The sequence below is a fragment of the Ursus arctos genome, unplaced genomic scaffold (assembly GCF_023065955.2).
Source record: "Ursus arctos isolate Adak ecotype North America unplaced genomic scaffold, UrsArc2.0 scaffold_9, whole genome shotgun sequence".
Lineage (NCBI taxonomy): Eukaryota > Metazoa > Chordata > Mammalia > Carnivora > Ursidae > Ursus > Ursus arctos.
The window spans coordinates 18,872,960-19,017,138 of NW_026623111.1; the positions used below are offsets into that span (position 1 = coordinate 18,872,960).

Sequence of the window (144,179 nt, forward strand, 5' to 3'; positions counted from 1 at the left end):
GCCTAAAGAAGGGAGATGAAGCTTGGCAGGTTTATGTGAGGAATAGGCCTAAAGATCCTTAGGTGGTTAATCAAGAAGAAACAGGTTTAAAGGGGAGGATACTCTGATGGGGAAGAACTTGAAAACTCCACCAAGATAATAAAACATGGGGCTGCGTGTGGAGGGCCCCCCTACGGGGAGAGGCAGGAAGGAAACTGCCAGCACGGACTCCCCTGGGAGGCCAGACCCAGTGACCTCCACCACTGTGTGGATAATGTTGGCGCAACGGATAGTATTCCACCGCAGTCTCCTACTCTTCCAGAAAGTTCTACAAGGTTAATTTTGGCTTCAGCCTGACCCAGTGACTTCTACCACTTTTTGGAACATGACAGTGCAATAGGTGGTACTTCACGGTCTCCACTCTTCTAGAAGGCACTACGCAGTTTATATTGGCTACAGATAGAATCAACTGTTTGGTCAATGGCTGCAGTCCCTGTGGGCTTGACTGCATGCCTCTGTTTCCAAGCACGTCTACTGCCAAAGCGCTAGGCAACCTCCTCCCCACGACGTCTATACTGGGTGGTCTAGAAGCTGTCCTTACTCATGGAGTGGATCAATTATTTCCCAAACGCCACTGCAGAAGTAGCACTGGGGAAGCACATGAAAAGAATCCTGCTGTAATTTATTTGGGGAAACTATTGCTATCATTTTTAAACACTGTTTTTTAATTTTCCCTGTTTTCTTTGAGTTTTATGGTTCAGGACTTACATTTAAGTCTTTGATCCATTTCAATTTTTGTGAGTGGTGTAAGAGAAGGGTCCAGTTTCATTCTTTCTCATGTGGATATCCAGTTTACCCAATGCCATTTACCAAAGAGACTGTCCTTTCCCCATTGTGTGTTCTTGGCACCCTTGTCAAAAATTAGTTGACTGTATTTGTGTGGGTTTATGTCTGGACTCTATTCTGAATACAGAATACAGAAACCACATATTTGATAAGGGGTTGATAAATAAAATACATAAAGAATACATACAACTCAGTAGCCAAAAAAAGCAAATAATCCAATTAAAAAATGGACAAAGGACCTGAATAGACATTTTTCCAAAGAAGACATACTAAAGGCCAATAGGTACAAAAAAGGTGCTTCGTATCACTAAATCATCAGGGAAACGCAAATCAAAGCCACAATAAGAAATCACCTCACACCTGTTAGGATGGCTACTATCTAAAAGACAAGAGATAACAAATGTTGGCAAGGATGTGGAGAAATGGACCCTGATACACTGCTGGTGGGAATGTAAAATGGTACAGCCATTATGGAAAACAGAATGGTGGTTCCTCAAAAAATTAAAAATTGAACTGCCATATGACCCAGCAATCCCACTCACAGGTATTATCCGAAGGAAATGAAATCAGAATTTCAAAGCGGCATCGGCACCCCCCTGTGCACCGCAGCTTTGTACACAACAGCCAAGACATGGAAACCACCATGCCCTCCCATGCATGAACGTATAAAGAAGACGTGGTATCGAGACAGATGTACACACACACACAAATATACACAAAGGAATACTATTCAGCCATAAAAAGGGAAATCCTGCCGTTTGTGACAATATGGATGAATCTGGGGGGCATTATGCTAAGTAAAATAAGGCAGAAAAAGACAAAGTAAGTAGTGTATCGTATCACTTATACGTGGAATCTAAAAAAAAAAAATCCTGTTTTATAGAAATACAGAATAAAACGGTGGTTGCCAGGGACTAGTGGGAGGTGGAAATGGGGTGATACAGGTCAAAGGGCACAGATTTTCAGTTCTAAGAAGTAGTTCTCTGGATCTAATGTACATCTTGGTGACTCCAGGTGGCCCAGGGATGTAACGTTTTTCAAGTCCCCCTTTTATTACCCAACCAGTCGGTTCCAATCTTACTGGGAAGGAGTGCTTCTACGTATCAAAAATATTCACTCGGCTTGCTCTACCAGTAGCCAGCATCTACTGAGTGCTCTCCCTGGATCGGGCAGTGTTTTCAGTGCACTAAGTGTTTACTCCATTAATCCTCACAACACAGCTCCCTGCTAGATACCATTCCCACTTGAAAGACAAGGAAAGAGGCACCGTGAGCTCAGTGGCCTGAAGTCTAGATCAGGGTATGAGAGGGCAGGCACCCCTTCTTCTCCACTCTCAGAGGCCACAGGAGGGACATGGGGTGCCACCACCCCTGTCTGGACAGTCAGCAAAGGGCACCTCCCTGGCCACAGGGATTGGCTCAGGGGTGGGTACAGGCTCCAGCGGATGCAGCCCGACACAAGAGCTCCTGGGCAGAACGACTATCTTTACAACTGAGGCAGCAGACATTGAAGTTGGTAATCGCTGGGATCCCCGAGGAGGATGCGAACAAAGCCAACACAGAGGCAAGCAGAGGGGAGGGGCCGAGTCCCAACGCCATTGTCTGAGCCCCTGTACTGAGCCCTCTCTGAAGGCTCTTCCCTAGACTCCTCCACTGCATGAGCCAGTAACTGCCAGTTTCACTGAACCGTAGGAGTTGGGTTTTTTGCCATCGACAACCAAAATGTCTGTCACTGAATTTCTAACCACAATCCTTTTTTTCTGGATACTTTAGTCATTGAACTAGTCTTTGTTGAGAACCTAGTAGGTATCTGGGTCCAAAACTATAGTTTCTGAAGGACAGTAACAAGTCTAAGGCAGTCCCTACCCTCCAGGGAACTTGCGGTCGCATGGGCGTGAGACGCCCACTACGCACCCTGACTCCACCGGGAGGCGACTGTCCGAGCTGTCGCAAGGCAGGGACTATGTGCCAAGTGCGAAGAGGGATATTAGCCGCTGCGGGACGCACGGGCTGGAGTGCTGTGAGGAGGTTAGGACAGGACGAGGTGGGGAACGGCAGGAGCGGCTGCGCAGAAGCCGACACAGTAACCCAGGGAGTGGACCGTTGGTGAGGGTGGAGCTGAGGGTTGACTTCCAGTTGGGGTTTCCCCAAAAGCAGACCCTGAGACAATTCAGTGCGTGTACCGTATTTGGGATGTGAGCCCTGAAAATACCGATAGGAAAATGGGGCGGGGAAGGGAAGGAAGCCAGCGAGAGGGCCATTGTCAAGCTCAATACCACCAGGGCAACTGGAGCTCTGTCCTGGGAGCACCTGGGAGACAGTGTGGAAGAGGACTGAGAGTCATCCCAATGAAGGGGAGAAGAACAGCATTCACCTACAGACCTCCCCACCCCAGCGTGACTCAAAGCTGCTTCTGGGGCCACTACCTCTTCGAGCCTGCCCGCAGCTGGGGAGCCAGGCACAAGGGCTGTTCCCACAGGTCTGCGACAGTCACCAGTGCGACCGCCTGCCTTTGCATCAAGCCAGGACAGCCAGGATTTCTCTGTCCCCAATGGTATCATAAAACCTGTCAAGTGGCTCGCTGAAGGCTGGGAAGCTTGGGGCCAGATGGGAACGGGAGAAGGAATGTTCTGAAAAGGGGAACTATTTTCTTCAACTCCAGAGCCCAGGGACTGTTTCAACAGTCACAGGGCAGAGGGAGTGAGTCCAGATGACCTCCCCAGCTCCCTCCCAGCTCTGCCAATCTCCCAAGAGTGATGAAACCAACCTGCTCCCCCTGGGAAGCCCGGGTGAGCCACCCGGTCTCACCTTCTGCCCTCCGCCCAGCACAGTGGCCTAAATCCCCACAATTATGGTTTTAAAAAGCTGCTGGTCTTGGACCAGGCGCTTTTGTTTTTCTCATTTGCAATGTAGAATTAATGCCAATTTCTTGCTGGCAACCTGCTGTGAAGCATTCCGTCGTTTAAGCAGAGTGCCCTCGTTTTATTGAAAGATTTGAGGAAGAAATCTACAAACTACACTAAGAATATAGGAGAAGCAGGAGTGTCATTTAGGAAGCCTTTAAGTGAGAGCGGTCCTATCACGAACAAGATCTTTCCTTCCTTCACGCAATCAACAAATATTTCATGGAGCCCCTACTTTGTGCCAGGCAAAATGGGTGAAGTCTGGACTCTGCTCTTCTCTGTGTGTGTGTGTATAAATGTACATTTATGGTCAGGTTGTGATCAGTGCTATGGAAAAAAAAAGAGTAAACAGGCGAAAGAGTGATAGGAGAGCGTGTTATCTGAAATAGGTCCCTCTGAGCAGGTGGCATATGAGTAGAGAGAGGCCTAAGAAGGTAAAAGAGGGGAGGAAGGAAGCCATGTGGGTATCTGAGGGAGGACATTTTAGAAAAAGGGAAACAGGGGCACCTGGTGGCTCAATTATTTAAGCGTCTGCCTTCAGCTCAGGTCATGATCCCAGGGTCCCGGGAGGCAGCCCCGTGTCAGGAGTCTGCTTCTCCCTCTCCCTCCGCCACCCCTCCCCCCACTTGTGCTCTCTCTTGCTCTCCTTCCCTCTCAAATAAAGAAAGAAAATATTTAAAAAGCGGCGGGGGCGGGGGGACAGTAGGCATCACCATGTTGGTTTACAGCTCCGGCACGAAACGTGCGACAGGCTGTATTAGTTCCCACTGCTGGTAGAACAAATTACCACAAAGTCAGCGGCACAAAACAAAAAACAAAACACATTTACTCTCTTACCCTTCTGGAGGTCAGAGGTTCAAGATGGGTCTTACAGGCTAAAATCATGGTGCTAACAGATCTGCATTCCTTCTGTAGGCTCTAGAGAACCTGTTTCCTTGCCTCCTCCAGCTTCTAGAAGCCGCCTGCTGCACCAAATGGTGTGAAGTCACACAGTTGTGCAAGTGGCACGAGCCGGGGCCTTGAGAATGACTCCAAATGTCCCACCCTTTCACCACTGCATCCTAATGTCCCCCCTCCCCCCCAGACTGAAGGGCCCAGATAACTATTTATTTGAAAAGTGCCTTCACTTCCCCAAAGCCCTGAGCCATGAGGCCCAATGGAATTTTTTAAGAAGGGAGAAGCAGACTGGGTACAGCTGGAGGCATAGTTATGGAGAAACACCTGGGCTGGGGGTGCTTAGGTAGCCTAGCGTTTTCATTCCCCAAGTGCTTACCTTATCCTCATAAAGGCCCCCAACTCACTCCCACTGGCTCATTTAAGAAGTGCCGCCCGGCATAACTAAGCTGAAATGTACAGGCGAGTCAGCACGCGATGACAGGAAAATTAGATCTGAAGGAGGGAACAGGATCGTAGGCCTAGACGTGAGAACTTGGGCTAGTTGCTTCTCAAACCTGGTCAAGTTGGCTTTGCTTCACTGCAAATGGAGACCTTTCCTGCTCCGCCCGATACATATTTCCTAGTCATTTACAAATAAACCACAGTAATAATCTTCTGGGGACCTGATCAGTGGCTAGGGACTATGTTCTTTTAAACACATTACATACTTTCATACTTAATACGTATGTATGAAGTAGATCCTAATAATATCCCCATTTTAGATGGCAAAACGAAAAGGGTAAGTAAGTTCCTCAGTGGACCCAGGCTTGAATGCAAGTCTGTCTGACCAACAAGAGCCCGTGATGTTAGGTTAGTGGAAACGGCATGACTGAAACATATCCTTGAAGGATCTTGGATCTATCTTTTTCTACTACAAGTTCAAAAGATTTCATTTTATGCTTTAAAAAAAATTTTTTTAAAGTAGGCTTCATGCCTAATGTGGGGCTCAAACTCCCGACTCTGAGATCAAGAGTCACATGCTCTACCAACTGAGCCAGCCAGGCGCCCCTAAAGGATTTCATTTTAAATACAACTCACAACTGCGCCTTTACCATAGCCTTGATTGGTCTCTAGGTCAGACAGCACAACACCAATTAAGACCTGTGTGTGTCTGCGCACCTCAGTCAGGAAGGCTAAGTTACACTGTAAAAACAAACAGTCCCCAAACCTCAGAGACCTCTACAACATACGCTAATTTCTTGTTCATCTCCAGCTGAGGTCACCTGGGAACTTTGCTTTGTGTCACCTTGCTCTGGAAAGTTGCTATGGCCAGGGGAGCGGGAGCACGGGACATGCACGCTATGAACTTAACAGCCTCCACTCCGCTATGCCCCTGGCACTTCTGCTCCATCTCACCAGCTGAAACAAGTCACATGGCCATACCTGACTTCAAGGGTGAAAATCGGCCACAGGCCTGGAACCAAAAATATTTGGAGAACTGCATTTATGACCACCACAGGGATCTTACAGTTTACAAAGCATTTGTCACAATGACTACCCAACGTAATTTTCACAATATCCAAGATAGCAATTAATTAGTTAAATATGGTCATTCAATTATAAGGCGCCAACAAAACACTGAAAACAAGACAAAACCAGAGGAAATGCAATATAAACAGTTTGGACAACTCTGCCCACTGTTCTGAGTGGGAGTGCCTTGAGTCTACGGAACGGGAAGCGTCAATCTGCCATTTGCTTATCTCAAGAGTTGCCTGTCTCTTGAAATGTGTCTTCTATAATGAGTGGGATTCTCTTTTGATTATTTTTTTTTGGTAAACGGTCTCTGGATGAAGGCCAATTTTATCAATTCTCAGCTTAAAAACTGTGATCTTCCAATAACAAGGAAAATGGCCATCCCCCGCCCCTGACCTTGAAATAGCCCAGCACGCACCTCGAACATCTCCCCTTCTCGGGGAGATTTAACTTGAACTATGTAACGATTTTAGCTTTACAGACTATCTTTAGAGCCTGACCCCCGGGGAAAGACGAGACTCCACTTTATCCATCTCTGAAAGATGAGGGAATAAACAGAGGTCTGGCCATCAAGTAAGAAGGGCAATGAGGGGCGCCTGGGTGGCTCAGTCGTTAAGCGCCTGCCTTCGGCTCAGGGCGTGATCCTGGCGTTATGGGATCGAGCCCCACATCAGGCTCCTCCACTGGAAGCCTGCTTCTTCCTCTCCCACTCCCCCTGCTGTGTTCCCCCTCTCTCCAGCGGTCTCTGTCAAATAAATAAATAAATAAATAAAATAAAATAAAATCTTAAAAAAAAAAAAGGACAATGAGCGAAGAAGCAGTGGCTCAGGACCCCCAGCTCCTCAAGGCAAGTCCCTGCAAAGGGACAGCTTAGATGAATCTCAAGAATCGCGTGGCTCTCCTGGTCTGGCCCCTGGGTCAGAATTTCAGCTACCACCTCCACCGTGGAGATAAAAGTATGAGGGGGTAGGCTAAGAACAGTCTCTTATTTTTCTCAGTTAACCCCGCAAAGAAGTGTTTTGATTTCAAAGCCTGACCGCCGGGTGTCAGGCTTCAGGGGGAAAGGAAATAAATAAGAGATGGTTTATCAACCCCACTTAATTATGCCAATAGAACTCAAGTGAGATTTGCTCAAGGACAGAAAATCAGCTGGTCCAAGTATGTTAATATGTCAGACAGAGTTTACTAAACTTTCACTCATCTGATTACATCAATTAATATTTATCTTTTCTACATCTGTACAAATAATTCATTAGGCAGCACAATGATGGGACCTCAATCCCTTCTCTTGATTAAAGATTGAGAAGTGGTCAACTCCCATATCTAACAAATTCTAGAGACAGATAACCTGAAAGCTTCCTACAACAACAAAACACCTGGAAATGCAATATATATATATATATATAACAAGATAATTTTATTTTACTTATTTAAGTAGGCTCCACACCCAGCATGGAGCCCAAAATGGGACTTGAACTCAAGACCTTAGCTGAGCTCAGGAGCTGGACCTGAGATCAAGCGGTGGATGCTCTAATAAGCCCCCCAGGCGCCCCTACCAAGATATTTTAAAATGCACAGGTGGGCATATCAGGAAATAGGGGAAATCCCTGGGGTGGGGATGGGAGGAAGGGACTGAAAATTCAAATGATGGTGTGCCTGGGTATCCTCTGACATTTGCCAAACTTGGCAAGATAGGGACAGGAGGGATGGGAGGAAAAGTGGAGTAAAACCAATTTCTACACAAAGCCTGGGCTTTCAAGAGACCATGGCCGAAGTGGCCCAGAGAGATGATGATGATGAAGGTCCGCTTCGCACTGGCTTGGAGTGAGGTGAGGTGGGTTATGGGGAGAACATGGCTGAAAAGGTAAGTTAATGGAGCTTTGGGGTCTGCTCTTCCCCCCCTCCACCTCCATTACGAAAGTTTAAAACCCAGCTCTCACTAGTCCTAGACCTTGGGCAGGTTACATAACCTCACAGGGCTTCATTTTCCTTGGCTGGGCTGTTGTGAAAAATGGATTTAAATTCAATGCACGTTAAGTGCTTAATTAGCACAAGACCTGTACATGAAAGTAGTGTTCAAAACATGGCAGGGCAAATCAAAATGTGTTTGAAATGTGTTTTTCCAGAGATCAACAGATTTTTCCTTAAGAAAGTCAAGAAATGGTATGCATTACCCCAAAATTTAATGAAAAATAAACAAACTTGATCTTTAGTTATAAAGGGTCAAGATTTTACAGCCATTATCAGATCCTAATCACATGATCAGAAAAAAAAAACCCTGTGAAATTAGCAAAGGTTTAAAACTTACTCCAAAGTTAAATCACTAAAATAATGCACACACACAAGTTTTGATAACTATTGTCCACATTCTCTTAATGCCACTGGCACAATTCAATAGCCATTTTTGTTTATTTGGGGAAAGCAGGAAATCAGGTGCAATTAAAAGCCACCCTGTCTGTAAATGCATTTGGGGGGGGGGGGAAGCCGTGACTTGGAATGAACAGACAGAATAACAAATGGAATGACCTTGAAGAGAATTTGGTTATCTCAGGGCCTTGGTTTTCTTTGGAAATGAGGGATTAAAATCAAGGACTTCTGAGGTCCCTTCCAGCACTTTCTTCGATTTTGTGACAGCTATTGCAATTGCAACAGAAACTTACTATCCATTTGGCCCTCCCATACCATAGAAACAAAACACACAGTATCATTTTAAGAGTCAGAGTCAAATTCTTGTTTTGAATTTTAAAGTGCTACATGACTGCTAAGGTTAAAACTCCTCTCTTTCAAAAATCGAAAAGGTTGAATCATCAGAGGATAAAACCCATCACCAATGCAAACCAAAGTGGATTTTCAACCTAGTAGAAAATTTGAATTGACAAAGCATGCAAAAATTAGCTCAAATAGCTGCAGCCTTCCTCTATGAGTATCCAGGCAAATGCTTACTGGTTTAAGTGTTTATTGTTTATGCTGCAGGAAGCAATGAGGCTGGAAGCGTGAATGTGATATGCCCAGAAACTAGAATCTTCATTCAACAGGGAAGGAGTCTTCTTCAAGGAAAAATAACACAACTAAAAATTACAAATTCTTAATCAGAATTGTTTAATTGTTTCCATAGGATTGGGGGGGGCAGGGAAGGGGTGAAGCATGGGGGTAGGGTAAATCACCAACTGTCAATCATGTGTTTGCAAATTTCCAATTTCTTACAGTCACTGGATTTACATACATTTGTTGGTGATGTTTCTTTCTCCAGGTACACAGTGAAAGACATTGTCCAAAATAAATTTTGATATAAAGTGGAACTTAAGAAAGAAAAATCACTTAAGAAGTCAAATCTTATATAATGGAAATACTTTAAACCACAGCATTCATACATTTGACTGTGGATCCCAAATGCTTATCTAAACAGAGGCGACGCAATTAAACTGCCTTCACTCAAAATGGTGTCAGAAGGCAACTACCCTATTTACTAGCCACTGATAAGTTATGACAACACTATTTCATAGCCTGTCACTGCATTGCTTTTAACCCCCCCGGCTCTAGGATTCAGGATTTCCTCAACACTAAGGACTTATCTCAAATATTTTAGTGCCGAACAGTAAAAAAAAAAAAAAAAAAAAAAAAAAAAGTCAAGGTGGCAATGCCATATTCAAAAACTAGATAATGACTTGGAAATAAAAGAGGGATAGGGCCCTGGGAAGTGATAAACTGCCACTTATCTGTTTCCCTAAGCTTTCTATTTTTTTAATAGGGAGCGAAACTTTGAACAATAACTTAAAAAGATAAATCTAGCAGGCCTAGAAATTCTGTGGAAAATCCCATGGCCTTCGAAAACTTTTAGCTCACTATTAGTCTTTGTATTGTTCAGATATAACTTAATAATAATAATATGAACATATGATCGATGGTGTTTATATTTGCTAGTGAGTTCAGCAAAAACACCTAATATTCCCTTTCATAAAGTAAATGAATTTTGAAAAAGTAATTCTCTACAACTACCTACACAAAAGCTATCAGTATTAAAAGCTATCAGTATTTTTAGTATTAAGTATATAACAAACTAATTTCCTTACTTATGCCATTTAAGTTTTATTTTTTCCCTTCTTCCTTTATGAGACTGAAAAAAATGCTACACAAGAAAATAAATGTTTATGCCAAATTCTTTAAGTCTGAACACCAGCTCTCCTGTCTGCCTAGTGGTGCCCAAACCCTTGTCATCAGACTACAAAAGAAGGCCCAAACAAGGAAGACCTTCCCCCTGGAAACTTAAACTAGATGCTTAGAGAGTGCATGATGCCAAGTTCACCTTGTAGACCAATACTTCGATCATTTATTTGTAATGAAATAATGACTTCAAGAGATTAAAACTCAGTATCTATAAGTACTGTCAGAGATGCTACGCTCTGTCAATTCATAAATACAATGTGGATTATCCATAAAAAGCTTGTGATTCCTTTCAATACATTCTTTCTGGATACTTCCCTACAAGCCTCCCCTAAGCATGTAATCAAGGAGGGAAAACATTCAGGTTATCACATCTGCTTGTCTTGGTCACAGCAGTATCAATGTTTATACAGGGCAATCTCTTTCCAAGTGACCTTAAGAATTCTAGGAGTCAGGGAGTAAGCAAGACAGATCTCTGAAGGAGGTCACAATAATTATTTCAAGTTCTATGTAAAAGAATGAAGCTTTACTAAGGTCTCACAAAATACCTATTTAAAATCGTATTTTTGACAGCGAGACAGGAAAAGCTGTCAATTATGGGCATCCACTGGACCAGATGTTATATTTTATTTCATTTAGTGAACCTACCCTTTGGGCAAAGTATTATAATCAAGCCACCCCTTACAAATGAGGAAGCAGGTGAGGTAAGTCACAAATCCACAATCTCACTGCCTGAAAAGGGCAGAGATGGGTTTTCAAACCTGACTAGAAAATGAAAAAATAAAAATAAAAAATAAAATAAAATCTGATCGTTCTGTTTACAAAAGTTCATTACATCACATTCTTGCCCCATTTCACTGCATACCCTTGGAGCAATCTGGTTTTTAGCCTAATGGGTAAAAAACAGTAGGGAGTTTTAAGTTCTACCACTACCAGTAAGAAGGGAACAATGATATAAAAAACCCAACATACGAAAGCCACAGCAGTTGTATTTTTAAAATACCTGCTGAAAAGTTACTGCATCCGAGGCCCAGGGTTAGTAGGTACGAGAGACACAGAGACATGCGACATAGCCCCAGCTCTTCAGGAACTCACTGCCCAGCAGAGTAAGAACCACCTCAAATACTCAGACTGAAAGTACGGAAGTGGGAAAGATGATCTATCCTCACAATGGCTCCAAGTCATGGGAAAAGCAATTTAGTGTGAATAAAAGGAGGAAATAAACGGAATTCACTTTGGTTTGGAAATATTTCTAATCCCCAAACCAAACAAGTGACTTCTGGATTATGCTGACTTCAGACTTCAGATTATGTTCGCTGAGCCATTCTAAAAACACAACCAAGAAAGGGCTGCACTGCAAATCCACAGTGTGATGAACAAGTAGGTGAAAACAGGTGTCCTCCTCAGACCCTTACAGCACCACCCAAGGAAGGGGAGGAGCAGGGATACAGTAAAGTTCCCTTTCCATTTTCTTATGAACATTCAACCAAAATGGAAAACTAAACCCACCTTGGTCACAAATGTGCCCACTACATATTGTGGAAAATGTTCTAAACTTATTGGTAAGCACCACAATCCCAAGACCATGCAGCCAATCAAGGACTCCAACCAAGCTTTACATATCCCAGCTCCCTGCTGACAGCTCAGGGAAAACACATTTAGTACAGGGGCCCTCAGGTAAAATGAGGAATAGCTAGTTCTGCTGGTATGTGACCACATGACCTTGGAACTCAGTTCTCCTTTAAAAAAAAATTAATTAAAAAAAATGGAAATAACACAACATACCACAGAGTTATACAGTTCAGTTCTGATAAAGGACTCTAAAGAGTTCCTATAAACTATTTTAAAAGTTGCTATTGACTGCTTCCTCTTTTCCTCCACATGACTGATCATTTCTACTGCCTTCAGTCTACCTTATTGTTTCCTGGTGAAAACATGACCACAACTATCCAAGAGCCATCAATTCGTGTCAAAGTCCTCTACATTAAAAGATACCCAATATTACATTTCTCCATACTAATAAAACAAAAATGGGGAAATGTGTTCTTACCCATCAAACAAAATACCTTGAACCAAAACTGACATGAGGAGGTCCTGATCCTAACACTACTTAAAGAGGACAACTCTAAAGCAGTCGCTATTACTTTTTGTACAAAGTGCTATGTTTCTCTAAGGTAATTAAATGTTCCAGAATTAAGTGCAGACATTTAAAGCTTAAAAAATACCTTCAACATTATCAGTCCAGCCCCCTCTTAAATGTAAAAATGTAAATAATAAAACAAACTATATTAAATTACAAAAAAATTCATTAATATAATTAATTTGGGGAAGTAATGATTACACAAAACAGCCAAATATAAAGCTTTAACAATTTTTAAGTTCTTTTACAAAATAGTCTGTATGTTTTTGTATCAAGGAGAACTGAGACTGTACAACTAAGAGCAAATATACTAAAGCGATGTCATACATACATTATCACAACCCAGAGGTGACATTCCAATCATTTGTTACAATTTACTGCATGGGTTTATCATTCCTTAAAAATTAAAATGTTTCCCTTTTAAAGAATGTTAGCACTGGTAGGTAAAGCCTCCCTGTGAATCAAAGACTAGGTTCTCTGATAAGGCACTAAATAGAGCTAGTGCCATAAAGCTGAAATATTCCCCACCACCTAACCTCAGTGATTCCACTTCTTTATATAATCTAAAATAAAACAACACATACCTCTGTGAGCATTAAAATAAATTCTTATTAAGGATTTTAAAATAAGTCACTCCCTCAAATTGAGAGCATGCCACATTTCACTCTGATCATTTCTCAAATTTGGGTAGACAAAATTTCAATTGCCTAACAATTATATGAAAAACAAATATATAAGCTGAAGCAAAGATACTTCTCAGCAAAGACATCACAACTAGTACTGTGTATACAATGTTCACCAACGCTACTAACCAAACATCACAGAAGCACAAGGCATGAAGAAAATTCACGGATACTAGATGAGTTTATAGGGACAGCTATCAACGACTCTTTTAGTTTTTTTTAAATAAAGATTTATTTGACAGAAAGAGGACACGCAGCACACACAAACATAAGGGATAGAGAGAGAAAGAATCCCAAGCAGATGTGGTGCTCAGCGTGAAGCCCGACACAGGGCTCAATCTCACGACCCTGAGATCATGACCTGAGTCGAAACCTAAGAATTGGACGCTTAACCAACTGAGCCATCCAGGCGCCCCTCAATGATTCTTTTAATGACAAGATCTCAGAGACTTGGGGCACCTGGGTGACTCAGCTGTTGGGCATCTGCCTTCAGCTCAGGTCATGATCCCGGGGATCTGGGGTCCTGGGATCAAGCCCCGCATCAGGCTCCCTGCTCAGCGGGAAGCCTGCCTCTCCCTCCCTCTCCCACTCCCCCTGTCAAATAAATAAAATCCTAAAAAAAAAAAAAAAAAAAAAAAAAAGATCTTAAAGACGCCACCACTCTTCTCCATGCCTTCGTTAGCCATACTCAAGATGGACAGCCTTCTCCCTGTGTATCACTTCCGGGCTGGAGCCCCCAGGAGAGGAGCCTGAGGAGAAGGAATCCCCTGTCAAATTCACACAACACTCCTCTCCCGCATGCCTGAACTGGATCCCTTGGCACCCTCCATAAGAGGCCATTTGAACTGAGGTCCCTTAACTGTCCTAATCTAAGGAAATTTTCTCATTCCCAAGGCTAACACCACCAAGCTTGGCCTCAACTCCAGTCTCTCCCAAGACGTTAGTTGAAATTTTGCCTAAAAACGTGAAGGTAGTTCCTTTCTTTTAAAAATGTCTCCTCTTTCTTGATCTCCATCCTAACGGTGCAACTTCTTGTAAAAAGCAGGCTTCACAAGTTTTTTCCACGTCCAAACCCTTTCACTCAACAACAAAAAACCAAGTTATTTAAATGTGGTTTTCCCAAGTTTATGACTTGGGAGTTCTCCATCGGGTTCCATTTACTACGACCTATTGTAATTACAAATGAAGACTCTAAAAGAAATTGCATCTTTTAAAACAAGAGTAAAAGAAGCCCACATATTAACAACAACAAAAAATCTGAGAAACTTGCCAAATCTAATCGACTCCCAGGGTTACACGCAGCAACACAACTGCTGACAGAGGTGGCTACAGAGAACTGCTTTTGCTAGGTGAGGCTCAGACACCCTCGAAATGAGCGAGTTCCAAGTCCGAGCTAGAGAATTCGGTTAAGCGAAACAGGAAAGCTCCCAACATCTAGCCAGTGTATACCAACAGAAGGAATCAGAAGTCACCGCAGCAACAAGGTCTCGATACACAGGTTTGCGCTGGCAATGCACAGTACCGCCCGACTGCCTACGCAACAGTTTATCTACGGGGCCATTTTGGCCACAGGTCCAGTACCAGCTAGCTACCACCAAAACTGCCCGGGAACACAATTCCTCCCCTACTTTCTCTAACATAAAAAGAAATTATAAAATTCAAATCACTGTTTATTATGTACATACCAAATCTGTCAACTTTACTTTTAAATTCAGTATTGATAAAAACTGCATTTGAAACAATGCGTAGGTTAGTTTCACACTACAAGAATTCTAGAACTATTAGAAAACATGTGCTTGAGATAGTCCTATCCCAATTCTTTAGGAAGCAATTGTTCTTATTTCTGTAATCTTTTCAATGTTATTTAATGAGCGATACAGAGATGCATTTAAGAGCGTGGAGCGAGGTCTCTGAAGATGAACACTGTCCACGGTCTGTGAGGGTCTTTTCCCAGCCCTCAGTCACATCCAAAACTATCACATAATAATTGGACGCCTTAAATTTACGCTAAGATTAACAGGAGCCAAAAGTGCGCTGTGGATGTTTGAAAGGTTCATGTAATCATAAGCGGCGTTAACAGAAGTGGTGTCACGTCTGGTCCCCTGAGAAATACAAGTTCCGCCACACTCTGCCCAGTTGAGAGCACACTACTGACTACAACCCAGAGAATAGCTAGCAGACGTTAATCAGGATGTTCAGGATATCTAGAAACCGTACTGAAGAGAAGGGTCATGGGAAAACAGGCTATTCAGCCTAAATCAGAGGAAAGGAAGAGGACAGTTAAATATCTAAGTAGCATCGTGCAGTAAAACAAACATCCTTATTTAACTAACTTTGCTCTAGAAGCAAGAATTAGAAACAGTCACAGAGAAAGAAATTTTAGCTCAGCATTTCTAGCAGAACTATTAAGATGTCTTTGAAAGTAATGGTTTTCTTTAAAGTATCTGAGCAGAGGGGATGGCCATTAAAATTATTCAGAAGAGAATCTCAAGGTGTTTGTGTTCCCTTATAAACCTGAAATTCTAGGACTAAGTCATATGTTTTTTGCTTTGTGGAATTAGCGGGTTGACTGTAGGGTATATTTTATCCTGTCCTACTCCTCCAAGTTGTGTTCATTTCCTCAACTTGTAGTCAAAAGACCTTCCTTTCTAATGCTACATTCACAACAAAAAGCAGCTCTACTATTCTGAGAGGCGAGACCTCTTCAGAAAAATCTTCAAATAAGATTTTCTGAATATTATGGAAAAAATTTTAAATTTAATTTTCTTATTCGACAGTACCACTGAGGATTGATTTGATAGTTTTAACCACCCATGCAAACAAGGGAAATTGTAACCACTTTTGTATTCTGCTGCCAAACCTATAATGAAGGGGTTAGAGGACACAAATTTTACAAGCCATACCTTTGCCGATAACATCAATGCTTAAGACTCAAAGCTTTGGTCAGATGTGGCGAGCCTTGCAAAACTCAACGGTGGGGTGGGTGTGATGACAGGGAAGGAAAGAGCTCAGCTCGCCCTACTGTTTCCATGGCCACTCCCAGCGCACACTCATCACTTACAAGATGGAAAGAATACTTGCTGTTCCTAGAAACTATGCCAAATGCCAAACATCCTTCTTTCCATCAGAGTTCTACAAGTCAAGTCTTTCAGAAAACCTAATGGTCCAATTTTAAAAAGCACGAGGTTAAACAACACATACGGTACACTGAGATCTATTTAAAACTAGATAGATGGTCAGATTATAAAAATATGCAACTGGAAAAAAATGCAACATAATACTTTGGCAAAAGCTGCCTGTTTAGGGGAAACAATCTGACCAAGTGCCTAGACTTTAACATAATCTAAAAAAATTCTAGCAGATAATTTGCCGATACTTAAAGTAGAAAAAATTTTTACTCAATTTAAATGCAACCTAAAATATTATTTCACCATGTAAATCATCCCATGGGAATAACATTAGTCACTTAGAGAAGTGTATTAACTCTTAAGCCACCAGCATCATTAAATAACAGCTACCTGTATACTAAAAAGTATACCTGAAAAATTCTAATTTGCCCAACTCCCTTAAACCACATAAGATATATGCTACAAAACATATTTAAATTCCAACTAAACACACCTATAAATTTTTTAACATTTAAATATTTGTAAGGGGGGCGGAGAAAAAGGGAGTCCAGAAATTAAGAAGTACAGTATTTATTTTTCAAGTGAAAGGAACTGATTTATTACAAGCCCGCTGAAGGGTCACACCAAACACCTCATTTGCTGTTAAAAAAGGGTTTTTAACTTGTCTACTACCTGCTAAAGGAAACAGAAAGTCAAGTTCACATTTTAACAGACTTGGCTAATCACTCTGTACACTACATAAAATACCCAACTCTGAGACTTCGGTAAAACTGACTAAAGATCTACAATATAACATCATTCCCTACCATTTATTTAATATAAACAAAGATTTGTTTCAGAGGGTAAGGTATTTAAGAAGGTTTCTCTAAGTAAAATAAAAAGATCTGCTAAAAATGTGGTAACAAATCAGCCCTATGAAATAAACTAAGATGGAGAGAAAGCTATTCTTTCATTATTCTGTCCTTCAAGATCCAATTTTGAATGAAAACTATATATTTTTATCCCATTAGATCACACCCAGATTAACCTAACAAAGTGCATGCTATCTTCCTAAAAATATTGTTTTAATGACTATTTTATCTAAGGAGTAGTAGCCTTTGTGGAAGATGCTAAATATGTAATCATAGTATACTTACAATTAAAAAAGAAGAAAAGCCCCACATTTGAGAAGAGAAGAAGCCATACTTAGAGAGACTAGAACAAAGATATCAAAGTGCTTTGGCTGAAATTAGTATAAATAGACTTTATTGAAGTCAGTGCCTCTGTACTGAGACAGAAGATTGTGTCTACATAAGCACAAGTTGTAACATTTCACAACTTCTAAAAGGAATGTCAACAATTACAACGATCATGCATACCATGGTCGATAATCACATTTTAGAAGCATTTTCAACCATTTCTAAAGAAATGCTTATAACATTGTTATATATAGAACTACTTTCAATAAACTGCAAAACATTGATCGACTTTTCCAGTATGAGCTACAGTGTCAACACAAAAGGGAGGCATAAATGTTTAATTTATGAAATCAGAATGGAATATTTACTGTAAAGAAAAATTAAAAAGCTTTCAAATAAAGGCCATTATTGAACCAACGTGAAGAGCACAACTTGAACTTTTGAGTTCATTCATCTTTTAAAGCTGTCCTCTGAATAACTTCAGTTCTAAGCACTGAATTCAGTACTGTGAATATTCCTTGGATTGAAGTTTGGCAATGATGCGGTCCAACTGTCTCTTTGCTTCACACTGTGGGAAATTGCTCATGTCATAATATTGAGGGGCAATTTTCACCAACCTGTCCAGAAGGGGGGGAAAAATTACCAAATTAACATTTAATTAAAGACTGGAATTGCTAATAGGATAGGAATTACTCATTAATAATACTGATGAACAAAGGCAAATCTAATGCAAGTCAACATTACAACTGCAAACGCCTAATCCATACAAACACTAGTTTTAGAAGTGCACTACTTTCATAAGCTATAAATTTTCTGATGTTGGACTTTGCATAACTTAAAAAAAACTCACAAAACCTCAAGACAAATCCTTTTAAAAACCTTTTTTTACATTACTATAAAGATATTAAAATAAGGCTATTGGGGCGCCTGGGTGGCACAGCGGTTAAGCGTCTGCCTTCGGCTCAGGGCGTGATCCCAGCGTTGTGGGATCGAGCCCCACATCAGGCTCCTCCACTATGAGCCTGCTTCTTCCTCTCCCACTCCCCCTGCTGTGTTCCCTCTCTCTATCTCTGTCAAATAAATAAATAAAATCTTCAAAAAAAATAAATAAAATAAATAAAAATAAGGCTATTAATTCTTCAGCCTAGGACACTGTTTTGACCGAGCTCTCCAAGGTGATAGCGACACAGGTTCTAGATGAGAAACATCTCTGTATTCAAATGATTGGATCTTCTCATTTTCGAAGTTTAATAACCATAAATATAGATCTATACCCCAAAGCATTCACTTGACTGAATCTTTTTTAATGTTTAGCCGTACAATTTTTTCTCAACAATTTTTTCTCTATTTATCTTAAATAGATAAAATGGTAATGTCCTACACAAGTGTCAGAAGTCATAAACCTGTGTAGGAACGAAGCCTCACAATATCTAGCAAGTGACATCAACTAAAAAAAGTGCTTTCAGCCCCACCATTCTTGGCTTACGTCTCCTTTCAGAAGTCACAGAATGGATTCTGGCAAACCAACCAACCAACCAACACAAAAAACCAGACACACAAAAGAGGAGGGGTCGTAATTTTGCTTAAAATAGCACAGTCCGTTCCAATAACAATGTGTAAATCAAATGTGCTTAGATACGAGATGTGTAGTTTTTATGTTTGCTTAACTCTTTCTAAAGCATCATATAAACAGCTCAGAGCTGAAGACTGTTTCTAGTACAGTACTATGAAACTTGAGTTGATCAGAACAACAAGAGAATAATAGCTCCAAAGACACTTCTGATGCTCGAAAACTGTAATTTTACGTTTGGCTTCAAATCCTGCCCATGCCCATACCAACAACCCCACTGTCCTCTTAGCAAAGCAAAGATTCTAAGAGATCAACCATACCATCAGGTCGAAGCCCCATACCCAAACACTGGAGCAGATATCCTGAGCATGAGAAAGAACATTAAGTTCCAGGATAGGACTAGTGCAACAAAGCCAAATTCCATTCTGAGCAAAAATGCTAAAAAAAACTATTAGAACAAAGGGTGGTGCTTACCATTCTGGCTTGATATCTGTACACGTCCGGATGTAATTCTTTGTCGTAAGAACAAACTCATTATAAAGCACCCATTCAGGCTTGTGGTCAAGGACAGTAGAGGGATGCAACTGAACCACCTGGTTATCTTTCACAGTTAAGTAATGCCCTGTTCGTTCTAAATGTGCCACCTGAAACCAAAATCCAGTAAATTAAAACAATGCCTTTGAAGTGCTAGTTATAAAGCAAAAGTAGTGTAAAGCTACCTATATAATGAGAACAGGCAGGCCTCATCTTCTGCTTTTTATTTGATGGCTACACTTATTTATCACTGCCTGATAAAAGCAGGGATCAGCAAACTCACTGCCTGCAATTGTTAAGGCCTGTCAGCCAAAAATGGTTCATACATCTTTAAAGAATGGGGGGTGGGGGGGAACAAAAGAAGAATACTTGGTGACGAGTGAAAATCACATAATTCAAATTTCAGGGTCCATAAGTAAAGTTCCACTGGAACACAGGGATGCACATTTGCCCACGGCCACATCTGTACCGCGAAGGCAGACAGATCTAAGCAGTTTCAACAGTGACCTAATGGGCCCACAGAGCCTTATATATACACTATCTGGTCCTTCCTGCCTTCAACTATCTGGAGTAGGTTCTCTACTGCCAGGTGGCAACTGTGTATTAGATGAACAACTACTAGAACATTCACGATTAAGATGGAAAAACAAAGCAAAAGGTAGTCTACAAAGAAAAGACTATAAGAAAAAGAATGGAGTGGACAAAGGTGCACGTGCTTTTTGCCCCCATTTCTTCTATCTATAATCAAACACATCAACTGGTGGAACTTATCTAATACTGGATTAGCAAACACTGAAACAGATGATGATATGCCTTTTCCAATTCTAGAACTACAGTAATATGAAGAATGTGTGTGAATGAGAGAAATGAGTAATTATTAATAAATAACAGAAAATGAACTCAATTTCCTTCAACAAATAATTACTAAGCACCTACTAGGAGCCAGGTACTACACTGCATGCCCTGTTTCTAACAAAGTTTAATCTTCAGAGAAGTAGAAATCCATAATGTTTGAATATGGCTTTGTCAATCTTTTTTGAACTATGCAAAATTAAGAATATGTCAAAAAGAAGCCACCATGTACTGGTACACACTAAACAGATATTAAGAATAAAGCGTCTAAAGAATGAATTTTCATACCTAGCTCTATTATTTTCCTAATTCTAATGTGCATGGGATCTTACGTAAGATGCCACAATAAAAATTCTTACTGTTACTATGATTTCAACTACAGACTATGCACCAATCAATTCTTATTTTGATTTTGTGCATTTGGGTCCATTCTATTTATTCAGCTCACCTGGCCTTAAAGGCAGGCCACATCTTGCTTAACAGACACAGCCAAAATAGAGAATGAAAAAACAAGCAGGAGATAGAAGGGATAATTAAAATCAATCTAATTCCAAGTAATGGATTGATCTGTTTTCAATTTTACCACCAGAGAATGAGTTTTTAAACATAATTTGTTTAAAATCCCTTAAAACAAATGTTCACTATGTTTACCTGACAAGCTGTACTTCAGTTAGTACAGTCCCCACCATAACACACTTAAAACTAAACGAAACATTTTAAATTATTTTTCATCGTTATCACTTAAAAGACATTTTTGGCTTTTGCAGCCTCCAAGTGTCTCAGTTATAAATATCAATGATCACTCTACAGTTGTCCGAATATTTGATTTTCGGAGCCTTTAGTTTCTACATAAGGAGGAAACTGAACTGTACTTTTGGACCCACTCAGACAACTGCCCTGTTTCGGCAGAGTTTATAATCCTGCATCTCCAGTTATGCAGATTCACACTTTTCGATACATTTATCAAAAGCCAAGAATTGAAATTTACATTGAAGAAATAGCTGTTAATCCTACCCGAAAATGGCCAACACATCATTTGGTATACAAAAGACTCTTTTAATTAAAAAGTAATTCCAAATTGATTTCTACATAACTGGATTACTAACTTCATCATTTAACGAGTTCATCTATTACTCATTAGACACATAAAATTTCTTGAGAATCTGGACGTAACATTTAAAATCAATATTCAGAGGCATTCTTTAACTTGTTTAAGTAGATTCAAAGGGTTGTTACAGGAAAGCAAACAATATGATGTAAACATTTAATTACGCATGCATGTATTATCCACATACCTGCATAAAATACCCAGTAACCAAAGCTTTTCTTATATTAATATAATAGTCCCTGCTTGTAAAGTCAGTACTTCGACGAGGCAAATTAAATCTGTCCATAATCCGTGATAGCTGCTGGCGTACATTATCAGCTGACATCAGGGACCTGTAGTTAATGAAGTTGTCATAACACCACTGAACCGATTCATGATCTACAAAGTTGGAGGGAGGGGAAAAAGAAGGGATATGAATCATCCATAAAGGTATATTATCTAATTAAAAAGGAAAATCATTATTAAGAATAAACTAAGTAATCCAGAAAGGAGAATTACCCACATCAGTGTTACAGAAGAATCACAATGTTATCAACTGTCCTAAAAATCTGTAGTGAAGCTCAAAATCAGAAAGAGCACTAAGGTTTCTGGCTACTGGATTTTCAATAAACTATTTTTAATGAACTGAAGTCAGATTACCCATGAACACCCACCTGGCTGTTTCTAATATAGTCTAACAGACAGGGATGGGTTGAGGGGATTCGATAAAATGCCACGTCTTCCTCATTTTCAAAGAAAGGACAGACTTAGATTAAGATCACCAAATACAATTTAGAAGTTATAAAACTAAACTCAAATGACTACTGCAGTTTTTATTTAACTACTCCTGGGCTAGAGCACCAAACCTAGAGCTAAAAGTTTAAAAGTTTCACTGCAACCCATGTGCCTATTAATGGGGGACAAACGATTTAAAATACAAGTGGTTAAATGCACTCCTTAATCCCCACCACCTTTTTTTTTTTTTTAACTCCTCCCTCAACCACCTCCCCTCTGGTAACCATCAGTTTGTCTCTATAGTTAAGAGTCTGTTTCTTGAATTTGTCCCTGTCTTATTTTTTCCCTTTGCATGTTTTGTTTCTTAAATTCCACATGAGTGAAATCATATGGTATTTGTCTTTCTCCAACTTATTTCACTTAGCATTGTACTCTCTAGCTCCGTCCTTCTTGTAGCAAATAGCAAGATTTCATTCTTTTCTATGGCTGAGTAATATTCTGTTATACACACACACACACACACACACACACACACACACACACACACACACCACCTCTTCTTTATCCATTTATCAAGCAATGGACACCACTTCGGCTGCTTTCATATGTTGGCTATTGTACAATACTACTGCTATAAACACAGGGATGCATGTATCCCTTTGAATAGGGATGAGCACAGGGTGATGTATGAAGTGTTACATTATTATATTGAACATCTGAAACTAATATAACACTTTATGTCAACTGGAATTAAAATAACTGGAATAAAAAATAAAGATCTAGACTATAAACGTAAAAAATAAAATAAAAAAATAAAATACAAGTGATGTAGTTTATATAAGGATGTCTGGAATCCCCACTCATGTTTAATAAACAAGTCTTACTATTATTAATAAACAAAGCTAAACACTTCAAATAATTTCAATACATGTATTTATTATCAAAGGGTATTTCTCCACTGATGAATCCTTGACAAGCTTCCAACCAATCTACTGTTTGCTCATTTAAGCAAAGAGCTCAAACTGCAGCATAATATAAAATATTATACAGTGACATTTTTATGCCCCGGAAAGTCACAATGGAAAACTTCTTCATTTACTTCACAAGCCTTTTGATAAATAAACCTAAGAGGGTTATCATGAAATGGGGGGGATCTTAAAATCACAACTATGCTAATCCTCCAGCAGTTTCTGTAATACACATTCATCTTTGGCACACTTTTTTCTCCTCAGTTCTAGGATTCTACCCATTATAACATACAACATTTTCTTAATTGCTTTTCAAAGGAACAACAAATCTATTAACAAATATTTGCCCATTATAAAATGCAGCCACAATTCAGAAAGGGTGGGTGGGTAGGTGAGGTAGTAAAATGGATCTTTAAATTAAAGAATTGATGTGTTCAAGTCCATTAACTAACCCATCTAGAATGAGAAGAAGTATCCATCTGAACTTACTGACATTAAAACAAAGCACCAAATATCTTCCGGAGAGAACACAAAGAGAAGAAAAGTATGCTTTAGAGGCATCCTCGCTTATGCTGGTGCAATGTACGGAGCTGAAAGGCAATGGAAATGTCCACACTGAGACAGTAAGAAAGGGGCCCTTTGAAAAGGGCAGCTGATTTGCAGACTCTGATCTGAAGTATAGGTTTTCTGAGGTTCTAAATTTCAGAATTCATACCCTAAAGAGTAACAAAATGGCAATTTTAAGTTGTCAAGATAAACACTATCTGATAGTATTACTGTATTTTCTAAATTTGTGAGAAATAATTTGATAAATGGGAGAAATAAAATCTAAAAATGGAAATCATTTTCTTAAAATAATGTTAGCCACAAATTTCTTAACCAATACAGTAAAACTACTTTTAAGATCTAAAGTCAAACCATTTCAGAGTGAAATCAGACATACACACAGAGAAATCAATGTGCCGCAAAATAACTTAAATCTAGTTGTTTCTCAAAAGTGTTATTTCAGGGATGCCTGGGTGGCTCAGTCAGTTAAACATCAGATTCTCGATTTTCAGCTCAGGACTTGATCTCAGGGTCCTGCGATGGAGCCCCACGATGGGCTCCAAGCTCACCGGGAAGTATGCTTAAGACTCTCCCTCTCCCTCTGCCTTCCTCTCCCTCTGCCTCTACCCCTTCCGCCCTCTGCTCATATGTGTGCACTCTCTCAAATTAACAAATCTTTTTTAAAAAATATTATTTCAACATACAGTAGTATCAAGATGAATTTTAGCTTTTCTATGTAATCAACCATTGACCATTGTCTCTAATGAAATAGTCCCTCTTGACCAGTATCCGAAACATGGTTGCTATTTTGTAAACATACTTAATGTTTCAACTAATAACATAACATAGCATCATTTAAAAATCATTAGTGAAAACATTCCAAATTCAATAAAGAGATTTGAAAAGTCCAAATATTATGTAGAGATCTGGAAGTCTGGTATTATTTTTAAAATAGCTCCCTTTATTTGAAAAGATGACAGGCAGTAATTAATTAAAGGCTAAATCCTTTGACTAATGGGGACACTTCTATCAAATGTTCAGTCATTTTGTTTCCTCTGACCTTATTTATTACAATTATATAGAGTAAAAGGTCTAAAACCACCCAACAGCTTACCATCCCTATGGCAGTAAGAGGCATGCAGGAGACAAGGATCAAGCATCTAGAGAATGGATGCTATCACTCTAACTCATGACACTTCCTCTGCTAGCCCTATTAAGAAGCGGTAGGATAAAGCTTTTATAGATACCTACTGTTCAATATTTTCATAGGAAGCTCCCAACCACCAATATGTATGTAAAGAATAAGCATTACTTAGTAATTTTATCACATGAAATAATAAACTCCTCAAATTTCAAAGACTGAACTTGAATTGTTACATTCATATTTAAAATCCAAATACATAGTTCTGCTATCAAACCTAAACTTTATTCTTCTAAGCAACTTATGAAATCCAAATACACTTGACTGCTGTGCCAGTTATCAGAACTTAAACAAAAGAATACAATCTCCTAATTTAAAAGAACATTAAAATGTCTTGTGAGACCTACATGGTAAAAATCCATGCTGTTCCTTTAGAAATCTTTTAATTTCCACTTAAAACAGTATTTTAGGGGCGCCTGGGTGGCACAGCGGTTAAGCATCTGCCTTCGGCTCAGGGCGTGATCCGGCGTTCCGGGATCGAGCCCCGCATCAGGCTCCTCTGCTATGAGCCTGTTTCTTCCTCTCCCACTCCCCCTTGCTTGTGTTCCCTCTCTCGCTGGCTGTCTCTCTCTCTGTCGAATAAATAAAATCTTTAAAAAAAAAAAACAGTATTTTAATGATATCAAAGGATTTTGAGAGTAAGATGGACATGAGTCTGCTCCTTCTCAAGACCTTCCCCTCTGCAGGCAATCTCATAGTCAGTTAAAAGGTTATGTGTCTGGCGGTCACACAGCTCCACCACCACGATACAGTTTAGCACACACAGGAATATACTGTATTTCTTGGACTGACCTAACCTATCAGTAATAGTCTTTAACATGATGCATTATCAATACACTGGACACAAGAGGGTAAAATAAACGTTCTGAAGTAAACTGTGCACTGGCCTCATTTTTTATTTTAACCTGGTATTTATCAATTCTTTTCAACCCACGGCAAAGTTCACGTGTAAGACACAGACGTGCAGCACTTTGGCAGCTATGCTCTTTGCTCCACTTACTGGCTCTGCAGCACTTTTGGACTCTGAGATACATAAATTCACCCCCACCCCAAAAGAGATGTGCCAAAATGAACAGACTATTTTAGGAGTGTAAAGAGATTTTTAGGAGATAAACAAAAATGAGTTACAAATAAGAGGTGAAAAATTTGAATCTGGGCCCCTGCATTTCCTTGTTCTCAAACAAATGGAAAATGTTTTTCATGTCATTAAATATTCTCTGAAAATATGATTTAAAGCTAGAACAGGGCGCCTGAGTGGCTCAGTTGGTTAGCGTCTGCCTTTGGCTCAGGTCATGATCCCAGGGGTCCTAGGATCCCTGCATTGAGCTCCCTGCTTAGCAGGGAGTCCGCTTCTCCCTCTGCCCACCCCCCCCCCGCAATTTGTGCTCTATTGCTTTCTCCTAAATAAAATAAAATAAAATAAAATAAAATAAAATAAAATAAAATAAAATAAAATAAAATAAAGCTAGAACAGCATTTCATCATGTGGCTATAGCATAAATCACTGAACCATCTTTCTACTGGTGGGCATTAAGGTAGTTCCCCCCCACCCTTTTTTTACTATCATATATAATTCTGAAATGAAATTTTTAATTATATCTGTGTCCACAGGATACTGAAAGATAATTTCACAGATTATTTCTGGGTCAAAGGGTATGAACTTCTTAAGGTCTTGGTGATATAAAATCTGCTTTTCATAAAGACCACATCAATTTCTATTTCCACCTCTGGTGTAGGATTGTTTCACTAAACCCACTCCTACAGAGCTAAATACTATTTTTTTTATAACCTTTGCCAGTTTTGTATGTGAGAAAATGGTACCTCTCAATAATAATACTCTTGAACAAGTAGAGTTGACTTTCCTCATGTTTATGGACCACTTGTAGCCTGAGAATGGTCATTCACATCTGCAGCCCATTTTTCTATTTTGTTAAGTTGTATATTTATTTAAAGAGCTATTTATTAGTAAAACTATTAAGCAGTGAAGATTCTATAAATGATACGAAAGTATTCACATAAAATGAAAATAAACAGGAAAAGAAAGTATATAAAAATCTGTAGGTTACTGGTAAGTATTATACTAGTATTTTGTTTTTATTGCTCTGTATTTTCCAGCTTTCTATAATTGGTATTTTCTCCCTGATTAAGCGTAAACAACTTTGGAAAGGACAGACAATTTCTATTTTAAATGCTAGTCAGGAGTTTTTTCTAAAGTACCTCTGGGTTTCTAATGTAAAGTTGTCACAGATAATAAATGAAAGTGAGATGAAGAAACATCTTATATGCTGCAAGTGACATTTAGACAAAAGAGTGCCTTCAATCTAATTTACACTTACTTTGTTTAAAAGCGTGGTAGACATTCAGCAGTGTCAGATGATCTCCATCTATGTGGGCAAATCTCATCTTGGCTTCATCTGCGGCTTTCTTGGCCTCCGTGGGGCGAACAAAACACTGTGGGACTAAACAAGGTTGGTATGGGCCCAACACAAACGCCCATATCGATGAGTCACGCATTCACAGATAGAGGAACAAGGCCTAGCTAGGTCAGTTCACAGAGCATAGGGCAGGGCAGGATGGCCTCCAACTGCATCTTGGACTGTTTACTACCTTGATTTGGTACATCAACACCTAACCACATCTGTAAGACAAGAGGGTTTCAAAGCTACAGAGTACCTGATTATTTCAACTAGATCTAAAAGTAGGCATCAAACAGCTATTCTGAAGGCCATCAAGATACTAGAAGTAGAAAGCTCAACTTATTTCAAAAACCAGTGCCGATAGCTCTACCAATAACCAGAATTATGGTGTCAATAGCCTTTAAGCTAAACGGAATTTTTCACAAGGCCATCCACTGAATCTGCTGAATGGCTATGGAAGTTATGAAGCTGTATTTGCCCACTGCAGGGCTAAAAACAACTTTCTAACCAGTCTATTGCCACATTTCTACAGTAATTTTTTCCCTAGTGCTATGGCTATTACCAACTGGTGGGTATCACTATTAGCACCGGTGAGCAGAAGCATACGTAAACATAAAAAATATCATGAAATCTTGGGTTTTGATGATAGCAGTAGTGGTGGAAGGTTAAACCGCCTTTGAATTAAGAAAATTCAAAAAGGCTGGGGATATTCAGCCTAGTTTTCCAGCATTTTAGTAAAAAGAGTAGAAAATGAAGTCCCAAGTTTAAAAAAAAAAAAACCTGTTATTTGAATCAAAACCTCAATATAAAAAGCAAAATCCAATATTTAAAAAGTTGACAATTAGTCTGAAACAGTCATTATTTCAAGGGTCACCAAAATATGTATTTGTTTAGAGCCTCAAGGTTAATTCACATAAAACTTTAAGTTGTTACAAAGCGTGCACTACATTTTTAAAATACAACTTTCCTTAATTCACTTTAGCAATTCCATAGTCATAAAAGCAGTATGAAAGTAAAAATACTTAACAGCTTGGGACTTTGTCAACACATTTTTAAAGCTCTTAAAACCTTGTCAATATAAAAAAGTATAAATGATCAGTCCAGATAGAAGATAATGGGAATAATCAACAACAAAATCAAATACAGTATCAAATTACTTTCCCACACAGTTTCCCCTTTAAAAAGATACCAAAGAAGCCAAATAGAGACAATGACACATGATCACAATAAATATTAAATGTCTTGCTTAACGTAACTGAAGCAAGGTAATTCACAGAAGTACAGAACCTCTCAAAGATGTGAAAGTCAATGTGAACTAACTCCCAGAATTAACAGTGGGAATAAGAAGCACTCTAGAAGGCCCTTGATTTGCACTATTTATATCAGGACCTGAAAACTTCAAAAACTATTTAAATGAAAAACAAAGCAGTATAAGCTCGGCAAACTGTTTTTGTTCCATGACTTCTTCCTTACCCTTTAGCATTTCCCCCCACAAGTGCCATGCTTAATAACCGCTACACATAAATGTCCATTCTCTTGATGTGCTAATAAACCCCTGTGTTGTGCAGAGCTCCTTATTACAAATAAGAGATATAGTTGGAAGATTTCAACTGCGTCACAATGACCAGTTTTTTAAAGAGCTAGTAATCTAGACTCAAACGATGGTAATTATATAGTATGCCTGATAAGAGAAACAGGAAGAATAAAAACTGAGCAGATAACAAATGAATACACAAACAATCTGTTAATTCTTGCCCCACACTTTCTCTGCAAACTAAAATCTTGGGTAAATACCAACTGGGAGCATCTAACAAAAACATGTAAGAAAGGCAGACAACAACCTACCACCACCTCCGCAAGTGAGACTACAATTTTATTAAAATGATTCGATACTGCCCTGCCCATCTGCTCTGAGTCTGATCAGTCATAACTCTGCAAAAAAACATTTTTAGCTAGTTCTTAAACAAAAAATTCACACCATTAAAACATACCATACATCTAAACTAAGCCAAAACTTTATATTTAGAAAAATTTTCAATTTATCCTTTAATTCCAAATAAGATTTTGAATTATTTGAGGCATTAAGTTATAATTAAGACTAATAAACCACTCTGAAACTGAAATCGTTCTCCCCAGTACTGGAACTAGTAGTATGAAGTACTTTGATCATCAGTAAAAACATGAAATGTCTTCTAATTTTAACTGTAAGAATCAATGTACAATTGTTAATCATATTTCTTCTTCTTGGAAAATCTAATTTCCAAGTTATAATCCATTTGTGGATTACACTTTATTGCTACTAAAAACAGTATGATCTGTTCAGCTTAACGCTCCAATTTCCAAAATTAGCAATACTATCTATTTGGTATATTTCTTTTATCAAGTGTTTTCTGCCATTGTAAAAGGACTATCTGATTAGATTTTAAGCCTAAAATTACACATTACTACTTCTATTTATTTGATACTAAGTTTGAAATTCATGTTTAGTTGACTGCCACTAGAATATGTATTTATACATGTAGGAAAAACTCAATTTAAATGATAGTTTGGGTTTGTCCCAGGCTCACTTAATAGTGCCAAGTACTAGAACAAAGTTCTTCTTGTACTTTCAGTAATAAACCGCAAAACGGATGAACCTACCAAAGAACTCAGTTACAATTGTGTTCAGACCTGTTCTTTTCTTATTGCAATTTTTATTCGCACTCAAGAGAGCCAATGTTTTTACTATATTTTGTGCACAATTACTTTACTTTTGTAAATATTATGTCTTTATAAATCTATTTACAAGATATTTAGGAAACAAAATGAGTTCCTCAAAACCATCTATAAAATCGACTATCATACTAAATATTAAAAAACAAAACCAAATGTGAAGTCCACCCAAACTGTGAAGAGCTGGGCTTTTTTTAGTTCCTTTCCCTCTATTACCTGACAACATAGCAGTAATAGATAGGACCTCATTAGAACAGTTGTAGTCACAACTTGCAATAACCATTTTAGCGAGCTGTGGATCTAGAGGAAACTCTGCCATCATGGATCCCAATTCAGTCAGATCTCCGTCATCATTTAAAGCAGCCAGGTAATTCAAAAGTTCTAAGGCTCTCATCAGAGTTTCAGGAGCTGGGGAAAAAGGCAATCTATTAGACAAACTGCTTTAAAAAGCAAAAATGTAATAAAGTACAAACTATCAGAAGCAATCTCATTTTTCATTCTACAGTGGACCAAACTCAAAACTCAAACTGTCATCACATTCAGTTACAGAGATCTAGCAAACAATGAATCACATAAACTTGCAAAATTTTCTTGCACAGTTGTTAAAACTGTCATTTTCCCACATAAATTAAGTAATTGTTAACAACAACAAAAAAATTCGGAAATTTCTCATTCTCCTGCCCAGTCAGTAATTCCCAGAATAATTTAGTTATTCCAAGGAAAGAACAAATTAAAAAGAACTTTCTCAGGTAGTCGTCACTCTTTTAGCATTAATGCTAACATATGAGACTTTTCTTGATGCAGACTAGATGGGAAAAAAAATAAGGGGTGTGTGTGTAATGAATAAGATGCAGAGACAATGAATTTTGTTAAAAAGGTTTGCTAAAATATGCTTTGAGAATTCATACCTGGTGGATCCATAAAGTCAAAATGCACCAAATCATCAATACCAAGTTTCTTCAACTGTAACACAACTGATCCTAAATTAGAACGCAAAATCTCAGGATAGGTGTTATCCTAACAAAAAAACAAAAATGTTTATTCTGTTAAACATGCCTTAATCCTCTTGCTCCAGGAAACAAAACATATCTGTTCTCTGCCTCTTTAGCTATTTACTTTGGCATTACTTCTAAACCACGGATCCACATGAGAAAAATACTGGTGGAATATACCAGAAAGGAAGCAGACACTTTCTGTGAACTATCTTTATAGGGTTCAAAGTGTTACTGCCACTGTTCACTTCAACGTCGAACTGTAACAGAGCGCTGTACTGGTAGATTACACCATAAATCTCACTCAAGGAAAAAAGTAAGGAGCTTATGGTGCCAAAAGGCAAGATGAAGTAAATAAAGCAATTTTCTTCTGGTAACAAATTCAACTTAACCTTCCGAACACAAAGGAAGGATACAGCAAAACCCCTTACCTGCATTTCTGTTTTATAAGCTTTCTCTGTATAAAGTCTGAAGCATTTCCCAGGTCTGGTACGCCCAGCTCGACCAGCCCTCTGTTGAGCTGAAGCTTTACTAATGGCTGTCACCAAAAGAGACTCAACTCTGATTCGAGGATTGTACACCTAATGGAATGAAAATAATGTAAGAATTTTTCCTTCAGTTAACCACAAAACTATAATCTAACAGAAGTACACAAACTCCACCGCTAATCTCAAAATAAACAAAGTAGTACTGAGTAAGGCTGTAAATCACAGAGACAGAAACTGAGAATTGGTCTTCCCGGTGCCTTAAATTTCTTTCAGATATTCTGACTCCATCGTTCTGAAGAATCAAGCTAACATGGACAGGTTCTTATTCTTATCTATTACACACAAAGCTTCTAACACCTTTACTCTTCCTAATTGAAAATAATTTCAGTTCTACCAGTTTTACCTTAATTTCATAGAGTGGACACAGTTTTGAAGGCTTTTGCCTGAAAAGAGCCTGTCAATTTCAATACCCGATGTTCAGAGTGAACATCAAGAAAAATATTCTGAACTTAGTCCAGAAGAAGTCAGTTACACATTGCCAGTTTAAAGAGAAAAAATTTCCATCAGAAACATGAATACTACATGCAACAAATTCTTCCAGTTACAACTACAAAAATGTAACCAAATGTAATCAAAGATGTGTGAATTATACAACATCCCCAGGATTTCTTGGGTAGTTACTTCCTCTGACCAAATTGCTTGGTATTCAGCACTGTTCAACTAGAGGTTAACATTAACACCTTTTCAGATACTCTGCCTGGCACATAACAGAAACTCCAATTTCGTTGGGTAAGTGACCAATCTACAGGAATGACAATCCTATCCCTCTTAATACCACCCCCATACTCCTTAAACGAACACAGAAACCAAAACACTCGCCACTGCTACAGAGAGACAAACAAACAAAAACCAACAACAAAAGAAACACAACCAAATTAACCTTAAAAAAAAAAAAGCCTAGGATTAAACATTATGCATGGGCTTAATATATGAGAGCTAGCTAAAAACAAAAAGGGTTCATATCACCAAAGTCTGAAAACAAAACACAAGACAACAGAAAAATAATTCTAAAAAGTAAATTGCAGTCATTAAATGAGTAGGCAGTAAGTACTCTTAAGCTAACACCAATTTAATAAAGTATACAACTAAAGTACTAAAGTATGTACCTTTTGTTTTGCAAATCCAGGATCAATCACAAATACCACACCATCTATTGTCAAAGATGTCTCTGCAATGTTAGTTGACACAACTACCTATTAAGAAATAAACAGTATATAAATTATATTATAAATCAAGTAAAATTGAAGTAACAGTAAAAGTAGCCATGAACTTTCACTAATGAATTTCAATTCAGTAAGTAAACTAAAAATAAGGTTTCATCCTCAATGGCCAATGCAACATAAAGAAACTTACATTTAAGATCTTAAGTCAAAATTTCATTTAGTCCATCACAACAAAGTCCTTTTTCAAAGAAAGCTATTACTTCAGGTTTTCACTCAATCACATTATATGTTTTGACTACTTAAATATAAAGATAGCATCAAAAGAAAAATATTGATGAGACAGTATAAGCTTAACTTATAGAATGTCTCCCTGACTGAACACTACTTTGGTTATTATCCAATGTCTACTTTGGTTATTATCCAAAGTCCACACAACATGTATATCTTTCAATAATTTCTGGCAATATTTACAAAGGAAACTTTGTATCACCAAAACGCAACATTTTAAACAAAACAGCACAGGAGGGCATGGGGGGAGAAAAATCTTAAATTATAATCCAAGAAGAACTGGCAGATCATCAGAATCGAATGCAGCTGTTTTAGAAAGTGTACAGTCTCAAAGAAGATGTCACAGCATACAAAGCAACTGTTAATCATCTGAACCTTTTACTGCCAGGGAAAAATGTTTACAGCATTTACGTACTAATATGATCGCTGGTTTACGTTAAGTGTACAATGTATCTTAGATCTATTTTAGGAAACTGGCTGGGGTTTGAGAACAACATGTCACATAATTTTTCTTATTAAACAATAAGAAAATGGGATTCTCATTAGTATTTTTTCCCCCAAACATTTGATTTTCAGGAACAGAAAACTGCCATTACATTAAGTGAAAATGCCTGTAATATGCAAGCAGATGACACGGAAGATGAATCAGATACACGGCCTACTCTTACAGCCTATAAAGGAAGATCAGACATGGACAGTGTAAATGACACCAAAGACGCACTCTGAGACTTAGAAAGGGTTTACTTCCACAGCAAAGACCAAGGAAACGTACTGAGAAAACGGCACTTAAGCGAGTTGGCAAGGGTAAGGTGGGATCTCCCACGAGAGAGAAGGGAAGAACACTAGGAGCACAAGGTTCCGCTTAAACTAGGGCATGTAAGCAAAAATGCCCATAGGCACATCTAAGAAATGAAAAGGACTCATACTGCCAAAACTTACTAGACAGCCACTGACAGGGTAATAATTGTAGAGTCCTTCACATGTCTGAAGCCAAAATCCTTCCCTTTTGTACTGGGCAGGTGCAAAGATTGCTGACTAGCAAATGGATAATAAACACAGGTCGTTTGATGTTACTGAAATACATTTTTCAGTACATTTAGACGACACGCACACGGTTCAATAATTAGAACCAGCAAACATAAACAAGGCATATACGGTTGACAGGTGAATTTGAATAAATATCCTGAGTTTAATATTCTTCTACAAAGTCAAGTGTGTTGTGCTGGAAGGAGCAATGCATTTAGGAGGAGGTGGCAGAGTCAGGAAGCAAAGCTAAGTAGCTAAGTTATAGTGGAAAGGTTTTAATACTCCCAAGCTTCAATTTCCTTTTATAATTCCTGAATATTAATCTAGCTAAGACAAAGTTAACAAATAAAATTAGATAATAAATGTAGAAAGTCCTCATAAACCTATTACAGAACCAGCTACAAGCTTGTGATTATGTAAGAGGTCTTATGGTTTTCTGGAACTCTGGGGTGAAACTGTTATAGTTCTGGATATATATTTAGAGCAGTGGAGGAAACAAAAAAATACATTTCACATGTATCTTCTAGAACAGAATACAATTAGTGTGATAAAAATTTCTTGATGTGATCAATTCCTTAGAGTTATTTAAAAACCATTTTTCTTTACAAAATAATTTCACTTGGTGTGCATGTGTCTTTGGGTGTGTGACAAATTATATAATACTTGTAAGGAAGTGTGGATTTGTGATTCCACAAGTGTTTAACAATCACAGGATTATGCCAACCTGCATTACCAAACTCTAAAGCAGAAGTGTTAAAAATGACCTTTGAGAAGTATGACTTTCAAAGCTTTTTTTCCAAAGGCTAAAAGTAAACTGGGAAAAACTGCTTTAAGGTAATAAAAATTTTTCTGAGTACGACTTATTTACCATACTGATTTAACAATTATTGAAGTATCTATGAGAAAAAGGGCAGAGTTCTGAAACCATGGGAGGTAGATTTGGGGACAAAGAAAGGGAAAAACTCACATAACAAATGTCGGACTTTCAGGGTGCTTCTTCTAATGACTCTATTACTAGAGCTGGAGAAGTAATACTAGCTGAGACCAAACAAAACACAAACATATAATGCACAAGAACAAATAAATGAGATGATAAAAGTTATCTAGCTCCTTTGAAACCTTAGTAGTGGACTAATGCAACCCGTAAGCATGTTCTAGATGTTAAATGGCACATGATCTAATTAGGATCTGGTCAGAACACAAAGTGATCCTGAATTTGTCAAGGGACCTAAAGATGACCAATGGGAATATATATATAAGTGGTACAAGCTTTCTAGACTATAACATGGCAGTAAGTGTTCAAAGAGCCTTAAGAAGCGTTCAAACCTCATTGACCAAGCAATTATTTCAGGTAAATAACCCCTAAATATAGAATAAACCCTGTGGAAAAAAGTTTGACATCACTGCCAATTTTACGTGTTTATGTTAAGTGTGTTAAGATTAAACTTTCATCTAGATTTATCCCCTTTCCCCTCAGTGACATGCCTTGCAATGAAATCTACTTTGATTTATTTCAATAATTCCACTTCAAAGTAGCAGAACTGAGAGTACTTGAGTTGCTCTACTTGAATTCTATTTGGACACAATAATGCATTTAGGTCCAACTAGTTTGGACTTTTTAGTCCCCAGGGAACTCTGTGGGGGTCGCCAATTCAGTAAGGACATTAACTTCTTTATCTGTCTACGTCCCAGCAGTACCACACTAAGTTATTTTCAGATAGTGGATCATTAAGCCTCTCTTTAAAACTATAGGACCATCTCCACAAGCGCCATTTCTGTTTTATTGAGCAGTGTATGCTCTGAGCCATGTTAATTAGTAAACTGTAAGATAAGCTACAGAAAAATCAGCGATTTGTATGGAGAAAATTAATGAAAACTAAATAAAATCAAAGAACAGTTGCTGGATTTTAATAATACCAAATCTATAAAACAGCAATTATAAGACTTACTCAAAAGATGCACGCAAGTAATTTATTGATGAGTAAACTTTAACGCTTATACAAAAATTTAGCTGCAACTTAAACTCAACTATCTGAATGTCAACATAATCAAAACAAGTAAAATTATCTACCCCTGCAAAAGTACACACATTCTCAACCTTTCTTGATCATTAAAAATTTGTAACAGTTCACCAGTAGTGCTGTTAGGAGCCCACATAAAAGGAACTCAGTAACTATTTGTAAAAGGAATGCTAGTTAAGTCCCCAGTGCCCATAAAACTTTACCTTTAATATAGCCTACATTTTAAAACTTTAATACTAAAAGGCTGTTGTTAGTTTTACCACAATCATATTATAAACTCTATTTTGCACAAATTATACAATGAGTAAGATAACAAGGCACTACCTCACAAAAGGTGTCCAAATAGAAATACGGAATCACACTTATTTTGGCAGAATTTTAAAAACTCTTACTAAATATTCTCTTTGTTCCAAACATTTTAACTTTTTTTTTTTTAAGATTTTATTTATTTATTTATTCGACAGAGAGAGAGACAGCCAGCAAAAGAGGGAACACAAGCGGGGGAGTGGGAGAGGAAGAAGCAGACTCCCAGCAGAGGAGCCTGATGTGGGGCTCGATCCCAGAATGCCGGGATCACGCCCTGAGCCGAAGGCAGACGCTTAACCGCTGTGCCACCCAGGCGCCCCCCAAACATTTTAACTTCTTACACTCTACTCTATGCTACCTAAACTTTAACAAGAAACTGAATCAAATCCTATTTGGTTTTACAGAACTGGAAGCAGACCATAAATCCCTCAACACTCCTTCGTACTTTTAAATCAATTGTGAATATCAAGCAGTGACAGTTGAACACTGATGAATGAAAGCGCCATTCTACTAACTGGCAGAATAATGAATTCATGACAGAAGCAGCAAGCCTTGGCCTCTAGTCCTGTATTTTATAATATAAACAGGATATTATCAAAGCTGTGGCATTTTTTTTTTAAGACAGTAGGAAAACAGCAATCAACTTCCGGTTCTTCCTGTTCCACTATGTAGCTAGCCTCTTTCCCTCACATAACCTGTGTGCATCTTAATTCCTCCCCTTCCTCCTTCCCTACAGTCCCACCAATCCTTCAGACAGCTCTGTCTAACGCAGCAAGAGCCATGGGTCTGCCAGTCACCCGTTCCTCTTCAGTGCCAGTCGGCACCTGGCCAGAACACGTTTCTGCTCACTCCAGTCCTCAGCTGACACTCCTACCTTCTTCCAGGCAGCTTCCCTGTCTGGCACCAAAACCATGACTGGATGAGTGAACCCTCCTCTGTGAACTAGGCTTCTATAAAAATGATCATTTCTCCTTAAACATGCCAGGCTTCAAAGCTGGTTTTTTTTTTTTTCCTTTTCACATAATTAGATTGACACCCCAACTCCCTCCCCCTCCTGGGATCATGGGTGCGTGGGGAGGTGGGGGGGAGGTGGATGGGGGTGTGTGCACGTCTGTGTGTGTGACAGTGTTCTCAGCCTCTAAGATGAAGGTGACTCATGCCAAGAAAGAACATGATTTCCCAGCAAGAGGTCCTGTAGTTCTAGCTCAATGAAATACCATCAGTGGGTGAAGTAACACTGTGGCCCTTGGTCTGACTCTGAATTGAAAGCCCAGGATGGGATACCAAGGTGAGCCCATGCCCTGTGGACTCCAGTGGTCCCCTCATCATTTGTGGCCATCACCACACATACATCCAACTACTGCTGAGTCACTCTTTTCAGCGAGACAAAATTCTCAACGTCCTTAGGATTTACAAGAACACAAAAAGCAATACAGTTAAACAAATTCTACTTCATGGGCTTAAGCTGTAGTTCCTACAAAATGTATCATGTACTGGACTGGCACCGGACTGAACTTAGATTTCCAGTAAACTAACAATTAACAGAGCAAAGAACTCAGATGTGAAATACATTTCAATAAGTTCGGGTCCATACTTCTCAAAGTAACCTAAAAATGGAATGAAAAGAACTATATGAAAAGATACACAAATATGGCAAATCTTGCTTAACACCAATTTTACTCAGTGGTTAAAAAAAAAAAAAAATCTTAAAATTAAAACAAATGCAGATACACAAAGCGTACATCATTTTAAGAAAAATTATCTGTCTGCTCCTCTTAATTTTAGAGATGTTTAAGAAAACAGCTACTTTATTTACATACATCCACTGATACAGAATTAAGCCAAGAACTCCACAGAGAAGTACTTTTCAGTCAACAAATCAACTTCAAAATTATATACTAAAGCTATCACTTAAAACTTCAGGTTTTCCCCAAAGTTGAGAATGCACATAAAATAACAGGGAAGAATGTTTTAACATGTTCTACAGATAGCTAGCACTATGACAAAAATAATTGGAAAGTTCAATTTAATGAAGCTATGATCAGACTGTTTTTTTAAAAGTCATATTCACTACTCTAGCTGACCTATGAAAAACTCAGAAGCTGATTTTTCCCCCCTATCAATCTCTTGTTAATTTACATTCCTAGACTGGTGTTCTATATCCTTTCGCTAAGTTCCTTCAATTTGAAAAATGTATTTGGTTCATTTAACTTTTATACAGCCATGTAAAGAAACAATTAGCCCTGATACCTTTAAGTATCTTTGTAATGTGTAATTTTTCAATTATCATGATAAACATTAGCAAAAAGACTGAAATGAAAAGTTGTGAGAATCTGTTAGTCCTGAATATAGAAATAAGAAAGCAGTGAATTCCAAATCTGACTGACAAATCATACCTAAGTACTATTTCAAGTAAGAGCTTTTCCTACATAAATATACTCAAGGAATTTATAGCAGTTACCATGAGGGACTAGTTTATTCTAGATATATTAGTACCCTGTATACACAAAGCTTAATCTTTGATGATAATCTCCCAGAGTGATGACATAAATAATACCCACTGTAAAAAAAATGAAAACTTTAAAACCAGAGATTAACAATCTTTTACAATATTCATACTCAGCTACTATTTAACCTAATAAATGACTAACTCCACTATACTAATGTTTTTCAAACCTTTTCAAATGTAATTTTATTTTCGAAAAACCTACTAGAACCCCCATCTCTCAAAAAAATAAAAGCATAGCTGTTCTGCTCCAAACTGCAACTCAGATTCCCTCCCCATCCCAACAAAGAGCCCAGAAACAGGTTTAGAAAACTCTTGCCCCTTCCTATGCCAGGCAGACATCTATACTAAGAGAATCTACATTCCTGCCCCAAAGAAACCCACGTATTTATGCAAAGAGGCGTGATGAGTGCTGTTATCAGAAATCCCTGCAGTCAATATTTCATACCTATAGACATGACATTTGGTTAGGTCTTTAAGAAAATTCTAGGCAGAAGCCAAGGCACTGAAGGAAAAAGTGCTTCACTTTTGCCAAATGACTTAATGGAGAGAAAGACAACACTAGATCATCTCCTGCATTTCTTGACCCACCCTAACCAACCACCCATTTACTAAGGAGGGGCTCCCTGTGGGGATAGAAAACAGCACATGCTCTTACTCTAAGGTCAAAAGATAAGCAAAATACAAAATACACTTTTTTCGATTTACTTTTGAAATACAGATTATTTTGTAGTGCACAACTCAGATTACCACCACCCATAATTTAGTCCTTAATGAAGTTTCATATCTCACAGACAGTTCTGTGTTAATGAAACATTACAGAGAATATTTCCATGCTAACCTTTCTTCCAATTGCTCCATTCTGCTTTTTTGGAGGCGGAGGCTCAAAAATGCGTTGTTGCTGCTGAGGAGGAAGTGTAGAGTATAATGGAATGATTTTAATGTCACCAACTTCAGGACCCAAATCATCAACCTCACGCTTTATTCTCTTACAGGCTTCATCAATTTCCTACAAAATAAAAGGCTGAGCGTAAAAACAAAACAAACACACACTGAAACATTTCAGTATTTATCATAATCCTAGTTCTACGCAGCTTACTTTGAATGTTGTAAATCAAAACTAAGTGAACTTCATTGGGATTTCCAAAACTATCGAAGAAATTTTGATTTCTGTACTCAAATAAATAGACATCTATTGGCATTCCACACTTTTTCTTCCAGTCAAACGTCCTAATTCATTCTCAAAAAATTGTACTAGAATAAAACTTCTCACCCACGAATATTTAACTGCACTCATAACCTTTTAAATTTTCACAATCTAAAAGAAATTGATGTGCTAGATATTTTAAATAAGCCAATTATGCTTTAACATCATGTATCACTAATGTAATTATATGGAAGATTTGCTTCATTGTGCCTAATGAGGACCAACACCTTTACAGTATCAACATAGATATTTAAGAAGTAGGCTAACCCAAATAACTTACAGCACCTTCAAAAATTTCCCGACCACAGAAAATAATTCCAACACATCTGCATTCATCTCCAGGTTTTAAAGAGGACTCACGATACATACTCAAGAGTGTGGGAGACAGAGAAAGAGAGGTAGGTGGAGGCTCTATGGGAGTAGCAAAGGGACTTAAAAGGGGGGGGGGGCAACAAATTTAAGTTTTACTGAAGCATTAATTCAGTTAAGTTCAGAAGTATGTTAAATGATTTGGCAGCCTGTCCAAGGCACAACCCAATCAGAAGCTATGCTTATCAACAAATTATCTCTTACTCAAAAATCAGAATGATTAATGAAAAACTTATTTGAAAATCAGAACGATTAAAGAAAAAGGGGAAAAAATCTATCAGGTAAATGTAGTCTGTATTTTTATTATATTAAACTAAAATTATTTTCCTTGAAATGATTTTAAATCAAAGTATAATTTTGTTTCCATGTTAAAAAATACTGTCTTTGGATACTTAAAAAAATTTTTTCACCCTTTCAGTTAGTTCTCTTAAAAAACGAATAAGGGTCTTGAAAATTATCATGTAGAAATTACTATTAAGGATTCCATGTTCATAGTTCCCTTTGAGATCTGAAGCTTCTAAAAGAAAATGAAAGAATGCTATTGATGGAAAGGAAAAAAAATAACAAAACATATATTTTTAGGGGAAAAAAAGCTTTTAAATGCTGTATCTAGATTAGAATGCCCCCTGCTGGTATGCAAATACAAAATTAGATCTCTTCCAAATCAAAAAGGTTTCAATATAAACTTAGATTTTACTAAAATAAAAAAATAAACACAGAAAAACTGATGCCAATATTCAGAATATTTTTAATTTAGCTAACTTAACCATATATTTGACCAGAAAACAAAAAGTCCAAAGTCACCAAACATCCAGATTTCGTATCGCAGAAAACGAAGTGCCCCAAATGGTACATGTGCAGAATCTAGAATTTTAGCAAGACAGTTCCAACTTTATACTTGGGACTAGCCTTTCCAATCTGTCAAATATGTATACGGCTAAAACAAATTCACTACTGCATGGGATATAAGACATCTCTAAAGATGGGAGGGGAAAAAATCCCACACCACTTGTTTTTTACACAAGCAAGGTTCTAAACACGTAGTTTTAAAACTGCAACAATTTTTTCCCTAAGGTTTACCAAATTTCCAGAGTCAACACTGGAAGTTCAGAAGAGCACGAAGCTCACTGACGTTCAGCAGCATAAAGCAACCTTGCGCTTAGCGCTGCTTGGTTACGAGCAATAGTGACAACTGAGACGGAAGCTCAGGAGTTTTTACGACGTGCAGCTCCAAAAGTATTAATGTATGCGAGTAAATAAATTTGAACTACTAATTTGAGGAAGCTGAACTCACTGCATATGGAAAAGACATTTTACTCAGCAAAATTAAAAATAAAAGAATGTGCCGCTTAAAGAATGGTTTTAACATCTTCATGTGTAACCTCTAACAAACAACTGATACTTCAATTATAATCATTCTTATCTAATTCAGAAGTGTAGCTCCCCTAAGGACTTCTATTAGGCAAAACGTAATTTTTAATCACAAGTCCAGATTTCATGCATTAACATAAAATAACACAAAATATATTCTAGAATTCAAATCTTTCCCAACCTTTCACCAATTAAGACTGATCTCCTACTCCGAAATTAACTCAGATTACTACAGATGCATTATTGTTTATGTAGTCAAAATGGTAAAATGCTCTTAAAAATCATTTTAAAATTTCATGAAAAATTTATGAAAACAAGAATACTGAATTCTGAGAATCTACCATTTAACTGACCATGTATACACAGGTTCACAGACATGAAAAACAGTTAATTTTTAATATTTTATATATCTTTAAGTCAGCTCTACTAAACACAATCAGTGAAACAAAATACATTAATTAGGTACTCTGCTCCTTTCTCCCTAAAAATCTTCAAATTCAAGACTAGTCACCCAAAGGTGATTTAAAAATATAACAGGACACATGCAAACCTAGTTCACAATTACAGTTCATAACTTTACTCGAAAACAGACACTCCAGCACAAATTATAAAAACCATGGGGCTTGCTCCCTTCCTTTCCCCAACTATGGGATTGCTGCAAAAATACCAAGTATAAGAAGTTAAATCATAGAAAAGCCCTTCAGGTCCTCACCATGAGACCATCTGATATTTCTGATAAAATTCTAATATGCTTAGTTATCTGAATATAACGGCTCTTTTTAAACGTCGTTTAAGAAAATATATTATGCAGCACTCTACATGAAGCAAAAAAAACTAGAGACCAGGCACAAAAGGACAAAATGAATACCTCAACTGCCTAAGACTGCATGAGTGCATAAATACCGTTTATACGCCATCAAAAGAGCATTTGGTACTCTTGCTTACAAAATACATAAAAATTCTTCCATTCAACATGCATAAAAAGGAAGACTAGTATCAACATAGGTTTATCTGTAAAACTGAATTTGCAACACATTTTATCTCCCAAAAGAACAAGTGTGATTCTGTATTGGGGATGATTTTCCACCCAGGGGACATGTGGCAATGTCTGCAGATATTTTCAGTTGTTACAACGTGGGGGAGAGAATGTTATGCATCTAATGGGTAAAGACCAACAATGCCCCAATTCACGGGTTACCCCACAACACAAAAACTGATCAGCCTACCATGTAAATAGTGCTGAGGTTGAAAAACCCTGTTCAACAGCATAGGCACTATACCCAATGGGGGTATGAATCACAGATCACATAAATACTGAAGAAACATAAGGATACAAGAATTACTCAACATTTATAGCTCTTAAAAACAATAGTATTTGCTGGAATATTATATGTTATCAAGCATTCCTGTAGAAATCGAATACACACAAAATAATTCACATTCCAATGGAGGCAGGCAGTCACACAGAAGACCTCTGATTCTGTTATCTGGGAGAACTAGGACAATTCCCCACAACAGTGTTTACAGTTATGTCATTAATGTCCTACAGAATTATACTGGTTTAAACATTCCTCTGGGACAGTGATCTTTACACCTAGGGAAATATAAAAATGGCCTGTAGACCTCACTGAAGATGCAGATTCCTATATTTCACCTCAGATTTCACCTATTTCAGCGAGTCTGGAACAGGGACAAGAACTTGCTTTAACAAACTCTCCTCCCCTCAGCAGAAAGTCCACTGGTCACACTTGAGAAAAAAATGTTCCTGGGGCAGGGGTCAGAGCTTTTACTGTCAAGGGCCAAAACAATTTAGGCTTTGCATCCATGTATCATCTCGGTTGCACATTCTTTCTTCTTACTTACAACTGTTTAAAAATGTAAAAACAATTCTTAACACATGAGCCATACAAAAACTGAAACAGGAGGGTTGGCACATGTCGCTATTTAAATTTAAATTAATTAAAATGTTGTAAAATTAAAACTTAATCCCTCCTCCCACCAGCCACATTTCAAAATACTCAAAAGCTGTAACATTCCTGGTGACTACCATATTGAACAGAACAGACACAGAGCTCGTCCAGCACTGAAGAGAGGTCTAACAGGACAGCACTGCTCTAGAACTCACCCCTCAACCCCGGAAAGCTTCAGCATTACTTAGAAGCTTGTTAGGAATACAGAATCTCCGGTTCCACCAGACCTGCTGAATCAGAATCTGCAAATTTTCTAAGTGATCTGCATGTATGTTAGTTTGAGAAGCACATTCTACAAAATTCATAAAACCTACTGAAACAAAGGACAAGCCAGTAAAAGGCTCTCTGAAACGGTTTTAACCAGACATTTTCCTGAACTTTAGCTTGAGAATTTCACAGCACACCTATAAACCTACTGTGGGAAACAAGTTTAAAAAAGCAGCACCAGCGAATAAAATGTCTATCTTAAAATGAGGTAAATTCTAACTAAGAAACTTCAGTGATTCTTTCGAATCCTCAGTGAACACACGAAAACAGAACGAAAACACAAACATTTGTTTTGATGTTGAATGGGCACCCAAGTCACTCAAGTTCACTCACAAGCTAACTGACTAGGACAATCTGATTTCACAGCAGCTGTGTGGTTCAAATTCTTGCTTCAGCAAAACTGCAAATTACCATACCATTACTTACCACCCAGGTCTCTCCAAAGCTGAGACTGCAATTGCTAAATCTTGAAATTCTAAAAGCACTTAACATTCTTAGGGTAATTAGCAAACACCAACAGTATAAGAGGGTATTCATAGAGTAGAGACAAAGGGGTTGTATATTTTACACATAAATACAATCAAGTTGAATAAAAACCTTAAACTTGGGATAAGAAATACATGGTTAATATATGCCAAGGTCTTAGGTTTAAAAAGCTGCTGTGTAATTTAATATGCTAAAGGTTAATAATGAAGCAAATAATGACTATACCTCTTGACCAGTTAAGAAAAGTAGAAGATCTCCCTCCTCCTCTTCGCACATATGAATTTGAATTACTGTTCGAATGGCTGCTTCAAGATAATCTCTCTCTGGTTCAGGAGTATAAAAGATCTCAACAGGATGTGTACGCCCAGGAATAGTTAAGAGAGGACAGTTATCAAAGTAAATCTGGAATTTCCCTGCATCTAGAGTAGCACTCATAACTATAACCTGGAAAAAAAAAACAACAGTAAATTATTTGAAGCTGTCTCTTCAAGGATTCCTACATGGTCTTAAGGAAAAAAGACACGTAATGTTTGCTGTCTATATGTATCAACTATTAAAAAACCTACAAAAATATTTATACAAATAAACTGATTTAAAAAATCAAATGCAGGGGCACCTGGGCAGCACAGTCGGTTAAGCATGACTCTTGATTTCAGCTCAGGTCATCATCTAAGGATTCTGAGATCATGCCCACCCCTCAACTCAGCAAGGAGTCTGCTTGAGGATCTCTCTCTCCCTCTGCCCCTCCCCTTGCTCATATTCCCGCTTTCTCTAAAATAATAAATAAATCTTAAAAAAAAATTGAATATAGAAATACTGAGCTACAGTAAAAGGGTTACTGACATTTTAAAAAATTAGAAATAAACCCAATATCCAATAAACAAACTACAATATATCTTCATGAAAATACCTTAAAACCCAAAGTTCATACAATGTTTGTAACAGATTTACATAAACTTTACATAATGTGTCATGGGGCTGATAAGAAACAACACTAATAAACAGCATAATTACTATTATGTTTATTAAGACAGAACATGACAACCTTGCACAAAGGAAAAAACAGGAAATGCGAAAAAGAAAAAAGACAAAAAAAATCAGTGGCACAGATAAATTTTCTCCCTTCTTCCAAATCACTTTTAATAAGCATGACTTCTTTAGAAAAATTCCTGAACAGGGATTTTCTACACTGCGGTAAAAAGCCACAGCCACAAAATGTTGTTCAGGGGCAGGGCTACAAGACAATACAGTCACCCTCTCTCCACGTAAATCACACATTTTAGCACCCATTAAACATTTACTTAAAAAGAAGGCACCCCATAAAACATTCTACTACAGAGTAATTTCTACTTTGACTTTCTTTCCTAAAAGCTTTAACAGCCCACACCTGATTTCATTTAGATGTGAAATTTAAAAACAAAAACCAGAAACAGGCCATAAATACAACGAACAAACTGGTGGTTGCCAGAAGAGGGGGATGGAAGGATGACCAAAATGAGTGAAGCAAAGTAAGAGTTTCAAACTTCCAGCTATGGAATAAGTAAGTCACGGGAATGACAGGTACAGCATAGGAAATATAGCCAATGGTACTATAATAGTGTTGTATGGTCACAGACGGTTAACTATACTCAAGGTGAGCACAGCATAACGTACAGAGTTGTCTTTACCAATCACTATGCTGTACATCAGAAACTAACATAATGTTGTGTGTCAACCATACTTCAATTAAAATAAGACAAAAACTTCTACAGCTCGTAAGGTTTAATCAATGATGACAGTACTCATTCCTCAAATACATTCTTTTTTTTTTTTTTTTTAAGATTTTATTTATTTATTTGACAGAGAGAGAGCCAGCGAGAGAGGGAACACAAGCAGGAGTGGGAGAGGAAGAAGCAGGCTCCCATGGGAAGAGCCTGACATGGGGCTCAATCCCAGAACTCCAGGATCACGCCCTGAGCCGAAGGTAGACGCTTAACGACTGAGCCACCCAGGCGCCCCTCAAATACATTCTTTAAAAGCATAAATTTAATTTATAAGCAAAAACATACTAAGGTAACAATTTTTTAAGACCCGGAATCTTTCTGCCCACTGTACAATCCCTAGAACACATATGCTAACAAGTGAATAATGAGTCTAAGCTCCAATAAATGTGCACACATACACACGGCAAAAAGAGGCACCTGATAAACTCTGGAAGGCAAAAAGTTCAGAAAATTCAGTCCATTTTAGGCCCTTATCAACACAGTAACACTGACAAGGGAAGTAGCAGTATAACAGACAGAAAAAACAAGCAAACTAGGTTAAGTGTACATATTTCTGAGGAGTAGCTTGCTTGTTCTGGGTACAGCTGTTCCTACTACCCAACATGACGAGTTATAATCGGTGCGTTTGTGTTGGGGGAGGACAAAGATTTGAGGTTTCTATATTTGATAAAGGGTAGGGTGAGCAGCAGGATTATAAAACCACCAAAAACACAGGTGGGTGAGAAATGGAAAAGATTTGGCTTAAAAATACATTACTGAAGAGTGAAAATATACCAAAACACACATGAAGACACAGCTACGTACATTAGAAACAAAGAAAAATAACAATGTAGGTACTTACTGGTTCCTTATTTTACAATTGATATTTTATAGCTGATTAGAGTGATTGGCATGTATTCCCTGTTTTTTACTTATACCTTTTTTTTAAATGAAATAAATGAGTAAAAAAAATACTTCACCTTTAAGTCTGATCTCTGTCTTACAACTTCCTTCAGAACACCCATGAGGATATCTGTAGCCAAAGTCCTTTCATGAGCCTCATCAAGAATTATTACACCATAACGCTCTAGGAGGGGATCATTCATTGCTTCACGAAGTAACATCCCATCAGTCATATACCTATATTCACAAAAAACAAGTTGGTCAAGGTTCATTTAGAGCATTTTAAAACTAAACTTCATGACATGCAAAGACATCGGGTAAATCAGAATTAAATATTTCCCAAGACAAAAGTGCTACTGGTTCATAATCAATTACAAAATTAAACATGAAGAAAAATTTCTAAGAGTATCAAACAAGTTATACACTATCAAATCTTGTCAAGTAAGACTGTAATACTGAAATGCATTAAGAAAACAAGATTAAATCTGCTTATGGAATGTAAGGATCACATGGTTTCATACAAAGCCAAAGCAAAATGCATCACTTAACTGAGTTTCTTAAAAACAAAATTTAAAACATAAATGTTCAACCTACAAAACTAAAAAGCCACTTGAAGTTGTTTTATAACATCACTAAAATATTACCACATGCAAATGTACATTTCTTTAAAGTCTTAGTAATTCCCCACTTAAGCTAACAACAGGCTTCCTCGGTTCAAAAGGGCTGAAACACCACAAAGTCTATCATCTCTGTTTCCCCCAGTCCCATCCAATCCAATGACATGATGGCAAAGAAGGACAAAAAGGAATACATTCATGGAATAAGGGGTGGCATTAGCACTACAGAAATGCTGATAAATATATATGAAAGAGAAAAGGCAAAGGACATCCACTAAATCAATGAACCAGAGAGGGAAACAAGGTTTAGAGATGGCTCAAGACAGAAGAGCTAACCCAGCACTCAGACAAAGGGTGGTCTGCAAATGGTGTTATGGGCCAGCCATCTCCTATCCATTCTATTCTGGCTGCTACTGTCACTAACACAAAACAACTATCCCTAGTTTGGCACGCGGACAAAACAAAGCCCGCCAGCATAGGCTAAAGTCACAGTTCATTCAATTCATGGTTCTATTCACAAATTTAAAAGCAGTATAGAAGTGTGAAGGCATCATTTCTAACTTCACTATTTTGGGTCTTTATTTTTCATAAGTTAGTCTAACCTAATCTTTCATGGACCAACTTGGTATTTTTAGCCAATGCGATTTGCTAGAGCAGTTAAAGTTGACCAAACTGACAATGTACAGCAGAAGTGAATCCTCCTTATTTCACTTGAACTTAATTCTAAATTTAGTGCGACTTTTGGCAAACAAACCCATCCTTACTCTATATATTTTAGGCTTATTTCTTCTTTGGCCGTATTTTTTAAAGTAAACTACATTTCTGCAGTTGACACAGAATTACCTGAAGATTATTTTATATTAAGACCATGAAAGAAGAAACAGTGCCAATTAAACTATGACTCAATGGCTTAACGACAGTGCAGCACAGCGCATGAATCAGCTACACTATAGCCTCTATCTGCTTTGAAATATCTCTGATCTATCTGAGGACATTTAGTTCTTTCTCCCGACTTCAGCTGTTAATTACTGACATGAGATAGGCAAACCTTTTGCACAATATCTCAGTAGCAAAAATAATAAAGTTTCATCTACTTGAGAGTAACTTCCTCAGATTCCATAAAGCTCGTCTATTCTTTCATAGGGAGAAAAAATATATATAAACTGGTCACTCTCCAAACAATAAGTATTTGCTTAAATACTATCTAATTTACACCATGTTGCTCAGTATCCAAGCTTACTCATTTAACACGGAATCCCAGTGTAATCTTTTTGAAGACATTTTAATTAGCAAATAAACCCAGAACACATAAGTTCCAACAATAGCACATCACTTATTTGAAGAGAATATGTACAGCCAGATCAAGTTCAAGCGTTCACAGGCAATAACCACCACCAAACTGCTATCAGTTTATAAGACCCTCAGATTGTAAAAATGGACCTCAATCTCACATATTAAAAATGTGAAAAAGTCACAGAACTGATAAAAGTATCAGGCTTTAACTTGAGAACTCCCTGAAACTCGTTTAAAAAAAAGTCACCTTCTTTATTTTGATCTTTTTCCTCCTTATACTCCTCAAGCTTCACACAACCACCAATAGTGTAGAGGCATTTAAAAGCACACCTAGGGGCGCCTGGGTGGCACGTGATCCCGGCATTCTGGGATCGAGCCCCACATCAGGCTCCTCCACTATGAGCCTGCTTCTTCCTCTCCCACTCCCCCTGCCTGTGTTCCCTCTCTTACTGGCTGTCTCTATCTCTGTCGAATAAATAAATTAAATCTTTTAAAAAAATAAAATAAAAAAAATAAAAGCACAGCTAACCCAAATACTTATTCTTTTATATTTTTCTGAGGGGGAAATGTTGCAAATGGCAGAACACTGATATTGTAGGTTAATGAACTAGTATTTGCCTTGTTTTATTAGAAAGCATGTATAATGTATGTACTAAGTTAAATGGTCAACTAAACCCTCTAACTTCCAGAATCCAGAGATAGACTCCTAACAGCTGTTTCAATATTTGATCATCATACAATAATCCAATTCTGTGAGTTGCTACTGTTAACCTGTCCTGCATCACAGGAATGTAGGAAGCTGGCTGTTTGTACAATAGAGAGCTTCGGGAAAAATTACATTTGTAGGGGTGCCTGAGTGGCTCAGTCAGTTAAGCGTCCGACTCTTGGTTTCAGCTCGGGTGGTGATCTCAGGGTCGTGAGATGGAGCCCCGAGTTGAGTTGGGCTCTGCACTCAGCAGGGAGTCTGCTTAAGACTCTCTTCCCTGCTCCCCCCACCCCCAACAGGCTTGCATGCATGCACTCTCTCTCTAAAATAAATATTTTGATTAAAGTTGAAAGGTCTCTTAAAAGTACAATCAAAATTGCTGCTTTTCCAGTGTAGAAAATTTACTATCAGTAGGTAACTTTCCCAGGGTCTCAAAACCAGTTAAATAGCTTAAGTATCAGTGTTGTGATCCCCAATCCTGGGGATCCCCTTGTATACTAACACAATCTTCTTAAAGTCTGAGAAAAATGTCCATATAAATACAATAGCAAAAAGTTGCCTGGTGTGGCGGTGCGGGTTGGAAACATACAGAAGACGACTAGTTTGTACGCTCATTTGTGATCTACTGAGAAGAGGTAATACTGAAACAAATAAAAGTACTACTCTTCTTTCTTTGTCCTCTGAAATGACTGCAGGGGATGCTCTTAGCCCAACTTTTTTTGCCCTGATTTAACTGACCCCCAGCCCCTAGGTGGCCTTTTATTTTTAAAGATTTATTTATTTATTTGAGACAGAGAGAGAGAGATCACACACACACACGCGAATCGGAGGGACAGAGGGAGAGAGAATCTCAAGCAGACTCCACACTAAACGTGGAGCCGGAGCGGGGCTTGATCTCACAACCCTGAGATCATGACCTGAGCCAAAACCAAGAGTTGGAGGCTCAACCGACTGAGTCAACCAGGGGCCCCAGGTGGCCTTTTAAATCAGGAAACAGAGCTAGACCTCCCAAGTACATCTAGATCTTCTACATAAAGAGAGATTTTTTAAAAACTCAACCACCCAGTACCAGATGCAAGTCACATTAAGTGTCCCCCCAAAGCAGAAATGTCCTTTTCCTCCTCCCTGTCTTACTTTAACACTTGAGTAATGCTCATCTTTAAGTGTGTACCAAAACTGAACAGATTTCTGCCATCCAACATCTTTCTCATTGAGTCACCTCAAAATTCTAATTTTGTCTCTATTGGTATATCTTAACATCTGAAAAACATAAGTTTTTTTATTGGAAAACTACAGTTTGTTAGGCCTTGAGAGTTTCGGGACAATTCTTTGCTATGTGTCACCACAATCACTGACTCTTTATGGCATGCTTTCATTACTAGACTTCAGGGAGTCTGCTGTTGTTTTATTTATACACAATAAATTTTTCTATGTGTGCTGTATGTCTGAAGTTTTTAAGTTCTAAAAAGTGTGCCAGTATGAACACAGGCTGTTGATTTTAGAAACACTGGACTTTCCTTAAAAAGTACACTAAGAGGCTCGAAGTATAGACATATTCACTGGCAAAAAAAATAGGGCATGAGGCTCTAATTAAGACCCAAGTTCAACAGGTCAGATGTCAAAATAATGAAGACCAATCAACTGACCTGGCCTATTTCAAGAACAGAGGGGAAGTTGGGAGCAAGACCATACACCTATCCTCCCCAGGTTTCCCTCCCTCTCTGGGTCTGTCCTTCCACCTAGACTTCTCCTCCAGCCTGTTGTCACTGTTGTTTACCTATGCTATAGAGAGGAAAACAGAAGAGGGTCCTACACGTTGCCTAATTAAGCCACTACCAGATTTACTGGCAACTTTGGCATAGTATTTGAGGTCATTTTCTTTCCTTATATTTAGAGTGACTTGATTCTGATTCTGTTCTTTTATATGGAACAGCACTTTATCTGTGTTTTAACAGAACTGTTCCCCTGTATCCTTTATGGTTTTTCCTTATTTTTGTTTCTTTTTAAATTATGGAGTTTTTTGTGTGTGAAATTAAGGTCTTTATTAACCCTGAGGGGGAAAAAAAGCCACCTGATGACTTGCTATACTGCTAGATATATGAAGCCCTCTGTTTTTTTGTTTTTTTTTTTTAAAGGGTAATCAAACAGAGCACAGAAAAAGGCAGAACCAGGTACTGGTGATCCTATAAGAGCCATAGCCATTTTCCTTTTAAGTTTTACTACCTTCTACATACTAATGGAATATTTAACCAGACTAAGGCATCAGTCACAAAAATAGGGTATCACAATAATAAATTTGTGATCGCCTAATTTTGAAGTTTCAACAATAGACTAATAATCGAAAACTGCACAGGAGAGTCAAACTCTACATTTGACTGAACTTCTTATTATCCAGTGTTCCATTCTGAAACAAAGACTTGCTTAAAAAGTCATCTGTATTACCCATGAACTGGTTAGAAATACAAAATTTGGGTCTTACCCCTGACCTACTTAATCAGAAATTTCAAAGATGAGGCATAGTGATCTGTTCTAACAAGCTTTCATGTGATTCTGATGCTTTCTGAAGTATGAGAAACACTAGTCTAAAGTTAAACAAGAGGCAGATTAAACAGATGCCTAAAGCAGCAAAAGATCCCTGAACAGTAAGTCAGAAACAGTTCGTATTTTCAACCATGACTATTTAATTAATAAAATAAAATAAAATAAAATTCAGTATGCTGAGTAGTATGAACTTAGCTTGGGTATTTTTTTGCAATGGGCACATGCAAATGGCATAGTATAACTACAAGCCAACTGCCAACCCTGATTCTAGCCAATATCACCAATTCCAATGTGAACAAAGTATGAGAAAATATTACAGACTGCAAAGGTATTGTTTAGTTTTGTGTATACATATATTTATAATTTTTTGAAAAATTTCTTAAGTTGTCTGGTTCAAAGAAAAAATCATAAGGAAAAAAGATGCACAAAAAGGTGAAAGTTTCCCAAAATGTACACCAGAAATTTTTTTTTCTTTTAAGATTTTATTTATTTATTCGACAGAGATAGAGACAGACAGCGAGAGAGGGAACACAAGCAGGGGGAGTGGGAGAGGAAGAAGCAGGCTCATAGCAGAAGAGCCTGATGTGGGACTCGATCCCAGATTGCCGGGATCACGCCCTGAGCCGAAGGCAGACGCTTAACCGCTGTGCCACCCAGGCGCCCCACACCAGAAATTTTTAATAAACTCTGTTATCAGATTATTCATAACTTTAATGAATGTCAGTAAGTAATGCTCAAGTTTTCAGTAACGAAAAACTATGTTTATGTGGGGAAAAAATCCCCAATTACTTAGTGTTATGTTCTCCAGTGTAGGAATGTGTTAAGAGAGAGACAGAGCATGAACCTTCCTAAATCCCTACCTCAAACCTTGTAACTCTCTAAAAAAAAAAATCCAGATTGATCGAAGATGTGGAAAACAAAAACAAAACACTAGAACACGTGGATTCAAATAATTGTTCAATACACTAAATACATCTTCTTCAATTAATTCATTAACTAAAAACACCTGTATAAAATTCAAGTTTCTACAAGGCATGAAGTGTGATAAAGCAAAGACATGGCAAAGTGAGCAAAAATTGGAACTTAAATCCAGAATGCTAATTCTGTTAAAAGCTCCTACAATCAATACAAAAAAGGCCAACTAACTATAGAAAGACGAACAAACACCAAGTTTCATTAATCCTATAACACTGCACATTTTTTCAAATTTACCTTCTCTGTGATTGGGATGCATTTTAAAATAGTACCTTACAAATGACTGTCAAGCAGGTAGCAATACTTCTGGAAAGATGAGAAAAGCACTAGTCTGAGACCCAAAAAGAAACAAAACTGGCTCATAAATACATGTAAAGATGCTCGATTTCATACAAAAGAAATGCAAATTAAAACCATAATAATATTCCATTTTTCACTTATGAAACTGACAAAAAAAAAATAGTTCCACAATACAGTGTTAGCAAGGATACAGAAACAGACAGTCATTTGCTCTTTCCTTACTGGTCAGAGTAGGTAAATCTCTCTGAAAGGCAATCTGGCAATCTAATAAAATTCAAACATACTCTGTAACCCAACCAATTTCATTTGTAGGGAATTTATTTCAGATATATATATGCGTGCATGTGTGAAAAAATGTGTGTACAAGGTTTTGTTAGGAGGGTACTAAGGGCAGCCAGTGTTGTTTTTTTTTTTAAAGATTTTATTTATTTATGTATTTGATAGAGAGACAGCCAGCGAGAGAGGGAACACAAGCAGGGGGAGTGGGAGAGGAAGAAGCAGGCTCATAGCGGAGGAGCCTGACGTGGGGCTCGATCCCAGGGACCTGGGATCACGCCCTGAGCCGAAGGCAGACGCTTAACAACTGCGCCACCCAGGCGCCCCAGCAGCCAGTGTTTTTAACAGAAAAAAAACTGCAAATCTGAGTGCCCCCCAATAGAATAAAACAAACTATACAGTCATTAAAAAGAATAAGGCAACTTTATATTTACTGTTCTAGAATATAAGTGGAATCAGCAACCATCTCTTTTTTTTTTTTTTTTTTTAAGATTTTACTTATTTATTTGACAGAGAAACAGCGAGAGAGGGAACACAAGCAGGGGCAGAGGGAGAGAGAGAAGCAGGCTTCCTGCTGAGCAGGGAGCAGGATGCGGGGTTCAATCCCAGGCCCTTGGGATCGTGACCTGAGCCGAAGGCAGACATTTAACGACTGAGCCACCCAGGCGCCCCAGCAACCATGTCTTCAGCCAACCCTGCTATAACAGTAAAGAAGTTAATCTGCTCTGAAAATCCTAGTTATGCAGTGCTCTTGCAATACTGTTAGGATTTGGTTACCTTTCAAAGTTTAGGCTTTATTCTGGCGTAACTGCACATGCAGCTAAATCAAAACTGCATTTCTAACGAATCCAAAACTTGACTCAGCATGACCCAAAGAAATTCTTGGTAACTGCTTCGAAGTTATCTATTATAAATGACTGGCATTGTATAATCTGAGTAATTAGATTTATTGCTTCCCAAATGACCTAGGAACACTTTACAAATACTTACACATAAAAGAAGTACATGGAGATGAGGAGTAACACCACATACAGTGGTTAAGAATATGTCTGTTGCAAGACAAACCTAGGTTCAAGCCCCTGCCTCCTCCTTCGCATCTGATCTTGAACAAGATCGACTTCTCTAATACACCATTTGTAAAATGAGAATATGGTGGCTTTTGTTTAAATTAAACAAAAGAATGTATTTAGAGCACCTAGTATACCAATTGTTGGGCACTTGTCAAATACTCAATATAGAACTCAACACTATGCTCTTAACTAACCTTTACCTAATAAGTCCTTGGGATAACCTTGCCCTCTGTAAAACATACTGTGGTAGAGCCACATTTCTGTCCCTACCAGTTGTGTCAACATAATTATATTTGACATGAAATAAGCTCTTAGCATAGAAAAAAGAATTGTATATATATTTCCTACTACATGCTTTAGAAAAGCTCGAGAAAGATAAGTCACACACATACTATCAAATGTGTGACTTAACTATAAAAAAGTGAAAGGGGTCTGGAATTCCAGAATTTCGAAAAATTAGATTCTCTCGAATTCCAGGAAAGTAACACATGTGTATTCTGCAAACGTGTGAAGTTTAAATACCACATAAGATCTAGACATTTTAGCTGCCTAATTGAACTCCAAAGGGCCCATATTCGAAGACATGGTGTTGATCCCACATTTAAAAACTGATGAATGAATGTACAGGTTTTAAATTACAATTTAAAAAAAGTTTAAGGTTTGTATAAATTTTTACTATTTACCACTAAAACTGTTAGATTAACCCACTACAATCCAATCAAGTCATATGAGTGCCTCTATTAAAGAAAAACTACACATATTAAAATGCCCGCACAAACAGTATTTAGTATTCTTTAAGTTACAGCAGATCAAGACTTCTAAAATAGACCATAACCAAAAAATATATGTTTATTCACCCCCCCACCACCATATAACCTATTTTTGTTTAAAGCCCCTATCAGTAGATGGGGCGCCTGGCTGGCTCAGTAGGTAGAGCATGCAACTCTTGATCTCAGGGTTGTAAGTTTGAGCCCCATGTTGGGGCTTACTTAAAAATAAAATTAAAAAAAATAATAAAAGCAGCCCCTATTGGAATACTTTTTGAACGACAATAGTAAAAAAAACAGAAGAATGACAAAGCTAAAACAGCTTGCACTTACCAGGAACTGTATTAGGAGAAAAGAACTATATATAGTATAGTGACTTTATAAAATACAGCTCTTTTCACTACTATTATAGATACAGTGAAACCTGAACACCCACATCCTACCCATCTTGCACAATGCCAACATTATGAAATGGTCAATTACCAACTTTTAAACATGCTGACAGGGAATGCTATTATACTTATTCAGTCGCTACCGACAGTCATCAAATTACCTTCCTCCAACAATTTCTTCCAGTATTAGCTATTTCTATATGCCATAGGTACAAAAATAAAGAACTGATCATCTAAGTACACATAAGTCAGTTTAAAATGGAGTTATTTACCTCTTTTAGGTGATCTGGCTATTTTGGGAATCATTACTAACTTAGTCTTCAGGGTCCACAATGCTAGCACTCTATTTCTCAGTTTATATAGTTCTACGAAGTAATGTCAAAAAAAACTTTACAAACCTGATCCATGTGAACACAGCAGTTAAAAAAAACAAGATTTGGTTGTTCAATACTAAGATCTCCTGAAGGACAGCTTATGTATAATCCCCTAGCACAGTCCAAGTTTAGATTACTGCAGAACTTTAACATCTATTTATATACCCAGTCAAGAGAAGAGTAAACTACTTCCTTCTTTGGGTATAAACAGGTCACTTCACTTGCTGCAGTAAATTGATTCAATTTGTTAAATGATACCCTATTTCCCGAGAATAATAATTATGTTCTTGCCTTATGATTCAAAACAATTTATATTATCATTTTCCATACTCAACATGTAACACCACAGAACTACAAGCAGAGGTACTTCATTATGCATATTCCTTTCAAAGATATTTATCTTTGCAAGGCTCAACTTTTGATAGCCACTCTAATAAAAAGCAAATAAAAGGCAAATATCAGTGTAGAACAGTAAATAAAGGTGGCAGTGTCCAATCCAACTCCAAAGTTTAAGAAATGACATCACACTAGTAGATAATGGTGGTTTAAAAATGAAATAAAATTTTTCTTCCAACATATGTGTGGTATTTGTTTAAAGGGCAACGAAGGGGGCACCTGGGTGGCTCAGTCATTAAGTGTCTGCCTTCGGCTCAGGTCACGATCCCAGGACCCTGGGATCGACCACTGCATCGGGCTCCCTGCTCAGCAGGAAGCCTGCTTCCCTCTCCCACTCCCCCTGCTTGTGTTCTCTCTTTCGCTGTTCTCCGTCAGATAAATAATAAAAAATCTTTAAAAATAATAATAAAGTGCTACTAAGCTGTTAGGACATAAATACTAAGTTTTTAGGATCGAACCAATAAATAAATGGAATTCTGAGTCATTTCTTCAGGCCTAGGATTCCATGAAAAATTACTGAGACATTAAGCATGACATTGTGAACCAAGGTAGCCTAGGAACTTCTATTCTACTTAAAACCTAGCTCACTGAGTTAATCTGACTATCTAAGTCCCTCCACCCTCTCAGCTCAGATGAAATACCTTCTCCTCTGTGAAATCATCTATGTAATTCATGTGATTGAATCAAAATATGTTCTTAATTGCTTCACAGCTTAAGTCCCCAAACAAGCCAGAGAAGAACTAGTAACACTAACAGCTCCTTTGTGTACTTAATGTTCCCTTCATTTGTAAAGGGGTAAGCAAACATTTATATAGGGTCAAGTTCAACTTGATATATTCAAACAACACTAATCTTAGTACAATCACAACCACCTATCCATAGTATTGGTTACAAAGAACTACTAGATGTGAATAGTCACATGGAAAGGTACCACACAGTACTTTGAGTAATTTGGAATCTACAATGTTTCAATGCATTTCTAATACCAAAAAATGGACAAAAAGAAAGCAAACAGAAAACAGTAAACCCTACTTATAACCTGTATAGACAGCCTCATAGTTCTGAGATCAGCAAAGTATACAGCTTTATTTGGGCAAACAGCTAAAATACATGTGGTATGTTTCAGTTAGCTATATAATCAAGCAAAAGAAATGCCTACAAAATTAACAGAAGGCAACTAAATTACTTTTTCAAAATACACTGCCCATTCCTCAAGTTTTCACAAGTTTGAAGGAAATGCCTGTCATCCTCACAACAGAATTTACGGAAAGCTAGTATGAACGCATAGGTTTAATATTTTTAAGACGTTAAGCAAAATAAACAAAGAGCCTTCTATAACTAAACCCTTGCAAGTCCTTAAGCATAAACACAAGGATCTAACGTAATAATATATACATACCTTTAGGAAATCAAGTTAGCTTTTATGAATGAACAAAAACCAAAGAATTCTAACTCTAAGGCGACGAACATTTTTCAGTCTGACAGGAAATGCTTCAGTGGTACAAAACCACATTTATTCTTTATTACCACCCCTTTCTAAAGATTAAGTAAAACTACCTTTATCTAACCCCAGTGCTATACTTGAATTAGAATAAAGCCTACTATACAACAGATGTTCAATGAATTAGTTTATAATTAATGTCTATATAATTAATGGTCTTTAAAGTACCAGGCCTATTTCCACAGCTTACCTCTAGCCCGAAAAGAATATTTGGATTCGTTCATTCATTTCACAGTGACAAGTAATGTCCAAGTTTTAATTCAAGTTAAAACCCCCAAATTGTAATTCAAGTGCTGCATTAAAAGGAACTTTATTAAGTTGTTTTTATGTCTCTTTTTAATTAACTGGGTTAACTGGTTAATAAAATCCAATAATTTCTCAAACTGGATATCTACCACCACTATCAGCAGCCGCAAAAGTAGAAATGTTGACTTAGCACTTGCTGGGCCATAGGAATTACTCCAAGGGCTGTACACAAATTAACATATTTTATCTCAGAACAACCATATGAGGTAGTTATTATCAGCTCTATCTTCTGAAAAAGCAATAAGCACAGGGAGGTTAATTAACATTGCCAAGATCACAGCTAATAAGTGCCAAAGCTGGGACACAACTCCGGGCCCTGTAATCTTAGTCTGTAGTCAATGTACTTCCTTTTGATTCTCTTCTCAACTCATCTTTTTAACAAGGTTGCCTTCTTGGAAACCCACTGCGGAATCTCTAAGTAGTCCTCATGCAGTTGGTGCTTCTAACTCAGGCCCCAAAGTATCTGCTACAGGAACCTGCTACAGCAATGCCTGCTAAACCCTCCCCAGTGTCAACCTTAAAGGTCCTATACCAGCAGGGTTTGTACTGGAATCTCACATTTATTAAATATTTTTAGATTTTCTTTCATCTTTTTGTCAAGATTGCTTTTTAAAGATTAAAAAATGTAGAAAGTTTCTGATTCAGGTTATGTAGAACAGCACTTCTTTGGCTGGTTAGTTCAAAACTTTTCTCCCTCAAGCTTTACAAGGGATTTATCACACCCTGAGACCCCAAGTTCTGTTCATTTCTCCTTATCACTTGATTATAGATTTAAACTATGTCCTGTCCTTAGCTTTTCTTGATTTTTCCAGCAGCCTGTCCTAAAGCTATATATACGATAAACAACTCAGGATGGTGCAGGTCTTACAAAACAAACAATGGTCCTTGAAGAAAGGAGCTACAATCCCTTCTGCTTCATAAACATTACCCCAGATTAATTCCTTAGCCTGTAACAGTTCCCAAAATTGAAATAAATCTGACACCCAAAAGCAGAACATTCAGAATAGAAGGCAAATTATAAATTATATACACCAAATCACCCTATCATCATACCCTCTCCACCAAGAAATCAGGGAAAATGTCTTTTCATAAAAAGCTACCGGTTTTTCACATTTATGTTGAAGATTCACCCACAGTCTACAGTATAGTGACAAATTTCACACTCCTCTGTTGCCTTTTCCATCTCCGGGTTTTGGTTTTTTTTTTTTTGAAGTTCCATGCAGAAGGCAAATACACAGATATAGACACAAACCGTTTCCCAAAGAGTTTACACTCCAACTAGGCAAGAGAAAGAAACCAATCTTTAATTATCCATACTGTCCATAACCAGTCCTGTATCATCTCAAGTGATCAGCCATGGAAATGCTGACTTACACAAATCATTTGGATACTTTATTTTTATTATTATTATTTTTAAAGATTTTTTTATTATTTATTTGACAGAGACAGCGAGAGAGGGAACACAAGCAGGGGGAGTGGGAGAGAGAGAAGCAGGCTTCCTGCTGAGCAGGGAGCCCGATGCGGGGCTCGATCCCAGGACCCTGGATCATGACCTGAGCTGAAGGCAGAGGCTTAACGACTGAGCCACTCAGGCGCCCCAATCATTTGGATACTTTAAATACACAAACTGCACTGTCTTCTAAAAAGTACTTTTCCTCCCCCTTCAGAAAAAAAGTTTTTAAAAATGCTGTTCCATGGGCGCCTGGGTGGCTCAGTCAGTTAAGTGTCCGCTTTCAGCTCAGGTCACGATCCCAGGGTCCTGGACTCCAGCCCTGCCATCCGGCTCCCTGCTCAGCGGAGAGTCTGCTTCTCCTTCTCCCCGCTCATGTGACCGCGCTCTCTCTCTCTCAAATAAATAAATAAAATCTTTAAGAAGAAAAAAAAATGCTGTTCCATCTGCCAAGAAAGCTCTGCTCCCCGTACCCCAATCCCTACCCTGGAGAACCATTCCTTTCAACTCAGGCCTTTATTCCATCTTCTCTTTTCCAGTCTAAACTGAATTTTCAAATCATGCCTTCATTCAAACACCAGTATTCTCCTTCAGAAGCCTAATCACAATGTGAAATTTTATTTATTTTATGGGGACAAGAACCAGATCTACTTTTTAGAACTTCAGCTAGCTAGCACTGTCCAACACACAGAAGGCACTCAATTAACTATACGACTAACTAAACATTACTTATGTAAATTACTGGGTTCCCTCAATATCCAAATATCTCAGAATTTGCAGATTGGGGGACAGGGTACAAAAAGGAAATAACTAAATTAGGTACAAAATTACCAACTTCAGATATTATGTCTGCCTGAAGGTTCAAGACTATCAAACTGTTTTATTCCATAAAAAAATTATCAGCTCCCTCAAAATAAATGAACAGATTTCTTAAAATTTGTCACAACTCCAAAGTGCTTCTTAAAATCCACTGCAACAGTGTATCACCTCTTCTTCCTTAAAGTGAATTAAGATATTTTTCACTAACTAGTCACAAAGTTGGCAACATCTTCCACTGACTGGTGTGCTCTTCTTTAGCTATTGCACTTGTTTTTTGATGTGTTTTTTTTTTTTTCGTAATTTCCAAGCCAAAACAGCAAAAGGAACATTAAGCATACTGCAAAAGGAATACTTCAAAAAAGTGGTGGGAGTGGGCAAAAATCACAACAAATGAAATATAAAAACGATTTACAGCTGTGGCGGCTTGGAAACTAAGTTGTCTACTGGGACTAGACAGGTTTTCTGGGTTTTTTTTTTTTTTTTTAAAGATTTTGTTTATTTTACTTATTTGACAGAGAGGCAGTGAGAGAGGAAACACAAGCAGGGGGAGTGGGAGAGGGAGAAGCAGGCTTCCCACTGAGCAGGGAACCCCAATGCGGGGCTCGATCCGAGAATGCTGGGATCATGACCTGAGCCGAAGGCAGACGCTTAATCACTAAACCACCCAGGAGCCCCTGGACAGGTTTTTAAAGGTAGACTAACAGAGTGCACTAACTTATACTAGATCCAATTCTCTGAAAATAGCACAATATTAGATCTAGAATCTAGACTTTATGGATATGTGTTCCAAACACCAGAAAAAGTATCTTTGGATTCTAAATGTAAATAGAGATGATTTAAGGATACACTAATTTAAAGTACCCTCAAACAAATTTAATTAGTAAAAAAGTATTTGTTTACTGTCAACAATGAAATCAGGAAGAGTATGGTTGAATTCTGAGTCCCTCAGGCAGAATCTCTAGAAGTCAGTCCTCTTTACCATTCTTTATGATAAAAATTAGAAGCCTTTTTTTCTGGCTAAATAATGGATTCTTACGCATTTTTATATCCACACCTGACCCTTGAACACCACAGATATGACTGCACAGATCCACTTATTCAGAGATTTTTTTCACTAAATACAGTACAGGACTATAAATTATTTTCTTATGATTTTTCCCTTGCCTTACCTTAAGAATATGGTAGATAAAACATACATGACATACAAAATATGTGTTAACTGTTATTGGTGAACTGAATAGCAGGCTATTAGTAGGTAACCTGTGGGGAAGTCAAAAGTTAGACACAGATTTGTCGGGGGGAGGGGAGGTTTGCTCCTACCCCCTATGTGGCTCAAAGGTCAACTATGTATGAGAATAATAAAGGAGGAGACTGATAGCTGTCTTAGGTATTCACTCTTCTACAAATAACTATGTAACTGATCCTCCTTAAGCTAAGGTTCTAGCTGATTTTAACATCTGGGGTTCTCAAGAAATGAGCTGATAGATGACTATACAAAATACATCTAGGGATTCATACAACACTCCATCTGGTGCAGCATTCCTACTATCAAAACTATCACTCTGGGGCGCCTGGGTGGCACAGCAGTTAAGCGTCTGCCTTCGGCACAGGGCGTGATCCCGGTGTTATGGGATCGAGCCCCACATCAGGCTCCTCCACTATGAGCCTGCTTCTTCCTCTCCCACTCCCCCTGCTTGTGTTCCCTCTCTCCCTGGCTGTCTCTATCTCTGTCAAATAAATAAATAAAATCTTTAAAAAAAAAAAAAAAAAACGATCACTCGTTCCACATTATTAAATAGGATTTAGTATCACTTAAAGACAGTATTAGGTTACCTTCTAGTTCTTCAGATTCTAGAAGATATTCCAGTAAGCTTGCCCTGTCCAGAATTAAGTGGGCTTTTTTGTTTAAAGTTTAGTTATAGCCTCTGGGAACCATTTCATAAGAAAACATCACAATGCGAAAAACACGTTCATTTTGATCTATCAAATCTATTTATATGTTACTTGTCATTCCCTATTAACTACACCAAATCTTTCACAAGCATACATCTTTTGAAAGCCTACCACTTCCTAACACACGGACACACACACACATACACACACACACACTCTGACCCAGTATTATGTAACTTTCCTCTCCCAATTTCCAAATTTCGTTTTTCCTGTTCAACTGTAGCTTGCCAAGAAACATTTAATACTTAGTGAATCAAATGTCAAAATAACTATTTCTTCTAAAGATGAGTAAAATCTGCCCTTTATTGTCCTCAAGTCCTTGACATCATCTGCATTTTAAATTAATACGAAATCTTAAGTTATGATTTTATGTAATTCTTTCATCATGATTATCACTAAACTAAAAAGACGTACTCAATGAAACTTAAGATATAAGCCAAAAACATGCCTTAAAGTCAAAGACAAGCTGACTTAAATAATTGTCCAGCTGCTATTAAAGATACTGAATTCTTTAACCTGAAGTTCTAATACTTATCAAAGAAACTAGAAAAAATTGACATGAAACTTGAAGAATGATTGGATGTTTTATTGAGGTTTTTAAACTTATGAACATCACAGCTATATAAAAAACTGTATCTTTGACCTATGTACGCTGAAATATTTAAAGATCAAAGTATATAATGTCTAACATTTGTTTCAAATTATATGGGACAGGGAAAGGTTTGGATATGGATGAAACAAGATGGGCCATGGTTGAAGATGCATGATAAACACATGGGAGTTCATTATACTACTGTACTTCTGCATACATTTGAAAATTCCTATATTATTTTTCCCATAAGACTGTATATATATTTCTGCCATTAATGACTCATTTCATTGCCCATGTAACATTTTGTTCCAAAATTGTCTTTTAAAAATCTCAGGGAGATTACATCATGACAAAGAAATCATTTTTTAAAAATGATTTAAATGTCACATATATACAGAATAAACAGAAGCAACAAAAGGGGAAGATCTTCAAAAGAATTACCATCAGGCAATATGTCTCACAACTTACGCAGAATATAAATGTAAGATGAAAAACAATTAGGACAGATAAAATATTAGGAAGAAGCTCAACACGGTAGTCAATTGTGCACCACAGTTATAAATGAAACAGTAAAGGACTTTGAGGAGACTCCAAGAGTGTACTACACAACAAAGGAGTCCTCCTTTTAGCTCCTAACATATGTACAATAATAACTGTATAATTAACATTAAAAGCCCTATCTCCCAAATAATTCCTATCCCATCCCACACATCATTCTTTCTAAAAATAACTATCTTTTACTAAGATGTATCACTTTTCTATCACATTTAAATGATATAACATTTCACCTAAGATACAGCACCAAATAACTAAAACCTGACCTTTGAAGCTCATTGTTTACTGAAACAGCTATATATATTACTACCAAGAAAGAGAATCCATCTTAAAAAGTCAGTGAATAAGTCTAAGAAGGTCTTCTCTGGACTACTCTAAATTTGGATGATTTGCGACTCCCCTAGCAAAGCCCTCTATCTAGTGGCAGAAAACTAAAAATAGAGAAACAAAGTATGCATTTTTAAAGATAGTACTTACTTAAGAATGGTTTTTGCACTACTGCAGTCTTCAAATCGAATGGAGTAACCAACTTCCTGGCCCAACATTACATCCATTTCATCAGCAACCCTCTGAGCCACACTCATTGCAGCCACTCTCCTGGGCTGGGTACAGGCAACTCCTCTCTTGGGTCCTGGTAATGATCGCATGTACTCCACACACCACTGTGGAATCTATCAAATAATTTCACATTTAAATTAATTCTACTCTGCCTGCATATCAGGTATATTTAACATGTAGTATTTTATTGCATTCCAATAATTTAAAACAAAAATCAATTAGGCACACCAAAGTATTAAGACTAAACACTCACAGCCTGAGCTCTCCAACCCAAGGAGGGGTCACACACTCACATGACGTACTGTGTACTCCTCAGCAATCTAGGGCCACTGAGCTGTGCTGAACATTCTCTATAGTGTCAGCTGTTCATCATTAAACATTTCTCTATACACTGGAAAAAACCCAACTTACGAAAAATTCTACTTTATAACAAATGTGAGTTTCCACAAATTTTCTCAGAAATTATTAAATTCTTATACAATTTGAATTACAAAATGCAGGTGAAAATAGAAATCACAACCCCTTGTGGTTATAGAGCTATGCCTTTTAAGTCAATTCAAATTTGGTTGGTAAGCTAGCAGAATCTAACCCATATTCCTTGGCCTTCAGGACAGGTATGCACAAAAGAACACCTTAGGTGCCATCTTAAAAGTCGATTTCAGTAATTGTCAATCTCAAATTCAATGGCACCTAGAGAAGCAAGAAAAAACACCAACAAGCACAAGTTGGTTGGCTGCCATGACGACAGCGCATTGCCTCCTTGTTCCATTACCAATAGAAGCTAACAGAACCTCTAATTTCATGACTCTTCACTCACTTACCTGGATAACAACCATGGGAAAAATCTAAGTAATCACTACATTAAATGGGAATCCACTCACTACATTAAAGTCATGATGGCTCTCCATCAAAGCATCCGAAAGCCTGTCAAACTCAAACGCTACAGAAAATGCCGGGGCGGGGAGTTCCAGTACAGAATTTGTACAAAGGCACTTGAAGAATACTGGTCGCAGTATCATTACTACATTTTAGTTAGGTTACTTCTGCAATTTGGGGATAACTGTTTTCACGTACGAATATCTAAAAGGGGAGGGGGTGACTATGTCCCTTCTCTAAGAACGTAACAATGCTTATCTTTAAAGGATTTAAAAGGAACAGAAATAAATACCACCCTAAAAGAGTAGGGTCTCTCTAGGTCTGTAAACCCCCGAACCAAAGTTTAAGTGGTTTTCCAGCCAAGTTTTATATATTTATCTTCATTTCAGCAAGCCTCTTACAAAGGCAAAATGTACTTTATAAGACCAAACAAAATGAAATTCAAAGAAACATTTACCATTCAGTTAAAACTATTTAAAACTATTTTGGAATTCTCAAGGCAAGAATGTTCAAAGTTTTTAAACTCACTCCAGAGAAATGGATAACTTACTCCCACTTTAAAAGCAAGATATAAATATTTTTGGCTAATTCAGCAGTTTCTGAACTTTTGATCTCAGGACTTCTTTATGCTCTTAAAATAACCAAGGATGCCAAATAACTAATAGACTTACTATATGAAGAAATTAAAACTAAAAACCTTTTAGAATATTAGTTCCTAACAATAAAAACCCATTCTATGCTAACACAAATATTTTCTACGAAAAATAATTACATCTTCCAAACAAAAAGAAAAAAAGAAAAATTAGCAGGAAGAGTACACTGTTTTGCATTTCTGCGTATCTCTAATGTCTAATCTGTTGGATTCTCTTGTCGTCTTCAATTTTGAATGTGTTGCACTATTTTTGTCTTGTTGGACGTATACAAAGAAAATCCCAGGACCTCTGAAAAAGTTTCAGGAACGTTCAATGGTTTCCAGACAGTATCTGGAAAACGGCGCAGTCAATGCATCTATCCACATTTCTAAGAACAGCATTAAGAAGGGAAGCAGGAACTGAAATATGCAGTGTACTGGCCTGTTCAAGCCAAGGATCATTCCTTCCTTTCAGCTTCTTCTCTTCCTCCATTTGAGGCTACGTCCCAAAAAACTGATCCTCAGCCCTCTAATCTTATTTTACACATTATCCTGACTGGTCTCATTTATTCTCCTGACTTCTACTAATTTTACCTATAATACATTGACAATCCTAACTATGTTTCCCATTCTAACCTGGTGGTCATTTCCACTTGAGGAATGAATATTTTATTGATATTCCAAACTCAACAAGTTCAAAACCAAAACCACTTCACACCTTCCTCCAATACGTATTAATCCTCCCATGTCTCACCAGTAGTATTAACATCCTAACTCCAGTCTACTGTTTATTCTCCATTCTACTACCTTATATGGAGTCAAATTTTTGTTATAACTTCCTACATAGTCTGTCGTCAACGTTCTCATTAGACAGAGAACATTTCTGTAACAATCCCTATCAAAAAGCTCTGGTGGCTCCCCAATCTACAGCATAATACGAGGCTCAGCCTACTGTTCCAGTCTCACCTGCCCCATCTCCCTCTTCATACACACCCCATATGCTGCCCAGGGCATACAAAGCTTTCTCTTCTCTGAACTTGTGCCTCTGTTCACCCTGAACTGGATTTAGTTTCTTATATATGGATATAGTATGAACATACCAAGTTGCAATGTAAAATAATGACTTTTACTGTGAGTCTCAGTCAAAAGTTAGAGTCAATACTTTAGATTTTGTTTGGAGGGTCTCATTTTCTGACAGGCACAAAAAGATAACCAAAAATGGCTTACTCTTAATCGTTTTCAGTCAAAAATTTTAACAGGAGCATGCCAAAAAAACATTTGGGTGAAATTCACTACTTAAGCTGCTCCGTTTCCTTTTGAACTCCCCAAATGCCCTGCAATCCTAAGTACACAAAAACAAACAAAAAAACCACAATATTCATCCAAATAATCACAAACCTCTCGTTTTGAACTGACCTGACCTTCTACATTAACTGCTGCTAAAGAAACTCATCTCTGAAATAAGGTTAGCCATGTAAGACCACAGAAGAGCAGAATGAAATAAATATAACTTTGGCTATAAAACAAAGAGACAAAGCTTTAAATACTGAGCTCACCTAAATCTACTACCTAACCACAGGCAACCCACTAAACCTTTAAGATTCTTAGGAATCTAAGGCTCATTTTGATCATCTGTAAAATGGTGATTAACAACTTCTTGTAGTGTTCTTGAAACAAATACATACAAAGGACATAGTGCTTAGCTTTATCCAACTGCTAATCAGATAGATAAATACTATGCAAAGCAGATAAGCCAGTTGAAACAATTCTTTAAAATACTAAATCTTTAAAATAAGTTTAAAGCTACATCTTTTCACACATTATTTAAATTTCCGTAAGGTGATAAAAATAAACCTATCAGTTTCAGTTCCTAACATCAACACTAAGTTTTCTTTCACTTATAAAGAAAAACCATATTCACTGAGTCTTTAAGTTTTCAAGTTTTCTATTCTGGTTGCCATTATAGCCTTCAAAATGTCTCCATGATATACCCAAATTGATAGGTTTGTGGCATATGTAACTTACAAAAAAAAAGTAACTTGCATATGCAGTATGCTCAATTATAAACATGTATCACAGGTACTAAACATGCAAAACAAGCCAGGAAGAAATACAATACAATAATAATGATTTCTACATGTAAGAGGAGTTATTAAATTCATTTAGACACTTCTTGGACTTTCCAGATTTTCTGGAAAATCTATGGCTAGGGACTACTACTTTTGTAATCTCTTAGAAATTCTGAACTGGTAGTCAGGCTCAAGGATACGAAAATATGGTAACACCTCACTCATAGCAGGAAATGCAAATTAAAAATTACACTGAAACACCATTTTTCACATATCAGATTTGTAAAAATTCAAATTCTGTAGTATACTCTATTGGATCTACTTGCTCATGAAAAACAACCATCAGAAGCAGCCTAGAGGTCTATAACATGGGCCCAGTAAACAATGCCTCATCCATTCTTGAAAAATATCCTAGATATATTACAAGACACTAGTACTTACTGCTATGTGTCTGGGGGGGGGGGGTGTGTAACTAAATGGATGTGGAGGTCATGGGTAAAGAGACTTTATTCAGCTCTTCCATTTAAAAAAAAAAAAAAGGATAATATTCACATGGTTCAAAACAATTACAAAACAAACACACAAGAGTAACAAAAACAAAACTGCCCCAATGGTTCAAATCTCTACACTCAAGCAATGGAAAACAAAACTTGTACCTCCAAATTTATACCATCCCAGAGTCAAAGTGGTCAGAAAGCATCATTCTGCCATACTTAACGTTAACAAAACAGACTAGGAAAAGAGGCACTCCCTACAAGGTTCCCACTCTGTGTGTCACTAAAAAGTGCTAAACATCAAAGTAGCTATTCTTCAGGATGTTCTACCAGATAGAAAATGTGAAGGACTACCAGGATCAAATAAGCAACATTTAGTAAACATGAACATTAATACAGTATGTACCACGGTATACAATAATAACTCACCTGTGTTGTTTTACCAGACCCAGTCTCACCAACCAGTACAAAGGACTGATGTCTAACCAGAATATCTGTAAACCTATCCTTGTATTCCCAAACAGGGAGCTGAAGTCGTTTCTTTAGAATATCATAGTATCGAGGAGTATGGGGTAGGTTGGTAAATGGATTAATGCACTGTGGAAGTGATGTGTGTCCTGCATGTCCGGTGTGTGTTGAATGAGCAGAATGTGTCGAATGTGTTGAATGTGCAGAGTGGGTTGAGTGAGCTGAATGGGAAGCTTTTAAAGGTGGTAATCCAGCACTGATAAGCATAGCATTAGTCGAAGCTCGCAATTCCTTCTCCTTTTCTTTCTCCCTCTCCCGCTCTCTATCTCCTCTATCACGTTCTCGGTCTCGATCTTTAGACCGATCTTCACGATCCCGGTCACGATCTCGATCCTTCCTAAAAATAAAAATTTAGAATTCAGATTCTGAATTTTATGCAAAATGTTCTTGGCAGTGTTATAGTCACAAAGAACAGAAATGTCCAACAACCAAATGAATAAACCAATGTAAAACTCAACAACGAAAAAGACCTTATTATGAAGAATTCTCCATGCCTCACCCATAAACATCTTTCCCTCTTTGATGAGACCTCAAATTCTGTTAAGGGACAGTCTCTTTCCACACCTTTAATCACCAGCCGAGATAACACAAGTCTGAGAACTCGGACTTGATTAAGTAAAATCCCTTCCTACTTATCAGAAGTTAAAGACTGAGGGCAAGGTGGGGAAAAGGTAGGAGTAAATAAAGCAAAAAAAGGATGGCATCACAATTTTCCCCAGATTCTCCTTCAAGTTACTGGAAGAGGTATGTTCAAAATTCAAAACTGCTTCTGGACACAAAGACAATTCTATTTCACTAACAGTAGTACAAATATGAGTTAAAAGACTGTAGGTGAGTTTGCTTTCAAATTACACTTTACAGCACTTCCCCAATTTTAATAAGCATATATTTGTCCTATAGAAAAACTAAATTAAAACACTTTCATTCTTCTGTTTTCATATGCATAATATCCTTAAGAGCAACTGCAAAACTTTGTAAACCTATATATACTTTGGACATCCATCAAGTGAAATGTAATCATTAAAAACAAGCTCCACTGAACAACCGTAAGTTGTTTTAAAATGTTAAAATCATGCAACGGCCACTATATTAAATCTAGGTCAACCTGAAGTATTCAATTCTAGTATCTACTTCCAGTTACCAGACATGATTTCTAATACATTAATAATTTTTAAATAATCTCTGCTTATTTATTCTACTAATCCAATTTACTTCAGGTCACATCCCACAGCAAACCTGCCACAAGGTATTTGGACCCAGACTTGAAATAGTAAGGCAACATACAGCTGTAAGACAAACCACTAAACACGTCATTATTCCTTATCCATAAGACACAAAAGACATACAAATTTCCCAGGCACCAATTATCAGTAGCTGAGTAGGAACGACCATTCATTCTCTATAATAGCACATCAGCAGGACAACACAAAACCCTTAACAGAATACAGCTAAAACTCTAGAGCCAACAGGAGTTAGGATGGTTCCCCAATCACAGAAATGGTAAGCAGACCAACTGTATTTTATTCTGTCCTTCCTAAAATATAATTGTATTCCATAGGAATTTCAAGAAAAGCTTTATTATGTATATAAACACACACACACCTTTCATATACATCCTTTCTTATAGTCGTACCTACATACTTTTCATTTAAATATAAAATACATATATGAAAAGTGATCCTCCTTTCTCCCAGCCCATGGTTCACCTTCTACAGAATCACAGGACATACAAGCTAGGATTGAAGCCTTTCATCCCACGTGCACAAAGAGAAAGGAAGTCAAAGGGAAAAAAAACCCCAAAGGATAACCTAATAAACATACAAAATCAAGTCTCAGAACTCACAGCTTTCTGACTTATCTCTGAAATATGCCGTCAACCATCCTTTCTTTGCTTATCTCATTCTGTCTCTGGTCTAAGGTGCTCGTTAATTATTTATTTTGCCCAAACGTGAATGAAAAAGTTTCTAACAGGGTACACAGAAGTGTGCCCAGCAAAGTGAAAAGCACTGTAGCCATGAATGGTTCAAAGACCAGGTATCTTTAAAGGTCACCAGACATAAAAGAACGCTTAAAGAACACCTGGTCTAAATGCAAAGGATTCATGTTTCTAGTACTCTAGGAGTGAGGGGGGACAGACGACCATTACATGACCATCAAGAGACAATAGGACAAAAACAGAAGTTTAATGAACTTCTACACTCCTAGCACCAGGCACTTAACATATGAACCTAACCTTTCCAGAGTTATAAAATACGGAGGATGGAGAGTGATCATCAAAGTAAATCTAACACTTTGCTTTGTAGTATCTATACAAGGATGTTTTTCAAGGGCCTACTTCACCAGAAACTTCATTACCAAAAATAACTACAGCACAGGGAGCATAAAATACATTCTAGGGACAGAAAGATTTAACTGCTGACTGAGAAACGGGGATAAAGAGAGTAAAAAAGGAGCACCGAGATCATAGCTGTATAACCACTGGCAAGATGTAAGCCTCAATTTACTACCTGCAAGGACAAAGGTATTAATAAAATAGGCTGAGATTAAAATAAAGCAACAGGAAGGATGCAGAAAGCAAATCCCAACATCCTTAAATATTGCCTATGATTCAAACTATCTACTTTCAATGGCAGAGGGAGGATTAAAAAAAACAACTAAGGTGGGCACTCTCAAACCCATTACTTCATAAGTAACATGTATACTACTGTGTATATTTTTTTCTTTTTCTTTTTTAGGTTATTTATTTATTTAAGAGAAACAGACAGACAGACAGGGACAAGCAGACTCTGGCTGTGCACAGAGCCCAACTCGTGACTGGATCCCACAACCCCAATGTCATCACCTGAGCCAAAATCAAGAGTTGGGGGCTTAACCCACTGAACCACCCGGGCACCCCGCCTGTTTTCTTTTTTTAAACAGGTACTTTCATTATACAGGAGTTTTATTATTAAAAAGATTTACTCATTGAGATATGATGCTTAAAAACTGAGTAAAAAGCAGTGCTTTATTGATCACACAGCCACAATTCTGTCAGGTAGACACAATTATGACACAGTTGTTAAGCACATGTTTCTTAACTGTCTCAGCTCAATCCTGGCTCAGCACTTAAGCTAACTCTATGACCACAGTTACTTCTTTCCTCGTCTATAAAATGTGGCTATTCATAGGTCTTGTGCAGTATTTCAAGAATTAAATGAGTTAATATATATAATGTGCTTAAAGTTGTGCCTGGAACAGTGTAAATGCCTGATAAATACTGCTTATCACTGAAGATTTTTTTTTCTTTAATTTACAATACCATGATAAAATTCTACATGGAATAACAGGCACTACAGTACTGCTAATGAAGATGTAAAAACTGGTTATCAGAATCAGAATATTTTAAATATGCATTGCCTTTTATCTAGCAATATCACTTCAGGAACTTCTCCTAACAATATAAGTGTGCAAATATGTACACATAAGGATGTTCTCCATCCCTTTCACTTGTAAAACAATAAAGACTGGGAAACTACCTAAACACCAAAGAACAGAAAACTGGGTAGGTTAAGTTATGATACCTGTTAATGAGTGGAATATTATACAGCCAATGAAAAGGATAATGCATATCTATTCTAGCTTATGACACATTTCTTAGTAAATAAAAATCAAAGCACAAAACAACCCATACTGAAACGTCTCATTGATATTAAATATTATAGTTTGTATTTGTGAATAAACATGCAAAGACTTTTCAAAAACAATGTTCATCAAATGCTTAAAGATGAGGATGAAGATTTCAGGGAAATTTTTGCTTTTATTTCTTTATGTATGGATATTTCTTGTATTTCCTGGGGCAAGTGACTTATCTCACCTGTATCACAGGACTGTAGTGAAAATGTGGTTATACACACATAACACCCAGAATAGTTTTGGGAGCACAGTATGTACTCTACATATGCTGTATTTGTTTCACTTTTCCACAATTAAGGAGAAAAGCTCTTATTCGGAAGTACTCTCCAAAACAAACATCAAAAATGGAAAGTGTCCCTATGTTCGCAGTTTTTTCCATACTTCAGTTGTCCTTTTGTTAAAATAATTTTATAAAGCAAATTTTGTGGGATGATGAAAAAATAAGGTCAGTATGTGACAGAAACCTTTTAACTGCTCTACCTGACCTCCAAATAAAAATACAGCAAGAATAAGTAACGCCATACACAGTTTGGGAACCTGAATCTCAATGAAATCTCCCACCAAATTACCTTCTTTCTCAGTACTGGGGAATGGGCCAGCCATACTCAGCAATGGAGTTCACAGGACTGACAAGCTTCTCTCCCTTAGATAAAACCACTTGTTAATAACTATCAGGGTTTTAAAAAACAAAACAAAACAAAAAACACACCAACTTCAAGATTGCATAGCAGTCAACAAAAGTGACTTTCAAAATTATCAAATGGGGGGGGTGGACCCCAAGCACTATTAACAATTGTAACCCACTGCTAAAGAATTAGTTGTATGAGAAGTGATACAGGAATGTGTATACAAACTTCTCTCCAGAATTATCTCAGAATTTGGGCTTTATTCCAAACATGAACTTTCCTTTACCAACAGGTAGATATCATATAATATCCAGGAGACTCATAATGTCACCATCATAGACCTAAAAAAAAATCCACATTTTTACTAGGGCTATCTGTTTTGCAAGAGAAAGGGAGCAACCCCATACATATACCATGGGGTCACTAACCCCGAAGCATTTAATGGTGCACATACATACAAACATGAATAAATGAATTCGTTGCATCCTAGTGTCATTTGTTCAATTTGAACTCTTGTGAGAGACCTCAGTTTTATCTTAGCCAGATGACACGCCAATTTATTTTCACCTCACAGGAACCAAGAACCAAATGCTCCCTACTTCACCAACCCATTACAAACGTCATTAAAATAGGCTGCACTGACTTAACTACAGCCATATTCTGTGCTGTAATAGAAAAAAGCAAGAGGCTAAGAGTGAGAATGAAAAGATCGAGGTTCTAGATCCAGCCGTAAACTGTGTAAGGTTGCACAAGCCACCTTAACAACTCTGCATCTCCATTTGTCATGCCTTGAGTGGAGCTGATTATACTCTTCAAAGTAACTTCCAGCTCTAAGGAGTCTTTAACCAAAAGTGCTAAAGTTTTGCTGGGGGGAGGGGAGTAAAGAAGATCCTAAAGAGAGAAAACTAATATCCTAAAAAGATAGAAAACTAATGCCTAACATTGTAAACTAAAAATTTTACAAGATTTAAATTTTACATATTCTGCTTTCCACATTCAATATATGGGAAGGTATCAAAAAGTACACCCTACCCGGGCTTATACTCCACAGACACAGACACTTAACAGATACCTGGAAACCAACAGAAATGAACTTTGGGCCAACAAAAATTCACAGAACTTATATAGATAACTTGACACAGCGATTCCATACATTCTTTATACACACACACAATAATAAAATTATGAATAGTATTTGGATATGCATACTTCTGCTTTCTAGCCTGAATTACCCAAATCAATCTCTGAGCTTCAGGAATGAAAACACACAGTGGACAAGAAATTATTTTGATGAAATTGCTAAAGCCAACTGTTAAATTCCTCTCTGTAGCTTTCAGGAAATGCTTAGAGAAAGCAATCTGAAACACCACGAGTCAACTCCCAAACAACCTCCCCACCGGCTACATTTTGCCATAAATATTAAAAATATTTTTGAAAAGTGTCTGCGTGTTTCCAAAGCTACTAATGAAGGAGGGGGGATATAAAACAAGAACTTCTGGGGGATGGGGGGATGCCTTCTGATTCCTATTCCAGGACTGCCCAATAACCACTGTTTTAGCCAAAGCAGGAAATAAAGGAGATGGCGGGAGCGTAGGCAGAGAGCGGAAGTTTGCTTAGTATCTACTTTGAAGTGTTTGAATGGACTGAGGCACAAGCTCTCCCGCCAAACTACAAATGCAGCGGCTCCAAACTACCAGCCCTCCAACCCATCAGGTATACTCCACGTTTTCTTTTCTCCCGGCAGGCCCTCTACTCTCCCTTCCCCCGAGAACTCGTCTGCACGCCTCACTCAACTCCCGCCACCCCCATTCCAACCTACACAAGAATCCACGCGCTTTCCTCACTTTCTGCCCTCCGCCTTTCTCCTTGCGGGGCACCCAGGCGACCCCCAAGGCCCTCTCCGCGGTCGCTCTGCCTAAGAAGTACCTGGTGCCCTTGGAAGCGGATACTCCCGCCGCGCCCTCCCCCACTTTCTCCCCCGGCTCCAGACCTCACCCGGGAACCCAGGCCACGAGGTCCGCAGCTCCCTCCCGCCTGCTCCCCTCGAAGTGACTCCGGCTTGGCTCGGCTCGGGGAGGAGGCGCCCTCGTGGCCACGCAGGCCTCTCCACCCTCCCGACTGGGCCGGGCGGCGGCCGCGCCACACATCTCCCCGCGCCCTTGCCCAGCCGAACGCCGGGAGTGGCGCCGCTTTCCCCGACCCACCGCTAGTGAGCAAAGCCCAGAGGAAAACAAAGGGTCGGGCTCCAGGGCCGATGTGGCTAGGCCGATCCTGGCCCACTCTCCTCCGGGACCCCAACAAAGCCCGAGCCGCTGCCTCGCGCCCCCGGCCTGGCTTACCCATCGGTCCCCGCACGCTTCTTGCCGGAGGGGTAATCCTCCCCCAAGTCCAACCGGTGCCGCTTGGACATCTTCGGACACTGCGAGCGGGCGGTTATGAAAGAAGAAGAAAAAAAGAAGCTGGCGGCTGTATCGGTACAGTCGAGGGCAGCTACTTAACTCTGGAGGACCCCCACCCCTCCCGCTACAACAGCCTACACCGTGCGGCCGGAACCAGGAGCTAAAATGGCGGCGGCGACGAGGGCTGGGCCTGCGCGCGCGCTTCCGCAACGTGCTGTGCGTGCCGTGCGGGCATGCGTGCGTCGTGCGCGCGCACGCATCGGAGGCGGGAACTCCAGCCCCGCCTGCCCGCCACCTCGTTGGCCCGCCCCCCTTCCGCCTCGCGGCCTTCTTCCGTCTTCCGTGTTCTCTGTGCCTGCTGTGTGGCTGCCCAGAGGGGTAAACCCCCTTTGGCCTTCCTGCCCCTCTGATTTAGGAAATTGAGAGAGAAGAAAGTCTAGTCCCGGCTAAGAAAGTCTATCCGTCTCTATTATCCTGGCTTTAGGGGAATCTGACACCATGAGAGGTTGAGAAACTAAGATCATACAACTAGCTAATAAGGGGCGGAGTCAGAATTGGAACCCAATATTTTGTGACTCCAAATCTTGAACTTGCAGCCACGGACCAGACCCTTTCAATTATGTTAAGGAAACTGAGATGAGACGATATCAAGACTTGCCATTATCCATTTTGCCCCTTTTTTTTACCTATCAGGGATAATATGCATTCAACCTGTAGATGTTGTTTTTACTGGAACAAGAGAAAATTGTCAGTACGGGCATAATTTGCTTTTTTTTTTTTCCTTCTGTGTGCCTGTTATATGATTCCATGGTATTAACCCTACTTCTGTCCTCAGTTTTACAGTAACACTGCAAGGCAGGTGTTATTCTACAAATGTGGACCCTAAGGCTGAGGAAGGTAGTCATGATAGCTGTCCCTAAAGCCATAGCGAATTGTCGGGGTGAAATGACTCTTAGGACTTTTGTGGATCTCTGCCCCCAGGGCATATCAGTTTCCCAGCTTGAGGGCTACTATTAAGTACTTTAAGATTTTGGAGAAATAATGAGGGAAAAGGTTAGAATTGTACCTTCGGAAGCACCTCACCCAGGGACGCCTGGGTGGCTCAGTCGGTTAATTGTCTGCCTTCAGCTCAGGTCATGATCTCAGGGTCCTGGGATCAAGCCCCACATTGGGCTCCCTGCTCAGTGAGGAGTCGGCTTCTTCCTCTCCCTCTCCCCCTCCCCCTGCTCATGCTCTCTCTCTCTCTCTCAAATAAAATAAATAAAATCTTTAAAAGAAAAAGAACTGTCTCACCCTAAGAGGCACCAGCCTGTCGTAAATGTGCAAGGAGATTTGGTAAAGAAGGAACTGAAATCAAGATGATGCTTCTGCCTTGGTCCTAGGATATATCTAAAGAAAACTAAACTGTAATCGTGTTGTAATCTGAAAGAAGAAAAAGCCATACTTAACCAAAAGAGAGTGGCCTTTCTGGAATCTATAATAAGGAGAACAAAGGGCCAAAATCTGCCAGGATGTTCACAGTGCTGGGGAAGAAGGGCAGAGTTCTGTGCCTAGATGATCCACCCTAGATTTTCAGAGAGAACTGTCCATAGAATAGAGAAGAGCCACCAACCAGGTCCCTACAGCTTCCTGGAAATGCCAGAGAATATTTCCTTTCCATATAGATATTTCTGACCTATTATTTGTCTATGGCATGAATTTATTCGCTTAGAGGGAATGTCTTATGCAACTAACCAGCTTCAGGTGTCCAGCCAGAGATGTCTTCCAACCTAAATTAATAATCATGATAATAGCAAACACATATAAAGAACTTACTGGGTACCAGACACTGTTTCTTTTACATCTTAACCTACCTGACCCTTACAACAACTTTCAGCTAGGTGCTATGAGTTAGACTCCTCACATATGAGGAAACTGATGTACAAACAGGGCAAGTACTGTGGTTGAGATGACCGTTCTGGGATTCCCAGATAGTCTTTGTGCTTAAGTGCCATGCTGTACTGCTGCTGCTGATAAATAGGTATTCTTTTTCCACATTGTTCTCCTGGGGCTTGGTTATTGAGGATAAGTTCCACCAGGCTGGCAAACTCAACGTGGACTGATAAACTGAAGTTTGTCCATTGTGCAAAGGGAGGACTCATTTACGGAGCTCTCCATGGACAAGTTAGGATTTGGAAGGTTTTGAACCCAGCCTGATTACAGAGCCACGCTATTAACCACTACACTTTATCACTATTATCTATACTAATTACTTCATTTACATATTCGCTCAGTGAGTATTTATTAAACCTACATGTCAAGCATTGAGTTTAGTTCTGGGGATACAGGAGAGAACAAAATAGCCATAGTTCCTGCCTTCATAACATTTATCAGAGGAAGAGAGGCGTTAAACAGCTAAATACAAAAAAAGCTATGTCGTTTGTTACAGCTCTGATAAGTGCTAAAAGGGCCAGACCCTTTTAGTAAATGGCAAAAACAGTCCTATTACTTGGCAAATTCCAAGGGTTTACACATTACCTTTCAGGAACCAGAAACAGTATTGTATAACAGTGTCACAGCCCATTTTTTTTCCACTCTGTTTGATCCTACTGTCCTTTCTCCCCTTCCACTGGTGTTGATCCTGAGTGCACTCCTTCATAAACTTCCTGAACACTCATCTTTGCTTCAGTTTACTTTTCATGGAACCCAACTTAAAAGATTTGGTGCCAGGAATGGTCCAAGAAAGCAGACACTCTGATTGCATTTTGGGGTTGGCCATTGGTCACCGGGCCGCAATGAATCAGTAGTGATGGGTAGAACATAGTGACCACAAGAAAGCAGGGCAACTGTTACAAGTTTCACCTGTGGTGTAACGGGAAAAGAGCATGTGGTGGACAGTGAAAGAACATGCATTGCTGTCAAAGTACGGGGGAAATAGTACCTGTAAGCACATAGGAAGGCACGGCTACTGCCAAATAGACTTGATGCTGGGAAGTGGTAACAATGATGAGAGTGGTAGATCTGCAATTCAAAGTGAAGTGTGAAAGCCAGAAGACCTTCTGGGAGCATATGAAGAGGTTCTCATCTCCTGCGGTGGGAAGACAGAGAAAACTGAGGACCAGTCCCAGGACTTAAACATAACAGTACAAAAGCCAAGTGGAAACTTGCAAAGACTAAACCCTCCACTTAGGCAGGGGTGATATATCAAGGTCAAGGCCCTAGCTGGGAAAGAGCGGAACTGAGTCATATGAGATGGGGACATTTAGGTTCATATACCTGAACGATCTTGAATCCCTAAATTCCCTTCAACCTACTGAGCCTGCCCAAATGCCCCACTCCTCCCTATTAAAAGCTAGTGCTCCTTGCTTGTGAATTAATGAGAGGCCTCCTATCTGTGGGATTATAACTCACTTCTCTCAGGATACACTTACACTCCCCTTGCTGATTACTTGGCAATAATTAAAGTGAAGCCACAACATACGATATTCCAGGGACATCACAGGGCCAATAATACTGGAAAGTGACCCTACCCCAAAGAAGCTGTAGGACCTAGCTCCCAGGTACCGGCAGGAGGCAGGACAGTATACATGGCAACCACTACATTTAAGTGTAATTGATATGTTAAGAGAGGAGATAAGATGGAATCATATAAAATACTCAATGAAAACCAGAGAAGGCAGACCAAAGAGGAGGTGAAAAAAGAAATAAAGAAAAACTACAATGAATAGAAAAGAGTTACAAAATCAACCTAGGGAAACAAGAAAAATGACTTTAAAAAATGGGCAAAGGTTTTGAACAGACATTTTTCCAAAGAAGATACACAGATGACCTATAAGCACATGTAAAGATGCTCAATATCACTAATTGTTAGGGAAATGTGAATTAAAACCGCAATGAGGAGCCACTTTTATAGCCATTAGGATGGCTATTATAATAAACAAAATAAAACAAGCGTTGGCAAGGATGTAGAGAAATTGGAACCCTGGTACATTGTTGTTGGGAATGGAATAGCCACTATGGAGAACAACATGGTGACTCCTCAAAAAATTAAACATAGAATTACCATAGGATTCAGCAATTCCACTTCTGGGTATGTACCCAAAAGAACAGAAAGCAGGACTTGAATGGACATTTGCATACTCATGTTCATAGCAACATTATTCACAATAGCCAAAAGGTGGAAACAACTCAAACGTCCACTAATGGAAAAATGGATAAAGAAAATGTGGTGTATACATACAATGGATTATTATTTAACTTTAATAAGAAATGAAGACCTGACACGTGTACAACATAGATGAACCTTGAAGGCATTATGCTTAGTGAAATAAGCCAGACACAAAGAGACATGTATTGTAACATTCCATGCATATGAGGTACCGCTAGTGGTCAAATTCATAAAGACAGGAAGAAGAATGGTGGTTGCCAAGGGCTGGGGAATGGTAGAAATGGGGATTTCTTGTTTAATGGGTACAGGGTTTCCATTTGAAACATGAAAAAGTTCTAGAAACGAACTTTTAGAAATGAACATCAATGTGAATATACATAATACCACTGAATTATATACTTACAAATGGTTAAAATGATAACGCTAATGTTGTATATATTTTACCACATTAAAAAGAAACGAGAGAAAGAAGTTAAAAAATGGTTGCCTCCCTTAAAGACCTAAAAGATGGATGGGTGGTAGTCCCTGTCATATCTCCATTTAATTTACTGGTCAGGACTCTGCAAAATCCAGACAGATTCTGGAGAATGGCAATTGACTATCACAAACCTAACTAAATAGCATCCCCAATTGTAGCTGCTATGTCAGGTGTGTCATCTTTGCCAGAGCAGATTAGCATGGACTCAGGTATTCGGTATGTGGCAATGATCTGGCAAATTGCCTCTTTTTCTATCCCTATAAAAAAAGAAGAAGAAGAAGAATCAGAAACAATTCACATTCCTTTGGAGCATGTGACAGTATCCATTTATAGATTTGCCCCAGTGCTATGTTAAAACTCTGCTCTGGCCTCTGTCATAACATAGTCTAAAGAGACATGAACCAGCTGGACCTCCCACAGAATATCACAGTGGTCTGGGAAACTGACGACATCATACTAGCTAGACCAAATAAACAGTGGCTAGGAGATTGGAGGACTTGGTAATTCACATGCACTCTTGACGGGGACAAACCTTAACAGATTCAGGAGCAGGGGGCCTGGGTGGCTCATTTGGCTAAGCATCTGGCTCAGGTAATGATCTCAGGGTCATGATCTCAGCACCATGAGATCAAGCCCTGTGTGAGGCTCTGTGCTAGGCATGGAGCCTGCTTAAGACTCTCCCTCTCCCTCTGTCCCTCCCCACCCCCCTCTCTCTCTCCCTCTCTGGAAAAAAAAAAGAGAGAGAGAGAGAGAAAGAGATTCAGGAGCCTTCCACATAAGTAATTTTTTAGAGTCTAGTGATCTTGGCTGTGTGGAGACATCTCCTCCTTGCCGTCACTCACAAAGCGGCCCAGTGCCTGCTAGGTAGGTCTCTTCAAGTTCTGGAAGCAATATATTCCCAAAAGTACTACTCCAACTCACATACCATGACACAGATGGATGCCTTTTTTCAGGGGCTCCGTAGTAGGAAAGGACTGCCACAGGTCCAGGCTGGAGGGCACACAGCTGGCCTCTTGGACCACACAGCCCCGCAGATCCTACAGTATTAAGGGTGTCAATGGTGGAAAAAGATGACATGTGGATTTTCCGTAACCCCGACTGGAGAATCACAATGTGGATCCATAGGTTCTAAATCAAAGCCATATCGACTGCAACAGAGAATTACACACCTTTCAAACAACAGCTTTTGGAGTACTACCAGGCCCTGATTGAGAAAGTACCTCATCATTGACATCAAGTGACCAGGACGCTAGAACTGCCCCTCATGTGCTAGGTTCTATCACATTCTCTAAGCCATAACTGGGATGGGCCCAGATGGAAGAGGCACCTCTAGGACTAGACATCAATAAAACTAGAGAGCACAAGCGAGCTATGTAAACACAGGTAGTAGGCACGTAGCTCAATCAACCATCACTGTTAGACGCCACCTCTCCCTCAGCTCTAATGCTGAGCTGCGGCCAGTTTGTACCAGCTCATGAGAGCTCATTGTCAAATTTTCAGGAATGCTGCCATCCTGTTGACATCACACGGATAGTTTGAAACTGACCACAGTAGAAGTGTTTACATCATGAAAATGAGCAAATGTTACAAATCAGATTTTTTTTCTCCTTTTCAGAAAGCTGGCTGTTAAATATTTACCAGTATACTCTCTGCTCATCTCACATCTCAATGATCAGTTGATGTAAGACGGAAAAGCCTGAGATGGCTTCACAAATGGCCCCACGGGGGCTGCACTGCTGCCTCATTCAGCATGATCTTGAAAGATTCACCACTTTGTGTGGAAACAGAAGTGGCCTGAAATGAGAACATACAGGGGTTCATGGGCAATGCTGAATAACTTGGCTATCTGGCCAGGGGTCTGGAAGCAGAAAGCTTGGAAGATTGGGGGACAAGGAGGATTAGGTTAAAACCATGCAGATGAACATATGGAAGTGGGCACAGAGTGTGACGATCTTTATTTCATAGGCTAATGTCCATCAAAGGACATTCATCATAGAAAAGGCACTAACAAACCACATATCATCCAATGATAGACAGGTCGCTGTCATCAGCCACTCCAGTGCTTGCTTGATGGGCACATGAATGGAGTTGTCATGGTAACAGGGATGGAAGTTATATGTGGATGCAATAGCATGGGTCCCACTTAACAAGGCTGATCTAGCTACTACCATCACTGAATATCCAACCCTTTCACAACAGAAACCAATGCTGAATGTCCAGTGTGATACAATCCCTCCAAGAGAGCAACTACATTGGATACCATCACCCCTGGAAGCGGTAGCCATTCATTTTGACAAGAATAGACACATATTCTAGGTATGGATTTCCTTTTTCTATCCAAGATCCTCAACCAGAACCATAATCCAAGCATATGGAATGTTTCATCCTCTATTATGAGATTCCACATACCATGGTGTCAAAGGGACCTACTTAACATTAAAGGAAGTGCTGGAACAGACGTATGACCAGGAGATACACTGTTCATATCACATACTGCAATACCCAGAAGTAACTAGCATGATACAAGAACAGGCTCAGAGACAACATCTTAATGAAGATGGCATGCCATCCTCCATAATGCAATGCACATGCTAAGTAAATGACTTTCATAGGGTGCGTTTCCCCAATAGGTAGAATACATAGGTTTGGGTATCAGAAGGTGAGAGAAGAAGATCCCCACCTTCCCTCACTTCTAATGGCCCATTTTGGGAATTTGTACTTCCCATTCCTGAAGCTCTAGATTCAATAGTTAAGAGTCCTAGAAGGAAATACCTCCACCATGGCTGTCAACTGTGCTCTTGAAGCTCTTCATGCCAAGGGATCACCATCCTGGCAAAGGTAATTGGCCTTGGTCACCAGGAGGAGATTAATGCTGCTATTACACAATAAATAGTATGTCTTCCTCCCAGGTGATCCATTTGAGTACCTCTTGGTAATCTCATTTCTAATTTTGATAATAAATATACAACTGTAATAGTTACAGCCTGAGAATGGTATAGTGACCAGGGACTCAGACCCTAAAGATTTGAAGATATGGAGTTTTTGTTTGTTTTCTTTGTTTGTTTCTTTGTTTGTTTAAGATTCTTTTATTTATTTATTTGAGAGAGACAGAGATAGAGAGGGAGAAGCAGACTTTCCACTGAGCAGAGAGCCCAATGTGGGGCTCAATCCCAGGACCCTGAGATCATTACCTGAACCGAAGGCAGATGCCTAACTGACTGAGCCACCCAGGTGCCCCTGAAGTTCTGGGTTTTATTACTAGGAAAGCCATCAGGAACACCAAAGAATAGAACACCTGAGAATGAGGCTGAGCTAGATGGCCAGTAGAGGAAGGAGGTGATGAGTGTTCATTGCAGTCCTGAGAACTCTTGCAGTGCTGGTGTCTGCACACCTCTTACCCAGGGTAGCCTATGTCTAATGACTGATTATTATGGGAATATAAATCTTGGTCCTGCCACTGTGATCTGGACCTAATTGGAAGAGCTATCCTAGCTTTGAAGTCCCCATTGGGACTGATTTTGGCCTTTTGAGGAACTATCACAGCTACACTTTTCTCTCTATCCAATACTACTTTCTTCCCTTCCTTTCCACTGGTGCTGAGCCCTGGAGCACTCCCTCATAAACTTCCTGTGTGCTAATCTCAATATCAGAATCTGCTTCCCAAGAAGCCTAATTTAAGATCTTGGAGTTGGCTTCCTTATTTTCAATATGAACAACCTCCAAACACATTCTAGATGACTTGTCAGAAAGTTTGAAAGTCTCACATATACATTAACTCATCCAGTTAGCAAATATTTACTTAGCACCAACTATATGTCAAGAACCGTTCTGGATGCTAAGGCTGAACAAAATAGAAAGGATTCCTGCCCTTGCAGCACTTATATTCCAGGGGAGAGTAACAAACAAAAAGCAAGGAATTCATAGGATAATTTCAGATATTGATGAGTACTGCAAAGAAAATAATACAGGATAGTATGACAGAGAATGACTGGAAGTGCTAGAAGTGGGAGGGATTCTACTGAGAAGGCAGTAGGAAAGTCTTCTCTTAGAAATTGCATTAGGCAAGACAAGGGCTCCTTGGCATGAGGAGCTTCGAGAGCACAGTTGACGGCCGTGGTGGAGGTATTTCCTTCTAGGACTCTTAACTATTGAATCCAGAGCTTCAGGAATGGGAAGTACAAATTCCCAAAATGGACCATTAGAAGTGAAGGAATGTGGGGATCTCCTTCTCCCTCCTTCTGATTCCCAGACCTATGTATTCTACTTATTAGGGAAACGCACCCTATGAAAGTCATTTATTTAGAATGTGCATTGCATTATGGAGCCTTTTTAAGGACTGGAAAATAATATTCCAGGCAGATAAAAGAGCGAGCGTAAGGAAGGAAGTTAGTGTGAGTGTGGTAACAATAGGAAAAGACCAGCAGGGATGGAGGTAGTGAACAAGGTGGAGTGGGCCAAGCTGAGGTCATTAAGGTTGGCAGGGGGCAGATTGTGTAGGACCCATGGGTCATTGTAAGGAGTTTGGATCTACTCTAATCTTAATGGAAATCAATTGCAGAATTTTAAACAAGGGAGCAGCATTTCTGTTTTACTTTTTAATAAGTCACTTTTTAATAAGGCTACCGTTGGAGAATCAACTATTGGGAGGAAAGGCAAAAAATGGGAGCAGGAAGATTAGTACAGAAGCTACTGAGGTAGCCCAGATGAGAAGTGATAGTGACTCAATCGGAATGATGGCAATAAGCAGGTGTGATAGAATTGGATCTGAGATCTAGTTTTGAGGCAGAGACAACAGGACATGCTAATGGATTGTCTCAAAAGAAGGTTGGGAAAGGAGAAAGAATAGAGAAGAATATTGGATGTCTGATCAATTGGGTGTATGGTGGAACTATTTATTAAGGTGGGGAGGATTGTGATGGGTGGGTTGGAAGGGATGAATTAAGAGTTCTATTTCGGTCATGCTAATTTGAGATGCTTGTCAGACATCCAAGTGGAGATATCAATGAGACAACTAAACCTACAACTAAAGCTCAGGGCTGGGGATGTAAATCTAGGCGTCATCAACATAGAGATATTATTTAAAAACATAGAACTGGGGTGCCTGGGTGGCTCAGTCGGTTAAGCATCTGGCTCAGGTCATGATCCCAGGGTCCTGGGATCAAGCCCTGCACCGGGGACTCTGCTCAGCGAAGAGCCTGCTTGTCCCTCTCCTTTTGCCCCTCCCCCCACTGCATGTGCTCTCTTTCTCCCTCTCAAAATAAATTGATAAAATTTTTTAAAAATAATATTAAATAAAAACATGGTACTAGGTGAAATCACTTCATGAGTGAGAGCCAGGCCCTGGCATCCTCCTTGTGTCCTTTTCATCTGCCAGTGAAGATGATGGAGAAGAACCAACCATCAAAACCAATCCCTAGTAAGAACAGTAAACATAACAAGAAAAAAAATGTTCAATGTTTCTAGGAAGCCCAGTGCAGGAGGCAGGTCTTTGGCTCCATAATCTTCGTTCTCTGGATATTTCACCTCTATCTACTACATTATGTGGCAAAAGGTACCTTGCAGATGAAATTAAGCTCACAGATTTTAAGATGGGGAGACTATCCTGGATTATGCGCTCAGTCCCAATGGAATCAAATAGCCTTTGAAAATGGAAGAGAAAGGCCGAACAGTCAGATTGATGTGATAAAAGAAGAGGAAGGAGAGATTCTAAGCATGGGAGGGACCCATCCCTCTGTTGCTGGCTTTGTCCATGGAGGAAGGAGGCAATGAGCAAAGGAATGAATGTGACCTCTAGAAACTGAGAACAACCCTTAGCTGATAGCCAGCCAAGCAAACAGTTCTACAACCACAGGAAACCGAACTGTGCAAATAACCTGAATAAACAAAGGAAGAGATTCTTCCCTAGAGCCTCCAGAAAGGAATGTAGTCCTGCTGACACCTTTATTTTAGCCTGGTGAGTCACCTGTCAAACTTCTGTCACACAGAATTGTAAGATAAATTCTGCTGCTTCAAGCTGCTAAATGTGTAATAATTTGTTACAGTGACAGTAGAAAATGAATGTAGAAGTAAGATGGGGCCGATATCTGACCACTGGATTGGGAAAGATGGAGACCGTTGATGACCTTTATGTGAGCTGTTTCAGAAAAGTGGTGGCAATGAAAATCCAGACAAAGGGGTGGAGGGAATGAGAGATGAAAAATATGTAGGAGGAGGAGAGAAGCAGAGACATGACACAAAGGGATAGGTAAAGCCATGAGTTCTGATACAACATCTAGGCCCCAGAGAAAGCATTCAAGCTGGTAAAAAATAATGTTGAGACCCACCAGCAAGAAGTCAGGCCATCTCTGGATTGGTAAACAGCTCTACTGCTAACATTGAAGGGATCTGGGGCAAGGATACAAATGACTGCTCCTGGCCTGTGGCAACACAACCTTCTGTCCCCTCCCTTTATGGACACCCCAGCCCAATTGTCATGGCTCCCATCCGGGTTCCCAGGGGTAGGGATTCCAAATGGCCACATCCCCTTGGCCCCGTAGACAACTTGCCACGTGGGTGAAGACCCCCATTGAAGCCCTGAATGGCCCAGGACTCAGAGTCATGACAATGGTCATGAGACCTGGACCATTCAGGGTCTGAGCCCCGGTTCTCTGAGTCTAAGGGAGACCCTGCTCTAGGCTCCAGTAGTTTGTCTCCTCCTCTCATAACTTTATAAACAGATCAGTAGGAAGCTCAAGGCAGCCCCACATAGGTACTGAGGCAGTTAAGATGAATGGAAGCCTATAAAGAAAATAGAAAGGAACAGGAAGTGAGGAATCAAGACAGAGACTTGACAACAACAGCCACATGGCCCCAAGCTGACTCTGCAGCACAATGCCCAAACTTGCTTGGTGTATGGAGACAGGTTCTCCTCCCACCCCCCACCCCCGGCTTTACACACTTCTCAAGCAGTCTTCATCATGGGGAAGTACCAGCGAGGAGGACTTCACCATCTCCACGGACGCAGTGAGAGCCTGACTTCCGCTGGCCCATGTTTCTCGGTTGGGTGGGATTAATGAGCGCCATGTGACCCAGGATTTTGGTTCTTGTTCTCTTGGATCTGCATGCCCACAAATGGAGTCCATTCTCTTTTTCCAATCCTCTTCCTCCGTGTAACTTGCCCAGAAAGAACGCCCACACTGCTCATGCCCCGGTTTCCCCACCAAGAGGAGGAAGGCTTACAGTTACCCAGTTATGCTACTTGCATTCCAAGGGTGAAGAGATATTAGCCCCACTCTCAGTCACAGGTCCAAGCTACATTCGTGGTCAGTTCTCCCAAAGTCACTTTTCTAAAAGCCAATTCGCCAAAGGCCGATTCACTGACTGGCTCGGTTTCTAAAATCTCAGTCACTAGAAATTTTGTGTGGATCTTTCCTATATCTTCCATGTCCCTCCTTAACACAATCGTGCCTTCCTCCACCTTCTTAAACTTGGGGTTATTCTTTTATTGCCATTGTCTATGAATTTTATCATCTGTTATTGCTGAGTCTGTTTTATTGATTTCTTTTTCTCACGGTCAAGAGTTACATTATTTTGCTTCTTTGCATGTCTGGTAAGCTTTCATTAGATGCAAATACTATGAATGTTATCTTGTTCAATGTGGGGTATTTTTTGTTCCTTTAAATATTTTTGGACTTTGCTCTAGGGCAGAGTTAAGATACTTGGAAGGAATTCGATCCTTTCAAAGCTTGTTTTTATGCTTTGTTAGTTAGTCCAGAAGGGTCTTTACCCTAAAGCGAGTGGTGGGGATTGTTCTGCCTGATCTTTACTGGTGGTCTTTCTCTCACTTCATGTAGTTTTCTCATTCACATTGCTGTGGCCGGAATGTTTGAGTCTTCCAAATTCAACATGATGGCATTTGAAGGTGAGGCCTTTGGGAGGTAATTAGGGTTACATGACATCATGAAGGTGGGGCCCCCATGATGGGATTAACACCCTTCTACAAAGAGGAGGAAAGACAGGATCTCTCTCCTCTCTGCAACCAGCACTAAGAAGACCACATGAGGGTATAATCGAGAAGAGGGCCCTTACCAAGGACCCGACCTGGTATCCTGATCTTGGACTTCCAGCCTCCAGAACTATGAAAAATAAATGTTCATTGTTTAAGCCACCCAGTGAATGGCATTTGGTTACAGGTGCCGGAGCCCACTCAGATACATATGCACTGCTGAGTGCTAGGCTGAAACCCTCAAAGGGAACCCTCTGCGGGTCTTCGGAGCTCTTTCCAAGTGGTTCTTTGCTGTCTGGTGTGTCCCTCAAATTCTAGCTGTCTTGGCTCAACTCTTCAGACCCTGACTCAGTGCTCAGGTCAGAGATCACTCTGGGTGCTCCTTCCTGAACCGCAGCTGAGAAATTCTCTGCAGGCAGTAGGCTTAGGCAATCTTTGGGTTGATCTCGTTTGTTTTCCTTCTCTGTGCTGCCTCTTGACCAATGCCTAAAACTGTTATTTTGTATGTTTTGTCTAGTAATTTCATGGGATAGGGAGGAGGTTAAATCTGGGCACTGGTTGTTTCATTATGGCCTGGAGCAGATGTTAGAAAATTAAGTTAGTAAAGTCTATATGGTACACTCTTAGCATGTGCTCCAATATCTGGTGGGGAAAGGCTTCTCTCATGTTTCTTTTTTTCAAAATTTTCTTGGCCATTTGGGTCCTTTTGTCTTTCCTATGAATTGTATAACTTGCTTACTAAATTCCCTTAAAAAGGCCCATTAGGATTTGAATTGGGATTGAATTAAATTTATGTACTAATACGAGATATAACCAATACCCTTATCCTTGCATATCCCTTGCCCTTGGATGGGAAAAGGTACTATCATAAAATAACACTTCTCACCCGTTGGATGCTGTTGATGGACTGGAAAGGGAAGATGCATGATATAATTGAAGGGTGCATTGGAAGACCCAATTGAGGACACGCTGGCCAATTCAGGGCTGATAAACTGGAAAGAGTGGGAACTCCATTGGATGAAAACATTAAAATTCTCAAGATTAGGGAAAGAGAGTGATCTCTGGGATACTTTGTTAAATGAAAAAAGGTGGAGAGAGGCATATACAGTTCTCCACCATTTAAGAAAGGGGAGATACAGTGGCACCTGGGTGGCTCAGTCAGTTAAGTGTCCTAGACTCTTGATTTCAGTTCAGGTCATGATCTCAGGATCCTGAGATCGAGCCCCAGGTTGGACTCTGCACTCAGCTGGGAGTCTGCTTGAGAGTCTCCCTCCCTCTCCCTCTACCCCTCCTTCCACCCCGGCACCCTCTCTCTCTCTCAAATAAATAAATAAATAAATAAATAAATCTAAAAAAAAAAAGACAGTGGAGATACACAACACACCTGTACACATACTAGTATGTATACACATGTGCATAAATCTACTTAAATTTAAAATTGCCAAGTTGATTAGCTGGTTACTGCAGTCTTTTTTTTTTAAGATTTTATTTATTCATTTATTAGACAGAAAGAGAGTACAAGTAGGGGGAGCAGCAGAGGGAAAGGGAGAAGCAGGTACCCTGCCGAGCAGGAAGCCCGATGCAGGACTTGATCCCAGCACCCTGGGATCATGACTGGAGCTGAAGACAGATGCTAGGTACAGTAGCTGGACTTTTTCGAATTTATCTGGCTTTTAGATTTGACTTGAAAACCGTATATAGATTACATAGTTATACCTCTAACTTAAATTTTTATTTTATTTTATTTTATTTTAAGATTTTATTTATTTGACAGAGAGAGAGACAGCCAGCGAGAGAGGGAACACAAGCAGGGGGAGTGGGAGAGGAAGAAGCAGGCTCATAGCAGAGGAGCCCGATGTGGGGCTCGATCCCATAACGCAGGGATCACGCCCTGAGCTGAAGGCAGACGCTTAACGACTGAGCCACCCAGGCGCCCCTAACTTAAATTTTTAAAAAGAACCAAATGAACCCAACCCAAGTGGAGTCAGGTTGGTGGCATAGCTACACAGAGAGAACCTATATACAATGACTTTGAAAACATGGTAATTTGATAGCCCATCCCTAGTGAGATATGCCCTAAGGGCAAGAAAAGAATTGCAGAAACTATCTTAAGCTGCTCTCAGAAATCTCATGTTTTTGAGGCAGTGTGGAAATCATTATTTTGAGACTGGAGTGTGTGCAGAATGGCCTAAGGTCAACGAATTCTGTTGGGATTGTCAACAGCCCAAAGTTTTCAGTGTGGCAAAAAGGAGCTCCATTAATTAAGTAAAAAATCCTGTAGTCTTTAATTTGAATCGAAACTATTGATACAAACTCATGATATGTGTAATCTTATAAACAAACACCGTTTTCTACTCCATCCACTGGAAAAGTCCAAACATGTGACTCAGCCAGTAACATCAAGCCCTCAGATGGTGGTCCCATCCCATTTTCCCTAGAAGGCAGTAGGGCCCCTGGGACGACAGCCACGACAGGTCTAGGGCAGGAAACACACCATCTGCTCTCAGCATCTGAGCTTCCTTTTCTCTGATATGACCTCAAAGATTCCCAGGGCTGGGTGCAAAGCACTCACCAGCCAACCCGAAGAGGCCCCCAGAGGCCGCTGAAACATAAAAATAACTATCACTGAAATACATCAGTATTGAGGCCCACTCGTTCTTAACAAAACAAACAGACCAAGCCAAACTCAGTAGTCACCCTTAGAGGATTCCAGGAAGCCAGCTCATCTGAAATCCATCCTTTATCTTGTTCTCCTGGGTAACCTGTACACCAGGTACCCAGGTCGCTGTCAAGGACACAGCATCTTTGTAGAGGAAACTTCTAAAGCTGTTCCAGTTAAAAACAAAGGAGTGATGGAATTAAAATATCCCCCCCCCATGCGAATCCTAACAATTCAGCAGATACAGGAGTACTGAGCAGCAAAAAGAGACAATCAGACGTCCTGAGCCACCTTCTATGAAGAGGATTTGCCAGAAGATTGAACCTGAGTCTGATAGAACTTCTAGATCTAACCACCAATACACAGAAAGTACAGGAGACAGAGGAATACATTCAATGGCACCACAGAGGTGCAATTATCAAAATTCAGTCTAGGAAAATGCTATTGGACAGTCTGTTTTCTTCAGTAAATTGTAAGAACAAATATGACAGAGGGAGAGTCTACAGATTTTTTAAAAAAGCAACTAAAACCAATCACCCCCAACTCCAGTTTAGGGCTTTATTTTAATCCCGAGTCTAACAAATAAGCTAAATAATCATGAGATCATTGAGGCAACTTAAACAGTGACTAGACATTTAATTACATCAAGAACTTTTTAATTTTTATGATGTGATAATGCTATTTTTTTTAAAGAAATGCTGAAATTGTTACAGATTTTAAAAACCTCAATTCTGCCCCTAAATAGACATAACAAAATTCCATTTATTATCTCAACAGTTCTCTTTTGGAGGGGTGGAGGGAGTTGGATAAAATTATATTAAAATCCATAGGGAAATATAAATGCCTGAATAGCAAGGAAAACTATGAAGAAGATAAATAATGAGAGACTTGTCTTGAACTGAAAGCCACTGGAATAGAAATCACTGTAATACAACTAATACGGTATTGGCATAAGAGCAGACAAGTCAGTGGAACACAAGAACGGATCCAAAAATAGATCTCAGTATATATCATAATTTAATATGTGACAAAGGTAGTATTTCAATTCCATGGGAAAGAATGGTTTATTTAATAAAGAGTGCCGGCATAACTGGCTGTTCATCTACAACGAAATTAACTTTTATCCCAATCTCACAACAAGTCCCAAAATAAATTTCAAGTGGATTAAAAACTTAAATACAAACAATATATCTTAGAAGAACATTTAGGTGACTACATGCAAATCTAGGGGACAGAGAACACATTTTTAACTAAAATCAGAAACCTGGAAGGTATACAAGATAAGCATTTGATTCTATAAAAGTTTAAAACTTTTATAGGGCAAAAGACACCATAAAGTTAAGAATCAAAATATGCATTTAGAACAATATGTGCAATGCAGGCAAGAGATAAAGGGTTAAGGGGTGCCTGGGTGGCGCAGTGGTTAAGCGCCTGCCTTCGGCTCAGGGCGTGATCCCGGCGTTATGGGATCGAGCCCCACATCAGGCTCCTCCGCTCTGAGCCTGCTTCTTCCTCTCCCACTCCTCCTGCTTGTGTTCCCTCTCTCGCTGGCTGTCTCTATCTCTGTCAAATAAATAAATAAAATCTTAAAAAAAAAAAGAGATAAAGGGTTAATATTTCTTAAATGCAAAAAATTCTTACAAAGTGATGAGAAAGATATGCCCTTCCAATTTTTAAAAAAAGCAAGAGGTATAAACAGGCAATTTACAGAAGAGCAAATCCAAATGGCTAATAAACATATGAAAAGACACCCAAACTCACCTGCAGTCAGGCAACTAAAAATTAAAATAATAATGAGACACAACTCTACACCCATCAGACTGGCAACAAGTTAAAAAGAGTGATATTATCTATTGCAGTCTCATGCATTGCTTGTGAAAATGTTATTGCCTTTTGAGAAAAAAGACAGTCTAGCAGCATCTATCAAAATAAAGAATCCACATAGCCTTTGACCCAAGGATTGAACTCTTCTGAATGTGGCTAGTAGAAATAAAAGAACAGAAATAAAAGTACAGAAGCCTATATGTGAAATTGCGGACTGCAGAATTATAGTGGCAAAACCGTAAAGACAAAGTGATTATGCACCCATAAGGAAATGGTTGTCTAAAGTGTGTATCTGCGTCACAAAACTCGATGTCATTACAGAAGAAGGTATTAAGACTACTCCCTATGAATTAGAAGGATTCCTAGGAGATGTTGAGAGAGAAAGTCAAGATGCTAAGAATTGTGTACAGCATGGTTGCCAGTGATAACTGGTATATATGTATGGGTATGTGTGTGTATGTATAAGTGTATATATTTGTACACAAACCTCTCTTTGTTTATGATTTTGTGAGCTTGGGTAAAAGCACGGAAAATTCTACAAGGGGTTGTTAAGAGCTAGGTTGAGGGGAGGGGGCTGATATTCAGGTAGACGTAAAGAAGGATAAAAGAAAAAAAACAGCTGATCTGAATTTTTTTAAGCTAGCATAATGATATATATACAACATATATATACACACATTAATGTGTATGTATGTTATATATACACACATATATGTATAATGTGTATGTATACGTATATGACGTATATTAAAGGAAAAAACTAGAGTTGAATACATATTTGCAGGGTGTCCATGATATGCTGTTAAATTTTAAAAAGCTTGTAATGTGTATGGTTTGATTCTGTTTTGTCAAAACAAAGCATGTGCAGGCAAACCTTTAAAACTGTGGGCTGCACAAACGCTGTAATACTGAATGAGCCATGAAAAAGATGTGAAGGGATAAATGCCAGGTTGTTAACATTTGTTACCTCAAAGGGGATTGAGATGGGGATGAAATGGTAATTCACTCATTCTTTATACATCACTGTACTATTTTACTTGTTACAATTGGCTCCCTTGCTTTGTGACTTGAGAAAGATCCAGCTGAGAAAACAAACAGAAACTATACATATATACATATATAGACATACATATATGTACATAACTAGAGAGAGAGGCTTCCATCTAGAGAATACAATATCTTTCATTACAGATTGAGGTCTTCTTTATAAACTATAAAATTTCTTTGTATTTGCAGCCTGCTAAAATTCTTGCTGTTACTATTGTTCCCTTAATCGGGAATGAGGGTTTAAAGGTTATTAAATCTTTTTTGGCATCTGTTGAGATCATCAGGATTTTTTCCTTGAATCAGTTAATGTCATTTTTCTCTTCCATATCTATCCTGTCCCATGTAGTGATCTTATCCAGTCTCGTGGCTTTAAACATTACACACGCACCAAAAGCCCCCACAGCGATCTCTGCAGCCCAGACTTCTCTTCCGTACTTCAGATGCAGAGAACTGCCCCTTGACATCTCCACTTGAATGTCTAATTGACATCTCAAATTCAACATGTCCAAAACGGAACTCATGACCACCCTTCCCTCTCCCAAATTCCACCAAACCTTGACCTGCAGCTACCCCTCTCTCAGGTGACGTCAATCTCAACCAACCAGTCGCTCGGGCCAGAAAATATGGGTCATCGGTGACTTTTCTCTTTTTCCCGCAACCTACACCCAATGCATCAGGAAATCCTGTTTGTTCAACCTTCAAAAGATATTCAGAATTGACCACTTTTCATTACCTGCACTGCCACTTCTAGAATATACACTCCAAGAGGGCAAGAATCGTGTTTTGTTCACTGTTGTGACCCAAATGCCTGGAGCAGTGCTTGGCACGTAACAGATGCGTAACGCACAGCTGTTGAACGCAAGAACGAATTAGTGAGCTGCATTAGCTCGGAGTATAGAACTCCCCCAAAACCAGTCCCCCAAATACCACAATTCCTATCTTGCATGTGTTTTGAACTGTGATACTCTACTGGGTGTTTTTCCTCTTAAATATGACTCCTTTTGCTTTTCCCATTTTAGAAATAATTCCAAATTTCTGGCTCATTAATGAAGCTTCCTATTATTTCCCCACATGGTTATAGATTCATTCTTCTTAAAAATGGCTCTACAGTGAGTGATTTCACAGAATCTGGTGCAGGAGGAAAAGCAGATGTGTGTGCTCACTCCCCCTAGACTTGACCTCAGAGAATTGGTAGTTTGTCAGTGTGAGTCAGCCTCTCTGGGTAAATCCGATGGACTTGAGTTACTGGTGACCCCAGCAACACAATGTAGCCTTGTGAGGCCTGGCTTGGCCACCAACTGGACTCCTCTAGTATCTCCAGCTCCAGCCCTTGAAATGTAACACTGCTCACATTAACCAGATATTATAAAGTATTTCTTTCAGTTCAGAGAGGAAATGAATTGCGTAAATGCTAGATAATAAAACCGAGGCTCTAATGCCTGACACCACATTTCCTCTCTACTAATCAACTCAATCTTAATATCAAAGATACCCACCCACATCCTTAGGGAACACATTGAAAATCTTATGCAGCTGAAAAAATTTCTAATCTCCTTTTGCCATGGCTCTACTAGTCAATTAAAGACTTTTCAAAATGTAAAATATGCATTTTTATGTCTGTTTTCAAAATCACTAAAGACCAGATTTTGACCATTGATTTATATGCTGAATATGCCTGCCCTACGAAAAGAAATTTGGTTAATTTGAGAGTTTGAGAACGTGCTAAACTATTTTTATATAACTTCCCCACCAGCATAGCATTTTGAAACTACAGACAAACATGCTTTTTGTTCCCTCATTTAAAAAAAAATTATATTCTCAATGCTTTTGGTTCTTCGCTTTTTATGTAATTTCATGACTATGTTGGATTTGAGGGGGAAAATGTTCACTGTGAGCCTATTTGTCCAAGGCCAAACATGAATTAATACAGATCACAAAATCACAAGGCTGTGAACAAAATTACTATTTTTGAGAATGTGACTTGACCTTTAACTACTAATTTCAGCCAATACTGAGAAGAGACTTAGAGCTATCAGCTGAATCAGCACCCCACCTGTCAACACCCCATCTGTCAACTGGATAAACCAGTTTTTCCAGATCTTTATGTTCAACCTGATAGTCCCATGCCCTTGGCCCTCTGCTAACAGCCCTACCTTTCCCTTACTTTCTCCAAGATACTCCAAATAAGAACTCCTGTTTGTAAATCATTGGTATAAATGAGTTCCATTATCTTGGGAAAATCTATGAAAACGGAGGTCCACATCTTCTTTGGGATTTTATTCCATTGTTCTAGCAGGTAAATTCTGCCTTGTGTTCATCCAAAATATATCTACTTTGCTGTAAACTCATTTTCTCTCAATCAAAATTATTGGACATGGAAAATCATTGCTCACATCCTCTGTATTATTCTTGGAGACAATGCACAAGTTCTCTTTTTGGTCTGTTCTATTTAAATTTTTACTTGTGAAGAAAGAGAAAACTACTTTTCATTTCTCATCATTTCTGGATGCTATTCAGTAATTCATGTGATTATTAAAATGTGGTGGCCACAATGGGACCCCATCTACAAGATCTTTGCAGAAATGCTGGCTTTTGAACGATTGAGACAATAGGAAAAATTAAACAGGAAATGACAGATTTAACTGTCTTAAATTTTTGGATTTTTTACCCTGAAAATTAATAAAGCTGGTGGGGAAAGTATTTGCGTCTCATATAATGGTTAAAAATTCACATCTCTATGATTTAAAATATTCCCTCACATATGTGAAAATCTGTTTATATATACGTTTGTGTTCATTTTTTCATTTATTTTGTTATTTTTAACTAAAACAATTTTTCTGAGTAACATCAAGACTCCAGTAGGCACATAAATGGACAATACCCTTATTGGCCAACGCTCACTTTTCCTCATATCTAGTTGACAAGTCATGTCTCGGAAGCCCCCAACAAACTGCTACAGAAAGTAAGCTTTTCTTCAAACTCTGTGATCCTTTATCCCATGTTATAGCAATATCCCCTATATCCCTTGTGACAGCAATCACTACATTATTCCGCAATTACTTATATAATTGTCCTTAGTATTAGAAATGACCACTTGATAAGACATCAGGACAGGGACCATGTCTTTGCTTCATTATCTTTTCATCATTTAACATGGTGTGCGGTACAGGCAATAGATGCTTCATAATTGCTTCTAGAATGAATCAGTTCATGTTAAATGTAAACAGTAACTGTAGAATTACAGAAAATCTCTCCCTCCTCAAGATCAAAGATATGCAACATAATGCAATATTATTTTGTTCAAGAAGACTTTAATACATTGATGGACTTTGTTCTTTTTGCCCAAGAATTAAAATGATATGAAGATTATTAAAAAGATATTAAAAGATAGGAATTGTCTTGAAATGAATTTATAAATTTAGTGTGGGGCCAGTCAGAATGCAAGGCTTTTAAAAACTTAATGCAATTATTCTAATGATCATCTAGGAAAACAAACATGAGAGAAGAGCCAGAAAAAAATCTGCAGCTAAAAAGAAGAAAGAAAAGAGGGGCGTGGCTGTCTCAGTTGGTGGAGCATGTGACTCTTGATCTCAGGGTTGTAGGTTCAAGTCCCATACTGGGGGTAGAGATTACTTAAAAAAAAATCTTTAAAAAAAAAGAAAAGAAAGAAAAGAAATATCCCTATCAAATATTTAAATGTTTCATTAAATCCCAGTAATTAACATGCTAAGTAAATAGAATTGGAAATTCAGAAATGATTGGAAGTGTATATGAACATTATTATATGATAAAGTTAGCTCCTCAAAAATAGTGGTGAAAGACGGTCTATCCAATAAAGTATGCTGTAAAAGATGGAAAGCCTTTTGACAAAGGCCATCTGAATTTCTACATCATCTCTTTCACAAGCAAATTCAATGGCTTAAACTCTCAAAGAAATGCCATAACAACATCAAAGACCCTAGAAGAAAACATGAGTAAATTAGAAAAAAATAAGTTTGGGGGTGCCTGGGTGGCTCAGTTGGTTAAGCATCTGCCTTTGGCTCAGGTCATGATTCCAGGATCCTGGGATCAAGCCCCACGTGGGGCTCCCTGTTCATAGAGGGGGAGGGTTGTCTGCTTCTCCCTCTACCCCCCACCCCCACCGGCTCATGCCCTCTCTTGCTATCTCTCTCTCAAGTAAATAAATAAAATCTTTAAGAAAAAAAAGAAAAAGAAAAAAATGAGTTTGGATGGGTAAGGCCATACTAAGCTTGATATATTAAGAAACCGTTAATGATAAAATTGATTATATATTTTTTTAAACCTGGAATTTCCACGCTGCAAGAAAAAGCCCAGAAGAACAAATCAACAACAACAAAAACAAAAAACCTTCCAAAGATAAAACCAAAAACAAACAAGAAACAGAAAGAAAAGTGTTTGTAATACATGACACATGAAGAATTAACCTCTTTAATATGCAAAGAGTTCATACTGATCCATATGGAGAAAATTAATGATCCAATAGAAAGATGGGCAAAGTTAAGAACATAAAATTCATAGGAAAGCAGTAAATGGCTAATAAACCTATAAAAAGATAATAAAAGAGTATCAAAATAAAGCAATGATGTTACCTTTTTTACCTATCAGATTAGCAAAAAAAAGTTTTTAAATTGATGGCATACAGTGTTCGCAACAGAGGGGAAATAGATTCTTTTCCCTCCTGAAACAATTGGTGAAGGGTGAAAAGATACATCATATATTTGAGAGGCAATTTGGCAATATTAATAAAAAAACTTAAATAAGAACAAACAAGCAAAAATATATTTAGGGATTTTTTTGGTGGTGTTGTAGCATGGTTTGAAACAATAAATGCTAATACATCCCGAATGTCTATCAATAGGGAATTGATTAACCAAATTAGGATATAGCTGGGCATTGGATTCTGTGCAGCTCAAATAGAATGTGCTAGTATAGGAGGATATAGAAGTGTGTCTGTTATATCACTAATTGAAAAGAGAAGCAAGTTGAGAACAGTGGTGGCATATGATCCCATTTATTTTTTAAAGTGCATACATATAGCATATATATATTGCATGCATTTATATCAAAACTATCTGGGAGAATACATAATTTATTAATAATGGCTACTTCTGGAAACAAGATTGAGAGGAGAAAGATATGAGAGATGTTTACTTTTTACTTTATACTATTATTTTTTATGACTGCAGTATTTTTGTAATCAAATTTAAAAACATTGTAAAATAATGCTCACATTTTACATAGCGGTCGTTAGCAGCAAAACCCTCTGGCAACACATGGTGAGCTGCAGATCAGGGATTGGTTTGAGGCAAAGGAGGCACTTGTCCTGGGTGCAAAACTTAAGGGGATAGCAAAGAAACCCAGTAGTCAAGATAAGTGATACTTTAATGCAACATTAAAAAAAAAACAAAAAACTGTTAATGCAAAAAAAAATCTACTGGGGAACAGAATATCAAAAATTTAAATGAAGTCCTACAATTGCATGAATGGTCTTACTCACCTCACTCCAATCCTGGTGCCTTTGGATTCTGTCTTTATTTAAAATATTGGGGCACCTGGGTGGCGCAGTCAGTTAAGCATCCGACTCTTGGTTTCAGCTCAGGTCGTGATCTCAGGGTCATGATCTCAGGGTCGTGATACCAGGCCCAGACTTGAGCTCTGCACTCAATGTGGAGTCTGCTTGAGATTCTCTCTTCCTCTCCTTCTGTCCCTCCCTCCTCCTCTCCCCACACTCCCACGCGCGCTCTCTCTCTCAAATAAATAAATAAATAAATAAATAAATAAATCTTTAAAAAATAAAATAAAATATTGCTATTTTATTAATCATTGATTTAAACTTTTTTTAAAAATAATTATGCATTCACAGGAATTTGCAAAGGTTATACAGTAGTCTCTCCTTATCTACAGTTCTGTGGTTTCAGTTACCCACGGTCAACTGCGGTCCAGAAGCAGATGATCCTCCTTCTGACATATCATAAGGTCAAAAGTAGACTAGCTCACCCAGGGATGCCAAAAAAAGAAGAAGGAGGAGGAGGAGGAGGAGGGGGAGGAGGTCAGTAGTAGCCTAATGCTATATCACAATGCCTAAGTCATTCACCTCACTTCATCCCATCATCTAGGCATTTCCTCATCTGACATTGTCATGAGAAGAGTGAGGGCAGTACGGTAAGATATTTTGAGAGGGACCACATTCACATAGCTTTTATTACAGTATAGTTATAACTATGCTCTTTTATTATTAGTTATTGCTAATCTCTTACTATGCCCAATTCATAAATTATACTTTATCATAGGTCTGGATGTAAAGGAAAAATCATAGTATCTATAGGATTTGGTATTGTCAACAGTTTCAAGCATCCACTGGGGGTCTTAAAACTCATCCCTGTGGATAAGGGGAGACTACTGTACAGAGAGCTCTTGTGTTTTTTTTTGTTTGTTTGTTTGTTTTTTTACCTAGTTTCCCCACAACAGTTACATGTTACATAACCACAGTACAATGTCAAAAGCAGAGATTTGACATGGGTGCAATGCGTAGTTTTGTGTTATTTAATAACATGTAGATTCACGTAACCACCACGAACAAGATGCAGAATGATTCCATTCCCTCCAAGATCTCCCTTGTGCTACTCTTTATGGTCACACTTACCCCTTCCATTCCCCTCCCTAGCCTCTGGCAAAAAAAAACCAACCTGATTTTCACATCTGTAATACTGTCATTTTAAGAATGTACATAAGTGGACTCACACGGTACATGAGTTGTTGAGACTGGCTTTTTTTCATCATGACCTTTTAAAAATCCTTCCAAATGGTCACAAGCATCAGTTGTTTATTTTCTTTGCTGAAGTTTACTCCATGGTGTGGATGTACCAGAGTCTGTTCTACCATTTCACCTATGATGAACATTTTGGTTGTTTCCAGTTTGGGGCTATGACAAATAACGCTGCTACGTTGTGCGGGTGTAAGTTTTCCTCTCTCTAGAATGAAAGTCCCTGCATGCAATTGCTGTGTTACATTGTAAGCCTGTGTTTAGCTTTTTAAGAAACTGACAAACTATTTTCCGGGAGAAGGTTGTATCATTTTAGATCCCCACCAGCAATGCATAAGAGATCGAGTTTCTCTACAACCTCCTGAGCATCTGGAATTTTTTAGAGATTGAATTGTGTGCCCCCCAAATTCATGTTGAAGTCCTAAGCCCAGTACGTCAAAATGTCACTGTATTTAGAGATACGGTCTTTCGAGAGGTAATTAAGGATAACGAGGTTATTCGGGTGGGCTTTAATCCAATATGACTGGAGTCCTTATAAAAAGAGTTTCAGACAGAGACAAATGCAGAGGGAAAACCATAGGAAGACACAGGAAGAAGACAGCCAACTCTAAGCCCAGCAGAGAGGCGTCAGGAGGAAATCAACCCTGCCAACACCTTGATCTGACACTTGCAGGCTCCAGAACTGTGAGAAATAAATTGCAGTGGATTCCAGCCACCCAGGCTGTGGTATCTGCCATGGCAGCCCTACTAAATTAATACTGCCATCACTGCTTTTTTTTTTTTTTAATTTTAGCTGTTATGAGAGGTATGTAGTAATACCTCATTGTACTGTTACTTTGCATTTCCCTAATGGCCAGTGATGTCGAATAGCTACTGATACGCATATGTACCACTTACATAGCCCCTTTGGTAAAATGTTTCTGCATGCCTTTTGCCCACTTTCTAATCAGATTTCTGGTTGACTTTTAAGTATTCTCTGGATATTCTAGAAATGAGACCTTGGGTTTTTTGCAAATATCTCCTCCCAGTCCTTAGCTTGCTTTTTCATCCTCTTAATAGGTCTTTCACAGAGTGAAGTTTTAATTTTGATGAAGTTCAATTTATCCTTGTTTTTTTTCTTTTATGGATTGCACTTTTTGGTGTTATGTCTAAGAACTCTTCACTAAGTCCTAGGTCCTGAAGACTACATTATCTTTTTAAAATTTTATAGTTTTATATTTTACATTTAATTCTATGATACATTTGAGCTAATTTTTGTATAAGATGTGAGGTTTAAGTCAAGTTCATTTTGTGTTTTCGGGTTTTGTCTTGTTTTGTCTTTTGCCCATGGATATCCAATTGTTCCGGTGCCATTTATCTAAAAGACTATCCTTCCTCTACTGAATTGCATTTGGCCTTTATCAAAAATAAGTTGACTGTACTTGAGTAGAGCTCTTCTGGGTCCTCTCTATTGTTTCCCCCATCTATGTGTCTATCCCTCTGCCAATACCACACAACCCTGATTACTATAGCTATATAGTAAGTCTTGAAATCAGGTACAGTGATTCCTTCTATTTTCTTCTTCTTTTTTAGAAGAGTTTTAGCTATCCTACTTTCTTTGCCTTTCTATATAAATTCTAGAATTAACTTGTGTGTATCTACAAGAAATCTTGCTGGTATTGTAACAGAAATTGCACTAAAACCATATATCTGTTTGGAGAGAATTGACATCTTTAATATGGTGAGTCTTTCAATCCATGTAAGTAGTACTGTATTTTTAATTTTGGTTTTCATATATTCATTGCTAGCATGTGTACAATTACTAGTATGTGCACTAATATACAATTGATTTTGATATGTTGATCTTGTATCCTGCAACCTTGCCAAAGTTGCTTATTCATTCTGCTTTTTAAATAGATTCCTTGTGATTTCTTAGTGTAGATCAGCATGTCATCTACAAACAGAAAGTTTTAATTCTTTCTTTCTAATGGTATCTTTTTTATTTCCTTTTCTTCCATTATTACTTTGTCCAAAGCAGTGGTATAAGAGTGGACAACTTTGTTTTCTTGATCTTAGGAGAAAAGCATTCAGTCTTTCAAACTAAGTTTGATGTTAGCTGTAGTTTTTGTAAATGTTCTTTATGAAGTTGTAGAAATTTTCCTGTATTCCTTATTTTCTGAGAGTTTTTATTATGAATAGGTGTTAAATTATGTTGAATGCTTTTTCTGTCTCATTTGGTATGATCATGTGATGTTTTCTTCCTTAAGCAGTTAATATGATGGATCACATCGATTGATTTATGAATATTGCTTCCATAAGAAATCAAAATGAACTTAAATGGGGAATTTTCTCTCCAAAGACGAAATCCCTGAATTCATAAACTTTTTGTACTTTATCTTCTTTATCTCCAATAATGTACATTTCCCTTGTCTCTCTGTGCTCTGGTCCCATACACAGAATTCAAGACTATGGTGACAAATATGGGAATACAACAGAATGAAACCCTGAGGAGTCATCCATTTGCACAGCCACTCACTTGGTTGAGGCCCTCATCATCTCTCCCCTGATAGTAACAGCCTCCATTGGCCTCCCTGCCTCCAGCTTTGTTCATTTCCCATTCATTTTCTCTGCCGCTATCGCAGTTGTTGTTTTGTTTTTTTTTTTTTGTTTTTAAAACACATACATTTGATCTTGAGACTTCCCAATTTAAATCTTTCTGTGATTCTTTCATGTGTAGAGGATAAAGTGAAACACAAGCCCCTTCATATGGTCCTGCCACTCAAGCCAGTGTACTTCTGTTACTACCCTAAACTAAGCTTTAAAATCTAGCCACTGAACTACTCAGTTTCCTGAATAAGCCGTTTTCCTCTCATTTTAACTCTCCTTACTCCTATGACAAAAATTTACCTATCTTCAAGACAAAATTTTAAAAAATTACTATTTTAGAAATCTAATTTCTTTCTCCCTTCTCCTATTTCAAAGAAAATGAATCATTATCTTTTTTTCTATCCTATGGTCCTTTACTTTATCCCCCGTGACCTTATCTTTCTGATCAACAAGCATAACATATTTTCTGATAAATATACTAATATAATGAGGACAATGGATAAATTTTAAATCAAAATTCCATAGCACATTTGATAATATAATATAATTACAGTCTATTAAAATACTCTGTCCCCCCCCATAAGCACCTATGACAGTAAAATATAATTACCATAGTTCTTTGATCTGAAGACACTATTGGTTTGAAGATGGCACATTTATTTAGTAATAACTTTTTAAAAGAACCGTTAAACTACATCAAATTTTTTAAACTACCAAATTTTTCTAGATCATTACGTTCTACTTTTCTTGTTTAGTATTACAAAGTTTTGAGTGTAAGTCTTCAACATATTGAGAATATAAGGTCCTTCTGAATCACATCTCAACACCTGCAGGTTGCCTACCATTGTGGTTTACAACACGATCATGTTTGTAATCTGAGCTGATGATAGTGACCTCTTTAGGACCCTTAGGTAAGACCATTAAGTATTGAAGTATATTAAAGACTATCAGAGTTTTGTATTCATTTCTTATTTTGTTCAACTCGGAGTCTTGATAGCTCCATTGCTGGAAGTTAAATGGCTTCTCTCTAAGTGACAGGAAGCCCGAGTGACGATTCTTCATGTTGTGTGAATTGGTCACACCCATCTCTCCCAGGTTTGGGAAGTTCTATCAGCTACTCCTGAGAGACTTGGCTGTTTGTACTGCCTTTAATTGCATTGCCTGTTGAAGACAGGCTGTGTACGTGTGTGTGCACGCACGCTCAATATTATTTATTTATTTATTTCATTTTAACAGATTTTTATTTATTTATTTTAGAGATAGAGTGTGTGAGCAGGGGGAGGGGCAGAGGGGGAGAGAGAATCTCAAGCAGACTCCGAGCTGAGCATGGAGCCCAACATGGGGCTTGATCTCATGACCCTGAGATCATGACCTGAGCTGAAATCAAGAGTCAGATGCTTAATCGACTGAGACAGCCAGGCACCCCCAAATTATTTATTTTTTACATTTTTTAAAAAGATTTTATTTTTAAGGAATCTCCACACCCAATGTGGGGCTCAAACTTACAACCCCAAGATCAAGAGTGACACGCTCTACTGACTGAGCCAGCCAGGCGCCCCTGATATTATTTTGTTTTCACGCTTCATCATAACATCATCTTCTGAAAGACATTTTAAGCAATAATTAAAAATCCGAAGTTTAGTTGTAATTTTGTCACCAATGCAAATAACTTGCAGAGGTGAGAAGAGGATAAGTACATGCACTGTTCCGCACTACAGATTTCCATGCTTGGGCCTTCCCACTTGTGTTATCCCAGACAGTGACAACCTACCCTTCTGCCTGGCAGCTGGCAGGAAAGTAAGGGTCGACATTGATTGTAAATTGTAAAGACAGACTCCAATTCCAGCAATATAAAATATGAAAAAATTTGCATTTACAATTACAAAATTATCATGGTTGCCTAAGTGCTTCCTTTGCAAGACTATACACTCCTTAGTTCTGCTGTTTTTTCAACTTCATCTCTGTGTTGCTAGAGTCCAGTACAGTGCTCGGTATGTATTATGTGCTCAATAAAAACTGTGGCCTGAATGGGTAAATGTAAACTATAAGCTAGTCAGGTAACTAATGGTACATGTTCATCTTTCCGTTCTTTAGTTGGACTGAAATAGGTTTGAAAGGGTGATTCTCAATTTATTCTTCTTTGTTCCATGAATTGTGATGGAGATGATTTGTTGCTCAGTTTGAAGAATGTTTTTCTCAAATTCAGGAGGAAAAGGGTCGCATAAATGGATAGAATTTGCTCACTTAAATTGTCTATGAATCTTTGAAATTTGCTTCTACTTCTCTAAAAGGGAGCAGCTCACAAGTGAATAAACAAGTAGCAAATATTAACAGGACATTTTAGAAATACCTCACTGTTCTTATGTCCAGAGACTGATTTTTCAAGGAAATGTGTGCTGAAGGCTGTGATTCTTTTTTTTTTTTTTTTTTAAGATTCTATTTATTCATTTGACAGAGAGAAAGGGAGAGCAAAAGCAGAGCGAGCTGCAGGCAGTGGAGCAGGGAGCCCGACGTGGGGCTTGACTCCAGAGCTCTGGGATCATGACCCAAGCCGAAGGCAGTTGCTTAACCAACTGAGCCACCCAGGTGCCCCTGGCTGATTCTTTATTGTGTATCCATACACATGCAGTATATAAGCTAGTAAAATTGTTCTTGGTTGATAGGATTAAATTAAATAGACGAATATCTCATGGTGCTATTCTCAACTGTTCAGGAGTTGGGACTAGATGCCCTGTCTACACAGAGGCTCTTTAAAGAGGAAGGCATGAAAAGCCTGGGAATGGGGTGTTCTAGTTATCCACTGCTATGTAACAAACTATCCCAAACTTATTAGCTTCAGCCAACAACCATTTTAGTATCTCTCATAATTTAGTGTCTAAGGAATTTAGCAGAAGCATTCTCTGTAGCACCACCTAAAATCACTCGGCAGTATTCAGCAGAAGACTGAGTTGACCAGAAGGTTACAAGTTGGCCTTACTTACGTGTCTGGTGGCTTGGCAAGTTGGATGAAAGACTGAGTTCAGCTGGGACTGTCCACTGGCATGCTTACCTGTGGCTTTTCTATCATGGTCGCCTCAGGGTAATTTGTCTTCTTACTTGGCAGCCCTGGATTGCACGACTGTTCGTGACCCAGTCTCAGAAGCATGTAGTGGCACCTCTATCATGTTCTATGGGTCCGAACCTGCCCAGATTCAAGAGGCAGGGACATAGACCCCGTTTCTCAAAGAAATGAGCATCAAAGAATTTGCAGGTTTGTTTTAAAACTGCTATAAATGGGACGCCTGGGTGGCTCAGTCAGTTAAGTGTTCAACTCTTGTTTTCGGTCAAGTCATGATCTCGGGGGTCATGAGATCAAGCCCCGCGTTTGGGCTCCTCGATCAGCAGGGAGTCTGCTTGAGATACACTCTCACTCTCTCCCTCTCCCTTTGCCCCTCCCCCCTCTATAAAATAAACAAATAAACCTTAAAAAAAATAAAACTCCCATGGGCATCGAGGTGGGGAGAGTCCAACAGGAAGCCAAATGTATGGGGGGAAAGACTGAGCGTCCATCAGACCTGAAGGCCATGGAGAGGCTGCAAAGTGGGAAGATGAAAACAAGGTCGGAACAGAAACAGCAAGAGTGAGCAACTGCAGGATTGGAGGAGCGTTGGCATCAGCTGTTCGGAAGTAGATCTAGGAGCAGCAAGCGATGCCGAGTGTCCCTTTAGAAGTGGAGCAGTGCCTTGTGTGTGTGACATGGAGTCATAATGCCCATCAGAGGTTGCTTCTTTAGGCTTGGACATCTGAACCGGTCTGATAAAGTGGTCACCGGAAATCACTATGTCCTCTTTTCAACAACTCAGTTCTTCTTCTGTTCTATAGATCCCTCCTCTAAACCCTGACCAAGGATCACTGTGTTCCTGGTCTTTCCTCAGGTACAGCTTCTGCTCAGTTCCCCAGTCCACCCATTGCTTAATCTCTGGGGGCTTTGGAACAGTGAGCCATGGAGAGATTCGGGGCTTCCCTGGCTTCAGGAAACTGTCAGCAGGACCTCCATCTTCATCAGTGGATCTCAGATCTGTCCCCTGCATCCTGTCTTCCTTTTTTATTTCCCCCACCATCTTCTGTCTCTTTCCTTTTCTGATTACCCTGCTGTTCCCATCCCTGAGTTCTAGTTCCCCCAGGGATCTTTTGAGGCTTTTCTGGAACTGATATTCTTCCCCCCACGTTTCCCCACTGTCAGGATAGCTGCTTGTTGAACTGTCAGGAAATCTGCAAGCTCGTTGGCTTCACATGGACAGCTTCAACTTGGCCATGGTGGTGCTGCCATAAACCAGCCCTCTCTGCCCCAGAACAGGTTGTTAAACACTTACCAGCACACTATTGCCCATCTCTTTATGATTTTCTTCTCTCTCCCCTTGCTTCCCTCCAGCTCTGTCTGAATTTAACTCAGAAAGCACCATTTCCACTTGCTGTCGAGTCATAGAACATTTGCACTGGAAAATACGAAAGAGTTAGGAGCCAGTGACTTTTCTTCTCTAAGCCCTCATCTTCTGTCCGTAGAGTGGTGACAACGACATCTTCCTTGTAGGTTGTGGCGGGAAGAGACCTGGTCAGGTCTGTACTCAGCAAATACTCAGTACTTGTTGGCTCATAGCACCCTGCCGTTCCGCCCTGCCCAGCCTTGGGTTAACTCATTTATTCTCAGATACTTTTTGGAGTTATAGTGTTCTGTGAAAAGCCGACACTAGTGATTCATCAGTGATGTGTGTTTCAAGTTGAGAAAAATCATTTTAATGGTGGAAAAAGCTCACAACAATCCGCACACATTCGTTTACACCATGATGAACTGCGGAAACTGGGTCTCTTTTTGCAACGCTAGACTGTGGGCAGTTTGCAGGCATTCTGAATACCAGTTCTGGCATTGTTATCCATGCTGGCATTCTTTTACTTGGACAAAGCTTTTATTCTTCTGGGAATACCTATGGCATGTGTCTACATTTGACTTTGTCCTAATTTTGGAGGACCAGCTTCTCCATGTGCTATGGTCATTATGCATTGAGATCGGATGTGCGTTATTTGGGCAAAATGTGTTAACAGCCCTTCTCCCCTCTACCCCAGACTCTGAAACACACGCATCCCATTCAATGCAACATCTAAGCCTAACAACGGCTTTTGCCCAATGGAATTCCTATATGAGTCCTTTTTTTTTTTTTTTTAGAGAGGGACCTAGGCATGGAAAGGGGAGGGGCAGAAGGAGGGGGAGAGAGAGAATCTTAAGCAGGCTCCATACCCAGCTTGGAGCCCCATGTGGGGCTCGATCTTACAACCCTGAGATCATGACCTGAACTGAAATCCACAGTCGGATGCTTAACCAACTGAGCCTCCAGGTTGCCCCCCATCTGATTCTTTCTAAAACACTGGTTTTACTGGGAAAAAAATAGATTTTCTTATGCTAATGTTACATATTTGATGAGATTAATTAACCCCACTTTTAAAAATGCATATTTCAATAGCTAACAAGAATGTCAAGAAATGCATAAAGTAAAAATAAAAGGAAAAAAAAAGTTAGTCATTAGATGTTGGAAAATGCCAAGGTCCTTTTTTCACTGCTCCACGGCTCCTATGGACAAATTCATTTTAAAGCCAGGTGAATGAAGCATCATTTACATGCAATCAAATTTACCTATTTTAGTGTACAGCTCCATGCCTTTTGATGAACTCAAGTGTATAGGTAGAGGACATGTCCAGTCCTCCCCCAAATTCTCTAAGGCCCTTTGTAGCTGACCCCCTCCTCCCATGTTCAAGCCCTGGCAATCACTGATCTATTTTCAGGGCCTATAGTTTTACCTTTTCCAGAAAGTTGTATTAATGGAACTATACAGTATGTAGCCTTTCAAGTCTGCCTCCTTTTTCTCAGCTAAGCATTCAAGATGCACCCATGGTGCACTTGTACTGATGGTTTGTTCTTTGTCATCACACAACAGCTTTCGGTTCTGTGCACAGGCCACAGTTTGTTTACCCATTCACCAAGGTGAAGGACATTGGGGTGGTTTCCAGGTTTGGGTGATTATGAATCGAGCCACTCTACATATTTGCATACGGACTTTGATACGAACAGAGGTTTTCATTTCCCTTGGGTCAATCCATGGACTCTGTTCTTGGCTCCCCACAACCCCTGTGGCTCCCCGACATATGTTGCCCTAACCTCAGCACCCGGGCCTGGGGAGTTGAGTACCGTTCTTACTTCAGGCAGAGACACGTGGATTCTAGAGTCAGGGGGCAGGTTCAGTATTTAGGTCTCCAGACAGCTGACATACCCTCGATGGAGACAGGAAAATAAATAAGCAGCATAGAGAGAGATGGGCGATAGATTGAGGGAGGAGAAAAGAGGACGAACAAGGCAAGTGAGCATGAGACAGGTCTCCTATGTCAGGTGCTGTAATTAAGGGCTTCTTAATTAGCAGCCCAGCTGCCTATAAAATTGAATTGTGCTTCTCTGCTTATAAACTGGAGTCGTGACTCACTGAATTATGACGTGCTTAAATCCACTCTTGCCATTTGTGCATATGTGCTAATGTATTGCAGCTGATATCTGGACTAAAGTGAAATGATGAGGAGGTCTCTGGTCATCAGAGGTTTTTATTAATAATTCTATTTGGAGAACACTCCTAGCAAACACTTACTGAGTACTTGCTATGTACCAGATACTGTTACCGTCCTAAGGACTTTACATACTCGAGCTCATTTAACCATTATAACCTTAAGAGCTAGAAATAACTTTTCCTACTTCACGGATTTTGCAGAATCTGAGGTCCAGAGGGGTTGAGGACAATGAGCAGGTAACAAGCTGAATACCAACACAGGCCACCTGGCTCAAGAGCCCGACGGCTTAGCCACTAGGCTAGCCTGCCCCTACATGCCTGCCCTGATGACCCAGACGTTGGCGCCTCTCTGGTCTTCATACCGGCTCAGCAAGGAGACTTCTTATTATCCCTATTTTTCAGATGAGGGAATTGAGACTCAGAGAAATTTAATAACTAGGGCAAGGTCTCCTGACTGGTAGGTCATGGAGCTGGGAATCGAATCCAAGTTAGTCTTCGTGCTCTCTACCACCTTCCCCTGCCTCTAATAAAATTACGTGGTTTGCCTTGGACTTGACCGAAGTTGAGAGGCTGTCGAAGACATGAAATGAAGATGAATTTGTCTGAGTCTCTGTTAACCTGCTGCCCAGGCTCCGCACGTTTGGCCTGCCTGTGCCTGCTGGGAGCTTGCTTCATGCAGCCTGCTGGCCCCAGAGAGCATCTCTGTGGGGACCAGGAGGCATATCGTAAAAATATTCTGATTTTTACCTGGCTTTTTCTCAAACAATAGACTCCCCTAGGAAAGTTGAATTTGGGGAAGAAAAACAAACAATAAATACTTGTTAAGGATATACTTATAATGTATGGTCCTTTTGCATTCATTTGACTCACATTTCTTTAATAGGCCGCTTATTCTGAGCGCCATGCTTGCTCTAATTAGTTTTTTCATCATGTGATGCCGGTCTCTGGAGGAGGAGAGAGCGTGAAAGTTCGAGCAGCCGCTATGGCTATAAAGCCACCGGATAAGCCCGTCGTTCCCTTAGCTGACCTTCCAAGTGGTGGAGGAGACGGCCAGCCTGGTCCTTATCAATCTTACCTTCCCCCAAATGCCCTGACATGGCGGACGCTTGGTCCTTATTATTTATTTTATCATTATTGGGCATCTTCTTTGTGCTAAGCTGTGCGTTCAGCACTTTGGGACGTTTGCTATCTCTGGTTCGCACAACAGACTTTATGTATACATCTGCCTCTCTCCTGAATTATGGGCTCCTGAGTGTAGGGAAATACGTCATCAAGGATGAATTGGATCTGGTTTTATATCATCCAGGAGTCCCTAGTTTAGTTAGAGAAACTGACACACACATATATATATATAAATAATCTGAAAACATGGCACACTATAATAGTGCAATATTATTCCAACAATAATAAACATTTAAGGAAAGGGTATCATGGTCCTGGCACGGCGCTCAATCCTGCACGTTTATAGGCTTCTTTAATCCGTAGTAATATCGGTGCTGTATCGGTTACCATAATAACACTGCATAACGACCATAAAAGCCCAGTGGCAGGCAACAACGTTTATTTTTGCTCACAAGTCTGCACATCAGCTGGGAGCGTCTGCTTGTGGGGCAGCTGGCTGTTGGCTGAGACGCCTCTGCTGGGTTCTCTCCTGGATCCGGGCAGCCAGGGACTGGCCAGGCTGGGAAGGTCTTGGATGAAACGGTTTGCCTCTGTTTTACTGGGTCTTTCCTCCTGCAGCATTCTCACGACAGAGGCAGGATTCCAAGGAGCATATAAACCTCTGGAGGCTGACACATGAAACCGGCATGCGGTCCATTCTGCTGCATTGGCACTTGGCCAAAGCTAATTTACAAGGGTAACTTAGATTCAGGGAATGGGGAAGAGGCTCCACCTCTTGATGAGGGGAATTGTGACGTTATACTGTAAAAAGCATGGATACCACAGGGGCGAAGAATTGTAGCCACTTTTGCAACCTACCTGGGGACGATTATCCCCATTTTACAGATGGGGGAGCTGAGGCATAAAGAGGTACCTAAGCTCACACAGAAAGTAGTGGCCACATTCACAAAAGGGCTATGGAAGTATTGGTGAAGGGAGAGATGGGTGCTTTTATAAATGACTGAAAGCTGCTTCCGCGTGGGGATAAATTGGAACCAGGGCACCGGTGATGCCATGCCCCAGTTCAGACCAGGACCACCTTCAGGTTCACCGGCAGATGCTGGGCAGTTCCTGAACATCGGCAGCCTCTCACCTCAAGGGTCTCTCTCTGCTTCTCTGCTTGAGGCTTTCTCCAGCGCCACCAATGTTTACTTACCTTCTTGCTCCTCCCCAGAGGAGCCCCTCAACCAAGGTGGGATAGCAGCGGGGGGCCAATACCCCAGCCTACATCCCACAGTGGAACAATTCTGTGGCACATTTTATATGGGTCCTCATGTGATCCCCCTAGGGATTGAACCCCAGGGGACTCTTGGTAGTAACCTGCTCATTAACACACAACTTTCCGACTTCCTCTTTCAACGAAGCCACCTGCACCCAAGCCCTTGTCTCTGCTTTTGTAGGAAATCAAACTAAGACATCTTGAAGGATGGCCAAGGTATTGGCAGATAGAGGGAAGCTGGCGCAATGTGGTGGGTAGACGCTCTTGCTTGAACAAGGTCCTGAAGCTGTTCTAAGCTAGTCTCGTCTGGTTGTCACGAAGTGCTTTGCAGGACATAGGACTGATTCTGTAACATGTTAGCAAACGTGAGGGGTGCCACTCACCCAGTTACTCATTATGCATGTTCATTTTTTTTCCTTTTTAACAAAGTAACTTTACTAGTTAAAAAAGAAATTCAGGCGTATCCTAGAAAAATTGGAAGTGCAAAAGTCAAGTAAAAAAGGAAGAAAAAATGCATAATCCTACCACACAGGAAATTCCTACTGAAATATTTTTCTATGTTTCCATTTGGTTTTTCTTGTAGGTATATTTTCGTGTATTTCGTATATGCTGTATATTCAATTTTGTATCCTCATTTTGCCCTTAATATCAGAGCAAAAGCATTTTCTACTATTAACAAATCTCCAGAAATCTAACTTCTAATGACTGTTTTATGTTATATCGTGTGAATGTCACCTAGTTGTACTTACTCATTCCCCTGCTTCTGGACATGGAGCCTAAATTTTCTTTGTGCAAACCTGCTACATTTACTTCTTTGTGTAATCACAGATTATGTATTAATTTCAAATATTCCTTTTAGGATTGATTCCTAGAAATAAAATTAGTAGGTTACAGGGTTCACAAGCTTTTGGCCACCAAAATCCTAACTTGAACATTTAGGTTTTGCTGAGCACAGGTATCTGTCTCAGGACCTGAAGAGCTTTTAATTGAGAACTTTTTTTCATATAATCAACATATATTTATTGAGCACCTATTATGTTCAGGCATGATTCTAGGTACTGAGGACCCAGCAATGAACAAGCAGATAAAAATCCCTGACCTGGGTAACTCCAAGATGAACCTTGAACACCTTCGAATGTTCAGAGAGTAACGAGATACCCCCAAAAAGGATGAGTGCACCTCACGAGGACACAGAGCCTACTCAAAAGGGTTCCCACCAGCAAAACCTGGACATTTAAGTACCAAAAAATTACAGACAACATTGAATTAAAAATTAGAAATAGACGAATCTACTTTAATAATGCATAGGTAAACAAGGGAGAAGGGAAGCCTCTTACTGATAGTAAAATGCCAAGGCCCCACTGATAAATTTGCACGGAGTGCTGAAGTTGGAGATTCCCCCTTACCAGCATCACAATAAAGGTAGGCTTGGGCAAGGATCATCAGTGGTTCTAAACCTAGGAGGTAATTTTCTTTTTTTTTTTTTAATTTTTTATTGTATAAAAAATGTTAGTCACCATACAGTACATCATTCGTTTTTGATGTAGTGTTCCATGATTCATTGTTTGAATATAACACCCAGTGCTCCATGCAATACGTGCCCTCCTTAATACCCATCACCGGCCTATCCCAATCCCCCACGCTTCTCCCCTCTGAAGCCCTCAGACTGTCTCCTGGAGTCCACAATCTCTCATGGTTCGTCCCCCCACTCTGTCCCCCCCCCTTCATTTTTCCCTTCCTTCTCCTAACGATCTCCCTGCTATTGCTTATGTTCCATAAATGAGTGAAACCATATGATAATTGTCTTTCTCTGCTTGACTTATTTCACTTAGCCTTATCTCCTCCAGTCCTGTCCATGTTGCTGCAAATGTTGGGTAATCGTTCTTTCTGATGGCTGAGTAATACTCCATTTGTATATATGGACCACATCTTCTTAATCCAGTCATCTGTTGAAGGGCATCTCGGTTCCTTCCATGATTTAGCTATTGTGGACAATGCTGCTATGAACATTGGGGTGCATATGGCCCCTCTCTTCACTATGTCTGTATCTCTGGGGTAAATACCCAGTAGTGCAATTGCTGGGTCATAGGGTAACTCTAGTTTTAACTTTTTGAGGGACCTCCACACTGTTTTCCAAAGTGGCTGTACCAACTTGCATTCCCATCAACAGTGTAAGAGGGATCCCCTTTCTCCACATCCTCTCCAACATTTGTTGTTTCTTGCTTTGTAGGAGGTAATTTTCATAAGCAACAGGAGATTTGCATGGGATTAAGTGTCTCTCTAGAGATTGGTCAGCAGTTTTAAGGGAAAGAACGGTAACCATATAGTGCAGAAATTGGACAACACCGTGACCGGATGATTAAAACTGACATCAGCCATGAGGGACTGGTGGATGTTGTGTATTTCCAGATGTCCTTTATTGAGAAGGACACATATCACCTATGGTGAACTCTGGCTGGGAATGCATACCCTGAATCTAGCCAAGACGACATAATCAGATGAACCCCACATGAGGAAACTTCTGAAAGACAAAGAAAGAGAGAAAGAGAGAGAGAGAGAAGCTCTCTAGTCTTCAAAAGTGCCAATGTCATAAAATACAACGAAAGGCTGAAACTGGGAAGGGGAAATGCTATAAAGGACAGTGTTGGGTCAATTAACATTTTGGGTCGATTGACATTATTGGGTCAATTGTCGATTGGAATATAGTAAGTAGCCTAAAGCGTTTTGCCAGAGTTAAACATACTGAAGTTGATAACTGTAATGTTATTTAGGAGACTATCCCAATTCTTGGAAAATATACACTGAAGTAATTAGAAGTAATAATAGTTATAGAATTAAAATAATCATTGGGGGCGCCTGGGTGGCTCAGGTGGTTGGGTGTGAGACTCTTGATTTTGGCTCGGGTCATGATCTCAGGGCCGTGAGATGGAGCCCGTTGTTGGGGCTCTGCGTTCAATGTGGAGTCTGCTTTGGATTCTTTCTCTCCCTGCCCCTCCCCTCACTCACGCGCACTCTCTCTCTCTCTCTCTTTCTCTCTCAAATAAATAAATAAATAAATAAATAAAATCTTTTAAAAAATCTCACATGTTTTCTATACAAGAGGGAAGGAGTGACGTACAAAGCATATGGGTAAAATGCTAAGGCTAGGTGAATCTGGGGAAAGGGTACAAGGATGTTCTTCGTACTATCTTTTATGTTTGCTGCTTTTCTGTGTTTGAAATTATTTCCAAAAAAAAAGTTACACAAAAAACTTCCTTTGACCTCATTGAGCTTCCATTCATTACAATTATGAAAAGATTGGACACTAACTGAACCCACATACTGGAATGAAAGCTGCTTGAACATTTGACTAAACACGCACTTCTGCGCGACCACTTCCAGTATCACCTTCTCGTACCCTCTCTCCCTGACGGTGTGGGGATCCTCAAGCAGAGGAGTGGAGGTCCTCCATCTGCACCCCACTTCTTCATGGGTGTGTCCACCTCTCATCCCCTTATAATTCCACGTGGTAATATTTCCCGTCTCAGGGCTTGGACAGTCAGGCTTCAAGCAGGGCAGCGGGGACCTTCTGAGTATTTAATAGGGAGTTTAAAGCAGGAATTGGTTAGTCGGGTGATGGAAGAGTTGAGAAGACAAAGGGGAGAGGGAGGTGTTCCAGAGATTTGCAAGAGCAGAAAGCCACAGCCACCCGTTTGGAAGGGACCAAGCGAGAAGGCAGTGAGACTGGAACCCAGGGGCTGGGCTCACCTGGTCAATACCGGGAACCACCTCGAGCCTGTCTGGCAGGTGCTGGCAGCTCTGACCCAGCCGATGGTGCTGCAGCTGGAGGGGCTGTCCAGGGACAGAGGGACGTCCCTGCTTCTCCCTTCCTTGGGTTCCAATCTCCCACTACTGCACCCAATGGGAGCCAGCTCACAGAGCAGCCTGGGGAATGCAGCCGGTCAGGGTCAGCCCATCTCCCAGCCCCTTAACGCACACACCTTGCAGGTTCCAGAGCAGAGGAGGGGAAAGGCGAAGAAATGGATCTTAGCACAGCCACCCCCTGCCCTTATTGTTATTTGCAGATAGTCCTTGGCTTTGTGATGTTCGAAATCCCCTTAACGTGTGATCTTTAGGAAGGTGTGGCTCTCTCATATCTTACATGTAAATTTTGGGTCTAATCTCCTGGGTCTGTGAATCCCTCTCTACGCTAAGTTCTCCCCCTGTTGACCATTAACCCTGTAAAGCCAAACTAGACCAGCTGTGGTTTCCGTGGTGGGGCAGAGCTGTCCCTGAGGTCCTGTCCAGCATTCTCTTTAAGGTTTCTACTGTGGCTACATCTCTTGGGGTGTTAATCACGTACTTCCTGCTCTCCCGTTGGTCCAGTTGCTGTTTCCTGTTTTAACCCCCTTCGGTGGAAAGGGTCTCTTCACTTGGGACCTGGTCTGAGAGCGGTGTTTCCCATCAGGCAGTGCTTTCGCACATCCTGTGTCCTGTTACGGAGGATGACGCTAGCGTCACCATTCAGGGATGCTCCTGCCACTTCATGCCCAGTGGTTTTTTAGCTTGTATCCTTTTGCGGTCTTGTATACGGAGTAGAAATGATGGGAGTTGGGCTCCCATTTTTCCTGGAAAACCGCAGATAATAACCCAAGTTCTTATCTCACTTCTGTCCGGAATCAGCATCCCTCCCAGAATCTTTTGCACTTTTCTCTTGTGGCTTTAAATTCCTCCTGGCCAACTCTGGTTTCAATTTCTTGCTTCCATGTAATTTTCAACCTCCATGCTACATCCTTTCTGGGGGGCAAGCTGTTCCTTTTCCACATCGCCTGATTGATTTCACTCTGAACATGGCACAGGACTTTGACCTGGGAGGCCATGTGTTTCGAACGCATAGGCACAAAGTGGCTGCCCAATCCTCATTGGATTGTGACTGGAGTGAGAAATAAACAGGTATCAGTCAAGGCTTATCTGTTTCAAGGTTTCTCTGCTACCATAGCTAGCATTGCTTACTCAAATACAGACCCTTCCCTCAAAGCCATGTAGACACAGGGTAGGAAACTTTTACTGATATTTTGAGTGTATGGGGGTCGCTTTTAACTCAATAGAGCACATGCACACACACGCATACACACCTCACCTTAAAATCCATATTCTTTTTTTTTTTTTTTAAAGATTTTATTTATTTATGTGACAGAGAGACAGCCAGCGAGAGAGGGAACACAGCAGGGGGAGTGGGAGAGGAAGAAGCAGGCTCCTAGCAGAGGAGCCCGATGTGGGACTCGATCCCGGTACGCCGGGATCACGCCCTGAGCCGAAGGCAGACGCTTTAACGACTGCGCTACCCAGGCGCCCCTAAAATCCATATTCTAATCCATATTCCTTTGTTGTACCGTGAACTTCTTACTGGCCGGTCTTCCATATAAAACCAAGATCTACCCCCATATTCCGTATTTTTTCCTTTTTCTCCTCTCTCCTCATTTTCTTCAGTTTATCAGCCAGTCCCCAGACTAGCCCCTGCCAGCTGGTATGTGTGTCAGGGTGGGGAGGGAGGAGGGTGGTGGGGGAGGGGAGACCGTCATGGGAGAGTTGGACGATAGGGGACCCTTGTGAAGAGGACAAAATAAACATGATCAAAGTTGGGAATAAACTAGAAAATCTTCTGCTCCCCCAAATATCCGCCTCACAGTCTCTAATTCTGTGCTTTGTTCTTTTAGACCCTGAAAGCTTTTTGGTCTTCAATAATTTTCTATTAAAATGCAAATACCTACTGGGAGTTGTTAAGCCTTATCAGTTAATAGTTGACTGTTGCAGGAGCATAGGATCCTGCTTTAATGGGGTCAGAATGGCAGAGGGATGGGGTGCTACTGTGGACAAATAGATTCAGGAAGGAGAGAATTTATTGAAGAGGTGGGTTTTTTGTTTTTGTTTTTTTTGGCTCTTTCCTATATTTTGACCAGAATGAACTCTGCTCACCATTATCCACAGCCCTCTCTTTGCCTTCTGAAGAAAAGTAGTTTTAAAATGGTTGGTTTGTTTCTCCTTGACCTGAGCATAAATTGAATGAGGGAGGGATGCTGGAGTGTTTCTGCTTCACCATGCCTAAATTAGAAAGGGTAAAAGTAATCCAAGGAAATTGCCACAACGAATCCCCCTCCAGTCTAATTTTAGCTCCATTTGATAGCATCAGTCCCATGGTACGCAGGTGGCCCCGGTTGCTCAGTGGGTTGCAGCAAAGCCCGGACATGGCCAGATGATGAGTGTACTTCCTCTGTGGTGGGAGGCAAGCTGGATTCCTACAAGGTGGACTTGCCAAGGTCAGCCCATTAGGAAGAACCAAAAGAGAGTGCAGGTGCCCACTGCTGACGGATCCCAACTCCTGGGGAAACTGCAGAAACCCAGCGGGCCCTCCAGGGGAAATGAAGGTATCCATCCATCAGCTGAGTCCCCAGCAGCCTTCCACCCAAAGCATCTTCTCCATCACCTGCACTCTACCACCACGCCCACTGTGCAAGGGAGTGCCTTCAGCAGGAGCCCCGCCTCCTTCATGTCCAAGTGCAAGTGCAAAATGCTTGCAGAATAAAGGCACTCGCCAAGAATTAGTGACAATGGAGGATCATTCCAAAGCAAAGTAGAATCGGAAAATAAGAGAAGTCTTCGCCACCTTCCCATCCCTTTTCTCCAGAATCCTATTTTCCTGTTCAGATTGGATATTCAAAATATGTTACAAGCAGTAAGGCACCAGCACCAACCAAAGCTCCAACAGCCTAGCTCAGGAGCAGGGTCCTGGGGTCACCTGCTGTGCCACATTAACTCTTCAGTTCCTGGAGGATCGGGCTTCACAGGAGGGACTGCGTTGCAAAGGTGTGCCGGGTTGGCTCAGAATTGCATTATTTATCCACAAGAGTGGAGGCATTCAATATTTTAACAACCTCAGACGATGCCGGTGTGTGTCGCGTAAGGACCTGCCCCTGCCCCTGAGCTCAAAAGATGTGAGGAAACTGGGCCTGTGAGCCCGTACCTCGCAGTGTGCCTTTGCACTCTGGGGATGGGTGGGCCACTGAGCTCAGTGCTAGGGCTGATGTGGGGGTCTTACTGAAGAGACCAAGGGCCTGGTGGCTCAAGAAGGCAACATCTGGCAGGACAAGCCGCAGCCTCTCCTCTTTCCCCATAGGCAGTGGTCACTGGCTTTGGTACCCGGGAATTCCTTGTAGCCTGTGGCAGTCCCGGGGAAAGGCCTCCTCTCACACCGAGGTATCAGCTTTCTGTACTTTCTAGTTTTTGTTTAGCTTATTTCCACCACTGAAGAAACACATACTTCTCCCTTCTCCACAACCCCCATCCCCCTTTTCAGGAAAAAAAAATCTCTAGGCAAACCCCGCTCAGCTGCTTGCTGGAGAAAGGAGAGGAACTGTTTCCGTGGTGTGCACATCGGATTTGGCACAGGGCTCATTTTTCCTACCTCTGTCCTCGTTCTTGCCTCAAACCTCTCTGTCCGGGATAGGATTCATATCAGTCTTTACATGTAATCCTGGGCTTGCTTGGTGGGGGTGGGGGGACAGGAGGAAGAGGAGAGCAGGGAAGTGAGTTATTTTCAGTTTGTCAAAAATCCAAATGGAAATTATAGATGAACACAGTACCCTTGTGTGCAACTAGGGAAATTCAACTTGAGCCGGCTTAGGGGGAAAAATGGAATTATTGACTCATGAAATCAATCCACAGGAAGAACGAGGGTAGGCTGAGCCTTGGGAGCAGCTGAAACGGGGGCCTTAAATGTCACCAGGACACTCACATTCTGGAGCTCTACTCCTGTGCTCTTCACTGAGGGTGGGATTCGTTCTTTAGACCGCTGGTTCTCTGCCAAGGGATGGAGAGTGATTTTACCCCCTAGGGTGCATTTGGCAATATCTGGGGGGAGAGTGGCATCCAGTGGATAGAGGTCAGGGTGCTAGTAAACTTACTATGATGCACAGAACGACCCCCCAGAACACAAAATTATCTGACCCCAAATGTCAATAGAAGTTGAGAAATCTGCTCCAAGAGCGGCTTCCTCCATGTGGCTGGAAACAGGGCTGCAGGCAGCTCAGAGGCCCACCGCCAGCAGCCTTGGTGACCCCACGGGGACCGAGACTTGCTCATTCTGATCCAAATGTCACACATGCCATGGAAAAAAACAAACCTTATGATTTCGCTTTTATGTGGAATCTAAAAAAACAAAACAAAAGAACAAACAAAACAAAACAGAAACAGACTTACAGGTATAAGAAACAGGCTACTGGGATGGGGTTTGGCTGGGGGGGCAGGTAAAATAGGGGAAGGGGATTAAGAAGTACAAACTTGCAGTTATAAAATAAATAAGTCATGGGGATGTCATGTGCAACACAGGGAATATAGTCAATAATATTGTAATAGCTTAGTATGGTGGCAGGTAGTAACTAGACTTACCACGGGGATGATTTGTAATGTATGAAAATATCAAATCACTGTGATGTATACCTGAAACTAATAGGATATTTTATGTCAATTATATTTCTGTCACCATCGTCATCATCATCAATCCCAGGGAAGTTCTCTGATCGGCTCAGCTTGGTCTGGGGGTTCACCCATAAACTGGCCCAGGGGTTCACCCCTAGGGTAGTCTGCAGGTCCAGAAAGGTGAGATTTTAGAAGATCATGAAAACCCTTCTTAGAACCTCAAGGGTGATATTGGGAAGCAGCATTCTCGGAAGAAGGAAAGTAAAAAGCAAGTGAAGAAAACATGACAAAGTTACAAATGCGACTACTGAGCCAGTTCGGTTTATTTGGGAGACAGTGTCTTTTAAAACTAGAGATACGGGAGAAGAAGTAAAGAGAAGTGAACTTTGGTGAGTAGAGGTTGGGAACCATATTCATCTAAGCCTTCTCTAAAGTACTACACAGACCAAGCCAATGTCCCATGCTCCAGACCCTTTTCCCTATTCCTCCCATAAAGATGATTCCTGGGGGACCCGTTCACTGCTGGAATCTATGGGTGGTAAGGGCTATTCAGATAAACTAATTATCTCTAATGTTTAGCTAGCTAATGAGTTATTCCCTCCAGATGACATAATGCCTAACCCCATTACAACGCACATATCCTTTAAAAGGTCCTTACAGGAGAAAATAGTGGTAGACATTTCAGGCAAATGAGAGCTTGGTGGGAAGATATTTTTGTTTTGGAGGCCTTAGATTTGGGTCATTCACTTAGAGAGCAGGTTACACTGTATCTGAATAAGACACATTCAAGGTCAACCTTTTCTGAAGTATATTCTATGGAACACTGAGTCTTTGGGGTGCTAGTAAGTGTTGTTGAGAATAAAGATTTCAATGAAGGAGGAGGAGGGGGGCGGGGAAGAAGAAAAGAAAAGAAAAGAAAGATTTCATAATCCAGTTGGCTGGGAAATGCTGGGTTTAGGTAAAATTTAGTGGGTTTCTTTATCGCAGGACTCAGAGCTTTGAACAGAACGGGTCCTATGACCCTCATGAAGGAAATTATAGTAAGCAAACTTTTTGGGCCAAGGAACTCTCTTTGTGGAGACATATTGTACGTAGGGTGTAATTACCTTGTTTCATAACCATTGTCCTTGCATAATTGCTAAAGGCATTCCCTTTCATTCCCAAAAGTGTACCAGTTTGGAGGGTAAATTATATGATCACCTTATTCTAACAGGAACACACTCTAGAAAATGCTTTTCGATTGTCACCTTTATTTGGGGGGAGCAGCTTTTTTTTTAATGTTTTTTTTTTAATTATTATTATATTATGTTAGTCACCATACAGCACATCCCTGGTTTCTGATCTAAAGTTCGATGATTCATTAGTTGCGTATAACACCCAGTGCACCATGCAATACGTGCCCTCCTTACTACCCATCACCAGTCTATCCCATTCCCCCACCCCCTTCCCTCTGAAGCCCTCAGTTTGTTTCTCATAGTCCATAGTCTCTCATGCTTCATTCCCCCTTCTGATTACCCCCCCTTTCTTCCCCTACCGACCTTCCTAGTTCTTATGTTCCATAGATGAGAGAAATCATATGATAGTTGTCTTTCTCTGCTTGACTTATTTCACTTAGCATTATCTCCTCCAGTGCCATCCATGTTGCAGCAAATGTTGAGAACTCGTTCTTTCTGATAGCTGAGTAATATTCCATTGTATAAATGGACCACAACTTTTTAATCCAGTCATCTGTTGAAGGGCATCTCGGTTCCTTCCATGATTTAGCTATTGTGGACAATGCTGCTATGAACATTGGGGTGCATATGGCCCTTTTCTTCACTATATCTGTATCTTTGGGGTAAATACCCAGTAGTGCAATGGCTGGGTCATAGGGTAGCTCAATTTTTAACTTTTTAAGGGACCTCCACACTGTTTTCCAGAGTGGCTGTACCAACTTGCATTCCCACCAACAATGTAGGAGGGATCCCCTTTCTCCACATCCTCTCCAGCAATTGTTGTTTCTTGCCTTGTCAATTTTTGCCATTCTAACTGGCGTAAGGTGGTATCTTAGTATGGTTTTGATTTGAATTTCCCTGATCATCAACATTTTTTCATGTGTCTGTTAGCCATTTCTATGTCATCATTGGAAAAGTGTCTGTTCATATCTTCTGCCCATTTTATGATTTGTTTATTTGTTTCTCGTGTATTGAGTTTGAGAAGTTCTTTGTAGATCTTGGATACCAGTCTTTTATCTGTAACATCATTTGCAAATATATTCTCCCATTCCGTGGGCTGCCTCTTAGTTTTTTTGACTGTTTCCTTGGCTGTGCAGAAGCTTTTTATCTTGATGAAGTCCCACAAGTTCATTTTATCTTTTGTTTCTCTTGCCTTTGGAGATGTGTCATGAAAAAGGTTGCTTTTGCCGATGTTGTAGAGGTTGCTGCCTATGTTCTTCTCTAGGATTTTGATGGATTCCTGTCTCACATTGAGGTCTTTCATCCATTTGGAGTTTATCTTTGTGTATGGTGTGAGAGAGTGGTCAAGTTTCATTCTTTTGCATGTAGCTATCCAATTTTCCCAGCACGATTTATTGAAGAGACTGTCGTTTTTCCACCGGATGTTTTTTCCTGCTTTGTCAAAGATTAGCTGCCCAAAGAGCCGAGGGTTCATTTCTGGGTTCTCTATTCTGTTCCATTGGTCTATGTGTCTGTTTTTGTGCCAGTACCATGCTGTCTTTGTGATCACAGTTTTGTAGTACAGCTCGAAATCCGGCATTGTGATGCCCCCAGCTTTGTTTTTCCTTTTCAACAGTTCCTTGGAGATTCGGGGCCTTTTCTGGTTCCATACAAATTTAAGGGCTATTTGTTCCAGTTCTTTGAAAAATGTCATCGGTATTTTGATCGGGATAGCATTGAAAGTGTAGATTGCTCTGGGTAGCATGGACATTTTAACTATGTTAATTCTTCCGATCCATGAGCATGGAATATTTTTCCATCTTTTTGTGTCTTCCTCAATGTCTTTCAAGAGTGATTTATAGTTTCTAGAAAATAGATCCTTTACGTCTCTGGTTAAGTTAATTCCAAGGTAACGTATGGTTTTTGGTGCTATTGTAAATGGGATGGATTCCCTAATTTCTCTTTCTTCAGTCTCATTATTTGTGTATAGAAATGGAACTGATTTCTGAGCATTGATTTTGTATCCCGCCACATTACTGAATTGCTCTATAACTTCTAATAGTTTGGGAGTGGATTCTTTTGGGTTTTCCATATAGAGTATCATGTCATCTGTGAAGAGAGACATTTTGACTTCTTCTTTGCCGATTTGGATACCTTTTATCCCTTTTTGTTGTCTGATTGCTGTTGCAAGGACTTCTAGTACTATGTTGAATAATAGTGGTGAGAGTGGGCATCCTTGTCGTGTTCCTGATCTTAAGGGAAAGGCTTCCAGCTTTTCCCCATTGAGAATGATATTTGCTGTAGGCCTTTCATAGATGGTTTTTATGAGATTGAGGAATGTACCCTCTATCCCTACACTCTGAAGGGCTTTAATCAGGAAAGGATGCTGTATTTTGTCAAATGCTTTTTCTGCATCTATTGAGAGAATCATATGATTTTTGAATTTTTCTTTCTGGGTAAAATCTAAGACACTGATAGATTTGTGAATGTTGGACCACCCTTGTATCCCGGGGATGAATCCCACTTGGTCATGATGGATAATCCTTTTAATGTACTGTTGGATTCTATTAGCCAGGATCTTGTTGAGGATTTTGGCGTCCATATTCATTAGGGAAATCTGTCTGTAATTCTCCTTTTTGATGGGGTCTTTGCCTGGTTTGGGGATCAAGGTAATATTGGCCTCACAGAATGAGTTTGGTAGCTTTCCTTCTGTTTCTATTTTTTGAAATAGCTTTAGGAGAATAGGTATTATTTCTTCTTTGAATGTTTGGTAGAATTCCCCAGGAAAACCATCCGGGCCTGGAGTTTTGTTTTTTGGAAGGTTGTTTATCACTGACTCAATTTCTTCATAATTAATTGGCCTGTTTAAAAAATCAATTTCTTCCTGTTTCAGTCTTGGTAGTTTATAGGTTTCCAAGAAGGCCTCCATCTCGTCCAGATTGCTTAATTTATTGGCATAAAGCTGTTGATAAAAGTTTCTAATAATCCTTCCAATTTTATTGGTGTTGGTTGTGACCTCTCCTTTTTCATTCATAATTTTATTAATTTGGGTCCTTTCTCCATTCTTTTGGATAAGTCTTGCCAGTGGTCTGTCAATTTTATTAATTCTCTCAAAGAACCAGCTTCTAGTTCTGTTGATCAGCTCTACTGTACTCCTGGTTTCTAATTCATTGATTTCTGCTCTCATCTTGGTCAACTGCTTCCTCGTGCATGGATTAGGCCTGTCCCTCTGTTGCTGTTTCAGCTTCTTGAGGTGAGAATATAAAAACTGCATTTTAGATTTTTCTATTCTTTTGAGTGAGGCCTGGATGGCTATGTATTTCCCCCCTTAGGACTGCCTTTGCAGTATCCCATAGGTTTTGGACCATTGTGTTTTCATTCTCGTTGGTCTCCATAAATTGTTTAAATTGATTTTTGATTTCCTGGTTTATTGAATCATTCCTGAACAGGATGGTTCTTAGTCTCCAAGTGTTTGAGTTTCTTCCAAATTTTTCCTTGTGTTTGAGTTCCAATTTCAAAGCGTTGTGGCCTGAGAATATGCAGGGAATAATTTCAGTCTTTTGGTATCGGTTGAGACCTGTTTTGTGTCCCAGAACATGGTCTATTCTTGAGAATGTTCCATGGGCATTAGAATAGAATGAGTATTCTTTGGTTCTGGGGTGTAGTGTTCTATATATATCTATGAGGTCCAACTCCTCGAGTATGGCATTCAAAGCCCTTGTTTCTTTGTCGATTTTTTGCATAGGTGTTCTATTTCTGATAGTGGAGTGTTGAGATCCCCTACTATTTTTTTTAAAGATTTTATTTATTTATTTATTTATTTGACAGAGATAGAGACAGCCAGCGAGAGAGGGAACACAAGCAGGGGGAGTGGGAGAGGAAGAAGCAGGCTTATAGTGGAGGAGCCTGATGTGGGGCTCGATCCCATAACGCCAGGATCACGCCCTGAGCTGAAGGCAGACGCTCAACCGCTGTGCCACCCAGGCACCCCTGAGGTCCCCTACTATTAACGTATTTTTATCTATATGTCTCTTTATTCTGGTTAAGAGTTGGCTTGTGTATCTTGCTGCTCCCCTGTTGGGGGCATATATATTTATAATTGTCATATCCACTTGTTGGATACATCCTTTAAGAATAATACAGTGCCCTTCTGTGTCTCTAAGTATAGTCTTTAGTTTAAAATCCAATCTGTCTGATATGAGAATTGCTACCCCAGCTTTCTTTTGAGGTCCATTGGCGTGAAAGATGGTATTCCATCCCTTTACTTTCAGTCTGAATATATCTTTAGGTTCAGAATGAGTCTCTTGTAGACAGCAAATTGATGGGTCATGTCTTTTTATCCAATCTGCAACCCTGTGGTGTTTATGGGAGCATTTAGGCCATTTACATTGAGACTGAATATTGAGAGATATGATTTTAATGATGCCACGTTGCCAGTAAAGTCTTTGTTTCGGTCGATTGTGACTTTCAGTTCTGTATCACTCTTGGGGCCTTTTTACCTTTATAGAACCCCCCTTAATATCTCCTGTAGGGCTGGTTTCGTGGTTATGAAATTGGTCAATGACTGGCAATTCTGGAAGGTCTTTATTTCTCCATCAATTCTGAATGACAGCCTTGCTGGATAAAGGATCCTTGGCTGCATGTTTTTCTCTGAAAGAACTTTAAAAATGCCCCCCCAACTCTTTCTCTCATTCCAGGTCTGTGTAGACAAGTCTTACGTAATTCTGATACCTTTGCCTTGGTACGTGAGAAATTTCTTTGCCCTGGCTGCTTTCAATACCGTATCCTTGGATCTAATATTTGCAAATTGTACTATGACGTGACGTGGCGTAGGTTTGTCGTGGTTGAGGTTGGGAGGGGTCCTCTCTGCCTCTTGGACACGAATGTTTGTTTCCCTTGCTAGATTAGGGAAGTTTTCAGCTACAATTTGTTCAAATATCTCTTCTAGACCTCTGTTTTTCTCCACCCCCTCAGGGATGGCGATGATTCTGACATTGGAACCTTTCAATGAGTCAGTAATCTCCTGTAACCTACATTCTTGCGCTTGGATTTTTTTGAGTCCAGATTCTTATTTTTTTTTTTTAAGATTTTATTTATTTATTTGACGGAGAGAGAAACAGCCACTGAGAGAGGGAACACAAGCAGGGGGAGTGGGAGAGGAAGAAGCAGACTCCCAGTGGAGGAGCCTGATGTGGGGCTCAATCCCAGAACACCAGGATCACGCCCTGAGCGGAAGGCAGACGCTTAACAACTGAGCCACCCAGGCGCCCCTTGAGTCCAGATTCTATTTTAGCTTTGTCTTCTACTAACCCATCCTCCAATTTGCTGATACGTTCTTCTGCCTCATTCACCCTGGCCATCAGAGCCTCTAGTTTTGACTGCATTTGGCTCATAGAATTTTTAATTTCTGCCAGATTCACTCTCATCTCTGCCCTTAGAGATTCTATATTCTCATTAACATTTTCGTTAATACCTTTTTCAAGTCTACACATCATCTTGACCATTGTTACTCTGAATTTCATTTCTGATAATTTGGTTATATCCATATCCATTAGTTCTGTGGCAGAGGCCACAGACTCATTGTCTTTTCTTTGCTTGGGGGGACTTCTTCTCGTCATTCTAATGAAGAGAGGTTGCGGGGTTGTCCAGAGCCCAAATTATTGACCGGGACCCAGGCTGTGAGCCCTGTTTTATAGGGATTTTAGGGATGTGGGCTTCTTGATTTTTCAGCCTACCTTCTGGGGGAGGGGCCTGCCACGTCGATACTCAGGCAACCCTGTTTGGGTAGAGTCTCCGTGTCCCCTGCGAGGGGGGATGGGGATGGTCACGCTGTGAGCCGGTACTTCCAGGCTTTTGTTCTCTGGCGGCTTTCCCTGGTGGTTTGCTGTGGCTCTTCTGAGAGTCAGAGCAGCAGCGGCTGAATTTCAGCCTCTGTCACAGAACAGAGGGATCGCGGACCGTTCTCCACTGATGTTCTGGCCACTTTAACTCTGTTACTGTTGGTGCTGCTCAACCCTGCAGCGTCCCGGGATGTGCGCCCCACACCCGGCGTCCCTGCCCTCACTTCCAGGGCCGGTGCGTCTCTGTCCTTTGTGTTTCTAACACCGCCAGCTGCCAGCCGCCCCCACGCTCCCGGAGCTCCCGGTCTCAGTCTGGTTCCAGTGAGCGCACCGGAGCTCCGTTTCAGTCTGGTGGCGCGCGCTCCCTGCTCATGGTCACAGTCTGTTTTCTCCGCGGGTGCCGTCTGAGAGTCCACCCTCTCCGCCGTGCAGGTGGCTACCGCTTCCTGGCACCCAAACGTGGTGGCTCCCTCCCCCTTCCTTTTATCTTCTGATATCTGTGCCCGGTTTCACGGCTCCCCACTTCGTACCTCAATACTCAGCGCTGGAGATGTTCATTTGTAGAGATCTAGATGTATCTTCCTGCGTCTCAGGCTGATTCCACGGATGTTCAAGCTGGTCTGGTACCTATCCAGCTCGACTCAGGGGACCGGCTGAAAAAGGGGTCCCCTACTCCTCCACCATCTTAACTCCCACTGGAGCAACTTTTTAATACCACCTTGACTCAGCCTTAGGAATTCCTCTCTGATGGCATATTTTCCCAACTTAGGCATCGAACTTAGAGTTGATTCACAGTAATTTCCAGATGAGCACAGGATGAGAATGTCCTGGAACAATGTTCCCCTGAACATTTCTAAACTGACCCCTTTCCCCCATCATTGTTAGAATTACAATGCCAGAATCAAAGCATAGACTGTTTAAAATTGGACAGACCCTAAGGTCATTGCATTGTTAAGGAATTGTTTGGTTGTAAGAGACAGAAACTCAATTTGAACAGGCCAAAAAAAAAAAAAAAAAAGAGTAATTTCAGGAAGAGACTTCTACCAGTAGAGGACAAACTTCAGAAACCAGACGCTTTTGGGTACCTTGGGGGCTGAACCCCGTTTTTTTGTTTGTTTGTTTGTTTGTTTTTGTTTTTAGAGAGAAAGAGAGTACAAATGGGAGGGGGGAGGGAAGGGGAGGGACAGCGGGAGAGAGAGAATCCCAAGCAGACTCCACACTCAGCACAGAACCCCATGTGGGGCTTGATCTCACAACCCTGAGATCATAACCTGAGCCGAAATCAAGAGTTCACACTTAACTGACTGAACCACCCAGGCACCCCTGAACCCCGTTTCTTGAAGTTCCCAGGATTGTCTCATCCATCACAGCTTGTTTCTGCCGTAGCTTCAATATGGCCCACCACAGACCACGTCCCTCTAGTTGATAGTGATTTCAGAGGTCACATCCATGACCTTCAAGTATTCACATAATTAATATTAGACAAAACAAAGACAATCACTTTAAAATTAGAACTACGAGCAAAAATGTTAAGCAGCAGAGAGTAGTGTCAAAGGAGGAGAAGCCCAGAATGTGGGGGTTTTATTTTAAAGTCAAACTGAAGGACAAAAAACAATTCCTGTAAAAAATTACCCTTGAAAGTCCCTTAAATCATCTATAAAGTACAGTATATGTGGTTTTATGTCCTCAACTCTCAATATATACAAATGACAGAGGCATGCAATAATGTACAGAAAACAATGAATAATGTACAGAAAAAGAATAAGAGGCCATATGCAAAATACAGTATTCCAGATTTCTTACTTACATAAAGGACACATGAGAAATAGAAGAATAACGAAGAAAATAAAGAAAGACTACAGATGGTTTCTTCAATTGAACACCAGATAAAGTACTCAGCTTAGAATTAAGGGGCATTTTGTACCGAAAAAGCATCTATCTTTAAATCCTAGAATGATATTTAGGGCAGAGACCACGAGCCGCCTCCAGGGAAAAGAGCTGTGTTGTGTCAGCCTCTCCGCTCACGCTGGCTGGCGTGTGGTTCCCTGAGTGGGAGGTGGAGAAAAGCCAACGGCCCTATTCTGTGTTTGTTTATTTCTCCTCTTTGTTTTCTCCCTCTCTTCCTTCTTCTTCCCCTCTCCTCCCCTCAGCCCTCTCCAGCTCTCTCCGCCTTACACTGCCCCCCTTCCTGAAAAACATGAAATAGGGTTAAGATTTCCATTCCGCCACTGGGGCGACCTTGGATGTGACCTCAGAAAAGCTGTTTGGTCTTTCTGTACCTCATATATAAAACAGGGTCAATGATAGAACACACCTCATAGTTTCATTGTGATGATTAAATGAGAGAATACACACAAAGCAATTAGAATAGTGGCGGACACCCATAACCAATATTATTACTATTTTATACTATTGGTTTTTTTATGATTTTATTGATTTATTAAGAGAGAGAGCAGGGGCAGGGGCGGAGGAGGAGGGAGCGAAAGAATCTCAAGCCGACTCCACACTGAGCATGAAGCCCCACGTGGGGCTCCATCCCGGGACCCCGAGGTCATGACCTGAGCGGAAATCAAGACTCGAGCCACCCAGGCGCCCCTACTATTGTTTTTCCGTGTAACAACACCAACAGGGCCTCTGCTCCCTGAGGAGCTTTCCTGGTTTTCACTTTGTTCATTTCCTCCCCTTCTCCAATTTTTGTTTTGTTTCTTTGTTCCGGTTTTTCCTCAATCTTGGAGAGAAAGCCTCTGTCCTGCAGACGTCACACTGCACTCCTCATCCATTCATTCAGGGGCATGCATTTCACAAGTATTTATTGAGCGAGTTCTATGTCCAAGCATTGTTCCGGGTGCGGGGATATAGCAGAAAACAAATCAGCACAAATCCCTGTTCTCAGGAGCTAATGTCCTGGAAGGAGAAGGAAGCTATGGGGAAAAAGTGTCACGAGCCCTCCCCTGCTCCCTGGGAATCGTGGCTGTCCTTCTCCCCTCCCCCCTTGCGCTTGCTTGGATCTCATTTTCTGATGCCACCTCCTTGCCATGAACTTTTCCCCCTTTGGTTTATTTATGAATACCTGAGGTTGTTCTAGAAAGGATTTCAGGTGGCTTCCTCGCCTTTTGGCCTCACTGCTTCCAAATGCCATGTGCTGTGATTTTTTTTTTTCCTGGGCACTGTTCACCTTTTCCAAGCTGGATCCCCTCCTGCCTGGGCCTTTCAGAGTCCCTTTCTTTGGTGCAGGCACCAAATCCCAATTTAGCATCACTTGTGATTATAATTAATGTGCTGTTTACTCCCTCTTCCAGATCATTAATGAAGATGTTAAATGAGACCAGAATGAAACCGTGTCCCCGTGGCATCCCACTAGACACCTTCCAACAACTTGACACTCTGCCATTTGCTGTTTCATTACCCTTTGTTTACCTTGCAAGCGCAGGCCCTCGCTTTTGAAAGCAGCAGAAAGCTTGATATTTCTACGGCTGCAGAGATGCCACTGAAGGGTGGGGATATGAAAACCTGGCAGATTGTAAATACGTCCTTTTGAGTTTGAATTAATTGTGGATTACAAATTGAGCATTGTCAGTAAATACTCTGTTGCTCTCCCTCCTCTCAGATGGCTTTGTTTTCCCTGGACTTTCTGCAGCTGTTCTGTCTTTGAGAGAGCAGAGAAGGCTAGATGTTTGCTGTATGCAAAGATGTTGCTGGGATCAGCTAACTATGAACTGTGAAGTTCCTCTGTTCCATGTACAAACTGCTCGCGGATTGCATGAAAGCTCTATTTTTCAGCCATGTCACCTTGCAGTGCCCTCCTGCTCTGACCCTAGCCCAGCCATGTGGCTTTCTTTGGCAGATGGAATTTTAGCAGACATCTTGCAGGCATGGGCTTGAAAAAAAGCACTTGCGTGTCTCTGCTTGCCGTCTTGCACCCTCCACAATTGCCATGAAAACATGCCCAGGAGAGCCTGTTGGAAGGCAGAACACATGGACAGAGCCCGGTTACCCCAATGATTCAGTCCAGACAATGAGATGACCGCCAGATAGGTCAATGAGCCCCGCCCAGATGAGCAGAAGCTCCTAGCCAACCAACAGTTATGTGAACAACAATCATATTGCTTATGAGCAATATATGTTTGTTACACAGCATCAGCCCTAGCAATAGACAGCCAGGACAACAGCACACACTTGGAGTCTCATGGACCGGAAACTCGTTGATCTCCTAAGGGTTTTGCACATACCGCATCCCCAACACGATCTTTTATAAGAAGAGAGGAACGAGTTTTCGAAGTGGGAACCGAGAAGTACAAAATAGGTCCCAGTGTCTGGTTTTAGGCTTTAAAAAGGAAAAAAAAAAACAACCCAAAAAACCAAAAAAACCGAACTACAAGCTCTATGTGTTTTCTGCTCAAGACTGTTAAGCACTTCTTGAGTGCCTACTGTGTGTGCGGTGCCATAGGGTTTCTGACATGTGTAGTAACGTTTATGTGGGGAAAGGGCTATGCTACAGAATCTGCAAAGCGCCCCCAAACCACCTTTTCCCCCACGGAAGATAGAAATGAGAGAAATGAATCCTGCCCAAGAACCAGAGTACACTTCCAACCCCGCAATACTCAACAGTGGTTTACTCCTTCCCTTTCCAAAGACTTGTCTCCTGAAACTTCTCCCCCCCCCCCAGGCCCATCCCCCCGCTGAACGATGCTCCTTTGGTTTGTGGCAACGCAGGGGCAGAGGACCGTAGCGGGACCTGCAAAGCCTGTTTATAACATCCCCAGTGCAACCACGTGCTTCTGAAGTGCGGAAGAAGCAGCCTCTAATTGCTCCCTGGGGCTTACCCAGCACCCTCTAGGCTCCTTGCGAGCTGATACCCAGCCCTGGGACAGAGCTACTCCACGTGTGGCCGCGGACCAGCCGCGGGGCCGTCCCCTGGGACCTTGTTAGGTGGGCAGAATCTTGGGCCTCTCCCAGATCTACTATCCAAACTGATATTTTCAGAAATCACCTGGGGATCTGCGTGCATGTTGAAAGGCAAGAAGCAAAACCCTGCATTGGGGATTTAGAATTTTCCTAGAGGGGGTATTTAATTGATTTGGAGGTCAGCCACCTCACCTAGACAGTGGGCTCCTTGAAGGCAGGATCGTATGTTGTGGGTCTTTGCACCCCCAGACCTAGCGGGGTGTTTGAATCTAGTAGAGGCCCAGATAAATGGTTTGAACTGAAGTGAGTTGCTGTGATGAATCAGCCAGACCCGCTAAGCTACCCCACGACCCACCCGACAGACCTTTTCTTTCCACCATTCTGGAGCCTCTTAAAGGGGACACCAGCTTGAAAGGGGGCAAATTTATCCAAATGAAACAAACTCAGGCCAGACTCTGGGCAGCTCCGTACACTCCAGAGATTTGGGTTTGAACACTGTGATGTAAGTGTAAGACATCAAGTGCTTCGGAATAAGCAAGTTTGGGACCAGGGTTCTGCATATATTAGAATGTCAACCCTGAACTTCAGTTCGGGCCCTACTGAAAAATGTGCTGGGCCTTCAACAGCGGACACAAAAATAGAGCAGCAGGCAGAAAAGGAGGCAGAAAGAGGAGGAGGAAGGTAGGAAAACAGGGGGAGTGGCGGAGGGAGAGGGGAAGGAAAGAAAAAATAGGCTAGGACTTGTGGGACCTAAATTTTTCCTTCTTATTTTCCGGTGGAACGTGGAATTTTTCACCCCCTCTCACGGTCTCATTGACATTAAATATCCAATCTTCTCTGCCCCACATCACCTTGAGTAATATACTATAGCCAAGGCTGTCTGCGTCTGCTCTCTTCCTCCTCACTCAATTCAAGTTAAGAATGCTCCCACCATACATTACTACTGGGATTTAAAAAATGATTTATTTTGCTATACAATTCAGACCTTTGAACCATACCGGATGCTGGGTGTTTTGTTGACACAGTAGTTAGGGATTAGAGGGGGAGTTTAGGGAATTGTGGAATTCTGTCTTTCCATAAATCACTAATTTTATTGTAGTAAATAGAGGTCACCTCCTGGAACTTCAATAGCCTGCCTTGAAAAATGGTATGAAACTATCACAGTCCATCAAAAGGAAAAAGAGGACAAATGGAGTAGGGGGAAAAGAATATTTTCTCAGTTTTGGCCAAGGCTGTGGCAAGAACATGGCTAGTACGGTCAGCGCTACTTTTAAGAGAAACTTTCCATTGTTTGCTGTGCATTTTGTATATTGCATCTGTAGAAAGATGAAGAATGGGGCAAGGTCACTGGGGAGGGGTGGGAGACTGGAAGTTCAGGTCTGCAAGTGATCTTAGAAAGGTCTAGGCCAGAGGTGAGACTCCAGAGCACACTCCCCAACGACACCCCCCGAGTGCCTAAGAATCATACAAACAGCCACCATCTAGGGCGGGAACTGGAAACAAAACAGGTGCAGCGGGGGTGGGAGGAAGGTAAGCGATATCCTGCCTAGCAAGAGTCTGTGCTAAACTGAGGCAGTACAGCGAGAATTATTCAACAACTTTCCAACTCCCTTCTTTCTTAACCACACAGGCAATTGCAGGATGCTCAATTTCCCAGCCATCCTTGCAGCAAGGGGTGGCTAATATGACTCACTTCTGATCTTTGAGATGTAAGTGGAATTTCCTGGGAAGTTGTTCTTTCCAATATAAAAAGACAAAGCCTTGCTAGGAGGGATTTTGTCCTTTCCCCCTTTACCACCTCCATCCTTTTTTTTTTTTGGCCTGAGAGATATGAACTGTAGCTGGATGTGCAGCAGCCTCCTTGAGATCATGAGGACCAAGCGCCACGTTAAAGATGGCAGGGCATCAAGACAGAGGAGCCCAGGCTCCTGAGGGCATCACTCAGTCTTGGTGCCAGCCCTGGACTTCTGACTCCTGGATGTCTTGCTGTCTGACAAAAACGAACCTCTCAATTGTTTAAACCTCGGTGGTCACATTTTCTATTACTCTATACATGTACTGCCCCCTAGCTCTATCCATGGTTGCCATACAGAAACGCTGGCCCAGCGTTGCCAGATCTGACTTTTCAAGAGAAGCTGTAAGTCTGGATTACTTTTTTCCATGAAATTTCCCAGTTGGCAGCTGAGAATTGATCCCGATAGAGACAGTTCATTGGATTATTTGAAAACACACTTTCCATTTGTGATCTCTGATGTATAGACTGTTTACTCTGGGCCAGGTGCGATGCTAAGCACTCTGTATTGATTATCTCATTTAATCCTCACAACAATGCTGAGAGTCACACTACTATTACTTCTATTTTATAAATGAGGAATCTGAGACTGCAGAGTTAACTTGCCCATTGCTATATAGCCAGGAGGGAAAGAGCCATTATGAAAGCTCATGCCTGACTTCAGAGCAAGTGTTGCTAATTACTAGTGAAATCAGTCATCTCTTACCACAACCACGCTGCTTAACAAACCACCCCAAACCCAGTGCTTACAACCAGCATGTACTCCCCTGCTTGCAGGCCTGTGGGTTGGCTGTGGTTTGGGAGAGCTGAGCTGGTCTCAGTGGGGTGACTTGGCTTCAGGCTGTGGGTTCTGTGGGATAGGCTCCAGGCTGAGAGTCGGATTCAGGTCAGCTCCATGTGGGTTCACTCTGGGGCCCAAGGGAAAGGGCTATGTTCTTCCCTTAGAAGGACACTAGAGTTAAGAACTAAACCATATGGGCCAGTGCGTTTAAGGCCTTGGGTCTTGTTGTGACTAGGAGTCCATTGACCGGGAGAAGTTGGGAAGCCACGCCCAACACCTACGGAGCAGGGATAGGTCGTTGGCTCGCGGGGGAGGAAGAAGGAGCACGGCTGCACAATCACCCAAACAATGACCACCATATTACACAGTCTCAGGAAAAACTGGCTTCACTGGAATGAAACAAAGACTCCCTTATCTCCCCATTGCCTGTTTGCAAAAGCGGCAAATGGCACATGGACCTAGTAAATGGGACACTGAGCGATCCAAACGCATCTGAAATCAGTTCATTTCAGAGATGTCACCGCCCTCTGACAATGTTCCACCCTGCAAATTGTGGTCCGGCTCCAGCTTCTGGGAGCGACTACAGAAGTTGGGGAGGAGTTGGTGGGAAGGCGTCCCAGCTTCTTTTTGGGGGAGGAGCTTCCATCTCATCCTAGTTTTGAGCAGCTAGGCCTGCTGCCTTCCATGGTATCTCCCCGCCTCCTTTCTGCCTTACCTCTTCTTTTCCCCTTACCATCATTTGTGTTTTCTTTCCTCCTTCTCCAACGCTCTGGAATAGTCGGTCCTGCAGTCATTCAATTATTCGAGCAATAGGCATTTATTGATTACCTCTTTTATACCAAGCGCTGTTCGTGGTGCTGGAGGAATGGCGAGGACAGGACCAGAACCGTATCCATTTCTGCAGAGGCTGCTTCCAGCAGGGGCTGACAGATAGTAGACAAACAAATGAAGTGAATGAGACCATTGCAGCAGGTGGAATGTGAGGACCGGTCGACTCTTCCTGAACCTCTCCTTGCAACTGGGAGCTCCTCTGCTTCAGGCAGGGGCTGCATTTGATTCAGCTCAGCTTCTGGAAACGCTTCTACAGTGTCCATGGCAGCAAGACCGCCTGACCCCCACGGTCCTCTGCGGTTCCATGGGAAATGTGTGTAGGACATGAGGGACGGTGAGTGTGAGGAAGGGAGGGCCATAGGGAAGGGCAGGAAGGAGAACCATAAGGAGCCCCACCCACTCCTTGTAGGGAGTAGATTGGGTGTCTGATGTCCCAGATATGATGTGCCACCTTAGACCACTGTGTTCATCAGAGAGCTACACGAGAGTCCAACCTGATTAGATTCTCCAGAGCAGTGGTTCTCAGTGAGGACAGGGCAGTGATTCAGCCCCCGGGGAACCTCGGCCATGTCTGGGGCCATTTTTGAAGATCCCAACTCAGGGAGGGGTTGCTACAGGCATCTAATGAGTGGAATCCGGGGGTGCAGCTATATATCCTAGGATGCACAGGCCAGGATTATCCGGCCCGAAACGTCAACAGTACCCAGGTGCTCTAGAGACATGCTTGTTGGCCTCCTGTGTATTTCTGCAGGGATCCATTTAATTTTTTAATATCATTTTGGTTCCCTTGAGGATGGGTGATATTGACACATCACAAAATTCAGAAAGTCCAGCAGGGTTCATAGTGAACATACTCATTCCTCCAGATCCCCCTTTTTTCCACCACTAACATCAGTTCCTTATGTATCGATCTCTAGATGTCCTCTGCGTGTATTTGAGCAGAGTCTGTAAGTGCTCCCTCCCTTAATGCCCCCCCTCACTTCGACACACCAAAGGCTGCTCTCTGTGAACCCCGAGTCTTCCTACCTGGGGCTTTTTTGTTCTGGCCTTGAGAGCACTCTCAGCAAGCAGGAATGACGCCAGAGTGAACGCTCCTGGGAGTAGCCCACAACCAAAGACAGATGGAAAGTTGGTGGAGAAATACCCCAGCTTCCTGGCCCCTTGGGTGAGATAATTCCAGGGTGAGGTTGCACTGTATTCCAGAATTCTCTAGCAGAATTGCCCTCTGGTCTTTATCGGCGGCAACTTTCTTGGTAATCACCCTTAATTGACTACATTTCCCCCTTCCCTATCTTTCCTTGTCTTGCTTCTCCACTCTCCTACTGGAGTTTCCTGATTGCAAACAGCAACATGCTTTTATATCCTTTCCTTCTTTCCTTGTGCTTCTGCGGTAACACAGATTAAGATAGATATAAATCAAATACGTACCTAAACATCATATACATTCGTAATGTAACAAATATATTCGTAATGTAACAAATATGTACGTAATGTAATATACCCGTATCGTACATACAATAGTGAGACGTTAGGGGATATATGCATTTTCCTTGACAGAGTCTCCTTGAAATTTAACAGTAACAAATGCATTCTAGAGCTTACTATGTATGCCTCACAGGGAGCCAAAGGCTTTCCTTGCATCCTCTTCCCACTTCACAATCCTATATTGAAGATGATGTTCTTATCCCTATATTTTAATGGGGATACTGAGTCACAGAGCTATCAGCAGAGGGAAGCAGTTCAAAACATGCTCTCTGCAACCCAAACTGCCTCTCCCTTATTAGCAGGTGACCTTAGGCAAGTTGCCCTTCCTCTCTGTGCCTCCGTTTCTTCCCCTATGAAATGGACACACTGTTGCGAGGATTAGATAAGTGGATAGATAGAAAACTCTCCATAAAATTTGGGTGTCATCCCTGTCCATCTGACTGTGCAAGCTGGAATCGTAATCACCATGTTTTAATAGTCAGTGATCCAGTTCATCTTTTAAACTAAAGATAAAACTTGTATTTCTAAGATTTTAAGCAAATAAGTGAAAGAGGTAAAACAAAAGTTGTATTCCAGAAATTCTCAAAGTGCGCTTAAAAATGCTGCCGGAACCAGCCTGACAGCCGAGCAGCATGGAAGGCTCGGGGTTCCTGGTGGGAGCAGATTACACCACCGAGAGCCGCAGTGACCGAAGCAAAAGTCTGTGCTGCTGTTAGGCTCATCTGCAGAAATCCAGGCTCTCTGCATTCTAGAATAATTTGATCCACACCATCTGGCAGCTTGAAAGAAGAGGAAAAAGAAGAAGAGGAAGAAGAAACAACAGCCATGTAGCATGAATGTAATTCCCAATCTAAGTTATGCGCTCTCGTTTGCTTCATGTAATACGAGCCAAATTTAAACATGTCAACATCTCAACAATTGCTGATTTTTCAAGTGCTATACGATACATCTGGCAGGCACTCATTGAATGTTCTTCAATGATGGTGACGTAAATGTATTTACTAAAATATAGTGTATTGAAAAAATAAATCGTACATTGTGATGTCTTTTAGTTTGCGTTTGCATAAATTGGCACTCTCTGAAATAAGGGGTTGAGATTTAAAAGAACATGACTATGTTTTAAAATGTTCAAAGAGTCGTTAATTATAGAGCTTACAACCATTTAGTCCATTTCCCTCATTTTAAGTGTAGGAAAACTTAGCCCGAGATCAGTTTTTGATAATGAGAGAGAAAAGAGGGAGGGAGCCTGAGAACCTGGACCCCCAGCAGGGAGGAGAATGGGGAGAAAGATGAGGGATGGTGGAAGCCGGACCCCCTCCTCCCCCCCCCGACCCCCGCTCCCAAATGCTAGGACACTGGAACATCCTCCCTCCCTCCTGACTCCTGCTGTGACTTCTTGGACAGGAATCAGGAACGTAACCACTAACCAGGTGTAGCTTCTCTTCTTCCTTTCCTTCAAGTTTGCTCTGAGATGCTGGTGGAGCTCCTGAGGTTTGCAAGGAAGGGCTTCTGGAGTTGGTGCCTGTAGAAGGGAAAAGAAGGAAGCAGGACTCGGCAGGGAGAGAAGTTGAATTGTGATTCAGTCTCCATGGAGCCCCTAGACAACTCTGTGGGGTGTTCTGAAGCCGCAGTGTCCCTTCAGAATTGTTCCAAGCTGAGAGAAAGGGGGTGGGGCTTTTGTATCTCCCTCCTCCCCCCACTCCTCCCACTGATTAGTCATTAGATGTCAGCCACCCCAGGTGAGGTGACTCCCTTCTGCTTAGGGGGTTCTGGAGCTGAGCTGACCATCTAGCAGAGGGCTGGATCCCGGCAGCACTCTCGGAGCTAAAGGGGAGTCCTTCCTGCCTGCAGGGGTCTTGGACAGCCCATCACGTCTGTCACACCAGCGTAGTGCCCGGCGCAAAGTGGGCCACTAGGAAGTGTTGAATGGATGAACCTATTCAGGGCCTCGGGACAGGCCTGAGAGGGACAGAATGTCACCTTCATGATGTGAGTTAGGGACATGGGAAAAGATCAGGTCACCCAAGGAAAAATAAAGCCATTACACCTGTGTCGCTAGGATCTGGCATTTCTCAACGCTGCTAGACAGTGGAGGCATTCCTGTGCCAGGACTGCCCCGAAGATGGGCAGCTGGAAGAGTCAACCGGTGCTACTAGGTTGAATGTCACTAGTTATATGCCCTTCTCATTTGGGGCACCAGAAAGCTCAAAGCTAAATTTGCAGCTTGTCTATAAGAATGCATGGAACTTTCTGGCTTTTGAAACTGTGCTCTATTGCCCCCCTCCCCTAAACATGACACCCATTCTAATGCGCAGCTTCTCTGATTTTTGTGCTTTAACACTCATTTATGTCTCACTATTTTAATGTACGTGTGTCTAGTAGCTAAGCTTCATGGAACAAGGGGATGTCCAGCACACCTCCATTTTGCTGGAGCCGTTCATACCATGGGCTCTGGTGTCAAGCCTGAATTACGTTCCAGGCAGCTCACTCACCTGCTGTGTGGTCCCTGGCAGGTCACTTAATTTCTGTAAATCACGGTGACCTGACCTGTAAAGTGGGGGAGCCATTAGGATGACGGACACAAAATTCCCATTTCTTGTAAGTCAAAACCCAACAATTTCAAATGGTAGATGGGTCAGTCATCGACAATAGAGGATTGTTGGGAGGTTTAAAGGAGGTTATGCATTAAAAATTTTCATCTAGTCCCTAGCAAGAGGTAGGGAGCCCTCTTGACCCTCCTCTTCTTTCAATAATAATAATAAGTAAGAATAAAATTATAATGACTATTTATATCTAGGTAGGACAGTTTCAAACGTGGATGTGGGAAGGGGGAGCTTCTCCATCCCTGGGATTCCATTAGGGAGTTTCCCCTAAGCACTCCTGGCCTCTTGCCACACCCCAAACTCTTCTCCTTGGAGATGGAGTGAATCACTTGGGCCACTGGCCCACATTTCTAAATGTGGAGGAACTGGTCCGTCAAGAATATTAAGTGTGTGTGTGTGTGTGTGTGTGTGTGTCTGTGTCTGTGTCTGTGTCTCTGTGTGTGTGAATATGAGTGTGTGCTTGTCTTTTTCTGCCTCTTCTCCCTCAACCATCCTTCCCTAGACCAATGCCAGACAGCGGTCCTAGATAAACGTGTCTTCTATCGACTCAATCTTTCCCCTAAAGGTACCCAGCTTTAGAAGGGGTGTGGATGGTGGTTGAGACAGGGACAAGCAGGAAGTCCACATCCAAGCTGTATCCTCCAACCCAGATCTTCGTGGCAATAAAGCAGAGGTTTTGACATCCATTTCCTCATTCCTGGCTCTCATTGGATTTAGAATTTGGGCACAGAGGAGAGCACCGTCGTTCATTAGTTCCCTCAAGCGCCCCCAGAAGGAACTGGACCAGTTGGCCCAGGGAAGGTGCTGTGGCACAACTCTGCTTGCCTGTGCTGGAAGAAAGTCTAGGCTGGCAGGAAAAGGGACACAGCTCGCGATGTGGCCACGGTAAGTAATTTCAGGTCATTGGCTGGGGGTGGGAAGGCAAAATCAGGTATAGGGAATCCCAATGGGGCGTCTAAATGTTTCTTTGGCCATCCTAGCCAGAGGGAATGTCCTCACCAGGAAATTTTTTCTTTAGATCTCCACCTTTGACCATTGTCTCCAGCTTTCTGTCTTTCCAGAACTCCCCCTTCTCCCCATCCTCTTTACTTTTTGCTCTGAGCAGGTTTTCCAGTCTCCCTACCCTCTACCTACCCTGCACCCAGCCTATCCCTCACATTATTATGTCCCAAAGCCCTTTCATTACTCTGTTGGTCTAAGAACCCCAGCCCCAACCTCACCTCCCTATACCTCAGAGGTTCGTAAGCAAGACAGATTCAGCGACTGGCAAACCTGGGAGAGAAACAAAATCACATCTTTATTTTTATTAACCATTAACTGAAAATTTAACATTTCTTTAAATATGAATGTAGGCAACAACCACAATAATTTTAGCAGAATTTATGAATTTGACATCAGTAGAAATCACAGGACCCCTGGGTGGCTCAGGCAGTTAAGCGTCTGCCTTCGGCTCAGATCATGATCCCAGGGTCCTGGGATCCAGCCCCACATCAGGCTCACCGCTCAGCACGGTGTCTGCTTCTTCCTCGGCCCCTCCCCCCGTTCATGCTTGCATTCACTCTCATGTGTTCTCTCTCTCTGAAATAAGTAAAATCTTAAAAAAAAATCACAAATATTTCCAATCACATACAATTGTTACAGATACCACAGAATCATTTGGGTTCATCAGAACTTGGAAATTACAAAACTTAGGAAGCCTGCTGCTAGAGCTTGCTCCATATTTTACTAAATTGTTACTTAACTATTTTGGTAACTGTGTTCCCATGTAACTGGTTTCTTTTGAACTCCTATATTTTTATTTTATGTAGAGGCCCCTTTTAGGCAATCAGCTGGAAGGATGCCAACCTGAGTAAGGTAGCAGGGCCCACAGTGACCCCCTTGCTGAGCACCAACAGGCCCATCAGCAGACCACCCCAAAGTGTCCGTAAGCCCTCTCTGACCAATGCGTTACTTATACCAGGGCATAGGAAACACGGAAAACTCCATATGTTCCCATACCTCCTCACTTTTCCCCTTAAACTGCAGCCCTCCACCCCTGCCTCGTGGCAGACAGTCTCTGCTCTGCTGCCCTGCCCGTGGCTCCCTTGAGGTACAGTCCAGAAACTTCTACCTCCTTTGCTCTGCCTTGGGTGAATTCTTTCACTGCCCACACCACTGGCCTCCAACCGATCAGGTTGCCCCACATTTGGTGGTCTCCCCATCCGATCAATCAGGGGACACCACATTATATGCCTTGGAGACATTTTTTGAGGGTCTGCCATATCACCAAAGAAGCTCATAGCACAATAAAGATTTAGAATTTGTGCTTTGGCAGGAAAAAGTGGTGCAGAAATTACACAATTAATTTTTCTTTAGGGTGTTCGATCCCCAGCTGGGGCTCCCATCTGCAGTTAGGGCCAGCGACCAGGTGCGCAGTGATGCGAACAGGGACACTTGGCCTGTCCCACGAAGGTGCGGCAGACGGTAGCTCCCACGCTCGCCCACTCCACACCCTCCAAACCCCACAACGACTCCCCTCCTGGTGGAGTAGCCTATGTTCCCCCCTCTTGAGTCAGGGTGGGCGAGGACTTCTGTGGAGGATGTGGATGCAATTTCCCTGGCCAGGTCCTGTTGCCCCTTCCTCTAGGACAGATCCCTGAGGCGGTCGCAGCGGCCAGCCACTGGGAGGAGACGCCGACTCCAGTCCCGGCCACCACTTGGAACCGCTCACAGAGCCAGAAACAGCCTCACTCAGCCCAACTCCCAGAATCGGGAGAGATAATGAAGTACCTGTTGTTTTTTAAGGCTCTCTGTCCCCGGGGAGACTTGTTCCACAGTAATAGCCCCCAGGATAGAAGGTGCCGGGAATACATTCTTGGCTTCCTTCCAGTTACGCTGGATTTTCTGAGCTATGGCTGTTGCACAGTGTAAGCTGTCTGAGGCCCAAACTCAAACGTACATTTACGTTGCGAGGGAGCCATTTCACTGATGGTTTTGTGTTGCTTGTCTCTTTTCAGGCTCTAGAATAGTTCTGTCCAGTACTGAACCTTCTCCAACAGAGGAAATATCTTCCATCTGTGTGTTCCAAAATGGTAGCCATGACCAACATCATGCTTTTTGAAAACCAAGCATCTGAAATGTGGCTATGCAACGGAGGAACTGGATTTTAAATTTTATTTAGTTTTAGTGATTTAAATTTCAATAGCAGTACGCGTTACTGGCTACTTTCTTGAACGATACCCCTCTTGAGGGACTGTTTTAGACTCCGTGTGCTCCTAACATCAAGTCTTGCGCTCCTTCCATACCTGTTTTATCAGGTGAAGGAAATAATTACCAGATAGGCATGCTGTCAGTGGGAAGACGAGTAAAGTTTGCTTTTGGCAAACAAAATCAAACAACCTACTGAACAGGAAACAAACATGATGTCAAACTGGAAAATCCACGACTCTGTCAATTTGGCATTTTGGTCCCAAGCAGGCACGATAGCTCTGAGGCTGTCTTATTAGAGGGTTAAAACAGCATTCGGACACGAGAAAGGGTCCCAGCCCCAGGGGGGCGGGCGTGTGACTCTTAGAACACGACTTTGACGGTGGCTCTCCGCAGACACAAGGCAGGACGAGGGCAGGAATTCTCCGTGTCTGCACACAGAGAAAAGAAACACAATCTTACACGGTGCTGTACCGTTTAGATGATTTTTTTATTCAACAGGCATGGTTACCATTTCCATTCATACCTTATATTCTCTAGCTCTATATTTTAGTGAAGGGAAAGCGTTTGTATTTGTAACAGCCTCGTTTTATTTTAAAGAGGGCTCTACCGGGTTCCACAGCATCATCAAATCTGAAGATTAGGAAGATATGAAATAGCTGCTCAGATGATTGAACAGTTTCCGAATTGGTGAAAATTGGCGCTATTCGTCAGGCAGAGTAGGTG

The 144,179-nt window shown here is 40.4% G+C and overlaps 1 protein-coding gene across 2 annotated transcripts; it reads right to left on the bottom strand.

The window, feature by feature from the left end:
- Window positions 1-17,476: 17,476 nt before the first annotated feature.
- Window positions 17,477-76,186, bottom strand: DHX15 (DEAH-box helicase 15). 2 transcript variants are annotated; one of them, XM_026514528.4, is made up of 14 exons: window positions 75,890-76,186; window positions 69,154-69,589; window positions 64,574-64,767; window positions 47,291-47,450; window positions 44,794-45,012; window positions 39,740-39,907; window positions 32,695-32,781; window positions 31,472-31,621; window positions 30,957-31,065; window positions 30,265-30,456; window positions 27,256-27,378; window positions 21,678-21,868; window positions 19,471-19,640; window positions 17,477-18,043 (listed from the first exon to the last, which is right to left on the bottom strand). In XM_026514528.4, the coding sequence occupies exons 1-14, from the start codon at window positions 75,958-75,960 to the stop codon at window positions 17,926-17,928; spliced, it is 2,388 nt and encodes a 795-aa protein (XP_026370313.1). In that variant the 5' UTR covers window positions 75,961-76,186; the 3' UTR covers window positions 17,477-17,925. The 2 variants fall into 2 exon arrangements, with proteins under 2 accessions (XP_026370313.1, XP_057165506.1); XM_057309523.1 differs by lacking the exons at window positions 64,574-64,767; window positions 69,154-69,589 and having other exon boundaries at window positions 75,890-76,160.
- Window positions 76,187-144,179: the final 67,993 nt, after the last annotated feature.

What these genes read in the sequence shown, in the direction of transcription:
- DHX15 (XM_026514528.4), bottom strand. Translation starts at nt 75,960, where the DNA reads ATGTCCAAGCGGCACCGGTTGGACTTGGGGGAGGATTACCCCTCCGGC. An exon ending in CTTATAAAACAGAAATGCAG is followed by an intron (nt 31,066 to 31,471) that starts GTAAGGGGTTTT and finishes TTTTTTTGTTAG; the next exon opens with GATAACACCTATCCTGAGAT. An exon ending in TTACTGGGTATTTTATGCAG is followed by an intron (nt 19,641 to 21,677) that starts GTATGTGGATAA and finishes TTTTGGTTTCAG; the next exon opens with GTGGCACATTTAGAACGAAC.